The sequence below is a fragment of the Nicotiana tabacum genome, chromosome 7 (assembly GCF_000715075.1).
Source record: "Nicotiana tabacum cultivar K326 chromosome 7, ASM71507v2, whole genome shotgun sequence".
Classification (NCBI taxonomy): Eukaryota; Viridiplantae; Streptophyta; class Magnoliopsida; order Solanales; family Solanaceae; genus Nicotiana; species Nicotiana tabacum.
The window spans coordinates 179,599,164-179,742,282 of record NC_134086.1 but is presented as its reverse complement, the minus strand read 5'-3'; the positions used below and the strand labels follow the sequence as shown (position 1 = coordinate 179,742,282).

General features: G+C 36.7%; 18 protein-coding genes, 1 non-coding gene and 1 pseudogene across 23 annotated transcripts in view; 16 read left to right on the top strand and 4 right to left on the bottom strand.

Annotated features, from left to right (window-relative positions):
* Window positions 1–12,933, top strand: part of LOC107765266 (putative flavin-containing monooxygenase 1) — a 15,946-nt gene extending 3,013 nt beyond the window's left edge. The window contains exons 2-5 of the mRNA XM_075218243.1: window positions 11,256–11,493; window positions 11,598–11,773; window positions 11,879–12,237; window positions 12,355–12,933. Coding sequence (XP_075074344.1) covers window positions 11,256–11,493; window positions 11,598–11,773; window positions 11,879–12,237; window positions 12,355–12,697 — 1,116 coding nt within the window. The 3' untranslated portion in view covers window positions 12,698–12,933. The remainder of the gene's footprint in view (window positions 1–11,255; window positions 11,494–11,597; window positions 11,774–11,878; window positions 12,238–12,354) is intronic.
* Window positions 12,934–39,957: 27,024 nt separating this feature from the next.
* On the top strand, window positions 39,958–40,567 carry LOC107831259 (putative flavin-containing monooxygenase 1). Its single transcript, XM_016659012.1, has 2 exons — window positions 39,958–40,286; window positions 40,402–40,567. The coding sequence occupies exons 1-2, from the start codon at window positions 39,958–39,960 to the stop codon at window positions 40,565–40,567; spliced, it is 495 nt and encodes a 164-aa protein (XP_016514498.1).
* A 14,106-nt stretch (window positions 40,568–54,673) lies between these two features.
* Window positions 54,674–55,096, bottom strand: LOC142162462 (uncharacterized). Its single transcript, XM_075218827.1, has one exon. The coding sequence runs from the start codon at window positions 55,094–55,096 to the stop codon at window positions 54,674–54,676; it is 423 nt and encodes a 140-aa protein (XP_075074928.1).
* A 15,665-nt stretch (window positions 55,097–70,761) lies between these two features.
* On the top strand, window positions 70,762–74,422 carry LOC107807611 (putative flavin-containing monooxygenase 1). Its single transcript, XM_016632030.2, has 5 exons — window positions 70,762–71,255; window positions 71,851–72,088; window positions 72,398–72,573; window positions 73,400–73,758; window positions 73,874–74,422. The coding sequence occupies exons 1-5, from the start codon at window positions 70,800–70,802 to the stop codon at window positions 74,214–74,216; spliced, it is 1,572 nt and encodes a 523-aa protein (XP_016487516.1). The 5' UTR covers window positions 70,762–70,799; the 3' UTR covers window positions 74,217–74,422.
* Window positions 74,423–83,675: 9,253 nt separating this feature from the next.
* On the top strand, window positions 83,676–85,952 carry LOC142161770 (putative flavin-containing monooxygenase 1). The gene is made up of 4 exons (XM_075218826.1): window positions 83,676–84,140; window positions 84,566–84,654; window positions 84,826–85,019; window positions 85,864–85,952. The coding sequence occupies exons 1-4, from the start codon at window positions 83,676–83,678 to the stop codon at window positions 85,950–85,952; spliced, it is 837 nt and encodes a 278-aa protein (XP_075074927.1).
* A 17,496-nt stretch (window positions 85,953–103,448) lies between these two features.
* Window positions 103,449–109,734, top strand: LOC107807612 (uncharacterized). 2 transcript variants are annotated; one of them, XR_012693716.1, is made up of 3 exons: window positions 103,449–108,317; window positions 108,665–109,032; window positions 109,119–109,734. It is a non-coding gene; the product is annotated as an uncharacterized LOC107807612 (transcript). The 2 variants fall into 2 exon arrangements; XR_012693717.1 differs by lacking the exon at window positions 103,449–108,317 and adding an exon at window positions 108,332–108,553.
* A 918-nt stretch (window positions 109,735–110,652) lies between these two features.
* LOC107809551 (putative flavin-containing monooxygenase 1) lies at window positions 110,653–120,546 on the top strand. Its single transcript, XM_075218242.1, has 5 exons — window positions 110,653–115,935; window positions 118,008–118,245; window positions 118,397–118,572; window positions 118,674–119,032; window positions 119,893–120,546. The coding sequence occupies exons 1-5, from the start codon at window positions 115,474–115,476 to the stop codon at window positions 120,230–120,232; spliced, it is 1,575 nt and encodes a 524-aa protein (XP_075074343.1). The 5' UTR covers window positions 110,653–115,473; the 3' UTR covers window positions 120,233–120,546.
* Window positions 110,804–111,259, top strand: LOC142162461 (putative flavin-containing monooxygenase 2). The gene has a single exon (XM_075218825.1). It carries the CDS (start codon window positions 110,804–110,806, stop codon window positions 111,257–111,259), a length of 456 nt encoding a protein of 151 aa, XP_075074926.1.
* On the top strand, window positions 111,271–111,726 carry LOC142162460 (putative flavin-containing monooxygenase 2). The gene has a single exon (XM_075218824.1). It carries the CDS (start codon window positions 111,271–111,273, stop codon window positions 111,724–111,726), a length of 456 nt encoding a protein of 151 aa, XP_075074925.1.
* LOC142162459 (putative flavin-containing monooxygenase 2) lies at window positions 111,738–112,193 on the top strand. The gene has a single exon (XM_075218823.1). It carries the CDS (start codon window positions 111,738–111,740, stop codon window positions 112,191–112,193), a length of 456 nt encoding a protein of 151 aa, XP_075074924.1.
* On the top strand, window positions 112,205–112,660 carry LOC142162458 (putative flavin-containing monooxygenase 2). The gene has a single exon (XM_075218822.1). It carries the CDS (start codon window positions 112,205–112,207, stop codon window positions 112,658–112,660), a length of 456 nt encoding a protein of 151 aa, XP_075074923.1.
* Window positions 112,672–113,127, top strand: LOC142162457 (putative flavin-containing monooxygenase 2). Its single transcript, XM_075218821.1, has one exon. The coding sequence runs from the start codon at window positions 112,672–112,674 to the stop codon at window positions 113,125–113,127; it is 456 nt and encodes a 151-aa protein (XP_075074922.1).
* LOC142162456 (putative flavin-containing monooxygenase 2) lies at window positions 113,139–113,594 on the top strand. The gene has a single exon (XM_075218820.1). It carries the CDS (start codon window positions 113,139–113,141, stop codon window positions 113,592–113,594), a length of 456 nt encoding a protein of 151 aa, XP_075074921.1.
* Window positions 113,606–114,061, top strand: LOC142162455 (putative flavin-containing monooxygenase 2). The gene has a single exon (XM_075218819.1). It carries the CDS (start codon window positions 113,606–113,608, stop codon window positions 114,059–114,061), a length of 456 nt encoding a protein of 151 aa, XP_075074920.1.
* LOC142162454 (putative flavin-containing monooxygenase 2) lies at window positions 114,073–114,528 on the top strand. The gene has a single exon (XM_075218818.1). The coding sequence runs from the start codon at window positions 114,073–114,075 to the stop codon at window positions 114,526–114,528; it is 456 nt and encodes a 151-aa protein (XP_075074919.1).
* On the top strand, window positions 114,540–114,995 carry LOC142162453 (putative flavin-containing monooxygenase 2). The gene has a single exon (XM_075218817.1). The coding sequence runs from the start codon at window positions 114,540–114,542 to the stop codon at window positions 114,993–114,995; it is 456 nt and encodes a 151-aa protein (XP_075074918.1).
* LOC142162452 (putative flavin-containing monooxygenase 2) lies at window positions 115,007–115,462 on the top strand. Its single transcript, XM_075218815.1, has one exon. The coding sequence runs from the start codon at window positions 115,007–115,009 to the stop codon at window positions 115,460–115,462; it is 456 nt and encodes a 151-aa protein (XP_075074916.1).
* Window positions 120,547–120,725: 179 nt separating the features above from the next.
* On the bottom strand, window positions 120,726–129,315 carry LOC107809556 (protein DETOXIFICATION 45, chloroplastic). 2 transcript variants are annotated; one of them, XM_075218240.1, is made up of 15 exons: window positions 129,086–129,315; window positions 127,978–128,372; window positions 126,697–126,881; window positions 125,809–125,952; window positions 125,500–125,666; window positions 124,506–124,641; window positions 123,667–123,763; window positions 123,444–123,544; window positions 123,111–123,274; window positions 122,715–122,786; window positions 122,517–122,633; window positions 122,308–122,403; window positions 122,101–122,222; window positions 121,717–121,774; window positions 120,726–121,108 (listed from the first exon to the last, which is right to left on the bottom strand). In XM_075218240.1, exons 2-15 carry the CDS (start codon window positions 128,325–128,327, stop codon window positions 121,097–121,099), a joined length of 1,821 nt encoding a protein of 606 aa, XP_075074341.1. In that variant the 5' UTR covers window positions 128,328–128,372; window positions 129,086–129,315; the 3' UTR covers window positions 120,726–121,096. The 2 variants fall into 2 exon arrangements, with proteins under 2 accessions (XP_075074341.1, XP_075074342.1); XM_075218241.1 differs by lacking the exon at window positions 127,978–128,372 and having other exon boundaries at window positions 129,086–129,314.
* Window positions 129,316–130,761: 1,446 nt separating this feature from the next.
* Window positions 130,762–134,275, bottom strand: LOC107809555 (lysM domain-containing GPI-anchored protein 2-like; annotated as a pseudogene).
* A 5,368-nt stretch (window positions 134,276–139,643) lies between these two features.
* The window catches only part of LOC107809554 (glycerol-3-phosphate acyltransferase 9), a 5,699-nt gene continuing 2,223 nt past the window's right edge, over window positions 139,644–143,119 (bottom strand). For all 3 annotated transcript variants that reach the window (XM_075218236.1, XM_075218238.1, XM_075218239.1), the window contains exons 7-13: window positions 142,885–142,981; window positions 141,348–141,435; window positions 141,179–141,275; window positions 140,836–140,921; window positions 140,591–140,710; window positions 140,366–140,464; window positions 139,644–139,968 (exon numbers count right to left, since the gene is read on the bottom strand). In XM_075218236.1, the coding sequence (XP_075074337.1) occupies window positions 139,920–139,968; window positions 140,366–140,464; window positions 140,591–140,710; window positions 140,836–140,921; window positions 141,179–141,275; window positions 141,348–141,435; window positions 142,885–142,981 (636 nt within the window). In that variant the 3' untranslated portion in view covers window positions 139,644–139,919. The remainder of the gene's footprint in view (window positions 139,969–140,365; window positions 140,465–140,590; window positions 140,711–140,835; window positions 140,922–141,178; window positions 141,276–141,347; window positions 141,436–142,884; window positions 142,982–143,119) is intronic.

Below are 143,119 nucleotides of genomic sequence, written 5' to 3'. Positions count from 1 at the left end.
GTTAGAGCTTTAAAGTATGAAATCTGGAGCATTTGATTATTCCTTCCACGTGGTCCATTTCCTGAAAAGGAAAAACATATGGGACTCGGAGGTATATATTTAGATGATAACTGCTTAACCAACCCCCCCTTTTTACCAAAAGGGTTGTAACCTAGACCGGGATTAATACAGTGTTCCTTAATATAGTGTTCCTCGTGTGTCTTTCGGGTCTAATATCATCATTTGGTATTTTAGAGAATTTATCCGAGTACTAATTTTTCTTGGCACTTTAGAAAATTATTTGAGTGCTCATACTTAGTCTTTTAGACTTAAAATATATATTTGGATGCATCGTTACATGTGCGATGTCTTAATGTTGCACCTTTGGGTGTCTAACTTTTATATAAAAGAGGGCTCTTTTATATACTTTAAACGCTATGAAGAGGACGTCTCCTTTTCATTCAGGCGTAAAATAGGATCGATTGATCCGAGTAGACTTTTAGTCTGAGGGAATATTAGTCCTGGTAGGATTTACAAGAATATTGACCCCTAAATTACAATGTATAGAATTGTAGAGAAGAAAATTAGATTCCACTGATGGTGGTAAAAGTATATCTATTTATAGGGCTAAATCTAAGTAACTAGTCTCCTTGAATTATGGGTCCATTATGAGCATTTACTTAATCCATCCATTACTTTTGGAAGACTTGTAATAGTTGTGTAAATGCTGGAATTCTGTAACTGATGAGTTAATTCCGTAATTAATGAGTCAATCTCGTACCTGTTGAGTCAATCTCATGCATGTTGAGTCAATCTCGTGCCTGATTGCCTTGTTCTGACCGTTACAATCATTTATTGCATTTATTAATAATTGATTTGTAACTGATGGTGTAATGATGGTAAATCCCATATAATCCGGGATTAATTTATTCCTTCCTCATTTGTAACTATGAGATATTCTCCCGCGTCTGATCTGGGTTATTTCATGATGATCAGTTCCGGGGCTAACATGCATGGTATGAGTATGTTCGGTCCCGAAGGTGTTTCACATATCATTTTTACATGTCATTCTTCACTTTTCTTCAAACTTTATTGATATGTGTTGCCATTTAATAGACCCACATGGCGAGTCTAACTTTTACTAATACAAATAGTAGTAGAGCTGTCAAGCTAGTATGATTAACACTGTTTTAATATAATTTCCCAATAATTACTCGTGATTCAAACATAAAGCAATACTGAAATTTCTCTTCTTCGAGGACCGACAACTAGTCCCTATAGAACCTCCATTAAAAAAGAAGAGGAGTGTGTAAAATGATTGTTTGTAGCGGTTCTCTGTAACTGTACGATAGAGTGCCATTTCAAAAACTTTTACAAGTTCAATTCAAAGTTTATTGTTGGGTTATTATTTGAGTCATCTCCTGCTTGATATCTATCTCTATAACGCTGTAATCTGTGCTTGCTAGCCAGGTTTGTTTAACCAAAAAATAAAATTTCAGTCAAAGTTAGAATTTAAAAGAACGCAGGTTACTGATAATCAAAAGAATATGTAGAAGAAGGTAATTTAGAGTAATCAGAGTATAATCAGGAGAAAAACAAGTGAATCAAAGTATATTCCAATTGTGTCTTGTGTTTACAAGTGACCAGATACCTCCCTTTTATAGGTATCTTGAAGATATGTGTTTCCTCCTCATTATGAATAATTAAAGACATTGAATGCTACGTTACACAATCATTGTAATCAATACAAATTCTCTAACGTATCCAGTATTTAATGCCTGTCGAATTTCATATATGCGCTCTTTATTATGGTCAGATTCATTCCTTTTGATAAATGATTTAAATAGATACGGGCGCTGAATCCTTCAAATGTCCTCTCGTGCCTCTTCCTTTGCCTTTGCTCGTTTCTACTGCTACCCGTGCCTCTTGACTAATTATAATTCTTTGACTATTTGACCAGTCCACGTGTCTCAACATGTCACTTGCATATATAAATGCAATTACCCCCCCCCCCCACTTTCCATTTATTCATCAATTGAATATTTGGGAAGTGGATTTCATTAAAACAAAAAAATTTGTCACCATTAATGCTATGACAAAATTGACGCTTCAATTGTCACTTCCATTAATATTTCGTACACGTATCAATTTTCCATTGGCTCTGCAGTTTTTGCAGCCTTTTTCATGGTTTTTACGGTTCTACTATTAATGAAGTGCCAGTTATCATAATTATGGTCTTTCCACCTCCGCACTTTTACCTTTGGCGGTTGCTTATCGGTATAAATATAATTTTTCCCCTTTTTCTTTTATCACATAAAGCTTATTGAACACTTATTTCTCCAAATCTCTGTTTACTTCTTCCTTAAATCATTCTTCTTCGATATGTCTTCTCCAAACCGTAACCCTGAGAGAGTTTCAATTACTGACTCCTTCCCCAATGCCCGTGTTAGGCACAGAAGGGGAGGTAGACTTTGTAGTTTAGGATCTACTCGAGGTGGTTCGTCTATGCTTTCTTCTGGTTCTGGTCCTTCCTCTAGAACCAGAGGTTCCCTTTCTCACAAATCTTCTTCTAGGGGTAAAGATCATTCGGAACCTTTACGCGAACCTTTAGTAGATGAGATAGTCCCTTCAGAATTGTCTTTTTACCATGACAGGGAATCTCTTAAAAATCAGGTTTCCACATTAGATCGTGTCGATGCTTACCCTACTCAAATTACAGAGGTTTTGACTCTTATGGTTTGTAAGGACTGTCATTGGAGTAATGATTTTCCCATTATTATCCCTAATCCGAATCAGAGAAGTACTTCCTATTTAACTGAGTTCTCTTTTGTTTACACTTACCCTTTTACTTTAGGGTTTAGACCAACAATCGACCCAGTCATTCTTGAATTTTGCCGTTTCTTCAGTGTTTGCTTGGGTCAAGTTGGCCGCTATGAGGTGGGTAACTATTGAAATTCCTGCTGAGAACAGCCTTTTGAGAAAGTCAGGTCAGGCGGATGTATGGCTGGAGCCTCTTATTGGCCCAATTGAAAAAGCAAAGCTGGAGAGCCACAGTTCCCTGACTTTAATGAATGATATCGTTCATGCCACTCTGAAGGTATTTTCCTTCTCTCCCTTTTTTACTTTGCAACATTTTTCATCTTTGGGATTCTTATTTCTTCTACTTTTTTAGGTCAATCTTATCGGCACAAAATTGATAAAAAGAATTGCCCCTTTGGAGAAGATAGCACGCGACTCTTAATTGGAAGCAACCAATTGGAAGGGGCAATTTAAGAGTGCTCAACTTGATATAGAGAGCTTACAAGAGAGCAAAAATACCTTAGAGCAGCGAGTATGAGCTTTAACTTCCGAATTGGCGGTTACAAAAGCTTCTTCACACCAAGCAGAGAAAGACAATGAGCATCTCGAGTCCTCCTTCTCAGAGCACCTATCTAAAGCTAGTGAAGAGATCAGAGAATTAAAGGCTCTTTTAAACCAAAATGAAGTTTACGCTGGGGAGCTTGTGCAAAATTTGACTCAAGCACAAGAAGACCTCAGAATCTCTGCTGATAAGGTGTGTGCTTTAGAATGCTCCCACGCCTCTCTTCAAGCTTCCCACAGCTCCGCCTTGGCTGAAAATGAAGAGCTAAAAAATGAGATCGCTGCTTGGGAAAAGGATTATGAGATCCTTGAAGAAAAATTTGTTGTTGAGGCAAGTTGGGATTTTTTGAATTCCCGTCGTGACACCCTACTTGAAGCTGGCCAAGAAAACTTCAACCTGGAGTTGGAGTTAGCTAAAATCAACGAAACCATTGAAAAAGCTCAACAAACGCAGGGCTTCCCTTCTCCCGTGGATGAAGTTCCCGTGGCTTAAGTTCTCATGAATGTTGAAGCTGATACGGGTATCATGACTATTTCAAACCCGATCGAGCCCGTTGCTGCAAGCCAAGTTGAAATCGCGCCTGCTCATGCACCTGCCCAAATTGAGCCTGCTGCTATTGACGTTCCTGCCTCAATACCATAAACTTCTTAGTGACCAGTTTTAATCATTCAAATGATTTTTTTTTGTTTTGATTTTGGAAGTTTGTAATAAAACCCTTAACTTCATTTGAGGGTTGATTTTAGAAACGTCAGTCCCCAAGTCTTTTAATGGGGCAATCTAAACAATTTCGTAGTTTTATGACTAAGTTCGAACTTAGTCTTAGATTTTTATACATATTAAGAAGTTTTTTATCTTAAACTTCTGCTTGCTTTATTCTTGCCTTTATTTTTAAGGACTTATAGAATAATTTGCATTTTTGTTTTCCGAAAAATGCTTCTGTTAACCTCATGATTAATTTAAACATGAGTTTTATAAAAGAGGGCCCTTTTATATTCCAATACTTAATGAAGAAAACGTCTCAACTTCATAATGATATTATCATACAACAAAATAAATAGGAATACACATGTTTCCCTGAAATAACTTTGACAAGATTTTATTTTTGAACCGTGTCTAGTTCCAAATAAAACTTTACATATATTTGAATTACATCTATAACTTTCTCGTAACTGTTTTTCTTGTAACAGATTCAAAAGAAGAATAATAGACACGAGGGTTTTACTTATAGCCCGTTTTAGTACATAACATTTGCCCTAACTATAGTGAGGTTTTTCTTTAGCCTTAGCTCGTGGCTTTATGACTTTTACTCTGTACTTGACTCTTTTAGGCTTGATTTTTCCTTAATCTTCTTTGCCTTCTTTATACATATGTCCGTGTATATTATGTAGTCCCCCAAGTGTTTGAGTGTTGAAGTATGAAGCCTCGAACACTTGATAGTTTCTCTCGTTTGGTCCTTTTCCTGAAAAGGAAAAACATACGGGACTCGGAGGGACGATTATAGATGAAGACTGCATAACCCGTTTGCATTTCTATTAGAATAATTATAACCTTAGGCAAGGAATTTTAGGTTACTCCATGTGCCTTATAGGTCGTGACTCATCATTTAGTACAGGTTATCATTTTGCCTATCATCTAAAATCGTTAGTAAAATTTTAACAATTCAAAAATGAAATTTTAAAATGGTTATACCTGACCGTGGGTTTTCCTTAGAAATAGTATCTCTTTAAATGAACATCATTCAAATGCGAAGGTAGTAACTTTCCATCCATTGTCTCCAGTTCATATTCTCCTTTTCCTGCAACATCACGCAATCTGTAGTGTCCTTCCCTTGTTGGACTTAATTTCCCTGTGTTAGCTACCTTTGTAGACTGAAAACCCTTTTTAAGCACGAAGTCCCCAATTTTGAAGAACCTGAGGCGTGCTTTTCTATTGTAGTATCGTTCTATGACTTGCTTTTGTGCTGTCATTCTTATTAAACCAGCTTCTCCCCGCCCCTCGAGTAAATTTAGGTTGACCCGCATCTCCTCGTCATTAGATTCTTGTGTCGCCTGTGTGAACCGTGTACTTCGTTCCCCTATCTCAACTGGAACTAAAGCCTCAGCTCCATAAACCAATGAGAACGATGTTTCTCCTGTACTTGTTTTTGCAGTTGTGCGATATGCACATAAAACTCTAGGTAACACTTCAGGCCAGTTTCCTTTTGATTCCTCTAGTCGTTTCTTTAAATTGTTGATAATGACTTTGTTCGTTGATTCTGCCTGTCCATTACCCACCGGATGATAGGGTATTGACGTAATACTTTTAATTTTCCAGCTTTGAAAAAATTCCGTGATCTGAGCTCCAATAAACTGAGGACCATTATCACATACGATCTCCTTTAGTACGCCGAATCGACATATGATATTCCGCCAAATAAAGTCTCTGACTTCCTTTTCTCACACATGTTTGAATGCACCTGCCTCTACCCATTTAGTAAAATAATCAGTGAGAACAAGCAAAACTTTACCTGTCCTCTTTCTTGCGGTAATGGACCTACGATATCTATTCCCCATTTCATAAATGGCCATGGAGCAATGACCGGATTTAACAATTCCGAAGGTCTATGCATATTGTTACCGTACCTCTGGCATTTATCACATTTGGCCACGAAACTTTCTTCCTCCTCTTCCATTTTAGGCCAGTAATAACCTGCCCTAATTAAGGTTCTTACTAGTGATCTTACACCTGCGTGATTCCCGTAATGACCCTCGTGTATTTCTCTCATTACATACTCTATTTGTGAAGGTCCAAGGCACCTTGCTAAGGGTCCACCGAACATTTTACGATATAGATTGCCTTGTTTTAAGCAGTACCGAGCGGCCTGCCTTCGAAGCACATAAGCCTTTTTCTTGTCATCAAGGACGGTTCCATACTGCAAAAAAGCAACAATTTCGTTCCTCCAATCCCAGGTTAAGTTATTAAAATTTATCTCATTCGCATCAGGATCAAGAACTGAATAAAATAAATGTATCACTGAGGCATTTGCATCGTTTGCCACGTCGGCCGCAGATGCGAGATTTGCTAGGGCGTCTGCTTCAAGATTTTCGTCCCTGGGTATTTGTCCACTTTTCCAATCTTGAAATTGTTTTATCAATTTCCGTACTTTTTCCAAGTACTGCTGCATCCTTGCTTCCCTGGCTGTATAAGTCCCCAGCATTTGATTAACTACGAGTTGTGAATCATTTTTTATTATAATCTGATTTATGCCAAGTTCCCGTGCCAGTTCTAAACCTACAATCATAGCCTCATATTCTGCCTCATTGTTAGTTATGGAATGACATTTAATAGCTTACCGAATGGTTTCACCCATAGGTGGTACCAATACTACCCCCAAACCTGCTCCTCTCACGTTAGATGAGCCATCTGTGAATAAAGTCCAAGTTCCTAGGTTAGCTCCATTGAACACCTGTAATTCTTTTTCTGCTTCTAATTGTATTCCCTGACTAAAATCAGCCACGAAATCAACTAATCCTTGTGATTTTATAGCAGTTCTAGGTTGGTATACTATTTCGTATTCACTTAACTCTATTGCCCACTTAGCTAACCTACCTGATAACTCATGCTTATGTAATATGTTACGTAAAGGGTAAGTAGTTACCACAACTATAGGATGACACTGAAAGTAAGGTCTTAACTTTCTAGATGCCATGATCAACGCAAGTGCAAGTTTTTCTAACTGAGGATACCTCGTCTTTGCATCTAACAAAGATTTACTTACGTAATAGATAGGTGATTGTTTACCTTGCTCTTCTCGGACCAAAACAGCACTTACCGCCACCTCCGAAACAGCAAGGTAGAGGAGTAACTTTTCCCCAGCCTTTGGTTTTGCCAACAAAGGTGGATTTGATAAGTACGTTTTCAAATTCCTAAGTGCTTGTTGACATTCCTCATTCCATTCAAAATGATCATGCTTCTTAAGGGCTGAGAAGAATTTAAAACACTTCTCTGATGATTTAGAGATGAATCTTCCCAAGGCCGCAATTCTCTTTGTTAATCTTTGAACTTCTTTCTTGTTTGAAAGTATGTCAGGGATTTCCTCAATGGATTTAATCTGTACAGGATTTACTTCAATTCCACGGTTAGAAACAAGAAAACCCAAAAACTTACCTGATGCAACGCCAAATGCACATTTTTCGGGATTTAACTTCATATTAAATTTACGCAAAATTGAAAATGTGTCAGATAAGTGTGATATGTGATTTTTTGAGTACTGAGTTTTAACAAGCATATCATCTATATATACCTCCATTGTCTTTCCTAAATATTCCTGAAATATTTTGGTAACTAACCTCTGATACGTTGCACCTGCATTCTTTAGACCAAAGGGCATTACTTTATAATAGTAAGTCCCCTGTCTGTTATGAATGAATTTTTTTCTTCATCTGCCGGATCCATTTTAATCTGATTATAACCTGAATATGCATCTAAAAAACTTAACAATTTGTGACCTGCAGTTACATCAATCAATTGATCTATGTGTGGTAGTGGAAAAGAATCTTTAGGGCAGGCTTTGTTAAGATCTGTATAATCTACACAAACCCACCACTTACCATTTTTCTTTGGAACCACAACAGTATTGGCTAACCAGTTAGGATATTTTACCTCTCGAATGGAACCAAGTTTTAGCAATTTTTGGACTTCTTCTTGAATCACCTGATTCTTGAAAGTTCCCTGCTTTCTTTTCTTTTGCTTCACAGGAGGATATAACGGATCTTCATTTAGTTTATGATTCATCACCTCCGGTGGTATTCCTGTCATGTCGGAGTGGGACCAAGCAAAGCAGTCCATGTTAGTTTTCAAAAATTCAATTAACTTACCTTTCATTCTTTGGTCAAGATTAGCTCCGACATAGACTTTTTTTATCAGGCCATTGAGCGAATAACACGACAGGTTCTAATTCCTCTATCGTTGTTTTGATATCTTCATTCTCTTCTGGTTCTTGAATGGTATCAGGCCTTGAGTCTATATCTGTTCGCCCTTGTTCAGTTGAGGTTTGTGTTGTGATGTCTTCAACTGCCTTCTGTGATTGCTATTTGCCTCCACTTCTTGTGCTTGTATCTGCAACGGAGTTAATAGCCCTGGACGTATGTTGATCTCTACGAATTTGACAAATTCCCCATGGCGATGGAAATTTGATAACTTGATGCAAGGTTGAAGGAACAACATCCATTTCATGGATCCATGGTCTCCCCAGAATCATGTTGTAAGCCATCTCCATGTCTACTACCTGAAACTTTGTATCTTTGACGACCCCTTCAGCAAAAGTGGTGAGTGTTACCTCTCTTTTTGTGACAACACTGGAATTATCAAATCCAGATAGAGTATGCACCTTTGGTATTACTCCATCTTCTGCTTGCATCTCACGTAGCACTCTTAGCAAAATAATGTTCACGGAACTACCTGGATCAATTAAAACTCGTTTCACATTTGTATCATGCACAATTAAAGATATTACCAGTGCATCGTTATAGGGATTAATACGCCATCTGTATCTACATTATTGAATGTAATATTGCCTTCTTCTAGAACATGCCGCACCCATTTTCCTTGGGTAATAGTTACTTTGGAAGTTTTGTTAGCTGCAATATATGACACACCATTGATGTCTTCACCCCCACTTATAACGTTAACGGTTCTTTTGGGAGATGGTGGTTTTGGAGGCTCCTGAATGTTCTTCATGTAAGCTTGCTTGCCTTTCTCACTGAACAACTCAGTAAGATATCCTTGTTTTAATAAATGATCAACTTCACATTGTAAAAATCTGCAATCTGTTGTTTTATGCCCGTGATCATTATGGAACTCGCACCAATGGTCAGGGTTGCGCCTGTTTGGATTCGATCTCATTTCCTTTGGCCATCGAACCTTATCTCTCATGCTTTTCAAAACAGCTACGAGCTCGGAGGTGCTGACGTTGAAGTTGTAACCTCCGAATCTCGCTTTTAAATTTCTATCATCATCAAGTGACTCATAGTTGTTTCGTTCTCTGCACGTCTTGAACGTATACTTTCTTCTTTTTGAGATCGGGGAACAGTATCTTCCTCAATCCTCAACTTCGTGCTATACCTGTTATAAACATCATTCCACGTTGTAGTTGGGAATTCTCGAAGGATTTCCTTGAGTCTCCTCGTAGCTTCCGAGCTTTTTTCATTCAAATTGCTTGTGAAAGCTATAGTTGCCCAGTTATCAGGTACACACGACAATGTCATTCTTTCGCGTTGAAATCTGTCCACGAATTCTCTAAGCAATTCTGAATCTCCTTGCTTAATTTTGAAAATATCCTCCATTCTATTTTCCACTTTTTGCTCCCGAGTGTGCTTTGATCAAAGAATCTGCAAGCTCAGCAAAAGAGTTTATAGAATTTTCAGGTAAAAAGGAATACCATGTTAGTGCTCCTTTGGTAAGTGTTTCACCAAATTTCTTGACTAATACCGATTCGATCTCCTGCTTAGTCAAATCATTGCCTTTTACGCCCGTTGTGAATGCAGTCACGTGGTCTCGTGGGTCTGTTGTTCCATCATACTTTGGAATATCAGGCATTTTGAACTTTTTTGGAATTGGGAGTGGGGCAGCACTTGGCTTCCAGGGTTGTTGCGAATATCTGTCCATGTCTACCCCTTTGATTATGGGCGGCACCCCGGGTATCTGCTCCATGCGTTCACTTTGCTCCTTGAGCTGTTTCTGCAAGGTTAGTACTAAATTTTGTAAATCAGAATTAATTACATTACCTGGTTCTCTCTCCTGCGGTTTACTGGGAGTTCCACCACTGCCTGAGTTAACAAGCCCGGAACGAGGGTTTTCTATAGTGTTATTATTTGGAGAAGGTGTGGGTGTTGCAACAGGTAACTGGTTAACAAGCACCTCAACAGCTTTGTTGACTTGAGCAGTAATTAATTTCTGCAAAGCTTCATCAACAGCTTCAGCATTTTCAAATTGAGCATACTCATTTATTTGAGATCCATCAGGAGTACCCTCACGAGATTGTCGTGGAGAGTCATGCGGAGTAGGAACTTGAATGTTAATATTTTGTGGGCCTCCCTGACGTTGCTGGTTCTCTTGGTTTCCTGGGGTGTTGTCATTGTTATTCGACATAATTGATGTAACAAGGAAGATCAAGTTAAAAGAAAATAGATTATCAGATTCCCGGTAATGGAACCAATTTGTTTAACCAAAAAATAAAATTTCAGTCAAAGTTAGATTTAGAAGAACACGGGTTACTGATAATCAAAAGAATATGTAGAAGAAGGTAATTTAGAGTAACCAGAGTGTAATCAGGAGAAAAACAAGTGAATTAAAGTATATTCCAATTGTGTCTTGTGTTTACAAGTGACCAGATACCTCCATTTTATAGGTATCTTTAAGATATGCGTTTCTTCCAAATCATAATAAGGCTATTATGAATAATTAAAGACATTGAATGCTACGTTACACAATTATTGTAATCAATACAAATTCTCTAATGTCTCCAGTATTTAATGCCTGTCGAATTTTGTATCTGCGCTCTGTATTATGGTCAGATCCATTCCTTTTGATAAATGATTTAAATAGATACGGGTGCTGAATCCTTCAAATGTTCTCCCGTGCCTCTTCCTTTCCCTTTGCTCGTTTCTACTGCTACCCGTGCCTCTTGACTAATTATAATTCTTTGACTATTTGACCAGTCCACGTGTCTCAACATGTCACTTGCAATTTTTCCCAATACAATGTTATTCGTATATCAGTTACAATGACTAAAGCTTTCTTGTAAGCAGATCAGAAGCTGTTACAATCAAGCCATAAGAATTTACTATGCTGAAGATATGTTTGGGCGGGGAAAAAGAAGATTCGTATAATGAAATACTATTAATTTGTGGTTTGACCATATCTCTCATGGCTGCAGGTATACCAAGTTGATTTTGTAGTGGTTTGCGTGGGAAGATTCAGCCAAGTTCCAAACATCCCTGAATTTCCTCTAAACAAAGGTCCCGAAGTTTTTGAGGGTAAGGTTATCCATTCAATGGATTATTCCAAAATGGACTCAACAACTGCAACCAACTTGGTTAAAGGAAAACATGTAGCCGTCATCGGATCCATGAAATCTGGAATGGACATTGCCATGGAGTGCTCCACAGTTAATGGTAAGTACGGCTACTACTGATTTTCCATTATACCTCCATTCCCTGGACCTCTTTATTGTTTGTTTATAGACATCAGCTTGAGTCTGTTTGCACTAATTTTGCAGGGATTGAATATCCATGCACAGTAATAACCAGGACACCACATTGGAACATTCCCGATTATTTTCCATGGGGATTTCCTTTGGAATATCTCTACCTAAATAGATTCTCCGAACTTATGGTGCATAAACCTGGCGAAGGCATTCTTCTAAGTCTCCTCGCCACAACTCTGTCACCTTTGGTAAATATTTATGAGTAGCTTGAAATATCTTGTTGAATAGCTTCCTGTCGAACAACTAACATGCAATTCTAGCTAATTAGTCGATTTCACTATCATATTTTACAGAGGTGGGCCTTCTCAAAATTTGTAGAAAGCCATATAAAACACAAACTGGGGCTTGCAAAACATGGAATGGTGCCAGATCATAGTTTCTTAAGCGAATTGAGTTCATGTTTAGTTTCTATAGTGCCTGAGGGCTTTTATGACAGAGTTGAGGAAGGAAGTATCAAGCTCAAGAAAGCAAAGAGCTTTGGATTCTCTAAAGAAGGCATCGTGCTCGAGGGTCAGGCTGAACCAATAAAATCCGACTTAGTCATACTCGCTACTGGCTTCAATGGAATTGATAAGCTCAAACACATTTTTGAATCACCAAAATTCCAGGGCTTCATTGTAGGGAAAGATGATGATGCAGTTCCTCTCTATAGGTGAGTATTAAATCCTTGTGTAGCGGTGGGAATTCTCTTGCATACGTTCATCAGATTTATCCGAATGTATATAACCTCATCTTGTGTGAAAGTAATGTCATTTCGGATGATTTTCAGGGAATGCATTCATCCCCAAATTCCACAACTGGCAATAATTGGATTCTCAGAAAGTGATGCAAATCTATACACCTCGGAAATAAGATGCCGATGGCTGGCAGAACTTTTTGATGGAAAATTTAAGCTACCTAATATCAAGGTAATGGAGAAAGACATAGCAGAATGGGATAAATACAAGAAGAGATATTCATATTCGAAGAACTACAGGAGATCATGCATCGCTACGTTGCATATTTGGTACAATGACCAACTGTGCAGGGATATGGGCTGGAATCCTAAGAGGAAAAAGGGTCTTTTGGCTGAGTGGTTCGATCCTTATGGACCAATGGATTATGCCGGCTAACATATAGTATAAGAGTATCCTCTCCTAGTTTCAGAGAGGTCTCCTTTATCTGTTTCTCGCTTGTTTTCAAAATCCTGCTGTACTTTTCTTATTTTCTTTCGTGTTGATGGCCGGGTGCTTTACAACTTATTGTATCATATTGTTACTTTAAATTCAATGTTTGTTTTGATTGTTACTTAATTTTTGTCGTTACATAACAACGAAAAGCATCACTTTATGGAACGACCGATTTGGTATGGTGGTCGCATCGTTACCTTATTTTTTCTCTCATCTTGCACTTCCTTATTATTAAATAATGTTATTTTATCCTTTATCGGACTTTTTTATACAATAATTCAACTTCGTACCTTACTTTTTCTTTATAATATTGCAAGTTTATTCTTCATAATGTTGGTACATGATATCATGAAATGTTGGCAAACAAGAAAATCTATTCAAGCATTGTATACATCAAAACAATACAGTACATTATGAAACGATACATAACAACCATCCAAACAAGCTGTCATAGAACGATCGATTTGGTGTGGTCGCATTGTTACCTTATATATTCCTCTCATCTTGTCCTTCCTTATTATTAAATAATCATCTTTTATCTTTTACCCTACATTTATATATAATAATACTATCTCGTATTATTTTTTTTAATATAACATTGCAAGTTTATTCTTTATACTATTGGTGCATGACATCATGAAATGACGACAAGTAATACAATATATCTAAATATTGTATACATCAAAATGATACAATATACTAACCGTTGCCTATGTGAGAGTCAAACACAGGAAATTGCGAGATATCTGTTTGCTGAATGCTCTTGGATAAAGGAAGTTCGACAACAGTTAATGCCATGGCTAGGAACTACAATACAGCTGGGAGAAGTAAAATAAGTGTTGACAGCAGTATGGAGTGCAATGGTGTATCATGCGTGAAAGGCAATAAACTGGAAAATTTTCAAGGGAAGAAATGTAAATAAAGAGTTAGTTGTGACACAGATAAAAAAGGAAACCATGGAGAGAATAGGGGTAGTTCAACTGTCTAAGAAAGCACGTAGATGTCAGAGTCTTTTTAGAAACTCGTTTGCAATTAGTTGCAGTTGGAGGCCTAGTACTTTGCTGTCACAATCCATTTCCATAATAGGCCATGATGGTGCCCAACACTATTGTCGGGCAAGCCAATGCGGAAACTATCAAATAAGTTCTCATTTTACTTTTACCAAATAATTTCAATAATTCCTTAAGTTAAGATTAGAACAAGCAATAACCAATAATATATCAAAAATAATTATACAATCCCCAAAATAATAGTCTACTAATGTGTGTGCCAAGACCTGGTGTCACAAGTTGTGGGCAACTAGTAGAATATACAAAAGAATCAATCTATCCTACTGTCCAAACTAGAATAGACAACAAAAATAAATAAGAGAGACTCCTTCAGGTTACTAAACGGCACGAGAAGGGAAGCAGCTCACCGTAGAAGTCTTGAATCCTGCTCAGGGATGCGCACCCGACTGATAGCCAGAGGTACCTGCCTCAAATCCTGTACAATTAAGTACCAAAGTGTAGTATGAGTACATAAACAATATGTACCCAGTAAGTATCCCGTCTAATCTCGAAGAAGTAGAGACGAGAGGTCGACTTGATACTTACTAGAATCAAATAATATGAGAAAATATTTATACTAAGCATGGACAGTACAATTAATTAGCAGTTCATGGTAAGGGGTAACAGTTCCTTTTTCCAGATAATATCATAGTTAATCATTTACATTTCAAGGCATATACGAAGCTCAGTCCACAGAAATATACTAATTAAAGCTTGCGCAAGAGATGTCGAGGGTCGTACAATCCGATCCAACATAAAAATAAATTGTGCACTGCCGAGAGTCGAACGGCTCGAACCATAGATGCATCTATTACCCCGCTCGCGAATCACACGTGCGACCACTACAAAAAAACTAGAATTAGTTACGAACGTCGTCGCTAATATGTCGCTAAAATGCTCGTAGCTAACAGAATTTTTTGATAATCCGTTGCTAATCCGTAGCTAATTAAATAGCGACAGATTTTTCTATTTAGCTACAGAATTTGTCCATCGCTAAAACCTAATTTTTTAGTAGTAGACGCGGTCAAATATACATAACTCAACAACAAGCAGACAATAGTGTATATCTGAGAAGCAGTTATTCCAGAAATATTCAATTCTTCTTTAAAAAGGGTCAAGGAAGATAAGGTTCCTCTTACTAGTCTCATTACCTTGATCAACATGATTTATACGAATCCGAATTAAACATCAAGTTACAAGAATATCACGTAGAGCATGCTTTTGGGTCCTATACTACCCGGATTTAACATAATACTAGCTACGCACAGACTCTCGTCACCTAGTGTGCACGTAGCCCCGGCATATAATAATAATTAATTCAATTATTACACCTTCCATAAGACTCCTCAAGATCTGGCATTGTCACAATCTCATTATAGTAAGACAGTACTTGAAAAATTCAAGCACTTGGGCTTTAAAGTTGCAAAGACTCCAATTGACGTGAATCTTGCACTAGCAAAGAATAAAGGCCAAAGCATATCACAATTGGATTATGCTCGTGTGTTGGGATGCTTAATGTATATCATGAATTGTACACGACCAGATAAAGCTTGTGCTATAAGTAAACTGAGCCGATATACGAGCAATCCAAGCCAATCTTATTCGATGGCAATGAAATGAGTTTTGGGATATTTAGAACATTCCCAGAACTTTGATTTACACTACAGTAAATTCCCTGCGGTGATTGAGGGATACTGTGATGCAAATTGGATCACCGGTTCAGCTGATTCTAAGTTCGCGAATGGATATGTATTCACTATTGGTGGAGGAGCGGTATCTTGGAAGTTGTCAAAACAAACATGTATTGCCCGCTCTACAATGGAGGCTGAGTTCATAGCCTTAGATAAAGCCGGTGAAGAAGTTGAATGGCTCCGGAATTTCTTGGAAGACATTCCATTTTGGCCCAAACCGTTGGCACTAATATGCATACATTGCGATAGCCAAACGACAATTGGAAGGGCAGCGAGCGTTATGTATAATGGTAAATCTCGTCATATACGACGAAGACATAAAAACCGTTAGGCAACTTCTCTCTAGAGGAATTATCACGATTGACTATGTAAAGTCAAGTGATAATGTATCGGATCCACTTACAAAAGGACTAACTAGAGAGGTAGTTGAGAAATCATCGAGGGAAATGGGACTATGATCGAGAACAAGTCATTGTGGCGGTAATTCTACCTAGAAGACTAGAGATCCCAAGATCTAGGTTCAAGGAGATCAAACAAAGTCATTAATGACGGTTCAACATTGTCAACAAAAATCTTGGTCCATTCTCGTGATGTGACAATGTTCAGCACCGAAGGTAAAGCATAAAGGCTTTTTAATGATTTCTAAATTTGATACGAGATATATCAAATTGTGTATATATGATACAACACGTTTAGGAATCACCTATGTAAGTGTGAAGTGTTAGCCGCTTCAAGGAGAATTCTGCAAGGCCAATTCTCTACGCACTTATGAAACCAGGCGGTGTTCATGGCAGAAACGAACACAACAATGAGAACCAAAGACAGTTAAGGGTTGATTGTGTGACTATGGTTGTCTAGGTATACACTAAAGTTTGACGGTTCAAAGATATTAAATCTACCGATTGACTGAGTACATCCGACATAAGTTCACTACGGAAAGTTCAAAGGGAAACCTACTTAGCCAGATGCAATTAATCCTTGCTTGCAAATCACATAAGTTTATCATGCATACTTCCGTGATATAGCCATTCCCCATTCATGTGGGGGATTGTTGAGTTTCTTTTTAATATGGAAAGGTATTAAAAAGAGGGTGAATGGGAAATGGGGAGAAATGAATATTTTGAGTAAAATATTATGTTTCCAAATGCTTCATGTAACTCTTAAAGAGTTAGGAAGAAGGCAAGCCTCGTGTCGTCGTTGTCGCTCGCTCGGCTCGGCTCGGCTTCAGCTTCAGCTTCAGATTTGGATTTGGTCAAATGATTGATTGATTGATTAATTTTTTGGACCAAATTTATTTGTTAATAGTGAATATTAATGTAATATTATCCGTGTTTGTAACAGATATTTTCCAATCCGTGAATATTAATGAGCAAGTGCTCATTCCACCATGTTGCTTGCTTCCTCCATTAAATAAAAGCCTTAGTGCTCCAGCCACCATGAGTGCTTCCTCCATTAATTAAAAGCCTTAGTGCAGCCACCATGAGAAAATGTTTCACCAAATGAGTGTGTTTACCAGCTGATTACACTATAAAAGAAAGGTGCCAGCAGCTTGTTGAAAAACAGAAAAAACGGACAGAAAACAAAAAGCAACGAGCAATCTGATTTCCTCTTATGTTATCGCTCAACATTGGCTATAAATTGCATTCCTTCCTCTCAGAATTTCCAATAGACTTCTGAGTTCTCCACCTTTCTTGTGCATTGCTTTAAACTACAAATAAAGCAACCGTAAGTGTGATTTGCTGCCGAACTTTGTGTTCGCTGAAACACTGGGTTTGAAGTACCGCTACACCAGTGTGTAATTCGTTCTACCCTGGGAGAAAATAATCCATAACCTTGGATACTAGGAGTATTAACAAGCTTAAGGAATTTAACAATTTTAATTTTTGTATTTGTATTATTCTTATTATTCTAGAAACTAAAACCTTTGTGGTTTTGGGTACTCCCATTTGGAGAGTAAAGTCTTCGTGGCGGTTTGTTAGAAATTAAAATCTACGTGATTTGTTTTCTCCAAGTTTAAACGTTTGTTTGTGTCATTCTTTTACAGAAATGGAAAATGACAACGGAAATCGAGTTGTTCCGATGATGACAGCCAACGCATCAACAAGCCGAACACCGGCGTTGGCACCGGCAAAGAAACCCGAAAAATTTTCGGGGATTAATTTCAAACGCTGGCAGCAGAAGATGTTCTTCTACTTGACTACGTTATGTCTACATAAGTTCATCAAGGAAGATGATCCTGATTTGCGAAATGAAACTCTAGAGAATGAAAGCTTTCTCGTGATTGAGGCGTGGAAGCATTCTGATTTTTTGTGCAAGAATTATATTCTTAGCGTACTGGATGATAATATGTATAATGTATACAGTGGCGTGGAGACATCAAAAGAATTGTGGAATGCGCTTGAAAATAAATACAAAACTGAAGATGTCGGGATGAAGAAATTCGTCGCTGCAAAATTTTTGGACTACGAAAAGGTAGATAACAAGTCTGTTATTACCCAAGTCCAGGAATTGCAAGTAATTATTCATGATCTACTTGCAGAAGGTATATTTCAAAAGAATACTGATGTTGAAAGTAAATATTTTTAGTAATTTTACTAACGGAATTTTCATTGAAGTTCTTGTCATCAATGAAGCATTCCAAGTAGCAGCAATAATTGAGAAGTTGCCTCCATTGTGGAAGGACTTTAAAAATTATTTGAAACAAAAACGAAAGGAGATGTCCCTTAAAGATCTCATATTCGATTGAGAATCGAATAGGACAATAAAGCTGCTGAAAAGAGAGGCCGTGGAAATTCAACAATAATGGGAGCAAATATTGTTGAAGATAACAAAAGGAGAAAGAAGGCTTCTGGTCCGAAATACAACCCAAGCAAGAAGAGGTTCAGTGGAAATTGCTACAACTGTAGGAAAATCGGATAGAAATCTACGGAGTGTCATGCTCGGAAGAAATACAAGAAAATGGGTCAAGCAAACATGGTAGAAAAGCATGACGATGTTGATGACTTGTGTGCCATGCTCTCTGAAGGCAACCTGGTAGGAAATCCTAAGGAGTGATGGATTGATTCTGGAGCCACTCGCCATGTTTGTGCTGTGAGGGAAGCATTTTCTACCTATGCTTCTGCTGGACCCGAAGAGACGCTTTCTATGGGAAATGCTGCTACAATAAAAATTAAAGGATATAGGAAGATATTTGTCAAGATGATTTCTGGAAAGGTCATGACTTTGAACAACGTCCTTCATGTTCCCAAAATTAGGAAGAATTTAGTCTCTACTGGACTTCTTGTAAAGCACGGTTTCAAGTGCGTTTTTGTATCTAACAAGGTTGTAATAAGTAAGAATGAGATATTTGTAGGAAAAGTTTACCTCACCGAGGGTCTTTTCAAGCTCAATGTAATAGATGTTGACAATAATAAGACTTCAGCTTCTTCTTACTTACTTGAGTCAAATGATTTATGGCATGTACGTTTGGGTCATGTCAATTATAAAACCTTGCGGAAAATGATTAACTTAGAAATATTGCCTAAGTTTGAATGCGAAAAATCAAAATGTAAATGTCAAATATGTGTGAAATCTAAGTATGTTAAACATCTTTATAAGTCGGTTGAAAGGAATTCAAATCCTTTAGACTTAATTCACACAGATATTTGTGACATGAAGTCAATACCATCTCGCAGTGGAAAGAAGTATTTCATAACTTTTATTGACGACAGTACTCGATATTGCTATGTTTACTTACTTAATAGTAAAGATGAAGCAATAGACGCATTCAGGCAATATAAAAATGAAGTTGAAACACAACTTAACAAGAAAGTCAAAATCATAAGAACTGATAGGGGTGGTGAATATGAATCTCCTTTTGAAGAAATATGTCTAGAATATGGAATTATTCATCAAACAATAGCCCCTTACACGCCCCAATCCAATGATATTGCGGAAAGAAAGAATCGTTCATTAAAAGAGATAATGAACGCATTGTTGATAATTCTGGTTTGCCACATAACTTGTGGGGGAAGCCGTTCTTACGGCTAGCCGAACACTAAATCGAGTACCCTATAGGAAAATACAATCCATTCCATACGAAAAATAGAAAGGAAGGAAGCCCAACTTGAATTATTTTAAAGTGTGGGGGCGTTTGGCAAAAGTGCAAGTTCCTAAACCCAAAAGGGTAAAAATAAGACCGAAAACAGTTGATTGTGTTTTCATAGGATATGCGACCAATAGTAAAGCATATCGATTTTTGGTTCATAAATCAAAAAATCCCGACATTCATAATAATACGGTTATAGAATCAGATAATGCTGAGTTCTTTGAAAAAATATATCTGTATAAAAGGAATGTGAGTTGTTTGGTGAAGGATCTAAATGACCTCGAGAAGAAACAAAAGAAAGTAAATTTAACCAGGAGGATCCAAGACGTAGTAAACGTCAAAGAACGTCTACTTCATTTTGACTAGATTTTGTGACTTTCTTATTGGAGAATGAGCCTCAAACATTTAAAGAAGCTATGTCTTCTTCGGAATCATTTGTCTTGGAAAGAGGCAGTCAATAGTTAAATAGAATCCATTTTGAACAACCATACATGGGAATTGGTTGATCTTCCTCTTGGAAATAACCCTTTGGGTTATTAAATGGATTTTTAAAAGAAAAATGAAAGATGATGGCACTATTGATAAATTTAAGGCAAGACTTGTTGTCAAAGGATATAGACAACGAGAAGGTCTTGACTACTTTGATACATATTCTCCAGTGACGAGAATTACGTCCATACGAATGCTAGTAGCTTTAGTTGCAGTTTATGGTCTTGAAATTCATCAAATGGACGTAAAGACAACCTTCTTAAATGGAAATTTGGAGGAAGAAATTTACATGGAACAAGCAGAAGTGTTTGTGGTTCCAGGTAAAGAAAAGAAGGTATGTAGACTTGTTAAGTCCCTTTACGGACTAAAACAAGCACGCAAACAATGGCATGCGAAATTTGACCAAACAATGTTGTCAAATGGTTTTAAGATAAATGAATGTGATAAATGTGTGTACATTAAAAATGTTCCAAATCACATTGCCAACATAAATGCTACTAAACGTATGCTCACTAGCAAGTTTGATATGAAAAACTTGGGAGTTGCTGATTTAATTCTAGAAATTAAGATCCATAAGACTCCTCAAGGTCTGGCATTGTCACAATCTCATTATATTAAGACAGTACTTGAACAATTCAAGCACTTGGGCAATAAAGTTGCAAAGACTCCAATTGACTGGAATCTTGCACTAGCAAAGAATAAAGGCCAAAGCATATCAAAATTGGATTATGCTCGTGTGTTGGGATGCTTAATGTATATCATGAATTGTACACGACCAGATATAGCTTGTGCTATAAGTAAACTGAGCCGATATACGAGAAATCCAGGCCAATCTCATTGGATGGCAATGAAACGAGTTTTGGGATATTTAGAACATTCCCAGAACTTTGATTTGCACTACAGTAAATTCTCTGCGGTGATTGAGGGATACTGTGATGCAAATTGGATCATCGGTTCAGCTGATTCTAAGTCCACGAGTGGATATGTATTCACTATTGGTGGAGGAGCGGTATCTTGGAAGTCGTCCAAACAAACATGTATTGCCCGCTCTACAATGGAGGCTGAGTTCATAGCCTTAGATAAAACCGGTGAAGAAGCTGAGTGGCTCCGGAATTTCTTGGAAGACATTCCATTTTGGCCCAAACAGTTGGCACCAATATGCATACATTGCGATATCCAAGCGGCAATTGGAAGGGCTGAGAACGTTATGTATAACGGTAAATCTCGTCATATATGACGAAGACATAAAACCGTTAGGCAACTTCTCTCTAAAGGAATTATCATGATTGACTATGTAAAGTCAAGTGATAATGTGTCGGATCCACTTACAAAAGGCCTAACTAGAGAGGTAGCTGAGAAATCATCGAGGGGAATGGGACTATGGCCGAGAACAAGTCATTGTGGCGGTAACTCTAACTAGAAGACTAGAGATCTCAAGATCTAGGTTCAAGGAGATCAAACAAAGTCATTAATGACGGTTCAACATTGTCAACAAAAATCTTGGTCCATTGTCGTGATGAGATAATGTTCAGTAGCAAGGATAAATGATTAAGGCTTTTTAATGATTTCTAAATTTGATACGGGATATATCAAATAGTGTATCTACGAGATAACACATTTAGGAATCACCTATGTAAGTGTGAAGTGTTAGCCGCTTCAAGGAGAATTCTGCAAGGCCAATTCTCTACACACTTATGAAACCAGGCGGTGTTCATGGATGAAACGAACACAACAATGAGAACCAAATACGGTTAAGGGTTGATTGTGTGACTTATGGTTGTCTAGGTATACACAAAAGTGCGACGGTTCAAAGATATCAAATCTACCGATTGACTGAGTATATCCGACATAAGTTCACTACGGAAAGTTCAAAGGGAAACCTACTTATCCAGATGCAATTAATCCTTGCATGCAAATCATATAAGTTTATCATGCATACTTCCGTGATATAGCCATTCCCCATTCATGTGGGGGATTGTTGAGTTTCTTTTTAATATGGAAAGGTATTAAAAAGAGGGTGAATGGGAAATGGAGGAAAATTAAAATTTTGAGTAAAATTTTAAGTTTTCAAATGCACTTCATGTAGCTCTTAAAGAGTTAGGAAGAAGGCAAGCCTCGTGCCGCCGTCGTCGCTCGCTCGGCTCGGCTCGGCTCGGCTTTGGCTTCGGCTTTGGATTTGATCAAATGATCGATTTATTGATTAATTTTTTGGACCAAATTTATTTGTTAATAGTGAATATTAACGTAATATTATCCGTGTTTGTAACAGATGTTTTCCAATCCGTGAATATTAATGAGCAAGTGCTCATTCCACCATGTTGAGTGCTTCCTCCATTAATTAAAAGCCTTAGTGCTATATCCACCATGAGTGCTTCCTCCATTAATTAAAAGCCTTAGTGCTCCAGACACCATGAGAAAATGCTTTACCAAATGAGTGTGTTTACCAGCTGATTACTATAAAAGAAAGGTGACAACAGCTTGTTGAAAAACAAAAAAACGGACAGAAAACCGAAAGCAACGAGCAATCTGATTTCCTTTTCTGTTATCGCTCAACATTGGCTATAAATTGTATTCCTTCCTCTCAGAATTTCCATTCGACTTCTGAGTTCTCCTCCTTTCTTGTGCATTGCTTTAAACTACAAACAAAGCAACCATAAGTGTGATTTGTGGTCGAACTTTGTGTTTGCTGAAACACTAAGGTTTGAAGTACCGCTACACTAGTGTGTAATTCGTTCTATCCTGGGAGGAAATAATCCATAACCTTGGGTACTATGAGGAGATTAAATTCCCTAAGGAAACATTGTGAATTCAGTGGGCTCAAATTAATTATTGTTTCATTTATATTTACGTTTATAGGCTAACGTTCTTTTCTCCAGAATTATTATTTACAAATACAGGTCAAATAAAAATTAACAAGCTTATAAAAATATTAACAAGCTCTTAAAGATGCCGAATTAAGATCCATAAGACTCCTCAAGGTATGACATTGTCACAATCTCATTATATGAAGACAGTACTAGACCTTGAGGAGTCTTATGGATCTTCATTCCCAGAATTAAATCAGCAACTCCCAAATTTTTCATATCAAACTTTCTAGTGAGCATACGCTTAGTAACATTTATGTTGGCAATGTCATTACTCATTATCAGCATATCATGCACATATAGGCAAATAATAACTATGTGATTTGGAACATTTTTAATGTACACACATTTATCACATTCATTTATCTTAAAACCATTTGACAACATTGTTTGGTCAAATTTCGCATGCCATTGTTTAGATGCTTATTTTAGTCCGTAAAGGGAATTAACAAGTCTACATACCTTCTTTTCTTTACCTGGAACCACAAACCCTTCAGGTTGTTCCAGGTAAATTTCTTCCTCCAAATCTCCATTTAAGAAGGCTGTCTTTACGTCCATTTGATGAATTTCAAGACCATAAACTGCAGCTAAAGCTACTAGCATTCGTATAGACGTAATTCTCGTCACTGGAGAATATGTATCAAAGTAGTCAAGACCTTCTTGTTGTTTATATCCTTTGACAACAAGTCTTGCCTTAAATTTATCAATAGTGCCATCATCTTTCATTTTTCTTTTAAAAATCCATTTATAACCCAAAGGTTTGTTTCCAGGAGGAAGATCAACCAATTCTCATGTATGGTTGTTCAAAATGGATTCTATTTTACTATTGACTGCCTATTTCCAAGACAGTGATTAAGAAGAAGACATAGCTTATTTAAATGTTTGAGGCTCATTCTCCAATAAGAAAGTCACAAAATCTGGTCCAAATGAAGTAGACGTTCTTTGACGTTTACTACGTCTTGGATCCTCCTGCTTAAATGTACTTTCTTTTGTTTCTTCTCGAGGTCGCATACATCCTTCACCAAACAACTCACATTCCTTTTTATACGGATATATATTTTCAAAGAACTCAACATTATATGATTCTATAACCATATTATTATGAATGTCGGGATTTTCTGATTTATGAACCAGAAATCGATATGCTTTACTATTGGTCGCATATCCTATGAAAACACAATCAACTATTTTTGGTCTTATTTTTACCCTTTTGGGTTTAGGAACTTGCACTTTTACCAAACACCCCACACTTTAAAATAATTCAAGTTGGGCTTCCTTCCTTTCCATTATTCATATGGAATGGATTGTGTTTTGCTTTGGGGTACTCGATTTAGTATTCGGCTAGCCGTAAGAACGGCTTCCCCCCATAAGTTTTGTGGCAAACCAAAACTTTTCAATAATGCGTTCATCATCTCCTTTAATGAACGATTCTTTCTTTCCGCAATCCCATTGGATTGCGGCATGTAAGGGGCTGTTGTTTGATGAATAATTCCATATTCTAGACATATTTCTTCAAAAGGAGATTCATGTTCACCACCCCTATCAGTTCTTATGATTTTGACTTTCTTGTTAAATTGTGTTTCAACTTCATTTTTATATTGCCTGAATGCGTCTATTACTTCATATTTATTATTAAGTAAGTAAACATAGCAATATCGAGTATTGTCGTCAATAAAAGTTATGAAATACTTCTTTCCACCGTGAGATGGTATTGTCTTCATGTCACAAATATCTATGTGAATTAAGTCTAAAGAATTTGAATTCCTTTCAACCGACTTATAAGGATGTTTAACATACTTAGATTCCACACATATTTGACATTTTGATTTTTCGTATTCAAACTTAGGCAATATTTCCAAGTTAATCATTTTCCGCAAGGTTTTATAATTGACATGACCCAAACGTACAAGCCATAAATCATTTGACTCAAGTAAGTAAGAAGAAGCTGAAGTCTTATTATTATTGTCAACAACTATTACATTGAACTTGAAAAGGCCCTCGGTGAGGTAACCTTTTCCTACAAATATTTCATTCTTACTTATTACAACCTTGTCAGATACAAAAATGCACTTGAAACCGTGCTTTACAAGAAGTCCAGTATGTAAGCACGTGATTTTTGACCCTCCCCAAGAATTTTCACATTTTTAGCGTGAATATGTGAAATTGGGTCTAGTATAGCTATTTTAACTATTTTTACTTTATTTCGTTGCAAAAAGAAAAATTTCAAAAAAATATATATATAAATTTTAGTTTATGTATCTCTCATAAACTTGAAAAATACAAAATTGCACTTTATTTTTGTACTTTATATAATTTCGAAAATTACAAAAAATATAGTTCTATTAAGGTTTTATAGTCATTTTTAACTTTGAAAAATACAAAAATATTACCTCATATTTTATCTTAATATTTAAAAACGAAAATTACAAAAAAATAGTTTTATTAATATTTTGTAGCTATTTTAAATCTTGAAAAAATATTTAAAAAATATATAGTTTTGTTTGAATACTAGTCTTATTTTTGGTAGTTATTTTGCTTACATAGGACTAGTTAAGCAACGTTTTCCTATTTCTCGGGTCCGGGCAAAAGAATAATATTCGGGTTCAAACTACCCGGTTTTAGGCCTAATTTCGGACCTAGCCCATAATAAACCGTGTCCAGGACACATGGGGAACCCCACCACGCGTGGGGGACACAAACCTTGAACCCCACCACGCGTGGGGCTCCTTTTTATGGGCATAGTGTATCAAATACACGGACAAGGGCCAAAGCATAGGGGACTTTTGAAAATTTTTGAAGGAGGGCACTGTTCCTCCGTCTTCCTCCTTTGAAAAAACAAAAAAACCTACTGTAAACGATCCCTACCCCCCCCCCCCCCAACGCAAAAACCACCAGCTCCCTCCATCCCTTCCGGCACCCCAACGCAAAAACCACCACCTCCATCAACGCCGGAAAACCACCAACAAACCATCTGCGTCCGACTCCCTCATGTCCAGCTTCCCCCCTCGTCGTCAACCTCCAGCCCAGTCTGTCACCTTCCCCCAGCACCACAACCAACAGCAACGACCTAACCTCCCGTCAACCCCCCTCCTTCTCACGTCAGAAACCGCCATAGCCACCACCCAAACCAACGGAAAAACCCTTCCCTCCGGTCCCTTTACAAACGCCATAACCACCACCCCAAACAGCTCCCCCCCTTGTCGTCAAACAACCACTGCCTCCTCGACACCGTCCGAACGCCACCCTCGTCGTCACTGCCCAAGCAGTCCACCGCGAACACGACCAACGACAACAACCCATCCAGTCGAACCCCCTCCTCCTCACGCCCAGCAGTGGATCAAACGACCACTAAACACCGTCCAAACACCACTGCTTCAGCTATACTATCCAAACGTGACAACCAACCAGCCATGTTATCGTTGTTCTTTCACTGTCGTCGTGCAGTCCGTTGAGGTCGTCTTTGTTCGTCGAGGTCCGGCGCGTGGAGTTTGTTCGTTGAAGTCGATGTTGAGGTTTGGTCCATGGCTCTATGCGTTTCTGTTTATTCAGGTTAGTAAGCCTCGATGTATTGGATAAACAAATTTTATGTTCAATGTTCGAAGTTGCAATATATCAATTGATATGATAATTTTCTGCTTATGTTTCACCGTATGCATTTTAGTTCATTTTTGTGTTATGTTATTATTGTTTACTTGATGTCATTTGATTTAGTTGTATTAGTAGTCCTAAGACACAGTTTGACGTTGATTCGCTCGTCCCTTCATTGTCTTAGTTTATTTGGACAAAAATTAGTATTAGTACCTGTTGTTACTACGCCCGAAACACTCATTCGCTTAACTTCTTTTATTAAATCTTGACAAGTTATGAGATTGTAGTTGTAAAGAAGCCGTAAGGTTTAGTATTGTTAAAGGCGTAAAAATGGCATCCTTTTAAAATATAAAAAATAAATAATAAATAATAAAATAAAAAATAAAAAAACGGGACAAGCTTCGCCAGAAATAAAAAAAATGTACAGATTGCGGAACCCTCACAAAAATATATGCGTTAAATACTTAGATTCCGGGACGGGCCATTTAGCAAATTTCACGGCCCTACCCAAAATAATAATGCGCTAGTTGCTTTAGGCGCGCCTTTAATAATGTTATCTCCCTAAACTCGGGTGCACATTTATGTGACCCAAATCCAAATCTCAACGAAATCGAAATGTGTCTTTAATCACGGGTACATTGACTGTGACGTGGTATGAGATGCATTTCCATGACGTTGCAAATTCCTTTTTTTAATAATGAATGAGACGAGCCTCGCCAAAATAAAAATGCAAATTGCGGGGCCCTCAATAATTAGTCATAATAAATACTTAGAATTTGGGATGGACCGTTTAGTGAATTTCACTGTCTTCCCTAAAGATAATAACGCGTTAGCCTCTTTAGACGCGATTTAATTAAATTACTTTCTTAAACTCGGGTGTGCATTTCATGCGACCCAAATCCAAATCCTAAAACATCAAATAAAATATGTTTCGGATTGTGGGTGCATTTCATGTGACACAGTCCAAAGATATGTTTTAAGCGATGTTCACATTCCTAAAAAATAATGATAATAAAGCGGTAAAAGATAAAATTTGATCATGGTTCATAATTGTATTAAAAATCAGATAAATAAGCCGAATATAACAGTGAGCGACCGTGCTAGAACCACGGAACTCGGGAATGCCTAATACCTTCTCCCGGGTTAACAGAATTCCTTATCCGGATTTCTGGTACGCAGATTGTAAGATAGAGTCATTCTTTTCCTCGATTCGGGATTAAAATTGGTGACTTGGGACACCCTAAATCTCCCAAGTGGCGACTCTGAAATAAATAAACAAATCCCGTTTCGATTGTCCTTTAATTGGAAAAAACTCCCCTTGCACCCCCTCGGGTGCGGAAAAAGGAGGTGTGACACAGTAGACACTAAATTCTTCCTAATTTCAGGAACATGAAGGACGTTGTTCAAAGTCATGATCTTGCCAGAAGTCATCTTGAGAAATATCTTCCCATATCCTTCAATTTTTGCTGTAGCAGCATTTCCCATAGAAAGCGTCTCTTCGGGTCCAGCTATGGTTGTCCAACGGGACGGTACGGGACCAAATTAACGGGATGGGATGGGACGACATTTAAGCGGGATGGAGGCGGGACGGGACGAAACGGGACAGGACAAACGGGATGAAACATTCGTCTCATCCCGTCCCGCTAACAAACGGGATGGGACGGGACGGGTTCGTGGGCCTTAAGTGTATTTTTTTTAAAACAAAAACGTCTAGTTTTTGAAATTTACTATGTTTTTAAAGTTTGCAACGGCTAGATTTTTGACTTATTTAATAAACTTAAATGTTACTATGTTAAAATGAAAATTAGAAAACTAAGTAAAGAATTATAAAATATTAAAACAAAAGACTTGTTATAAAATATTCTAGTAATTATAATGAGTCCATAAAAATCAAGTATTTGTAGAACAGTAGTTGCAATATATGCTCCACTGTGTTTTGAATCAACAAATTTATAACCAATAATACGTTTTTGCAAGTTCCAGTGATAATCAACCCAATGACATGTAACAGTTAAATAATCACAACCATTAGGACTACGACCTATATCAGATGTGATAGACACTTTACAATCTAAGTGAAAAAATACACAACGAATATACTGAAGATATTCGGTTTGAAATTTAAAAATATCATTTCTAACCGTGGTCTTAGGAAAACCTTGAAAAGCAGGGTTACAAGTTTCTTGTATATAATGCACAAAAGCAGGGTGAGAAGGGAAAGTAAAAGGTAAGCCACAGACAGCTACCATTTTTGCTAAGTTCTCACGATCTCTATCTTTGTTATATTTGCGTAAAACATGACCAGAAGCAGGGTCAAGTTGTTGTTGAATTTGATTAGAACCAGATCCGCTAGGAGTGTCAGTACTGATGGTAGGATCTATAATTTTTCCGGCTTCTATGTTAGCTTGTATCCATAAAGATTTGTGATCCCTTATTAAGTGTCTACTTAAACCTCCCGTCCCACCACTTGTTGTGTGTGCAAATACTTGCTTACATTTTTCACATATAGCACGATGATTGACTTTATCATGTTTAAAAAATTTCCATACAAGTGATGTTTTGTCTTTGTAAAGTTTCATGATCTAATTGTTCTCCGACATGAACATCACAAAATGTGGGGGGTTGGGAAAATGAAGTTTCATCAACATGAGTCATTTCATCAATATGCTTTCTAATTCTAGGTCTAGGAGAAGGGATAGGATTAGGATTACTACTACTTTCACTTTTACTATTTTTTTACTGCTTTTTTAAAAAATACCAAATACATTTTTAGGTGCCATAATTTTAATATGAAATTAAATTTAAAAAACTAACACAAATATTAAACACACAAATAAAATACGAAAATTAACACGTAAAGTAAACACAAAAATTAAGCACTAAAATGATACGCAAAAATTATATTTTAAAATTAGGAGATGGAACGAGTGCACCGTGATTAAATATTGAAACTTGAAAAAATTGCCCAAAATATTGCTCCAAATATTTGACGAATTAATTTGAAGCTTGCGGGACGGGACGGGACGGGATGGGACGGGACGAAACGGGACGAAACGGGACGGGACAAATGGGACGAAATGGTTGTCTCATCCCATCCCGTGTCCCGTTTAACATTGTCCCATCCCATTTAACTTGAAGCAGGACGAGACGGGACGCGAGACGGGACGGGATGGGGCGTCCCGTCCCGTTCGATAGCCATAGGTCCAGCAGAAGCATAGGTAGAAAATGCTTCCCTCACAGCACAAACATGGCGAGTGGCTCCAGAATCAATCCACCACTCCTTAGGATTTCCTACCAGGTTGCATTCACAAAGCATGGCACACAAGTCATCAACATCATCATGTTTTTCTACCATGTTTGCTTGACCCCTTTTCTTGTCTTTCTTCCGAGCACGACAATCCGTAGATTTGTGTCAGGTTTTCCCCACAGTTGTAGCAGTTTTCACTGAACCGCTCTTGCTTGGGTTGTATTTCGGACCAGAAGCCTTCTTTCTCTTTTTGTTATCTTCAACAATATTTTCTCCCAATATTGTTGAATTTCCACGGCCTCTATTTTCAGCAGCTTTATTGTCCTCTTCGATTCTCAATCGAACAATGAGATCTTCAAGGGACATTTCCTTTCGTTTGTGTTTCAAATAATTTTTGAAGTCCTTCCACAATGGAGGCAAATTCTCAATTATTGTTGCTACTTGGAATGCTTCATTGATGACAAGACCTTCAATGAAAATTTCGTTAGTAAAATTACTAAAAATTTTACTTTCAACATCAGTATTCTTTTGAAATATACCTTCAGCAAGTAAATCATGAATAATTACTTGCAATTCCTGGACTAGGGTTATAACAGACTTGATATCTACCATTTTGTAGTCCAAAAATTTTGCAGCGGCGAATTTCTTCATCCCGGCATCTTCTGTTTTGTATTTTTTTTCAAGCGTATTCCACAATTCTTTTGATTTCTCCACGCCACTGTATACATTATACAGATTATCATCCAGTCCGCTAATAATATAATTCTTGCATAAAAAATCAGAATGCTTCCACGCCTCAATCACGAGAAAGCTTTCATTCTCTGGAGTTTCATCTGGCAGATCCGGAACACCTTTCTTGATGAACTTCTGTAGACATAACGTAGTCAAGTAGAAGAACATCTTCTACTGCCAGCGCTTGAAATCAATCCCGAAAAATTTTCCGGGTTTCTCTGCCGGTGCCAACGTCGGTGTTCGGCTTGTTGATGCGTTGGTTGTCATCTTCGGAACAGCTCAGTTTCCGTTGTCATTTTCCATTTTTGCAAAAGAATGACACAAACAAACGTTTAAACTTGGAGAAAAAAAATTACGTAGATTTTAATTTCCAACAAACCGCCACGAAGGCTTTACTCTCCAAACCGGAGTACCCAAAACCACAAAGGTTTTAGTTTCCAGAATAATAAGAATAATACAAATACAAAAATTAAAATTGTTAAATTCCTTAAGGAAACACTGTGAATTTAGTGAGTTTGAATTAATTACTGTTTCATTTATATTTACGTTTATAGTCTATCGTTCTTTTCTCCAGAATTATTATTTACAAATACAGGTCAAATAAAAATTAACAAGCTTATAAAAATATTAACAGCTACTATTGATCTTCCATATACCTTCATTCCATGGAACTCTCTATTGTTGGTTTATAAGCATCAGTTTGATTCTGTTTGCATTAATTTTGGAGGGATTGAACGTCCATGCACAGTAATGGTGCATAAACCCGGTGAAGGCCTTCTTCTAAGTCTCCTCGCGGCAACTCTTTCACCATTGGTAATTATTTTCTTCTTGACTAACTTAACTCATATAAAGACTCAACTAATAATGCATCTGAAGACAAAGCCATATGTTGACTAGAGATTTTTTATCTGAGATGAACGTGTTAAGAAACAAGTATTGTTCGTTTCTGGCCGTGGACTGTAGCCATATTTATTAGGGATATAGTAGATATGCCCTAGATCCAATATCATATTTGATTATTTGAACATAATTTTGTGAACATCATTTGATATAAAATATATGGCATTTGATATTCTTTTATAATTATTATTAATTGTTTGATTAATTTGATAAGGTCCTTGATTAAATTTTGGGATTTGTCATCGTGATAGAGATCATGATAATGAGAGCAAAGTCTCTGACAATTTAATTTAAATTTGTTCTTGATCATAGGATTATTAACTTGGACATTAGTAATCCGGTTATATCAATATTTATATGATCGTCTTTATCGGATAAAGATTAGTTGATCTCATTAACTAAATCACATAGATAGATGATGCATATAGAGATATGATCATTGAACTGACTCATTGGATAATTCCTAATGGTTAGAATTACCATAAACTGTCAATAGGATATTCTCTTGAAGAATGTGATGTAAGAATTTCCTTTGACCTGAGATCGTCATAGTAATTGACAAGTTATTTGTTGTGCTTTAATACTAGACACCTATGGCCCTAGGGCGATAGTTGAAAGGATATTGGGTGCGATTGAATACTTGTAGAATTGGTGATTGATCAAGATGGAATCTGTCAACTCTTGATAATGAGTAAGCTCCATGTTGTCATGAATTATAAACGACCAAATTAAGACCTTGGCCAGGGCAATTGAATGAAAGAAGAAATGAGTTTCTTAGGTCATTCGATGGTCGATTATATTTGACATGAACACATAGTTGGTCGCCTATTAGGATTTGACAGTTGAACCATATCCTAGGGTGACTCAGAGCTATAAGGACGGAAGGAAATATTACTTTATTATTCTACTAGTTCTTGAGAGTAAATTGTATACTTCATGATATCCGGTCATTACCCTTGATTAGTATATTGATGTGATCATTTCACTACCTGTTTAGTATTGAACCTATGGGGTCGCACATTCACGAGTGTTCTGGTCTTTGCTAAAGGATTAATTATTCTATTGCTTGGTAATTAAATTATAGAATTTAATTAGTCAAATAAATTTAATTACTAGTCCAAATAAAATATTATTATATTCTTTGCTAGCACAGAGGATATATTAATATTGTTAACAAATTGAAGTTTTCTATTTGGAATAGAAAAATTAAATTATGTCTCTTGGCTAATATATATAAATATATATATATATATAATACTCATAATTAATATTTATTTATAAATATTAATGAAGAGTTATGTGTTAAATCCAATTTAACATTGGAATGACATAAAGTGACTGCGACAACTTCAATCCCATGTGGCATGGGATTCTATTTTACAATGTAAAGGATTTATAAAGTCCTAATTTGGAATAGAGTTACACGTAAGTCACCGCCTTAACATGTCCCTAACCTATTGGGGAAAAGGATACTAAGGTGATGTATGTGAGTATATATACGAAGGTTTCGTATGTAGAAACACTGATGATCGAAAAGGGTCATAAACAAGAGAAGCGTTTTTAGACAAAAAATTCGTCTTCTTGTCTTGTTATTACTACGTTAAAGGGTTTTGAGAAAATTTCTGCATAGTAATTTCTCGTTCAATTTGTGCGTGGATTTCATTGATCAAAGAGTTGATAGCAAGGATTGGTTTCGGTGTGGATACGCATAGAGTCTTCACACTATCGAAGAAATATTGAAATGAGACTCTCTCCACCAGGTACGTCTTAGATCCGATCTTTGACATGTAAATAAATTTTAAATACAAAAAGATCTGCCTAGGATTGTTGTTGTCTTCCGTTGCGTGTTACGAACACCTGTATGCAATCCTTCAGTGGTATCAGAGCGGTGGTTTATTGTGTCTAAAATTTATTTACGAAATATTTTAATATTATATTTGAAGAGTTCAAACTATAATACATGAGTCTTGTGCAATAGTCAAATAGTTTGAATGTTGATATTATTTTATTATGGATAAAATATGTATTCATATAACTATTGAGATAGTTCATAACTTGAATTTGAAATTTTGTATTAGATACGACGGGAATCTATAAGAGATTACATGATTCTATAGTTATTTTGTAATTATTATTAGTTCATGAGATGTTAATTAATAATGATATTCTGGCATGAATAACGTTTTTGTGATATATGTGATATATAGATTAAACATGTTAGAAGAATGTTAAATTTTGCTTTTATGTCACGTGCATGTTCGTTATATAATTTTGAATTATTTATTACATGTGGTGAAAATTAATTTAGGACTAAGCATGTAGACAACTTGAACCAAATTCGCATGCTATAAAAGATTTAATCTTCATGTTATTAAAAGTTGTTTTAGTAACAATTCTCTCTTACTAAAATTTGGGTTCTTAAATAATAATATATAAGATATTTTATTATAGAGCTATCCATCAAAGTAAATAATTTTACTTATTTCTTGTTTACAAGGAGCGGCCTGACTATCAGGAGACTTATAGTTCGAGAATATGTTAAAATTATTTATTGCAATAGACGCATGGATTAAGAGAATTATTCAATTTTTTACTAGACGCCTGGACTACCCGGGGAGTATAAATTTAATAAGTTCTTTGTTGTCATGTTGGTTGGAAACTCTCCAACTGGACCCTATGTCAATCATATGATTGATCTCATTAAAGAACTTGAGAAGTTGGGGTGCAAACTGGATAAAGAGCTTTCTCAAGATTTGATCTTGCAGTCACTATCAGAATCCTTTTCACAATTTGTTATTAATTTCAATATGAATAAAATGGATTGTGATCTTCATGAGATGCTTAACATGCTGATTGATTATGAGAATCAACTTGCATCTGAGAAGAAGAAAGGAACTGTCATGTTGGTTGGAAACTCTTCTAAGAAGAAGGGTAAGGGTAAAAGTAAACCCAAGAAAAAACCTACTCCGCCCAAGGGTGGTGTGACCAAACCCAAAGGCAAAGAAGGCAAAGTTGACCAATCTGATGTTGTATGCTTCCATTGTAAGAAAATAGGACATTGGAAGAGAAACTGCCAGGAGTATCTTGCAACTTTAAAGGATAAGAAACAAGGAAAGACTTTAATGAAAAATATTTTCAAGGTTTTTTTAATTACTACTAATTCTTCATTGTGGGTATTAGATACTGGCAGTGGTTATAACATCTGCAATATGTTGCAGGGGTTCCAGATAAGTAGAAAGTTGAAGAAAAGAGAAATTAATCTACAAGTTGGAAATGGTGCAAAAGTTGCGGTCATAGCTGTAGGATCAATTTCTTTAATAATGCCTACGGGCAAAGTACTTATGTTGGATGATTGTTATTACGTTCCTAAATTTGTTTCGAACATAATTTCAGCTTCTATGTTAGACAAACGTGGTTTTCGCATTAATATAGGCAATGGCATTTGCTTTATTTATTATAGTGATAATTTATATGTGAATGGCTATCTCCAACATGTTTATATCTTACTTATTATGAATGCTAATTTGATTATGCATGTTTCAAGTCTTAAGAGGAAAAGAGATGATCAAGTAAATCATACATACCTTTGGCATTGTATGCTTGATCATAATGGAGAGAAAAAGAATTAACAAGTTGTACAAGGAAGGGTATCTTGACAAATATGATTTTGAATCATATCCAACTTGTGAATCTTATATCAAAGGAAAAATGACCAAATCTCCATTTAATGGAAGTGGAGAAAGAGCTTCTGAATTATTGGGACTAATTCATACAGATGTTTGTGGGCCCATAAAAATTCAAGCTAGAAGTGGATATTCTTACTTCATCACCTTCAGTGATGATATGTCAAGATATGGATTTGTGTATCTTATGAAACACAAGTCTGAAGATTTGAGAAGTTGAGAAGCAGACTGGTAAAATATCAAAGTACTAAGGTCTGATAGAGGTGGAGAATATCTTAGTGAAGATTTTACCAGATATCTCAAAGAGAATGGAATTCTCTCACAGTGGACACATCCAGGAACACCACAACACAATGGTGTGTCTGAAAGGAGAAATCAAACCTTATTAGATATGGTGAGATCTATGATGGGGTTCACTGATCTTCCAATAAATTTATGGGTATATGTTTTGGAAGCAACAACATACTTACTTAATAAAGTTCCCACTAATTCAGTCTCTACAACACCATATGAGATATGGAAAGGATGTAAGACTAACCTTAAACATATTAAAATTTGGGGTTGTCCAGCTTATGTTAAGAGACTAAAGTCTGATAAACTTGACTCAAGATCTGATAAGTGTAAGTTCATTGGGTATCCCAAGGAAACAATGGAATATTATTTTTATCACCCTTCTGACCATAAAGTGTTTGTGGCCAAGAGAGCAACCTTTTTGGAAAGGAAATTTCTTTTAGAAGGAAATTATAATGGAGAAATAGAACTTGATGAAGTTCAAGAAACTAATGAATAAACACAATATAAGGATCAAGAGACCCAAGTTGAAGAACCTTTATTGGATGTTTTGAAGTTGCCAAGGAAGTTGCCATCTTCAACGGTTGAAGTTCAAGAACTAAATGAAGTTCAAGAACGGGTTAATGAACCAGTTCCAAACCAAATTGAACAACAACCAAATCCAGCACAAGGTGAACAGGTTGTACAAGTACCTCTTAGAAGGTCTACACGAGAATGTCATGTACAAACTAGATTAAATTTAATGGTACAAGACGATGTATCAAATGAGATTGATTATAATGATGATGACCAGAAGACCTATGAAGAGTCTATATAAAGTTCTAATTATGAGAAGTGGCAAAAGGCCATGGAATCCGAAATGGAATCCATAAAGGAAAATAAAGTATGGACTTTAGTTTAACCTTCAAAGGATATAAAACCTATAGGTTGTAAATGGGATTTTAAGAAAACGATTGGAGCAGACGGAAAGGTGGAGACCTACAAAGCCCGTCTTGTTGCCAAGGGATATCGTCATAAAGAAGGAGTCGACTACGACGAGACGTTCTCTCCCGTGGCAATGCTCAAATCTATTCGAATTTTGCTTGCTATAGCAACATACTATGATTATGAAATATGACAAATGGATGTGAAAACAGCTTTCCTTAATGGTGAGCTAGAAGAGGATGTGTACATGACATAACCTGAAGGTTTCACATCTTCGTCTGATCATAATAAAATTTGCAAGCTACAAAGATCCATTTATGGACTAAAGCAAGCTTCTCAAAGTTGGAATATTCGCTTTAACAAGACAATTGAAAAGTTCAATTTTGTTAGATGCGAAGAAAAACCTTATGTGTACAAAAAGGTTAGTGGGAGTACAATTATATTCTTAGTGTTGTATGTTGATGATATATTGCTCATAGGGAATGACATACCGGCATTACGAAGTACCAAGATTTGGCTATCTGAACAGTTCTCCATGACAGACTAGGGAGAAGCAGCTTATATATTAGGAATAAAGATCTATAGAGATAGATCTAGGAAGCTGCTTGGACTTTTCCAGTCTTTGTACATTGATACCATCTTAAAGAGGTATAATATGGATAATTCCAAAAGAGGCTATCTACCGATAGGCACTGGAATTACTCTCAGTAGGGAGGATTGTCCTAAAACACCTAAAGAGAGAGAATGCATGAGTAGGATCCCATATGCTAGTGCAGTGGGAGCTATCATGTATACCATGATATGTACACGTCCTAATGTGCCTTATGCACTTGGAGTGACTAGCCACTATCAGGAAAATCCTGGTGAGGAACATTGGAAGGTGTTGAAGACCATTCTTAAGTATTTAAGAAGGACTAAAGACTAATTCCTCATCTATGAAGATTCTGAGTTGAAACTTTAAGGTTATACTGATGCAAGTTTCTCTTCAGATAGAGATGATAGCAAATCTATTTTTGGTTATGTATTCACCTTAAATGGTGGTGCGGTGAGTTGAAAAAGTTCCAAACAAGCTACAGTAGCTGATTCAGTGAGTGAAGCAGAATATATAGCAGCTAGTGAAGCTGCTAAGGAAGCTGTATGGATGAAAAAGTTCTTAACTGAACTTGGTGTGGTTCCTTCAATAGAAGGTGTGGTTCCACTGTTGTGTGACAATATTGGAGCCATTGCTCAAGCAAAAGAACCAAGATCACACCAAAAGTCCAAACACGTTCTGCGAAGGTATCACTTGATAAGAGAGATCATTGAACGTGGAGACGTCGAGATTCAAAAGATTGATGGAAAGGAAATGTTGTAGACCCATTTACTAAAGCTCTTGGTACAAAGGAGTTTGACAAGCACAAGTGGAAATTGGGGATGAAGTACAAGAGCGATTGGCTCTAGTGCAAGTGGGAGATTGTTAGAGATATAGTAGATATGCCCTAGATCCAATATCATATTTGATGATTGGACATAATTTTGTGAACGTCATTTGATATAAAATATATGGCATTTGATATTCTTTTATAATTATTATTAATTGTTTGATTAATTTGATAAGGTCCTTGATTAAATTTTGAGATTTGTCATCGTGATATAGATCATGATAACGAGAGAAAAGTCTCTTACAATTTAATTTAAATTTGTTGTTGATCATAGGATTATTAATTTGGACATTAGTAATCTGGTTAGATCAATATTTATGTGATCGTCTTTATCGGATAAAGATTAATTGATCTTATTAATTAAATCACGTAGATAGATGATACATATAGAGATATGATCATTGAACTGGCTCATTGGATAATTCCTAATGGTTAGAATTACCATAAACTGTCAATAGGATATTCTCTTGAAGAATGTGATGTAAGAATTTCCTTTGACCTGAGATCGTCATAGTAATTAACAAGTTATCTGTTGTGCTTTAATACTAGACACCTATGGCCCTAGGGCAATAGTTGAAAGGATATTGGGTACGATTAAATACTTGTAGAATTAGTGATTGATCAAGATGGAATCTGCCAACTCTTGGTAATGAGTTTAAGCTCCATGTTGTCATGAATTATAAACGACCAAATTAAGACCTTGGTTAGGGCAATTGAATGAAAGAAGAAATGAGTTTCTTAGGTCATTCGATGGTCGATTATATTTGACATGAACACATAGTTGGTCGCCTATTAGGATTTGACAGTTGAACCATATCCTAAGGTGACTCAGAGCTATAAGGACGGAAGGAAATATTACTTTATTCTTCTACTGGTTCTTTAGAGTAAATTGTATAATTCATGCTATCCGGTCATTGAGGAGTGTTGCTAGACGTCACCCTTGATTAGTATATTGATGTGATCATTTCACTACCGGTTTAGTATTGAACCTATGGGGTCGCACATTCACGAGTGTTCTGGTCTTTGCTAAAGGATTAATTATTCTATTGCTTGGTAATTAAATTATAGAATTTAATTAGTCAAATAAATTTAATTACTAGTCCAAATAAAATATTATTATATTCTTTGCTAGCACAGAGGATATATTAATATTGTTAACAAATTGAAGTTTTCTATTTGGAATAGAAAAATTAAATTATGTCTCTTGGCTAATATATATATATATAAATATAAATATATATATATATATAATACTCATAATTAATATTTATTTATAAATATTAATGAAGAGTTATGTGTTAAATCCAATTTAACATTGGAATGACATAAAGTGACTACGACAACTTCAATCCCATGTGGCATGGGATTCTATTTTGCAATGGAAAGGATTTATAAAGTCCTAATTTGGAATAGAGTTACACGTAAGTCACCGCCTTAAAATGTCCCTAACCTATTGGGGAAAAGGATACTAAGGTGATGTATGTCAGTATATATAGGAAGGTTTCGTATGTAGAAACACTGATGATCGAAAAGGGTCATAAACAAGAGAGACATTTTTAGACAAGAAATTCGTCTTCTTGTCTTGTTATTACTACGTTAAAGGGTTTTGAGAAAATTTCTGCATAGTAATTTCTCGTTCAATTTGTCTGCGAGTTTCATTGATCAAAGAGTTGATAGCAAGGATCGGTCTTAGTGTGGATATGCATAGAGTCTTCGCACTATCGAAGAAATTTTAAAACGACTCTTTCCACCAGGTATGTCTTAGATCCGATCTTTGACATGTAAATAAATTTTAAACACGAAAAGATCTGCCTAGGATTGTTGTTATCTTCCGCTGCGTGTTACGAACACCTGTATGCAATCCTTCAATATTTCTCGCTCAAACCTTAACCATTGTTGAGAAACTGGGCTCTATATATACCCTGAATATATTTCCTGAATTTCAATAACAAAAGACTGAGAATCTGAGTTGCTTTCTAAATTTGAAAGACCTTGTATATGGAAAGGAAGGCTATTGAACTCCTCGCTCTAGCGCGTAAAATTCACTTGTTGCACACAGTGGCGGAGCCACTTTATAGGATGGGGTGTCAAACGACACCTCTTCGCAGGAAAAATACGTATGTAGGTAAAAAAAGTTATATGTATATACACTATGTATTGACTCCCCTTAATTTCTTGGTATGTTTACTTTTGTAGAAATTTATTTACAACACAAACTCGGGCTTGCAAAACATGGAATGGTGCCAGAGCATAGTTTCTTGAACGAATTGAGTTCATGTTTAGTTTATATAGTGCCTGAGGGCTTTTACGACAGAGTTGAGGAAGGAAGTATCAAGCTCAAGAAAGCAAAGAGCTTTGGATTCTCTAAAGAAGGCATCGTGCTCGAGGGTCAGGCTGAACCAATAAAATCCGACTTAGTCATACTCGCTACAGGCTTCAATAAAATCCGACTTAGTCATATCGCTACAGGCTTCAAGGGAATTGATAAGCTCAAACACATTTTTGAATCACCAAAATTCCAGGGCTTCATTGCAGGGAGCGATGATTATGCAGTTCCTCTCTATAGGTGAGTATTAAATCCTTGTGTAGTGGTGGGAATTCTTTTGCATACGTTCATCAGAGTTATCTATGTGTATAACCTCATCTTGTGTGAAAGTAATGTCATTCCGGATGATTTTCAGGGAATGCGTTCATCCCCGAATACCACAACTGGCAATAATTGGATTCTCAGAAAGCGTATCAGATCTATACACCTCGGAAATAGGATGCCGATGGCTGGCAGAACTTCTTGATGGAAAATTTAAGCTACCTAACATCAAGGTAATGGAGAAAGACATAGCAGAATAGGATAAATACAAGAAAAGATATTAATATTCTAATAACTACAGGAGATCATGCATCGCTGCGTTGCATTTTTGGTACAATGACCAACTGTGCAGGGACATGGGCTGCAATCCTAAGAGGAAAAAGGGTTTTTGGCTGAGTGGTTCGATCCTTATGGACCAATGGATTACGCCGTCTAACATATAGTATAAGAGTATGTTGAGGATTTTAAGATGGAAAAGTCTTACAAAGTGGGTCAACGGGAAATGGAGGGAAAATGAAATTTTTGAGTAAAATTTTAAGTTTTCCTCTTTTGAAACATTGTCCCATATTGGAAGAGGAAAAGGCTTTTGGTGGGTATATATACAATTGCTCTTCTTGTAGCTCTTAAAGAGTTAAGAAGAAGTGCTTCCTCCATAACAGCCCGGTGATTGCTCCACTATGAGTGGTGGCTGGTCATTCTCTTAATAGTTGACTGCACTATAAATATGTGCAGTAAAAACGGAATAAGAGCTCTTAGGAGAAGGCACATGCAGAAACGAATTTGAGAGCTTGGCTGTCGTTGATATCCTCTTCAGTAAGAACTCAACATCGGCTATAAATTGCATACCTTCCTCTCAGAATTTCCATTCGACTTCTGAGTTCTCCTCATTTGTTGTGCATTGTTTTAAACTACAAACAAATCAACTGTAAGTGTGATTTGCTGCCGAACTTTGTGTTCGCTAAAACACTGGGGTTTGAAGTACCGCTATACCAGTGTACATTCATTCTATCCTGATGAAAGTTGGCTCTCCAATGTTTTACATAATGCTACTCAATGAAAGAATTTAATTAAGTTTTTTTATTTAATTAAATATAAAACATAAATTAATAATAAAAATTAAAGATTTTAATCAATATAAAATATGGTTATAGCAAAACAATAATATTTCATATCTGGTATATTACAACAGAAACAAAGAAATCATACTTTATGAAAAAAGTATTTTTTTCCAAAAAAAAGGAATGGGAGTTGCAATAGGAGATGATGAAAAGATAGAAAAAAGAAAGATCTATTAATAGTAGAAAAAGGGATGACAGAAATTTAAAAAGTAAAATGGTAGAAAGAAAGAACAAAACTCTGGGCACTCCATGGAAGGTGTCCAGGCCAAGAATCTGTCAGTACCAAAAGATAAAATGGTTGCTGAAACTGTGACCACAAAAGAGGGACCAGGTTCCACTCACAGAAAACGCACAATACCTGCATGGGCTAAGAGGGCTCTTATTCATCCTCTTGGTTACTACAAGGGACCCAAATTTATTTGGGTTCCTAAAACTAACTCCTAACTTCTTGTGCAGGGAACAGTGAAAGGAAGTGGTCAATAATGGTTCATGGATAGTGGATGTTCGAAACACATGACTGGGAACGTCACACACTTTCTTTCACTAAAAGCCCTGCAAAGAGGGAGTGCATCCTTTGAAAATGGCAATAAGGGGTACATTCTTGGAGTTGGAAAAGTTGGGAAGTCACTCACTCACTCTATTGAAAATGTGTACTATGTTAATGAACTTAAGTACAGTCTCCTGAGTGTCTCTCAAATTTGTGATAAAGGAAACAAGGTGAAGTTCTTATCCAAAATATGTACAGTCACTAATCTTGTGACTGATGAAGTAGTTCTGGTGGCCAAAAGATACAAGAACATCTATGTTGCTGATTTCGAATCTTTACAGAGTGGTGATCTGAATTGTCTGAAGGCGGTTGACGATGATGCTGAACTATGGCACAGAAGACTGGGACATGCAAGTTTTTCCCTTCTGAACAAACTAATTCAGAAGGACCTGATCCATGGTCTGCCTATGTTACAATTCAAAACTCAAAAGGTCTGTGATGCTTGTGCCAGAGGAAAACATGTAAAATCCTCCTTTAAGTCAAAAAGAGATGTCAGCACCTCAAAGCCGCTTGAGCTCCTACATATGGATCTGTGTGGACCAATGAGGGTGCAAAGCAGAAGAGGAAAGAGATACATTTTCGTGATCGTGGACTACTATTCCAGATTCACATGGACTTTGTTTCTCAGAACAAAAGATGAAACGGTTGAATTATTTGTGGCCTTTGTGAAGAAAATCTAGGTGAAATGGAGTCTAGAATTGTATGCATTAGATCAGATCATGGGACAGAATTTGACAATGTCAAATTTGATGATTTCTGCAATGAAAATGGTATCTCTCACAACTTTTCAGCTCCTAGAACTCCACAGCAAAATGGAGTAGTAGAAAGAAAGAACAAAACTCTGGAAGAAATGGCAAGAACAATGTTGATTGACAGTGGACTTGCAAAGAACTTTTGGGCTGAAGCTGTCAACACTGCCTGCTACTTAGTGAACAGGTGCATGATCAGGTCAATTCTGAACAAGACCTCGTATGAACTGCTGAATGGAAGAAAACCCAAGCTGACTTACCTAGGAACGTTTGGATCAAATGTTATGTTCTCAACAATAGAAAAGATTAGCTTGGTAAGTTCGATGCCAAAAGTGACGAAGGGATATTTCTTGGCTATTCTTCTCAAAGCAAAGCGTACAAGATTTATAACAAGTGGACTCAATGTGTTGAAGAAAGCGTCCATGTTATTTTTGATGAATCTCATCCATCATTTGAGAAGAATGCTGAGAAAGATCAAGATGGAGAACCCTTACTTGTTCCTAGTGAAGTCATTAACATGACAAACGGGAAAGCATATATGATGAGTCAAGTGAAGGAGACAAATGAAGACAACGCTGCCTCATCATTAACAGAACTAAGCACCTCAATTACAACCACTGAAGCTGAAGAAAGAGTGGTTGATGTAGTTCAGGGAACTCCACTGGCATCTGAGAAAAGGATAAAGGAAAATCAGTCAAACTTACCTTCTTCCTCTCAGAATGAACCCCGGACATCTAACTGGAGACATCAAAGTTCTCAAGTTAGATGTTATTTTGATGATTTGATCGCATGAGCAAGTCTGTATGATATTTTTAGGCTTGTGTGCATGTTTGGTTTGGATCCCCAAGGGCTCGGGTAAGTTTTGAATAGGCTACGGGGTGTTTTGGACTTAGGAAAACTTTTTGCAGGTTTAAGTTCTGGTATTGGCCTCTGATCTCGCAATTGTGAGATCAGGGTTCGCAATTGCGAAGTCTGTCAGTATGGTAATTGTGAGTAACTCATCGCAATTGCGAAGAGTAACTGGGCCAATAGTGATCACATTTGCGAAGAAGTCTTCGCAATTTCGAAGTGCAAGCTGGGCAGGGGACCTTCGCAAATGCGAAGTTTATCGTCACAAATGTGACGTCTACAGTAGCCACAATTGCGAACAATGTTCGCATTTGCGAGGAGAGAAGGGCAGGCCTACCTTCGCATTTGTGAAGCCTAGGCCGCATTTGCGAACCTATCATTGCAAATGCGATAACTGCGCCTGTGTAAATTCTAACTTAGACGGGATTTTCTTCATTTTTCATATTCTCTCAAACCCTAAGCTCTCTTAGGCGATTTTTCAAAGAAAGGTTCTTCCCCAAATTATAGGTAAACAACTTCTAACTCATTTCTTTCAATCTACTTCATCTTTTCACATGATTTCATCTTAAAATCTAGGGTTTTCCATGGGGAATTTGGTGTTTTTGGGTAGAAATTAGGATTTTCAAATTTTGGGAATTTGGACCTCAATTTGAGGTCGTATTGCATATTTGGGTTCTTGGGTGAATGAGTAGTCGGGTTTTTGTTCGAACTTCGAGTTTTGACCAAGCAGGCTCCGGGTCGATTTTTAACTTTTTGTGAAAAATATTTGGGAATTCATATTCATGCATTAGAATTGGTTTATGTAGCATTTATTGATGTTATTGAATTAATTATGGCTGGATACGAGTGAATTGGTGGTGGAATCGAGAGGTAAAGCGGTGGTTGAGTGTTGAATTACCCGTTGGCTTGATGTAAGTATTTGGTCTAACCTTGACTTGAGGGAATATGAATCCCCGACTTATTTGCTATGTGAAATCTCATGTGTGTGGCGTATAGGTGTGGTGACGAGTACCTATGCACCACCAAAATTACCATGTTTAGTTGTTTCCCTTCCCCGTTTCCTATTATATCATTCCTTGTCTTAATTGCTACCTGCTTAAACTGTTTCTATGCTTTAATTGTTTTTTGCCATGAATGTCTCCATGTCTAATTGATTTATATTAATTGTTGCCCTCGTATTTGGAGTATCTAATTGTTTCATGGTTCCGTTTATTTATATTGTTAGCTTGTATTAGGTTGTTGGTGCCTTATGGTGCACTTTTGTTGGTCTTGCTAATTAGCCTTCATGGGTGAAGTTCGTAATCGTAGTGATAACCCATTATACGAGTTGAAGTGTAGAAATGTGGAAATTGAGTTAACTTGTGAAATTCTTGGTATTTTCTCTTTGTGATTGGTGTTGATATATACATATGTTGGGATCGGGTTGCACGCCGCAATAGGAGGAATAAGGGAGAAAAGTGATTGTCTAGGAGTAATAAGGGTGGACAGTTGGGATTGGGTTGCACGCCGCAACAAGAAGGAATAAAAAGTGAATATTTATTCTGTTGTTGTGTATATGATGGGATCGGGATGCGCGCTGCATCAGTTGTTGTTATGTGTTCATTATCTGTTGAGGTCTGTTAGTGTGATGTTGGAACACCCCTAAGGATTGGTTATAGCTTAAAAGAAATAGTAGTATAGTTGGATTCCAGATTTATTTAATGTCAGTTATTAGTTATGTACATTCTGTATTTCCTTTCCGTTTGGTATAAACTGTTGAAGGTTGTATATGTTGTATGCCCCGCCGTAGCCTCGTCACTACTTCGTCGAGGTTAGGCTAGGCACTTACCAGTACATGTGGTCGGTTGTACTGATACTGCACTCTGCACTTCCAGTGCAAATTTTGGAGCTAGTGGCTGATCAGAGTTCGAGGGTGCTGCCTTCAGTTCGGGAGACCCAAGGTAGTCCTGCAGACGTCCGCAGGCCCTGGCGTCCCCTTCTATCTTTACTGTATTCTGTATTTACTTTTCCTCCGAAACAGATGTATATTTTTCTTTCAGACCATTACTTGTAGTAATCATAGACAGTTCGTGAGTTATGACTCCAGTTCTGGGTAGATGTTATTTCGGATTTCGTTATTGTTCTAAGTTAAACCTTTAAACTGCTTTGTTCCGCAATTATTTTCGCTGTTTTTATATTGTTAAGTAATAAACATTGAAAAGATAAAAGAAAAAGATAGAATATCATGAAACGTTGGTTTGTCTAGCGGGTACAATGTTAGGCGTCATCACGATCTCGACGGTGGAGAATTCGGGTTGTGACAGTAATGGCTTCACCGGGAGGAGTCTGAGTCTTATAATTGTTATTTTTATAATCTAACTGCTAGGTGATCACAAAGTTTTGCTCTGAACGCATTGGAAAATATGCCTTTGAATATGCGTACCTCAACAATCGCAAGAAAGCGACCGCTGTAGTGTGCACAAAGCAAACATCATGAAACTCGCTGATGGTTTATTTCTGGAGTCCTCGCGAGGTTGCTAGCAAGTACCCTGGTATCAAGTACAATGAGATCATTGTGGATAACTGCTGCATGCAACTTGTATCAAAGCCAGAGCGCGCAATTTGACGTTATGGTAAGGATTTGGTGCAAATATAATACCAGTCAGTTAATTAATTTTGATCCAGTCAGTTATGGTAAGCATTTGTAGCAAGGGAATTTTTACATATCTATACTATTTTTGAAACTTATTTACCTTCAATATTGAAGTTTTAACTTAATTACAAATTGATATATAATTTACCAATTATATACAAAATAATGTCTTCTTCCTCTTTCATTCTAGATTCCGTATCAATAATGCATGCCAGATAATACACCAAGTGATGCAATTGATAGTATCAATTTATATCTCATAAGTCATAACCTTGTAGACGTACTGTGTAGGAAGGTTCACAACTATTAATTTGGATAATATTACAATATTTATAACCTCGTTCTTATATCAAATTCACGGAGTTTTCTTGTTCATGTTTTTGTTTTGAAGATCATGGATAAACCCCACCTTCCACTTAGATTACTTGGGTTGACGTTGGAGTACTAGATTCTGCTAATTTGGATATGTCGATTTACTTTAAGGGCCAACGGAACGTGAATAGAGGCGGGTCCAGGATTTTAACGGGATAAGTACATTATTAAGAAGAGGTGGATCTAGAATATAAATTTTACGAGTTCAACCTTTAGTACATACAATTGCGTACCCATTACACTTTTGGAATGATAAGTTCAAATTTTTTTTTTTAAAATAGTAATATTCTTACATCTATATCTATTTTCCATGTTGAAAATATTGAGATCAGTTGAACTCATTGATTATATGCTACATCATACACTGCTACTAGTTTTAATATACACATTTTGTTTAATCATATAAGATTTTATAGCGACAAAAAAAGAATAGGAATTCCAATGTGTGAAAATTTAGTGAAGATTCGAAGTGGTTTTGGTTGGAATATCATATTGAAACTCGAAAAAGAAGACATAAATAAATTATATATATTTGTATATCGGGTGTAGAAACGGCATACAAAATATATGCATCTAACATAATTGTATATAAATTGTAGTTTTGATCGGATTTTGTACAAAATATTTGCATTTAATTGTAGATAAATGTAGATATATTATAGATTTTGACCAGATTTGTTTATATCTTATAAAAAAATTTAGTTACTTACCATAAATAGGAAAACTTAGACAAAACCGAATAAATATATTTAAAATCTCGTGTAAATATACGATAAAGTCCCAATTGGAAGCTCAATAGCGGGTAGGGCTGTATTTTGTCCCGGGCCCGGGCCTTAGTGGGCCTAACGGGCCGGGCCTCGCGGTCCCGGGCTTCGTGGTCCCGGGCTCTGGCGGTCCCGGGCCTGGCGGTCCCGGTCTTCGTGGGCCTAATGGGTGGAACCGGCCCGTGACGGGCCTAAGCCCACATGGTCCTGTGCTTAACGGGCCGGGCTCGTGGGCTTCGCGGGCCTAGCGGGTTTTTTTTTTTTTTTTTAAAGACAATTTCTTGTAGTATCATGGCTATATTAATATGTAGTATATATGTATATCTAATTATTAAAGTGCTTGACGAAAAAGAAAATAACAAAACAATAGTAAAACACTAAATTGTCATGCATAAATATCACTTCTTGATATTATATTGTATCTTATGTATATATATTCTCTTATATATTTTCTTTTAGTATATATATTGTATCTTATGTATATATTGTAGCTTATAAATATATTTTCTTGTAGTATATATATTGTATATTATGTATATATTGTAGCATAATATATTTTCTTGTAGTATATTATATTGTATCTTATGTATATATATTCTCTTATATATTTTCTTGTAGTATATATATTGTATATTATGTATATATTGTAGCATAATATATTTTCTTGTAGTATATATATTGTATCTTATGTATATATATTCTCTTATATATTTTCTTGTAGTATATATATTGTATATTATGTATATATTGTAGCTTATAAATATATTTTCTTGTAGTATATATATTGTATATTATGTATATATTGTAGCATAATATATTTGCTTGTAGTATATTATATTGTATCTTATGTATATATATTCTCTTATATATTTGCTTGTAGTATATTATATTGTATCTTATGTATATATATTCTCTTATATATTTTCTTGTAGTATATATATTGTATCTTATGTATATATTGTAGCTTATAAATATATTTTCTTGTAGTATATATATTGTATATTATGTATATATTGTAGCATAATATATTTTCTTGTAGTATATTATATTGTATCTTATGTATATATATTCTCTTATATATTTTCTTGTAGTATATATATTGTATATTATGTATATATTGTAGCATAATATATTTTCTTGTAGTATATTATATTGTATCTTATGTATATATATTCTCTTATATATTTTCTTGTAGTATATATATTGTATCTTATGTATATATTGTATCTTATAAATATATTTTCTTGTAGTATATATATTGTATATTATGTATATATTGTAGCATATAAATAATTCTAAGTATAGACAAAGAAATATTGCGAAAAGAAGCTCATGGGTAGAAGCAATAAATTTTATTACCAAAAAATGACATATCTTTCTTAGTCATCCTTCCCCCAATGGAATGAGCACAACAAGGTACTAATACCACCATTAGAAGGAAAAAAACTAAGGAAGATGTGCCAAAATACAAGTTACATATTATTCTATGTATTATCTCTAACAAATCTCATAAATCCTTCAAGGTTCGGAGGAGGTTGCGTTGGTGGTGGTGGAAAAGAAGCTTGTTCATCACCACTTCCGGGCGAAGCCGAATCCTCCGTAAGTTCCGCTATCATTTCTTCATAAGCTTCATCTATCGCCGGTTGTGCTTCTGCAATTCCAAAGTTTCTTCTTTCCGAGCGGATCCAATCTCTAAACAATACTGATTTTTCCAAGCTATCCCTCATAGACGCTCTATGATCACCTATTTGCAGTCTTGCTTGACTGAAAGCGCTCTCTGATGCAACAGTTGAAGCTTGAATTGATAAAATATCCCGAGCCATCCTTGCAAGAACAGGAAAATGTTTTTCCCTTGCCTTCCACCATTCCAAAAGATCAAAAGAGCCGTCTGGATTCTCCTTTTCAAGTCCCTGAGACAAATAAACTTGAAGCTCATTTAGATGTGAAGTTTCATCATAATTTTCACCTTGAGACCCCCTGAACTCCGTCCAAGATTTAAGAGCTTTTAAGCCCGCAACTCTTTTAGAGGATTGTGAGCTAGACGAAGTAGGGGTTGGAATAGTTGGCCTAGCATGCTCTAAGGCAAGTTGATAAGCATTATAAACTGTTTGAGCGTTAATCTTAATTGAAGCTTTTGCATCTGCAAGTGTCGCAATTTCCTCATTTGAAAGATCTAAAGCCTTATAAATATTTGAATACCAAAAATGAGGACCTCCCAATTTCATTGTAGGATTTAGCATTGCAGCAAGACCATAAATAGGAGGGATAGGAAAAAATATTTTTTAAACTTTTGTTTCATTTCATTTATAGCAAGTTCATAAATATCCCCACCCTCACTAAATTCAACAAACAAATCAGATAGTGCTGCAATATAAACTAAACAGTTTGAAATAGTAGGATAATATTGCCCAGAAAATGCATTTGTTGCAATTTGAAAATGTTCTAAAAAATCTAAAAGAATTTTAACATTAGTCCAATCTTGAGTGGTAAGCATTTCATCATCATCTTCACCACCTACCCGAGAATTAAACGTTGCATTAATTGGGTTTCTATATTCATATGCTACTACTAAACTTTCGTACATACAATTCCATCTAGTCGGGCAAGGTTTAGGAACCTTTCTTTCTCTAAGGCCATATTCATCACATTTTTTAAAATACTCTCTAAGTCTACTTCTACGGTTTGAATAAAAAAGCCAATTAAGAGCCATTCTAACCTTTTCAATTTCTATGTTTAATATTCGCATACCATCACCGACAATTAAATGATAAATATGACAAATACATCTAACATGGAAAATATTAGTAAATGCAGGATTTAGTGTTGTTGTAAGCATGCCTATAGCACTGGTGTTACTAGAAGCATTATCCATTGAAATTGCCATTATTTTATCGCTAAAGCAAAAATATCTACAAATATCTGCAACAGTGTTAGCTATAAATTTACCTGTGTGACGCGAATTAATTATTCTATATGCAATTATGCGTTTTTGCATTATCCATTCTTCATCTATCCAATGACTTGTAACAGTTAGGTAATCACAATCATTACCACTTCTACCAATATCAGTAGTAATAGAAATCCGATTAGGTATATGAGTAAATAAATAACGCAAATATTGTTCATATTCATGTTTGAATTTATAAATATCACTCTTAACTGTTGCGCGAGGCCAACCTTTATAAGTAGGATTAAACACTCTTCTAATATAATGAACCCAATTAGGATTAGAAGCAAAAGTATAAGGTAAGCACATAACAGTAATCATCTTTGCTAATTCTTCACGATCTCTATTTGGATCGTAATATAAAATACCTCCAGTGACAGTGTTAATTCCTGGTTGAACTAGATTTGAACCTGTACTAGGGTTAATCGCAGAATCTACACTTGTCCCCTCTAGATGCGCTTTCATTTGAAAAAATCTAGCCTTATCTCTAGGGTGTGTTTTTATGTGCCTAGTCAAACTACCTGTGCCGCTACGGTCTCCTACATATTTATGCGACATTAATTTCCCACAAGTTTTACACTTAGCCTTATTTTTTTCTCTTACTTGAGTAAAAAAATTCCAAACTAATGATGTTTCTAAGCGTTTAGCAGGTTCTCTATTAAAAGTAGGAGTTTCTACAGGTGGGTCGACCGGTGCATCACTTGGGTTATTAAGAGGACTAGTAGGTGTATCATCTAAATCCGGTGCTTGAGTTTCATCATCATCCTCATTTTCCTCATTATTTTCTAAGATGGTTTCATTAGGATAAAGAGCATTCATAATTTCATCATCTAATCTATCACCTGGTGCAACATTATGATAAAATTCACTATCGGTAAATTGAAAACAAGGGTGATCACTATCAAGAATTACGGAAGGAGGAGGACGTCTAGGTTGGCGACTACTTTCAACTTGCTTATCTTTTCTAGGTCGGGGAGCCGGGGGAAGGGTAGTTGGTTGGCCACTACTTTCACCGGTTTTATCTTTTCCTTTACCAAACATTTTTTTCAAAGTAAATGCCATATTAATTATAATTATGCAAACTAAACCACACAAAAATATATTATAAAAACGTAAGAGTTGAAACGAGTTTACCGGATTGCCGAACAACTTCTTGAAAATTGAAAATCGTTGAACACTTGAAAACTTCAATTCAACAACTTCACAATTTTTCACGAAATTTCAACAATAAATTAAGTAATTGTAGTAGAGAGATTGAGAGAGATTGAGAGATATTGAGAGATATTGATGAATTGGTGAATAAAAATGAAAGAATGAGGGGGTATTTATAGTTGAGAAATGGGGAAAAGTGTAATTATATAAAGTTTGGGGTTAAAATAAAGTTTGGGGGCCAAATGGCCATTTTTTTAACTTAAAAAACGGTCATATTTTCAGCCCAAACGGCTAGATTTTAAATATGGCCGTTTGATTTTTTTTTTTTTTTTTTTTTTTTTTTTAAAATAGCCGTTGGGCCCGCCAGGCCCGCCAGGACCGGCCCAGGCCCGCCTGCCGGTCCCGGGCCAAACGGTCCCGGGCTCGTGGGCTCAACCATGGAGACCAGCCCGTGACGGGCTCAGAGGCCCACCAAGACCGGCCCACCCAGGACCGGCCCACCAGGCCCACCAGGCCCGTTAGGACCGCGGGCCCGGTCCGGTCCGGTTCAGGCCCGGCCCACCGAGCAGCATTAATAGTACATGGGATAGTGAAGCTACTTGGATCAGACACCCAACTAGACATACTATCTACAGACCTCAAAAAATGAACAGAAAAGGAGAAAAAAGAAAAAAAGATAAAGAAAAATAAATGAGAAAGATAAAATAAAAGAAGCAGTGAAATAAATTTAAAAAAAAAAATCGAATTACCCAGAAAAGCTACAATGGATAGAAAAGATAATTAGTTTGATTGGTAAAAAAGTAAATGAGTAGGCAAGGATAATTAGTTTGATTTTTGTAGTTATAACTTACACAAATGTTCCAAATAAGTCTAAACATATCAACCCCTAGCCATTAGTTATAGACTTACCAAAACTAGGCAAACACATATAAAAAATGAAAAACCAAATAAATAAGGTTCTTTCTCTCAAAGAATCACATGCAAAAATCACCTTCCATATTTTTAAGCATGATTAGCAGCATTCGATGCAAGACGGAAAGGAAATTTCATGGATGAGGTAGTAAATAGGAAAAATTTCACATTAGAACAACTAGGCTCCATACTTTTCAATTTTATAGCTCATATTTCAATTTACAACCAACTAGCCCAAAAATAATAGGCTAACATTCAACATCCAACTCCAATAGGTTCTCAAAATTGCTATTTAATTTTTAAAAAAGATTTCTCAAGCTTTTAAATTAATTTTCAAATTAGTAACTGTGACTCACATATTAATTCAACAAACCAAATTTATTTGTGTAGTGAAAAATAGATTTTTAACAAGCTTAAATATGTGAGTTTAAATTTTAAATTTGATTTTGTGAGAAATTTGGAGTGGATATTATTTAGACTTGTTAGAAATAGTATAAGGAGGTTGTATATAAAATTTGAAGTCATTTAATGGAGATTTGGACTGGTTTTGAACAAGAATTGCAACTGAAAATCGTGGAAGAAGTTTGTCTACAAACACTTGTATAAAGGTGTATAAAAGTGTATAATAGTGTATAAGATATGTTTCTACACTCATATACACTATTATACAAGATTATACATAATTATACAATAAAACATCTTCTTCCTTGTGTCTTTTCTGAAATTTAACTCAAATCTACTCCAAATCACTTCAAATTTAAATTTTGAATTACTTTTGATATTTTCAATTAATTAGAACAACACCCAATCCAAACAACTAACAAATTCAAAAAAATTCATTTTCAAAATCAAAGCTTTGAATGGTTTTCAATGTTGGACTTCTACTTTTTAATTTTCTTATATTGCAAGCAGGTGACACAAGAGGAGAAACAGAAAATACACGGCCCCTTGAAGCATGTGTAGAAGCTGTGAGAAGAAGAGAGAGTGAAAGCAATGGTTGTGAGAACAAAGAATTAACTTCATAGCTTTTAGAAGCAATAGTTGTAAGAACACAAATTTTGAATTTGCAAGTGATTTCAAAATATGTACAATGTGGGTTAGGTGGGGTAAAACTTAAAAACGTGGGTCATTTTTGTTATGGTGTGAAGTCACATGTATTTTCTTGTAATTCTTCATTAGTAAGGTGATAAAATACAAAAAATAAATATACAATATTAAAAAAATCTAAGCAAAAAAGGAACTTTTTCAATGGGTATAGTTGAAATTCATTGAAAACATATAGATAAGTCAAAAAATTTGTAATTAAATCGAGTTCAAAAAATTCTTTTGCGACACATGTATCAAACATGTATCACACATATATCCCATACACAGGTATACATGGATATTCATGTGATACACAATTGATATAAATATGATATATATGTGATACATAAATGATACACAATGTGATACACATATCATTTTTTTCATGTTGAGTTTTTACTTCGAATTTTCAATGCAAACCACCTCAAAACTTCACCAAATCATCCCAAAACTGAAATTCAAGTTCCTTAAGATGTACCCAATCTATTCTAATAACAGTCACTCAAAAAAATTGATATTTTTTTGCTACAAATAGCTAATTAGCTAATATTAGTAATATTCTATGAATTGACCAATTTTTATATTGAGATACTTATAAATGGACATAACTGGTCATTTTCCTTTTTGATTCTTTCCCAAAGCATGCATTTGGAAGCTCAATCGCGGGGCCCGGTGTAGATGGGTATTTAAGACCTGCATATTATTGGGTAATTTATGTTATTCAATTGTATGGCCCATGTCCTCTTAGGACTTATCGTTGTCAAGATAAATGTAGCTATCAGTATTATATAACCGTTTTACAAACGTATCTAACTTTGATGTCACTATTCCCTTATGCAGCCTAAGATTCATCCTTTGATGGGTGATCAAAATTAACTCTCTGATTGTATTGTTTGTTAAGATTTGATTGAGAAGGAGACTTATTGTTGGCACTTGCATGGAAAGAAGCCATATCAGAACCAAAATGAGTAGTATGAATGACTTGTCTTTGTTTTTTATCTTGTAAAAGAATGTTATAGACATTGTCAAGTGAAGACAGTGGATTCATGAGTTGAATGTTGCTCTTAACATTAACATATGTCTCGTTCAACCCCATTAGAAATTGATGCACTCAATTTTCTTCTTCTTCCTGATCCAGACCAGGCTTTGCAGCACAATTATAATTTTTTGCATGATTGGAAGACATGACTGTCAGTTCATCCCAAAGCCTCTTTAACTTGTTAAAATAAGATACAATATCAAGAGCCCCTTGACATGTAAGCCAACTCCCTCTTAATTTCGAATTTCTTAGTTCCATTAATTGTTCCATACCTAATATTTAATTGCCTCCAAATACTCTCAGCAGTCTCTGAATATTGAACACTTTCTGCAATCTCAGCGGACAAGGAGCTTGTCAACCAGGAAATTACCATGTTGTTCACCCTATCCCATTGTTTGCACTCAGGTGAATTAATAGGAGACCTAGGGAGAGTTCCATCGATAAAAGCTATTTTATTTCTAGCTGAAAGAGACACGATAATGCTCCTTTTCCAACCTCCAAATCCAGTATCGGAGAAAGGAACACCAACCAGTGATGTACCAGGGACATCACTAGGATGAAGGAACAGATAACTTGAAGCACGAGGAGTGAATTCAGGCTCATTACCAGTAGTACCAACCATTTTTGTGAATTAATACCAACAATATATTTCAACTGTTACTAATATATTCTATGTTGCAACAATAGAATATGAGTATCATTCTATGTTGTAACAATATATTTTAACTGTTACTAATACATTATTTTTGGTATACTATATGTTAAAATAAGTTGTTTACTGATAATTAATATAGAAAAAAATAAAAATATACTATATCAGTTATCTTTTTTATTAATATAGTAAAAAAAATAGAAAATAAGAGCCAAAATGGGTGAAAGAATTAAACATATTAGCGTTTCAACCAAAACCTTGAGGTCTTCAATTCCAATTGCAGCCAGGACGGAGAATAAATCTATTAAAGATAGAGGAAGAAATGAATTGCGGAGAAGCAATTTCTCTCTGTAAAAATATCCGTGGTACAAAATTCTTCATGTTTGATTGGTGTTTGATCATGTGTCTCCTTATTAAACTTTTATTTATATTTACCGGCTTCTTACATTAATTTTTTGCAGAGTATCACAGAAATCCAATTCCTTTGCCTGTAGTCTTTCAATGAAAAATAGTGCATGTTATGTCATCAGAAAAGCCACCTTCCTTTCATTTAACATTGATTATTTCATTGTCTTTTTGCAGGGCAAGATGTCTTCAGCTCTTGATTGTCGAACGATTCTTCTGTTTGTCCAAAGTCTATTAGGAGATTCGAGATTTTTCTGCGCCGCCTTCCCTTCGTTGTTTATTTAATATTTTTACCTTATCCTAACTGTAATTTCTTTTGCAGAACAAAATATTGAGAGCCCTCTTAATAGCCTGTTGCAACACCTTTGGAAGAACAAGGAAGGTAGCACTTATTCTATTCAAGTAAAGTCTATATCTATTTTCTTCTCCATCACTTAAATCTAATAGAGGCATTTGTCTGTTTGTATAGAACCTTAACATTTTCACAAACTACAGAATCAAAATCATGTGCATGTGCTTAAAAGTTCACTTGAAGTATTTGTATGGCTTAAGCTTAGGATTGGAATGAAATTCATAAAGATTGTCGAAGCGTCCAATTTGGTATAGAAAGATGGTAAAGAAGCATTTTTTAGCTGGAGAAGCAATTGATAGTTAACTAATAGCCGGTTTGTCCAAGCTTCTTTTTTGGCCAAAAGGGTTTTTTTTTTTTTGCCAAAAATTGAGGTGTTTGGCCAAACTTTTGGAAGGAAAAAAGTGCTTTTGAGGAGAAGCAGAAAAATGTAGTTTCTCTCTAAAAGTACTTTTTTTGAGAAACACTTTTGAGAAAAATACACTTAGAAGCAGTTTTTTAAAGTTTGGTCAAACACTAATTGTTGCTCAGAAGTGTTTTTCAAACTAATTAGTCAAACACAAACTGCTTCTCACCAAAAGTACTTTTGAGAAAAACGCTTCTCAAAATAAGGTGATTTTTGCAGCTTGGCCAAACGGGCTATAAGTCCCTCAATATCTTGGTATAGGCTTCAAGTGCAAGCGAAAATAAGTAGGAATTAGGTAGTTGAGAACTTCCTAGGATTTGACTTAATATATGGATAGGTACAAGAGAACCTTGGGTTGTTTTCTTTTCATGTTTCCTTGGTTATAAGCAAAAAAGTGTGAATCATGACCTAATGTAATTTGCTAGGATGCTGCGGCAAGCAAAGAGATCGAGAACATAGCTTTTTCAGCAAGATGTGGAGTTTATTGATGTGAAGAGCATGCCTTCTATTATACTCTTACCCACAGTTCTATTTAATTTAATAGTTTATCCAAGAGTTATTTAATGAATCGGTTTGGATAGATATCACAAATGATGAAGCAATTTCTTTCATATGTCTGTCATCAAAGCTTGCTTTTGTAATCCATATTTGTATACTTATTTTTTAACTTGAAGTAGTTGTATGACCATATCTTTGTTCAGTGCAAGTAGCTCTTTATTTGCTTTTTCAAATGTAATGTCCTCTTTCTTAGAAGCATTTTTGGAAGTAACAAATGTTACTTTGAGTAGTTTCAAATCTGATTTAACTTGAAATGATTTTTTTGAAGGGAAACTTGCACAAATGTCCCAAATAAGTTTCAACTTATCAACCTCTAGTCATTAGTCATAGACTTGTCAAAACTAGCCAAGTACATATAAAAATTGAAAACGAAATAAATAAGGTTCTTTATGCAAGAATCACCTCCATATTTTTAAGCATATGCAAGACGGAAAGGAAATTTCATGGATGAGGTAGCAAATAAGGCGATAAAATACCAAAAAAATATATATAATATTCCAAAAATCTAAGCAAAAAGGAACTCTTTCAATGGGTATAGTTGAAATTCATTGAAAAGATATAGATAAGTCAATATACAAAATTTGAGGAAGATTGGAGGTGACTTGGACTGGTTTTGTATCAAAATTCATAATTAAATTGAGTTCAAAAAATTCTTCTGCAAACCATGTATCAAACATATATCACACACATGTATACATGGATATACATGTGATACACAATTGATACAAATACGATACATATGTGATACACAAATGATACACATATCATTTTTTTCGTGTTCAGTTTTTACTTCGAATTTTCAATTCAAACCACCTTAAAACTTCACCAAATCATCCCAAAACTGATATTCAATCTCCTTAAGATGTACTCAATCTATTCTAATAACACCCACTCGAAAGAAAGCAAAAATTTGACATTTGTTTGCTACAAATAGCTAATTGGCTAATATTAGTAATATTTTATGAATTGGCCAATTTTTATGATGGGCTACTTATAAATGTATTTATGATGGGCTATTTTTATGATGGGCTAATTGGAGAATCATGTATTTACCTTTTCCCCACCCAAAGGTATATGTATAAATATATATTTATACTGAATATTTTGCTTAAAGTTTTTTCTATTTCTTCTTTTCCGAAAGAATTTTTGATAGTGTAAAATGTTATTTATCAAAGCTCCAATTTTTGTATTGTGATTGATAATTAATTTTTATTGCTTAAGTGAAGTGTTTTAATCTCTTCTGTGTCAACTTATAGGACTATTCTAATTATATTTTTCACGATCGCGCGAAGCGCGACATATTCACTAATAAAAAGAATAAAGAAAAAGAGAAAAGGAGAAAAATAAAATAAAATAATAAGTGAATAAAATTGGATTATGGAGAAAAAAGAAATAAAAGAAAAACGAGTCAAAGAAATTAGAAAAAGAACAAGAAATAAAGAAAATGAACAAAAAGGAAAATATAAAAAAGAAAAGAAACTAGCCAAAATTGAGTGTTGAATGACATTATTGTGAAAAAGAAAATAAGGAATAATATGATTTGGGGAAAAAATGAACAGAAAAGGAGAAAAAAGAAATAAAGATAAAGAAAAAAATGAGAAAAAATAAAAGGACAAAAGAAAGAAAAAATAATAAAAGAAGCAGTGAAATAAATAAAAAATGACGAAAAAAAAGAGAATTACCCACAAAAGCTACAATGGATAAAAATGATGTTGGGATAAAATAAATAATCCCGCCCAGGAATAATATCCACAGCAAATAATAATAACACAAGAGAGTAACAATGACACCAAATATTTTAGCGGGGTAAAATACAATACCCGAGTGGAGCAATATTATCACTATAATATTGCAACTTAGTAGTGTCAAGAAACTACTACAACTTTAAAAGAATAACACTCTTTATTTAACACACTTCACTACAATATTACTATCACTCACTAATTATCTCACAGACAATAATTTGTGGATTATTGTCGTGTAACGAGGAACAAATAGTTTCTTTTATAGGCATAATTTTTACCTACCAACCAATCTGATTGGTTCAATACTTTTCAAAGTCCAGCCGCCCAACTTGCAAATTTACAAGCTGCCTATTTTGTTTCTCCACATTTTTCTTTATTTAGTAGGTGTGGTATGAACCCACAAAAGATAATTACTTTGATTGGTAGAAAAGTAAATGGGCAAGAGTAATTAATTTGATTTTTGTAGTTATTTTTTATTCTTTCCCAAAGCATGCATTTGGAAGCTCAATCGCGGGGCCAGTGTAGGGGCAGGCATTTAAGACCTGCATATTATTGGGCAATTAATGTTATTCAATTGTATGGCCCATGTCCTCTTAGAACATATCATTGTGAGGACAAATGTAGCTATCAGTACTATATAGTATATACTATATAAGTAACCGTTTTACAAATGTTTCTAACTATATAAGTAACCGTTTTACACTAATATTTTCAACAAAAAAATCAATCGCGTGCCCTAGGTAAAGAAACTGTTTCTGATAGAATCTCGGTCTATCTCCCTTCAATCCCGTCTTGCTTTTGGAAAGACTTGAATTCACAACTAGTGGAGAGTGCTCACCACTAGAGTAACCCACTCTTGTCCACGTGGAGACGGAGATGTTTAACCAAAAATATGAGTCTTTGGTCAAAGCTAGAAAGAAATTCGGGTTACTGATAATCAGGAGACGAAAATAAAATATTTTTGAGAATGATGGTAAAGCAGTAAATAGTTTTGTATTTCAGTAAGATCTCAATAGTATTTCGTGTCCTTACAGATGTTGAGTCTTTCCCCTTTTATAGTTGATGCTAGGAGAAGATATAATGTCTTTGTCTTAATGAGGCAATTTGAGCAATAAATGATATTTAAAAGAAACGTTACACAATCATTTCTATTTAATTCGGAATCTCTAACGTATTTGACATTTAATGTTGTATTTAAACTCTTTTATGTCATCAGATTCGTATCTTCAACTTCTTCTGATCTTTGATCTTTAAACGACTCGAATAGGTACGAGACTCGTACCTATTTTAGTAACGGTTCACACCTATGTTGCTTTCTTTTCCCCCTATCTGTTGTCACCCGTGCATCTTGGCTATTTATTGCGTTTTGACCTTTTGACCAGTCCACGTGTCATGACACGTCATCTTCAATATTCAGACTCAGTTTTTTCCCAATACAGATGGTCCCCCCACTTTCCATTTATTTATTCATTAAATATTTGGGAAGTGGACCTTCACAAAAAAGGAATTTTTTGTTGTAATCAATGTTATGATAGTACTGACGCCCCAGTTGTCTTTTCTATTTAATGCTCTACACACGTGTCACCTTCCGATTGGTTTTGTAATTCTGCAGCCTTTTTTCAAGGTTTATTCATCCCTTATATTTATGAAGCGATAGTTGCCTTTATTATAGGTTTTCCATCATTACACTTCTTTGTTTGACGGTTGCTATTATATACATATATATCCCTTTTCCCTTTGTCCTTTTCTTCATAAACCCTTAATAGATCTTTTACTCTTTATTTCTACTCCTTTCTCTTTGAGTTCATCCTTTTCTCTGCAATGGCATCTCTGAATCCTAACCCTAAAAGAATCCCAATTCTTGATAGCTTCCTCAATGCCCCTGTAAGACATAGAAGAGGAAGAGGAGGCAAGCTTCGTAGCCTAGGATTCGTTCGTGGTGGTGCCTCTGGTTCTGTCACGCCTTCTTCTAGCTCCGGTACTATTTCCAGAGGTTCTATCACTAAGAAATCTTCCTCTAAAGGTAAAGAACTTCCTGAGCCTCTTCAAGAGCCTTTAGTTGAGGAAATAGTACCCAACGACCTATCTTTTGAGAATGATAGGAAATCTCTTCGTGAGCAAGTTGTCAATTTAGAGAAAGCTGACACTATTCCTTCTTTAATCACTGAACCTTTGGTTTCTATTGTTCGAAAAGATTGCAACTGGAGAAGTGATTTTCGTATAGTAATCCCTAATCCAAATCAAAGAATATCTTCTTTTAGGATTGGATTTTCTTTTGTTTATACTTACCCCTTCACTTTGGAATTTATTCCTGCTATTGACCCAGTCATACTTGATTTCTGTCATTTTTTCAAAATTTGTTTGGGACAAATTGGTCCCCTTGTATGGAGAACAGTGGCTTGTTTGAGGTATTTATCTATTAAAGCCGGTGTTAATTTTTCCTTTCCCCACCTTATTCATCTTTACCACCCCAAGTTATTTCGCAATGGAGTTTTTACTCTAACTACAAAAAGCAAAAGGGTCTTAGTAAGCCCTGAAGATGACAAGGACCAGGGGTGGTACACTCGTTATGTTGCGGTACGCACAATTGATTTGGTGGGTGAAACAAATATCCCCTTCCCTGAGAAGTGGAACTTTGCACGCAAGTTTTTTTTTACTTACCGTTCTTACCTCTTAAGAATTTCAACTTCTTTTCTAATTTCATCCTTTTTGGCTTTTCTATATCAACCATGGGAGATGTGGAACCCGTTCCTAATTTTCGTGGTTGGGTAGATTTAATCATGAAAGTCGTGCCTATGGAGGTGAGAACGTGGAAATCCATTTCCAATTTACATGGTTGGAAAGTGAAAACTCACGGTATGCATCTCTTTATCATTTTTCGTATGACAAGTCCTTTATCTTTTCTAACTTCTTTTTTTTTAAATCCTTCTTTTTGTCAGGATTTGCTATTCGAGGAATGACAACCGAAGTGGCTACTGCCCTTCGAGCCTCTTCTGGTACTTCTCTTTCTGTCGAGAGAACTCAAGCTAGGCTGTCAAAGAGGAAAGTTGTAGAAGAAGATTCTGAGGACGATGAAGACGAAGACACCTCTTTGATAGCTAGACTAAGAGCCAGGAGACGCATAGTTTCCGAGAATGAAGTTGAAGTTACCCCTGTCCGTGCCTCTCTTACTGAACCTGTTCACATTCCCTCTGAAGATGAAACCACTCCGAGGGACACCACCGAATCTATTCATCGTCTCTTCGTTGGTGGTTTTGAAAGTGGAGAACTAGGTCCAGTTTTAGATGAAGTTCCTGTTTCTTCCTCTGTTCCCATTCCTTTTTTTCCTGCTTCTTTACCTACTTCTGCTCCCTTACCTGCTTCGAGTCCTATGACTCCTGTTATTTTCACTTCTTCTACCACTCTTCCTTCTATAGCTCCCCATTCCTTTGTTCAATATGCAGAGGAGGGTTCTAGTAGTAGAAGTTTGGCTATGAGGAGCGTTACGCTTGAAGTTCCTGCTAACAACAACCTTTTAAGGAAGTCTGGTGGAGCAGATGGCTGGCTTAGGCCTTTAATTGGAGATATTGAGAAGAAGAAAATGGACAACCATAGCTGCTTAACTTTGATGAATGCCATTGTTCATTCTACTTTGAAGGTACTCTTCCTTTACTTACTAACAAGTTTTTTTAAAAAAATTCTTATTTCTATGAATCGTCACTGCAGGCTAACCTCATTGGTACAGAATTGATGGGAAGAATTTCCCTTCTGGAAAAGAAAGCTCGTGAGTCTGAAAAGTCTATCCACGAGGCTGAGGAAATAGCCAAGGGAGCACAACTAGAAGCAGCCAATTGGAAAGAGCAGTTTGAGAATGCTCAGGGAACTATAGAAGAATTGCTAGAGAGTAGAAATCTCCAGGAGCAACAAAAGCGAGGTCTGGCTTCTGAGCTAGCAGTTTCCAAGGCTTCTTCAAGCCAATTTTAGAAAGATAAGGAGCGCCTAAAGTGTTCATTTTCAGAACAACTATCAAATTGTAGTGAAGAGATCAGAGAACTTAAGGTACTCTTGGCCAAGAAAGAAGAGTATGCAGGGGAGTTAGTGCAAAGCTTGACTCAAGCTCAAGCTGATTTAAAAATCTCTTCTGATAAGGTACGTACCTTAGAGAGTTCCCATGCCTCCCTTGAAGCATCCTTTGAATCCTCTTTAGCTGAAAATCAAGTGTTAAAGAATGATCTTGCTATGTGGGAAAGGGAGTATGAACTTCTTGAGGAGAATTTTAACATAGAGGTGAGTTGGGCTTTTCTAAACTCTCGCCGTGATGCTTTAATGGAGGCCAGTCAAGAAAACTTTGATTTAAACTCAGAGTTGGCCAAAGTTTTAGAGACCATTGAGAGAACCCAACAACCACTTGACTTTCCCTCTCCGTCAATTAAAGCTCTCGTGGCTGAAGAACCTTTAAATGAAGAAGCCGTTGTTATGGCAGTTGAAGTTGAAAATGTTGCAATTCAAGCTTCAGAGGGTAAAACTTCTATGACTCAGTCTGTGGAAGTTGAAGGTTCCGCGACTCTTGCTTCCCTCATTGATTCTAACATTTCAAGCTCAGCTGAAACCGTTCCTGTTGCTGCTTCTTCAGAAGTTGCCACCGTGCCTGTGGCTGAAAGTGAAATTAATATTGCAACTTCTGATGTGCTAACCCCTTCAATTGGATGATGGTTTTATCCCTTAGTTTTTAAGGGATTTTTTGGTGAAAGTCCCCAGTTATCATAATGGGGCACTTGTATAAACTTTTATTGACTAAGTTTCTACTTAGTCTTTTTAATTATATTAAGAAGTTTTGTTAGTACTTCAATATGTTCTATTCTTGCCTTTTCCTTACTTATTTAGGACTTATAGAATAGTTTAGCATTTTTATCCTTTGAAAATGCTTTATGATTCTTTTCATGACTTATTAACATGAGGTTTATAAAAGAGGGCCCTTTTATTTTGTCGACACTTAATGAAGAAGACGTCTCAACTTCACAATGGTGTTATAATACGATGAAAGAAATAGGAATACACATGTTTTGTATGAAACAACTTTGACAAGTTTTATTCATGAACTTTAACAAGTTTTTTTTTGACTATTACATGTATTAAAATCCATCTATGACTTTCTCATAACTGTTTTTCTTGTAACAGATTTTTACATAATATAAAATAAACAAGGTTTTTCTTCATAACCTGTTTTAGTACATAGCCAAGACCCTATCTTTATATATTAAGAAGGATTTTAGAGGTGACTTCGTTTATGAGTTTGAGAGATGACTCTGTTGTTCTCATGGGAAAAACATTATGATGAATGTCTTGTGTTTGTTGAACACGATGATGAATGCTGAAGATTTCGTAACTTTTTCTCAACACTTTTCTCTTTGTGGCCGACTTTTGTTCGATATTCATATCTGTTTATCTACACATATCTGTGTATAATATGTAGTCCCCAAGTGTTTGAGCGGTGAAGTATGAAGCCTCGAGCACTTGTTTATTTCTTTCTATTTGGTCCTTTTCCTGAAACAGAAAAAGATACGGGACTCGGAGGTGTGACTATAGATGAAGACTGCCTAACTCGTGTGTATTTCCATCAGATTAATTGTAACCCTGTGCTGGGAATTTTAGAACACTCCATTTTGCCTTGCAGGTCGTGACTCATTATTTGGCATGAGTTAGGGTTTTTGCCTAGCATCTAAAATCATTAGTTAAACTTTAATAATTCAAAATAAAAAATTTTAACATGGCGATACCTGACCGTGGGTACTTTCGCAAAAGTAATACCTCTTTATATGGACGGCATTCCAATGTGAGGGTAAACTTTTGCCGTCCATTGTCTCCAACTCATATGCTCCTTTTCCCGTAATGTCACGGACTTTGTATGGTCCTTCCCACGTTGGACTTAGCTTTCCTGAATTACCAGCCTTTGCAGATTGGAACACCTTTTTAAGCACGAAGTCCCCAATTTTGAAATATTTGAGGCGTGCTTTCCTATTGTAATATCGTTCAATTACTTGCTTTTGTGCTGCCATTCTTATCAATGCAACTTTTCTTCTTCCTTCAAGCAAATAAAGGTTGACCCACATCTCTTCATCATTAGATTCCTCCGTTGCCCGAACGTACCGTGTGCTTGATTCACCTATTTCAACTGGAATTAAGGCTTCCGCACCATAAACCATTGAAAATGGTGTTTCTCCAATGCTTGTTTTTGTCGTTGTACGATAAGCCCATAATACTCCAGGTAATACCTCAGGCCAATTACCTTTTGAATCCTGTAACCTCTTCTTCAAGTTGTTGATAATGACTTTGTTAGTGGATTCCGCTTGTCCATTACCCACTAGATGGTATGGCGTAGACGTTATCCTTTTAATCTGCCAACTTTGAAGAAATTCTGTGATTTGAGCTCCTATGAATTGTGGTCCATTGTCACACACGATCTCTTTTGGTGCTCTAAAACGGCATATTATATTTCGCCATATGAAGTCTTTAACTTCCTTCTCTCGTACCTGTTTAAATGCTCCTGCTTCTACCCATTTAGTGAAATAATCTGTGAGTATAAGTAGAAACTTTACCTAACCTTTTGCTTGTGGAAGTGGACCTACGATATCCATTCCCCATTTCATAAAGGGTCACGGGGCTATAACAGGGTGTAATAACTCAGGTGGTCTGTGCATATTATTGTCGTATCTTTGACATTTATCACATTTAGACATGAAACTGTTTGCCTCTTCTTCCATCTTAGGCCAATAATATCCTGCTCGAATCAATGTTCTTACCAGCGACTTTCCCCCTGCGTGATTTCCACAATGTCCTTCGTGCACTTCCCTTATCACATATTTTGTTTGAGAGGGTCCGAGACACCGTGCTAGTGGTCCACCGAACATCTTTCGATAAAGATTTCCTTGATAAAAACAATATCAAGCAGCTTTTTCAATAGGCACGGTTTCGTGCTGTAAAAAAACAATAATTTCGTTTCTCCAATCCCATGTTAGATGATTAAAATTTACCTCATTCTTATCAGGTTCGAGAACGGAATGAAATAAATGTATGACTGAAGCATTTGCGTCGTTTGCTACGTCAGCTGCAGATGCGAGATTAGCTAAAGCATCTGCCTCCACATTCTCATCTTTTGGGATCTGTATTACCTTCCAAGTTTGGAATTGCTTAATTAGTTCCCGTACCTTTTCAAGATATTCTTGCATTCGAGTTTCCCTGGCTGTATAAGTCCCCAGCATTTGATTGACCACGAGTTGAGAATCACTCTTGATTATAATTTGTGTTATGCCGAGTTCTCTTGTCAATTCCAAACCTGCAATTACAGCTTCGTACTCTGCTTCATTATTAGTTATAGAACGACATTTTATAGCTTGCCTAATAATTTCACCCGTAGGTGGTATGAGAACTATACCCAAACCTTCTACTTTTATATTAGATGAACCATCAGTGAATAAAATCCAAGTCCCCGGGTTTGCACCATTAAAAACTTGTAATTCTTTTTCTGCTTCTAAATGCATCCCCTGACTAAAATCAGCCACGAAATCAACTAGTACTTGAGATTTTATAGCGGTTCTGGGTTGATAAATGATTTTGTATTCACTTAGTTCTATAGCCCATTTTGCTAATCTTCCTGACAGTTCGTGTTTATGCAAAATATTTCGAATCGGAAAAGCAGTAACTACAATAATGGGATGACATTGAAAATAAGGTCTTAATTTTCTAGATGTCATGATCAAAGCTAATGCTAACTTTTCTAGCTGTGGGTATCGTGTCTCAGCATCTAATAAGGACTTGCTTACATAATAAATAGGAGATTATTTACCTTGGTCCTCACGGACTAAAACAACACTTACCGCAACTTCAGATACAGCCAGATAGATGAGAAGCTTTTCTCCCACCTTTGGTTTTGCTAATAACGGTGGTTTTGACAAATAAGCTTTCAAATTTCTAAGGGCTTGTTGACAATCTTCATTCCATTTAAAATGATCTTGCTTTTTGAGTGCAGAGAAAAACTTAAAACACTTTTATGAGGATTTGGAAATAAATCTCCCCAAAGCTGCAATTCTTCCCGTTAATCTTTGAACTTCCTTTTTATTAGTAAGAATATCAGGGATTTCTTCTATTGCTTTGATCTGAGAAGGATTTACCTCAATACCACGGTTAGAAACAAGAAAACCCAAAAACTTACCTGATGCAACTCCAAATGCACATTTTTTTGGGTTGAGTTTCATATTAAATTTTCGCAAAATTTCAAATGTAACAGATAGATGAGAAATATGATCATGAGACTGCTGGGTTTTGATGAGCATATAATCTATATATACCTCCATTGTCTTTTCTAAATATTCTTGAAACATTTTGGTGATCAACCTTTGATAGGTTGCCCCAACATTTTTGAGACCAAAGGGCATTACTTTATAATAGTAAGTCCCCCTGTCTGTGATGAAAGAAGTTTTTTCTTTATCACTAGGGTCCATTTTAATTTGGTTGTACCCTGAATATGCATCTAAAAAACTTAGAAGTTCATGTCCTACAGTTGCATCAATTAACTGATCTATATGTGGTAAAGGGAAAGAATCTTTTGGACAAGCTTTATTAAGATCTATATAATCTACACAGACTCGCCACTTACCATTTTTCTTAGGTACAAAAACTATGTTGGCTAACCAATTAGGGTACTTTACCTCGCGGATTGACCCAATTTTTAATAGCTTTTGGACCTCATCTTGAATCACCTAGTTTTTGAAAGCCCCTTGCTTTCTTTTCTTTTGCTTTATTGGTGTAAAGGATGGGTCTTCGTTTAACTTGTGAGTCATCACATCCGGTGGTATCCCTGTCATGTCAGCATGGGACCAAGCAAAACAGTCCACGTTAGATTTTAGAAATTCAATTAACATACCTCGCATGTTTGAGTTTAAATTAGCTCCAACATAAACTTTCCGTTCAGGCCACTGCTCAAATAATGTCACAGCCTCGAGTTCTTCGATGGTTGTTTTGATATTTTCATTCTCCTCAAGTTCTTGAATTGTATCAGGTCTCGAGTCTAAATCTGTTTTCTCTCGTTTAGTTGAGACTTGAGTGTAGGCACCTTCAACTGTTTCCTGTAATTGCTATTTTTCTTTGTTTACGGTGCTCGTATCTGTTACAGTATTGATACTCCTGGATGTTTGCTGATCCCCTCAAATTTGACAAATCCCCCACGGTGATGAAAATTTAATAACTTGATGTAGGGTTGATGGAACAGCATCCATCTCATGGATCCAAGGCCTCCTCATGATCATATTGTAGGCCATTTCCTTATCAATTACCTGAAATTTAATTTCTTTAACCACACATATAGCAAAAGTTGTTAGAATTACCTCTTCTTTTGTTACCACACTTGAATTGTCGAAGCCTGACAAGGTATGTGCCTTGGGTAACATTTTGTCTTCAACTTGCATTTCACGTAATACCCTTAGTAGTATAATATTTACGGAACTCCCTGGATCAATCAAAACTCGTTTTACATTAGTATCATGTACAGGTAAAGATATTACCAGTGCGTCATTATGTGGAGTTATCACTCCTTCGGTATCTGCATCATCGAATGAAATACTTTCATTAACTAAAACCTGTCGTACCCGTTTCCCGTGTGTAATTGTTACTTTAGAAACCTTGTTGGAGGTTGTGTAGGTTATGTCGTGAATATCTTCTCCCCCACTTATCACATTCATTGTTCTCTTGGGTGAAGGAGGCTTTGGTGGCTCTTGCCTATTTTTCATATAGGCTTGTTTACTTTTTTCAATAAATAACTCAGTGAGGTACCCTTGCTTCAATAGATGATCCACTTCACTCTGCAAGAATCTACATTCTGAAGTTTTGTGCCCGTGATCATTGTGGAATTCGCACCAATGATCTGGATTGCGTCTATTTGGATTTGACCGCATCTCTTTTGGCCACCGCACCTTATCTCCCATACTTCTCAAAACAGCCACGAGCTCGGAGGTAGTGACATTAAAGTTATATCCGCCGAACCGTGCCTTTAAACTTCTGTCATCATCTCGTGACTCTTGTTTGTTCCGATCATTTCTGAATTTCGATGAAGAACTAGAGTCCCTGTTCCTCAATTTTTGATCATATTTCTGGCTATCTTGTTTTGACCGTGGGTCTTTTCCTGCAGGTCTCATATATGGACCGTACCTATTTTTACCTGATCTTTTTTCAGTTTCTGATCTTCTGGAACCACCCCTTTCTTCATGATGAAATTTAGGTACGGTATCTTCTTCGATGCGCAGCTTCGTACTATACCTGTTGTAAACATCATTCCACGTGGTTGCAGGGAATTCTCGAAGGCTTTCTTTGAGTCTTCTCGTTGCTTTAGAACTTTTGTCATTTAAATTACTTGCAAAAGCTATTGCAGCCCAGTTGTCAGGCACACGGGGTAGAGTCATTCTTTCACGTTGGAATCTATCGACAAAGTCTCTGAGCAACTCTAAATCTCCTTGTTTGATTTTGAAAATATCTTCCATTCTTTTCTCAACCTTTTGTGCTCCCGAATGTGCTTTAATAAAAGAATCTGCAAGCACAGCAAAAGAATTTATAGAATTTTCAGATAAAAGAGAATACCAGGTTAATGCACCCTTGGTGAGTGTTTCTCCAAATTTCTTGACCAGTACAGATTCAATTTCTTGTTTGGTCAAGTCGTTGCCTTTCACGCCTGTTGTAAATGCAGTCACATGGTCAGGTGGGTCTGTAGTACCATAATATTTCGGGATGTCAGGCATTTTGAACTTTTTCGGAATTGGAAGGGGAGCAACACTTGGCTTCCAAGGTTGTTGTGAGTATTTATCCATGTCAACTCCCTTTATTACAGGCGGAACTCCAGGTATTTATTCAATACGCTCATTTTGTTCCTTAATCTGTTTATGCAAGGTTAGTACTAAATTTTGCAAATAAGAATTATTTGAATTACCTGGTCCCCCTTCCTGTGGTTCACTTGTGGTTCCTCCATTTCCAGAATTAACAAGACCAGAACGGGGATTCTCCAATGTATTATTATTAGGAGTTGGTGTGGGTGGTGCAACAGGCAATCGACTAACTAGAGCCTGGAGTGCTTTGCCGACCTGTGCATCAATTAGATTTTGTAAAGCTTCATTTGTACCTCCTTCAAAGTGTTCGGATTGTTCTTGTTGATCAGCACGGGATTCAGTAGCAGGAGTGCCTTCACAAGATTGACGTGGTGAATCTGGAGGGGAGGGAATCACGTCACCTTGATTTTGATGGATTTGATTTTCATGGTTTCCCAATGTGTTATTACTGTTATTGTCGTTGTTGTTTGACATGTTGATAAAAGACGAATAAAACGTAGCTTCAAAGAAAAGATTATCAGATTCCCGGCAACGGAACTAATTTGTTTAACCAAAAATCTGAGTTTTTGGTCAAAGCTAGAAAGAAATTCGGGTTACTGATAATCAGGAGACGAAAATAAAATATTTGTGAGAATGATGGTAAAGCAGTAAATAATTTTGTATTTCAGTAAGATCTCAATAGTATTTCGTGTCCTTACAGATGTTGAGTCTTTCCCCTTTTATAGTTGATTCTAGGAGAAGATATAATGTCTTTGTCTTAATGAGGCAATTATGAGCAATAAATGATATTTAAAAGAAACGTTACACAATCATTTCTATTTAATTCAGATTCTCTAACGTATTTGACATTTAATGTTGTATTTAAACTCTTTTACGTCATCAGATTCGTATCTTCAACTTCTTCTGATCTTTGATCTTTAAACGACTCGAATAGGTACGAAACTCGTACCTATTTTAGTAACAGTCCACACCTATGTTGCTTTCTTTTCCCCCTATCTGTTGTCGCCCGTGCCTCTTGGCTATTTATTGCGTTTTGACCTTTTGACCAGTCCACGTGTCATGACACGTCATCTTCAATATTCAGACTCAGTTTTTTCCCAATACAGGTCGTCCCCCCACTTTTCATTTATTTATCCGCAAAAGCCACTGATAGAGGATTGCGTGTTCTGATTAAGTAATGCAATCCCTCACGTTTAAGTGCCTCCTCCTGATGAGGCATTAATTAAATGCTATAGTAGTAGGGGCCGGTGCTTAAGATTTTTAAATCATACAAGAGGAAAGGTAGATAAATTACCTACTTATATATAGGACTATCAAAGTTTGTCCAGAAATCAAGTTATTCATTCTATCGCATGCAATAACAATGGCAACTAATACTCACGGAAAGAAGCAGGTGATTGCAATAATCGGAGCTGGTATAAGCGGCCTATTGGCCTGCAAATACAGCCTTTCAAAAGGTTTCGATCCCATTGTGTTTGAGTCCGAGGGTAGCATTGGAGGTGTGTGGACTAAGACTATTGGGAGTACCAAGCTGCAGACACCAAGACCTGTTTACCAGTTCTCTGATTTTCCATGGCCTGATTCTGTAACCGATGTGTTTCCCGACCAACAAACTGTGCTGGAGTACATTGAATCATATGCTCATCACTTTAATTTGCTCCGTCACATTCAGTTCAATAGCAAAGTGTTGAGCCTCAGTTATGAATCTGGTGGCGGCTCTGATGGAGAATGGAATTTGTGGGGCGGCACAGGCGAGCCTTTTAGCTCTAAGGGGAAATGGAACGTAACTGTACAGGACACTCGAACCCCCTCCCCGCAGGTAATTAGTTAACTAACCACCCCTTATATATTATAGCAAATCCATTAAATAATGCCGCTGGGTGTTACTCTTTTTTTATCTCTTATTCCCTTTGTTTGGCATATAAGAGAAAAAAATTTGGGTCAATTAGTACAGTAGTATTTACGTAGTGGAATAAAGCAATATATTGAAATTTCTCTTCTCCGAGGACCGACAACTAGTCCCTATAGAACCTCCATTAAAAAAGAAGAGGAGTGTGTATAATGATTGTTTGTAGCGGTTCTCTGTAACTGTACGATAGAGTGCCATTTCAAAAACTTTTACAAGTTCAATTCAATGTTTATTGTTGGGTTATTATTTGAGTCGTCTCCTGCTTGAAATGTATCTCTATAACGCTGTAATCTGTGCTGGCTAGCCATGTTATTGGTATATCAGTTACAATGACAAAAGCTTTCTTGATAAGCAGATCAGAAGTTACAATTAAGCCATAAGAATTTGTTAAGCTAAAGATATGTTTGGGGGGAAAAAAGATTCATATAACGAAATATTAATTTGTGGTTTTGATCAATTTCTCAATCAAATGGAGGATAAGCTGGCATATCTCTCATGGCTGCAGGTATACCAAGCTGATTTTGTAGTAGTTTGCGTGGGAAGATTCAGCCAAGTTCCAAATATTCCTCAGTTCCCTCCAAACAAAGGTCCCGAAGTTTTTGAGGGTAAAGTTATCCATTCAATGGATTATTCCAAAATGGACTCCACAACTGCAACCAACTTTGTCAAAGGAAAACATGTAGCCGTCATTGGGTCCCAGAAATCAGGAATGGACATTGCCATGGAGTGCTCCACAGTTAATGGTAAGTACTGCTACTCAGAGGCGGACCCATGTGTATGGGTGAGGGGTCACCGGATCCTGTAAACTTCGGATGAATTCCTATATATATATACGAATATACTTTGAAAATGGTTAATCTAAAGCAGCTGACACCCTGAACACTAAAAACCTTTAGGGGCACTGGTTGAGCAGAATAATGTGCCTCCGTCACGTAAGAATTCTGGGTCCGCCTCTGCTGCTACTACTGATCTTTCATATACCTTCATTCCTTGGACCTCTTTATTGTTTGTTTATAAACATCAGCTTGATTCTGTTTGCACTAATTTTGCAGGGATTGAACGTCCATGCACAGTATTAACCAGGACACCACATTGGAACATTCCCGATTATTTTCCATGGGGATTCCCTTTGGCATATCTCTACCTAAATCGATTCTCCGAACTTATGGTTCATAAACCCGGCGAAGGCCTTCTTCTAAGTCTCCTCGCGGCAACTCTTTCACCATTGGTAATTATTTTCTTCCTGACTAATTTAACTCATATAAGGACTCAACTATGTGCAGCAACGCTTAGTCATGCTTTCTCGTTCACATTAATAATGCATCTGAAGACAAAGCCATACACCATGAGATTGACTAGAGGTTTCTTGATCTGAGATGAACATATTACGAAACAAGTACTGTTCGTTTCTGGCCGTGGACCGTAGCCATATTTCTCGCTCAAAACTCAACAATTGTAGAGAAACTCCCTAAATATAGTTCCTGAATTTCAATAACAAAGGACTGAGAATCTGAGTAGCTTTCTAAATTGGAAAGACCTTGAATACGGAAAGGAAGGTTATTGAACTCCTCGCTCTAGAGCGTAAAATTCAATTGTTGCAAAAGCAACCAACCACTGATCGTCCAAACTCACAAAAAAATATACTAAAGCAGATAACTGATTGGAGGTTATGGCATGTAAAAAGCAAATAAAAGATTCTTTACATGACACCACTAGGCACCCAAAAGGATAAATGAACTAAGAAAGTGAAGTTTAAGGTAACATGTCAGCTATCTAAGTCGGAGGAATTAAACTATATGACTGATTTGTAAGACATATAAATGCAAGTGTGCAAGTTATAAAGTGAGGAAACAAGAAAAATAAATACAATTGCTGTTGAAACAACTCAGCAACATGTGTCGACAAAGTTACTACTCTTCCTTCTCAAGTTATATTAGAAGTCGTCTTAAAGTTACTACTCAGAAGTTCAAAGTTACAACAATATGCTTTCTACTTGTTCTCTCAGAAAACTAACATGAAGTACTAAATTGATTTCAATCATATATATTGTACAGAGGTGGGCCTCCTCAAAGTTTGTAGAAAGTTATTTACAACACAAACTCGAGCTTGCAAAACATGGAATGGTGCCAGATCATAGTTTCTTAAACGAATTGAGTTCATGTTTAATTTCTATAGTGCCTGAGGGCTTTTACGACAGAGTTGAGGAAGGAAGTATCAAGCTCAAGAAAACAAAGAGCTTTGGATTCTCTAAAGAAGGCATCGTGCTCGAGGGTCAGGCTGAACCAATAAAATCCGACTTAGTCATACTCGCTACTGGCTTTAAGGGAATTGATAAGCTCAAACACATTTTTGAATCACCAACATTTCAGGACTTCATTGTAGGGAGAGATGATTCTGCAATTCCTCTCTATAGGTGAGTATTAAATCCTTGTATAGTGGTGGGAAGTCTTTTGCATACGTTCATCAGAGTTATCTATGTGTATAACCTCATCTTGTGTGAAAGTAATGTCATTCCGGGTGATTTTCAGGGAATGCATTCATCCCCAAATTCCACAACTGGCAATAATTGGATTCTCAGAAAGTGTAGCAAATCTATACACCTCGGAAATAAGATGCCGATGGCTGGCAGAACTTCTTGATGGAAAATTTAAGCTACCCAACATCAAGGTAATGGAGAAAGACATAGCAGAATGGGATAAATACAAGAAGAGATATTCATATTCGAAGAACTACAGGAGATCATGCATCGGTGCGTTGCATATTTGGTACAATGACCAACTGTGCAAGGACATGGGCTGGAATCCTAAGAGGAAAAAGGGTCTTTTGGCTGAGTGGTTCGATCCTTATGGACCAATGGATTACGCCGGCTAACATACAGTATAAGAGTATCCTCTCCTAGTTTCAGAGAGGTCTTCTTTCATCTGTTTCTCGCTTGTTTTCAAAATCCTGTTGTACTTTTTTTATTTTCTTTCGTGTTGATGGCCGGGTGCTTTATAGCGTGTTTGGATGGTTGTTATCTATTGTACTGTATCATATTGTTACTTTAAATCCAATGTTTGTTTTGATTGTTAATTAAATTTTATTTTTTCGTATTGTTAAATCTGTTGTCATATAATAACAAAAGGCACCACTTTATGCAATGACCGATTTGGTATAGTGGTCGCATCGTTACCTTATTTTTTTCTCTCATTTTACCCTTCCTTATTATTAAATAATTTTATTTTATCCTTTATCGGACGTTTTTATATAATAATTCTACTTCGTACCTTACTTTTTCTTTATAATATTGCAAGTTTATTCTTCGTAATATTGGTGCATGACAACATGAAACGACGACAAACAAGAGAATCTATTCCAACATTGTATACATCAAAACGATACAGTACAATACCGTATATTATGAAACGATACATAACAACCATCCAAACAAGCTGTCATAGAACGATCGATTTGGTGTGGTCGCATTGTTACCTTATATATTCCTCTCAACTTATCCTTCCTAATAGTATTAAAAAATTATATATTTTATCTTTACCCTATATGTTATATAATAATTCTACCTCGTATCATATTTTTTTATATAATATTGCAAGTTTATTCTTTATACTATTGGTGCGAGACAACTGTTTGCTGAATGCTCTTGGATAAAGGAAGTTCGACAACGGTTAATGCCATGACTAGGAACTACAATACAGCTGGGAGAAGTAAAACAAGTGTTGACAGCAGCATATAGTGCAATGGTGTATCATGCATGAAAGGCAAGAAACTGGAAAAAAATTAAGGGAAGTGTTGCGGAATATCGTGGATTAACTATCACACAATCACATACAAAGCAAATAGAGAAGAAAAATTAACACAAGGATTTAACGAGGTTCGGCCAGGCCTAATCCTCGGGGCAAAAGCAGAGAGAGTTTTCCACTATGAATGAGAAGAAAAGCACAATACAATCTATAGAATCTCCAACTACAACCCCTATATATAGATCCCAAAAGGTCCCAAACATATATGAGAAAGGTTTCCCAATTTGACAAGGACTATAGGTTTTCCTTTCTCAATTCTATTAGGACAATGGATTTTCCTAAACCTATAGGGACTATGGGTTTCCTAAAAATACAAGGAAATAATTCAAGCCACAAATAACAAATCTTCCCCTTGGCTTGAATTCTGTCTCTCTACCTTGCCCTCAGCCCTTGCAAGGGCTCTATCCATTTTCGCACGCATCAACCAAGTCTAGGAAATACCTAAACGTGTTAAGAGACTCAATCTCTTTACTCATAGGACTAATCCGTCGATTTGGTTCTATACTCGGAATAGCTTCTAGATAGCTATAACACTCAAACGCATCAACGGTCTCTGCAACTGCCAAAGCAAATCTCACTGGATTCGTATATCCAAGAAGATTCCCATCAACTACGTTTGCCAACCTTTGCGGTCGGTTGATCACTCTCTTCTCCCTGCCTGTTGCAATGTTATATGGTTGTTATTGCGCAAGTGCATCAACATTATCGTCTTGATCAATATTTTCCACCCCATCCACTTCCTCTACTTTAGAACTACTGGGCTGAGCTAGTGGAGATTCAATTTCTAGCTCTATGCGGTCACTGACACCACGATCTGTTTTTGCTATTGTCTTCTCCCTCTGACTGTCCAGTGAGGCAGATTCATTGAATGTTACATCCCTACTGATAATTAGCCCTGGAGTCTTTTGATCTGTACACCACAACTTATAACCTTTCACTCCAATTGCATACCCTAGAAATATGCACTTCTTTGCCCTCGGCTCAAGTTTTCCATCCCTCACATGAGCATAAGCAGGACAACCAAATATCTTTAAATTTGAATAATCAGCAGGCGAACCGGACCATACCTCAAAAGGAGTTTTGAACTCAATAGTTGTGGATGGAGATCTATTAACCAAATAACAAGTTGTATTGATTGCTTCAGCCTAAAAATCTTTGCTAACACATGAGTGTGAAAGCATGCTTCGTGCCCTATCACAAAGCGTTCTATTCATACGTTCTGCAACACCATTTTGTTGTGGTGTTCCGACACAAGTGAAGTGTCTCACTATGCCCTCCTTGCTACAGAAATTATCGAACTCAGAATTGCAAAATTCCAACCCATTGTCAGTTCGAAGACGCTTAACTTTTCTTTCCGTCTGCCTCTCAACCATCGTCTTCCATTTAACAAATGTCGAAAATGCCTCATCTTTTGTTTTCAAAAAATACACCCACACCATCCTCGAGTAATCATCAATCAAAGTCATAAAATACCTGGCACCACTTTTGGAGGGAACTCTGTTTGGACCCCACAAGTCAGAGTGTATATAATTTAACTTGTCTCTGGTCTTGTGCTCGACCTTCTTGATGAACTTTATCCTTGTCTATTTACCAAACACACAATGCTCACAAAAATTCAAAGCTTGATTTTTGTACCCATTCAGCAAATTCTGCTTACTCAACAAAGACAATCCATTATCACTCATATGGCCAAGTCGCAAGTGCCACAACTGAGACTGATTCAGATCACTTTTCCCAGAAGCTACAACAACTTCCCCTTCAACTACACTGGCCTGAAGATGATACAATTTAGAATGTAGTTTACCATTCATGAGTACCATGGAGCCTTTACACACTTTAAGTATTCCATTCTCGGAGTGAAATTTATACCCTTGATCATCCAAAGTCGAAAGAGAAATCAAATTTCTCTTTATCCGAGGAACATGCCAACACTCAATGTTTCTGATGATTCCGTCGAACATTCTCAATTTGATGTTACCAACCCCCTCTACTGGTAATGGATTATCATCTCCCATATAGACAGTCTCACTTATTTGTTTGTAAGTTGCAAACCAATTCTTGTGTGGACTCACGTGGAAAGTAGCACCAGAATCAAGAACCCAAGAATTTTGCCCATGACTAGAATTCACAGCACAAACTTCCCCTACATAATCACTATCATCAGAATTATTGTCAGTGTCAATAATATTTGCCGAATTATCTATTTTCTGCTTCCCTCTTTTCTCCTTCAGCTTAGGACAATCTCTCTTGTAGTGACCTTGCTCCCCGCACTCATAACAGTTTTGCTTCCTTGCTCTAGACTTTGATCTTGCGGTTGACTTTTTCCTGTTAAAGTCCTTTTGTTGTGTTCTTCCTCTAATCACAAGACTCTCGCCCTCAATTCTGTTGTCTGGAAAGCTCTTTTTCAACTCTTTAGATTTTAGTGCATTACTAACATCTTCTAGTGAAATGCTATCTTTCCCATATAGCAGTGTATCGGCAAAAATATCATAAGACTGTGGTAAAGAATATAGCACAATCAAGGCCTGATCCTCACTCTTAATTTTGATATCCACATTCTTCAGGTCCATTATAATTGAATTAAACTCATCAAGGTGAGTTTTAACAGGTGTACCTTCGTTCATACGGAAATTGTATAACCTCTTTTTCAGGTAGAGGTGATTTGTCAGCGATTTCTTAGAATACAGATCTTCCAGCTTCTTCCATGCCGTTGCTGCAGAAGTTTCTTCAGCAATTTCACGAAGAACGCTATCTGTAACGCTCATGAAGATCGCACTCAACGCCCTCTCCTTCAGGTCTTCCTTCTTTGTCTCTTTCATATCTTCAGGAAAATCCTCATTATTGCTTTCCATAATCCTTGTAACACCAAGGACGATTTCATCCTAATCTTCCATAGACTGAAACTAGAACCTCCATCAAATTTCTCTACTTCGTGCTTTGTTGAAGATGATGAAGACATCTTAACCCTAATTATGTGTAGAAACCCGAACCTTGCTCTGATACCAATTGTTGCGGAATATCGTGGGTTAACTAGCACACAATCACATACAAAGCAAATAGAGAAGAAAAATTAACACAAGGATTTAACGAGGTTCGGCCAAGCCTAATCCTCGGGGCAAAAACAGAGAGAGTTTTCCACTATGAATGAGAAGAAAAGCACAATACAATCTATAGAATCCCCAACTACAACCCCTATATATAGATCCCAAAAGTTCTCAAACATATATGAGAAAGGTTTCCCAATTTGACAAGGACTATAAGTTTTTCTTTCCCAATTCTATTAGGACAATGGGTTTTCCTAAACCTATAGGGACTATGGGTTTCCTAAAAATACAAGGAAATAATTCAAGCTACAAATAACACAAAGAAATGTAAATATAGAGTTAGTTGTGACACAGATAAAAAAGGAAACCATGGAGAGAATAGGGGTAGTTCAATTGTCTAAGAAAGCACGTAGATGTCTGAGTCATATTTAGAAACTCATTTGCAATTAGATGCAGTTGGAGGCCTAGTACTTTGCAATACTCTTCCTAGAAGATGGTTGTGATCCTAGGTACTCTTTAGATGTATTGATTAATTTTTTTTGTTACGGTAATATTCACAATTGTTAAAAAAAAAATATAATACAGTACAATATTATACGATTCATTATGAACAACCATCGAAACAAGTTGTTACCTTGTCACTCTTTTCCCCTTGCATTCGCACAATAAGTTTGTGATCCACCTTTGGAAGCCTCATTTATACTATCTCAAAAAGAATGATATATTTATATGAGTCTATTTCTTTTTAATCTATCTCGAAAAGAATGATATATTTTTATATGCAAAAATAATTTAACGTTAATCTTTTTATTTTATCGCAAGGAAAATTTTTATGTCTTATTTTAGAATTTTAAAAGTCTTTCTTTCTTTCTTTTTATAATATATATATATATATATATATATATATATATATATATATATATATATATATATATATATATATATATATATAAGAGGGCATTTGACAACTTGACCTGAAATGTATATATATATATATATATATATATATATATATATATATATATATATATATATATATATATATATATATATATATATATATATATAAGAGGGCATTTGACAAGGTGACTTGGCACTCTCTAAAGCCAAGAATCATATTTATCTTTTTTCTCCTTTTTTGGGTCTTTACTCTTATTTTCTCATTTTCGACAACCAGTTCGGATTCATGCCAGGTCGTTCTACTACAGAAGCTATACACCTTGATAACTGAAAAAACTTAAAACAATAATTATATGAAAGTAGAAACGATAAACCACCTTAAATATCGTTTGTAACCGACGCTACATTGATCAGACTCAAAAAACAATCCTTATTAAACGCTGCATTGGCTACCCAAATTCATTTGCAACAGGAAATTGATCCCATTTTTTGGAGCTCTCAATCGGCATACATATACATCTCTCTATGGACACATCAAAGCATGCTAAAAAGAAAACTGGTCAAAACGATGTTATGCGTGCTTTATCAGAGTTGTTTTTATGTCCAGGGCTCCGCCGTCCTCTGTTGCATTTCCACTCATTTTGTATCTTACTTTTTACTTTTTGCCTTTTTTTTTCCCGCTGATGGTTAACCTTTTTTTTTTTTTTTTTTTTTTTGCAGTTTCACCTTTTGTTCATCAGATCGGTTTTATTGATTGTTTCAGCGTACTTATGGTTATCAGGTTTGTGCTTAATTCTTTAACCTCTTAAATGGCATTCAAACAATTAGAGCAACTTATGTATACAATTGATGCTTAGTCACTCCATATTTGCACTAGGAAAATTATAATTTGTTGGATTAATAACGCATACAATAGTTTATTTCATGTAGATTTTATGTGATTACAACAAATTTGATTAATTATTAATTATCTGAAAGATATATAAGAATAAAGTGACAAAAACTAAACTTAGGTTTGAGTATTATATCAAGATTTTATTGAATTTTTTTTTCAGAAATGAGGGAAATTCGATTACTTAGGTTTGAGATATTATTAAGACGTTTTATGTTTCTGAATTGAAGAAGAGGAAGAAGCTTTAGAGGATTTCTTTGAATTGAATTGATCAAGAAATCACAGTGTTGTATGCTCTTTCAATTTCACTTTTTGTTTTTCCCTGTATTTTGCCTCTTGTGAATGTGGCTTTTGCAAGTTTAATTTTCATCATTATTAGAAGTTTTCTGTCTTTTGCTACCTGGAAGTTTTCATCTATATTCTGAATGTCTTTGTCTATATAAGCCTGCTATAAGCCAGAACGTTACCTTCACAACAAGTTTGATGATATTAACATCACCAGGGGAATTATATTGATGACAATAAAATAGTAATCTCTTGTTTGGTTCAATTTATGTATTAAGGTATCATCTCTTGCTTGGTTCCTTATACAATCTTCGTTCTTAGGTATACAATTTTTTGAGATACAGAAAGAAAAGAGAAAATTGAAGTAATTCGAAAAATAAAAAATTATTTTTGACTATTGTTTGTGAAGGTGTAAGAATTAGAACTCAGAAGTTAGAACAAAAGATGTGGTGAATGTAAAGAGAATATAGCTTTTCTAATAGGACCTTTTTGGTATGAGAAAAGAATTTTTTTTATCGTGAATGTGATGGATTATTTTTTAAACAGAAAAAAAAAATCGATTGATCCCTAGCTAAGAATTTTTATAACAATTTCACCATGTTCTAATTTTGATGTTGGCTTCGTTAACATTCTTGAGGTAAAGAAAAAGGGAGGAGGGGTACTTTCCCTTACATTTTAATGTTCATTCTGAAATTATTAGCATGGAATTATACTTTAAAAATTATAGCATGCAACATTAATTTGCAGCCAGTAGCTTGAGGCCGAACCTATATATAGACAAATAGAAATTTGAAACCCAAGGCTGTGTTTCATGTCTATCATGGATAACTGAGTAGCAACCCTACATCATCCTTTTAGTTACCATTCAACCAAAAAAAATGTGTTTGTAGTAAAGTTCCGCTTTGCTTATAGTTTCATTTGGTTAATGATGCGTTAATTATCACTCACTGGAAAAATTTAAAGCTTTAATCTATTGTGTGGATAAGAAGAAGGAGAAGAAGATGATGATTCATTTACATAATGAGTTGAATTACATTCAATTAAAAGGTGATAAACAAGCCTCAAGACTTCGTGATCGATCAGTTGAAATATTCTGTAATTACTGAATCTGATTATGGAATATTGTTTATCAATTAGGGAGGGGGAATAGACAAGATGACTTGGCACCTTTCTTTGGTCAAGGATCTTATTTATCTTTTTTCTCCTTTTTTTGGCATTTTTCTATTTCCCCCAGCTTTATTTAACTACTCAATATTGTAAAAAATCAAAGTCACTCATTTAACTATCTTAATTATGTTAAATGTGCTATGTTAATTAGTCAGTTACGTATTCCCTTATTAGTTTCATTCACCTTCCTCATTTAAACATATGCATTTATTTTCTTCCTTCACTCATATCTTAATGTGGTTGTCTTTTTATTTATAGTAATATTTATATCTTTCTCCCCATCACCCAATTCTCCCTCTAGACTTTTGATTTTTCATTCACTCAATCTTTTTTGTACTAATTTCCATGATTGCATGTCTTAAAAAAATTCTTACAGTTTTATAGGATGGCATAAATTTGTTGCACAGATTTCAAAAACATATCCTAACATACTTGGTTATTTTTCAGGTTCAGGAGACATATTTGTAACCTTAAATTTTGGCGGATGTTGGTAATGTGTAATTTTTTTTTTCAATCGACCAGGTTTAACGACAATCTCATTTTTGCGGCAATATTCTAACATATTTGGTTATTTTTGGTTCAAGAGACATATTTACAGCCCGAAACCTTGGCGGATGTTGATATATCATCTATAATCTTTTGTTTTCAATTGGTTATGTTTAATGACAATCTCACCTCTATAAAGATTGTGCATGTGTTTTTATATCGAGTAGTGTAGTTTACATATTTGTTCAGATGTTTGTTACAAAGGCAAATTAGGAGAACAAAAAAGGAATTTATCTTAGTGAGGGAGGAAAACATAAACTAGAGGGAGAAAAGAAAGAAAAGAAGGAAAGAGAAATAACAGGGGAAAACGAAAAGAAAAAAATTCATATATTTCTTTCTTTTTTTTACGTACTATGCATGTGCATTTATATGAAATAGTATAATTTGCAGATTTATTCAGATATTTGTTACAAATGCAAATTAGGAGAACAAAAAAGAAGTCCATCTTAGCGATAGAGGAAAACAAAAGTTAGGGGGGAGAAAAAGAAGAAAAGAAGGAAAGGGAAATAAAAGGGCAAAAAGAAAAGAAAAAAATCGTACATTTCTTTCTTTTTTTACGCAATGTGTCAAAATAATTGGATTTGGGTCTTCTTCTCTGTTTTCATATTTCTAATTACAAGAAATTTTGAAAAATACCAATGTAGTGGGTGTGTGTATGTGTATATATATATGTGATATATTTATCGCTAAGAAACACATTTATAATTATCATCCCTTTTTTCCCCATCAATTTTTTTTTTTGGAAATAATTATATGAAGAGTCTTGGAGCTAATTGAAACAATCTTTGTATGTACTACATTTTCTTCCAAATTACAGAATTAAAATTATAAAGGACTTTTTTATATTCATTAATTTATTTTTATCACAGCGCGAAGCGCGGCAAATTCACTAGTTCCATATAAAATACACCCTCGTATAAATAGGAACAAAGGGAATATCAAACAACGTAGCTATCAGTATATATATCAACTACTGATGATGGACTTTATCTGCTGTGTATTAATACTTTACATCTTTCTCGTATTTCTTATATCTCTTATATTGCTGTTACTTTGTTATTTTATGGTATTTATGTTATGTTATGGATTTTATGGTATTTTATGTTATTTTATTATGAGTCTATTGATAGTACTAATATAGTGTCTCTTGTTGCCTCTTTGAGCCGAGGGTCTCCTGGAAACAGCCTCTCTGCCCCTCGGGGTAGAGGTAAGGTCTGCGTACATATTACCCTCCCAGACCCTACTTGTGGGATTACACTGGGTTGTTGTTGTTGTTGTTGTTGTAGCTATCAGTATATATAACCGTTTTACAAACGAAATCTTCTCTGATGCGACTTTAAGATTTTTTTGACACTGATATTTACCAGAAAAAAAATCTATCACGTGGACATGGAGAGATGTAAAAGTATGAGGTAACGGAACTTTGCATTAGCCTCTGATCACAGAGGATTACGTATTCTGATCAAGGAATGCAATTCCACACCCTTAAGTAACCAGTCCTGATTAGTGGAGAATAATAAGCATTGGCTACAGCCTACGAGTAATTAAGCCATGCAAGGAATCAAATTATCTCATCTCTCGGTCATTAACTATATTATATAGAAGCTAATTCAAGTTCTCTAGCTATCAACATTCAACCCCATCATCCTCATATTACAGAAAAAAGATCGAGGAGAGAGTGTTGCAGTAAAAATTAATGGCAAATAATGATCGCAGAGAAAGCAGAAAGAAGCAAGTGATAGCAATAGTTGGAGCTGGAATCAGCGGCCTTTTAGCCTGCAAGTACACACTTTCAAAAGGTTTTGATCCAATTGTATTTGAGTCCGAGAATAGCATTGGAGGTGTATGGACTAAGACAATTGGGAGTACCAAGCTGCATACACCAAAACCTCTTTACCAGTTCTCTGATTTTCCATGGCCTGATTCTGTAACCGATGTGTTCCCCGACCAACGCACCGTTTTAGAGTACATTGAATCATACGCTCGTCATTTTGATTTGCTCTGTCACATTCAGTTCAATAGCAAAGTGTTGAGCCTCAGCTATGAATCTGGTGGTGACTCCAATGGAGAATGGGATTTGTGGTGTGGCACCGGCGAGCCTTTTAGCTCTAAGGGGAAATGGAACGTAACTGTACAGGACACTCGAACCCTCGACACACAGGTAATTAACCATCCGATTACAGCAAATCCATTAAAATAAAGGTCTCTAAGCCACTGCTTTATTATTTCTTTATCGCTTCCAAAATGTTCCCATTGGCATTCGAGATTCGTGTAGGAGTCAGGCGTCCAATATGATAAGCATTTTTAACGTTTAGTAACTTAGATAAGCATAAATACTCCTCAAATCTTTTCTGTTTGGTTTGTTTGGACTTCTCTTTTCCCTTTCTAGCTAGTTTGCTTTTCTTTTTCCATTCACATCTGTGCACGGCAGTGTTTGGTTAACAAATAGTAACAGAAAGGAAATAGAATGTTAAAGTGTTAATCTTCTTGCAATTAATTCTTTGCCTGTTCAAAAGTAAAATGTTTTAATTTGACCTGAGATTTAATAGTTTAGTTCAATGATTATTTTTGGTTTGACATGAGCAGAGTTTATCAGTGGAAAGACTAAAATCTTTTGTGATAAACAGAACAGAAGTTGTTAGATTCCATAAGATGTTACTATATAAGTGTTCAAGGTATGTTGAAAACAAAACATTCATATTAGAAAGTCTTAGTTACCAATTTTACAATTAAATGAAGGATTATAAGCACATGCATCATCATTTAATTTCTCATGGCTAGTTGAAAATTGAAATACGTGCAGGTATACGAAGCTGATTTTGTAGTAGTTTGCATGGAAGGTTCAGTCACGTTCCAAAAATCCCTGAATTCCCTCCAAACAAAGGACCCCAAGATTTTGAAGGTGAAGTAATCCATTCAATGGACTATTCCAAAATGGACTCAACAACTGCAACCAACTTTGTCAAAGGAAAACATGTAACCGTCGTTGGGTACAAGAAATCAGGAATGGACATTGCCATGGAATGCTCTGCACTTAATGGTAAGTACTCCTAGTTGTGATTTTCCATTATATAATATATATATATATATATATATATCTTTAATTTTTTGTTGCAGTAATAATCAGGACAGTGCATTGGAACCTTCAAGATTATTCCCCATAGGGATTATCTTTGGGATATTTTTACCTAACTCGATTCTCTGAACTTACGGTGTGTGAATGATGTAAGTGTATTTCACTTCATGTTTAAAATGATAAATTACATCGAGAATATATACACAAAAGCTAGACACATAAGTCAACAATGCATCCCTGAGATCACGCCTTCTACCTACAATATTTGACTATCTATCCGACATATAATCTTATATTTGAAATACTCTCTGACAATATCTAACACTCCTCCTCAAGATGGAGCATACATGTTATATGCTCAAAGCTTGCTACAAATGTGTTCAATCCGAGCTCCTCTAAGGGACTTAGTTAGCACATCTGCCAACTGGTCATTTGAACCGACGAAGTTGGTGGCAATGCATCCGGACTCAATCTTCTGCCGAATAAAATGACTATCTACCTCTATATGTTTCGTTCTTTCATGAAAAACGGGATTAGAGGCAATATGAAGGGTAGCTTGATTGTCACATATAAGCTTCATCTGTTTGAATTCGACACATTTCAATTCTTGGAGGAATTGTTTCAACTAAATAAGCTCGTGTGTAGCAAGGGCCATAGCTCGATATTCTGCTTCTGCACTAGATCTGACAACAACATATTGCTTTTTACTTTTCCAAGAGATTAGATTTCCCCCCAATCATGATACAGTACCCAGAAGTAGATCGTCTATCTGAGATTGTCCTGTGTGACCTTTGTTTTCATATAATAGTCCTTGCCCTGGAGATTTTTTGGTGTATCATAGAATGCGAATTACTGCGTCCCAATAATCTTTACACGGAGCTTGGAGAAACTGACTAACCACACTTATTGCAAATGAAATATCATGTCGTGTGATAGTAAGTTAATTTAGTTTACCGACCAGTCTTCGATACCTGCCAGGGTCATTCAATGGCTCCCCCTGTCCAGGGACGAGTTTGACATTTGCATCCATAGGAGCGTCAATAGGTTTGCAGTTTAACATGCATGTTTCCTCTAGTATGTCCAAAGCATATTTTCTTTGTGAGATAGCAATGCCTGTCTTGGATTGTGCTACCTCGATTCCCAAGAAATACTTTAACTTTCCCAAGTCCTTGGTTTGAAAGTGACTGAATAGATGCTTCTTTAGTTGAGATATTCCTTCTTGATCATTTCCAGTTATGATAATGTCATCAACATAAACGACCAGATAAATATTATTTTCTGGACCATTATGTCGATAGAAAATGGAGTGATCTGCTTCACTTTAAGACGTCCCAAATTGTTGGACAACAGAGCTAAATCTTCCAAACCATGCTCTCGGAGATTCCTTAAGGCCATATAGTAAACGTTTCAGGTGGCATACTAAGTTTGACTCCCCCTGAGCAACAAACCCAAGAGGTTGCTCCATATAAACTTCCTCAGCAAGCTCACCATGTAAGAAAGCATTCTTTATATCTAGTTATTGAAGTGACCAACAACGCATTACTGCTAAGGAGATAAGCAGTCGGACAGATGCAATATTGGCAACGGGGGAGAATGTGTCACCATAATCAAGGCTATAAATCTGGGTGTATCCCTTAGCAACAAGGAGAGCTTTCAGGCGATCAATTGTTCCATCTGAACCTACCTTTACTGTATAGATCCACTTATATCCAACACTAGATTTTCCTTTTGGTAACTGGACCAATTCCCAAGCGTTATTGGTCTTTAGAGCAGTCATTTCTTCGATCATAGTACCTTTCCACCCCGAATGTTCCAATGCTTCACCAACAGTCTTTGGTATAGGTACATGAGATAAAGCAGATACAATGGTATAGTATAATGAGGACAATCGATGATAATTTAAGCAGTTAAATCGTACTGATTTCTGAGTAATACGTATACCTTTGCGTATGGCAATTGGTGGAGTTACTGCATCTGATGAAGGCATGACTAGAGCAGGTGACTTAGGAGCAAGAGATGAGTCATGGGGAGCTGCCAATGTATCCAGATCAGTGTAGACATGTGATTTTTTACCCTCCCCGAAATTTTACATAGTTTAGCGTTTATATGTTTATTTAGGTCTAATATTACTATTTTGGCTATTTTTAAACTTCTTTGCCTTATTTTATCTTAAAAACTAAAAGAAAACTACAAAAATATTTTCTTTATTTTAGATTATTGATATTTTGTTTAGTTAGTTTTATTTTATTTTATCTTACAAAGGATCAAAAAGAAAAGTTTCAAAAATATTTTTACTTGGTTTAATGTAATATTAAGTTATAAGTATTTAGTAAATAGCGAGTATTATTTAGATTTCTCTAATATAATTATTTTATTTCTCTTTCTAATATTACTTATTATAGATAACCAATATTTTTGTGTAGTAATTTTATATTACCATTAATGGAAAAAAAAAGAACAAACCAAATAAAGCAAAAGAAAAGGAAAAGGAAGCAAGGAGGCAAAGAACGGATGAAGCAAAAGCACAAGCAAGAAAAGAAATTTAAGTGATCCCTTCCCTTATTTTTGCCCTCATACCCACGTGCTTTTTTTTATTTATTTAATTTTTGTCATTGACCTATTGCCACATAATCACATTCACATGCACATTAACAGATTTTGGCTTTCATTCTTATGCCCCTCCTATTTTCATGTGCACGGTCTAGGTAATGCAAAGGATTGATCTTTTTCAATTGAGGGGGACCACACGTTTTATTTCTGAAGGATTCTTTTCTTTACCCCCAAGCATAATTCTCACCCCTTGGACTTATATAACACGGGCATCTAACACACCCAAAAGGGGGAGCGAGAAAAAAAGTGATGAGGAACGGCACAAATAGAGGGAGGAACGGAACAGTAGCAAGACACAGTAGGAGCAAAAATCCCTAACGCCGCATAAGTCCTCTTCCACACCAAGACTCCAACACCCAGAAACATATTTAAACACTCATCTTCTCACTTGATTTCCTTCTTTTTCCATAGCCACATAAGAACTAACTTGAGGTCATGTAAAGCAAAAGCAAAGCTCCGTCACTTTTATTTTTGCCGGCAACAATTATCGCTCTCTCACCATAACTGTCGGAAAACCATAGTCCATTTCTTAGCGTCTCGGCAAATCGTTGTTCGAGGTTCCATCTTGGTTGGTTTCGATTCGAGGTTTAGTTTGAAGTTGGTCACTGGAGGTTCGAGGTTGCCGACGAGGATCGCGGTCCAGGTCCCGTCACCAGTTTTCCAGTTTTGCTTCAAATAACCTTTTGAAACTATTGTATTATTTGGCTCGTAGTTTTGCCATTCATCTAATTTTCAGAAGAGTTTCGACTCGACATTGAGGTCCAATTCTTACTCTGCTCTTTGAATGCTTATCATGTGATTCTTGTGAATGTTGGATGAAGATGAATGCACTCTTATTGATAGTTTTTTTATCTTTTTTCATTTGATTGCTTGTCTGCAATTTCGTTCCTCTATTTAGTCCATTATCCTGACTTGTATCCTTGTTATTAGTTAATTAATTTAAGGGAAATGTGATACGAATGGGGTCTAGGGGGCTAATCTAGTTAACTTGCATGGGCTATAATTTTATCCTAGCAACGTTTGGGCTGAATTTATTAAGAAAGGTTAAGAGCCACAAATTGATAAAAGAATCTTTGCTGCCATAAAGTTAATGGGTTTTGTTAGCAAGAGTTAAAAGATGATTTTTGGGGATAATTTGTGTTGCTATTTATTCTCATTTCATTAATCGATTTGCTAGTAGAATGATTAGGCCGTCATCACTTAGGTAGGCAATATTAGGACGTTTTGTTCGTTTTGAGGCGAGATGTCGTTCCCTTAGTTAAATTTATCCGGGGAATGCCCCGAAAGATTTGTATATATTTTATTTTGGGGAATGCCCAGTAGTATTCTGTAATTGGAAGTCGTGACGAACATCGTAGAAGAAGTAGCATAATTTAGAACTTTAATTTTCCTTCTTTTAATTTTATTTCATTTAGGTGGGGACGACCTCGAGCCTCTTTGGTATTTGTTTTCCTTTTCTCTGATTTTACCTCAATTTGAATGCTTTAAAAACCAACTAGATCGAGTACGTAACCGTGATCTTCACGGGACTTGGGGAGCGCCTAACACCTTCTCCCCGAGTCAAATGAACCCCTTACCCAAATCTCTGGTGCAGACTTAGTTTTGGAGTCTAAAGTGTTTTGAAAGGAAAAAATTACTTTTAGAAAAACGGTGACCTGACACACCGAAATCAAATATCAGGTGGAGACTTTGAGTTATTTCCTTTTGAACGCAATTTTATCACTTTTGAAATTGAAAAACACTTTCGAGCTTTGCGAAGTCTTTTTATTAATTAAGAGGGTTAAGTGAGGTTTGTTTTGAAAAAAGGGGTGTGACATCTCTGGCGACTCTGCTGGGGACTTGCGGATTCGATCTAGTACTTGATTTTATTGGATTTTAGAATATTTGTTTGAGGTTTTTATGTTTTTTCATTAGATTTACTTAATTTTTATTATGTTTTTATATTTTGTTATTTGCTAGTTGCTTATGTGTTTACAATTTTTGCTTTATGTGTTTACTGCTTTATAACTGTCATCATATGCATTACCCGATCAATTCTTTCTGCAACAAGTCTCGGAGTACGCGTCGCGTACACGAATTCTTCGTTGAGTTACCCTTATTTTAGGAGAGGGGGCCCTCAGACGTATGGAGTGGGTGGAAAGCTTGAGCAGCCACAATCGACCATACGCTCCCCCGAATTGCCTTGTTAGTGAACCGCAAACTTAGGTCACCCTTTAGGTCATTTTTATTTGCATCATGTCATTTAGACCTAGTAGGGCTCAGTCCCAGGTACCATGTCCCTTTGTAGGAAACCTGTCCAAGTTTTGTCAAAATAGGCCTGTGACCCAAAATGACATTTAATCATCCTATGTGCTAAATGTTGCATCTCTGAGGGTAAAAAGGTCATTTGAAAGACCGATGTCTTCGAAAGAAGGGTGAAAAATGAAGCAAGTAGGGCCTACTCGCATCTTTCTTTCATAGTTTTCCAAAAATCAAAAAAATTGATTGAAAATGAAAAAACCAAAAAAGATTTTACACTCTCCCATTATTTTCCAAAAAATTCAAAAAAAAAAAAAGAAAAAGAAAATTCAAAAAGATTTTACATTTTTCATAATTTCCAAAAATTCAAAAAAAATGAAAAATAAAATCCAAAAGTTTTTACATTTTTCGTCATTTTTCGAAAAGACAAAATATAGTTTTTTTCAAATTAGTTGCATATTCCTGAACTACGCGAACCTGATTCTCGTTTTCCGGGGCGGAATACATAGGTAACCCACATAGGTCCGGTCTTCCTAGTAGGTCCTAGGTTCTTGGCTTCCGGGGTCGTAGCCAAATCTTGCATGTATAGCCATATTTGGCCACATCGGTCGTTTTTGCAAAAATAGGAGTATTTTTTTCAAAGTAGTTTGTTATCTCCTGTCTTAAAGCTGTGAGTCTACAATAAAGTGTCCTCTCAATTCTAAGGTTCACTCCTGTCAAATTTGCATGTTTAGCCACTTTTGGCCACATCGGCCAATCTTGCAAAATAGGGTTATTTTTGCAAAAGTGGTTCAATTACCCATGTCTTAGGATCTTGAGTTTCAAATCGGTGTCATATCACTTTAAGGTCGATCCATGTCGTGTTTGCGTCCCTAGCCACATTTGGCCATATCGGCCATTTTTGCAAAAAAGAGTCAATTTTCGCAAAGTAATTTTTAAGGTCATGATCATTGGGATGTTGGAGTCATGTAAGCTTTAAATGGAGTATTTTTCATGCATTAGAGGTCAACTTTGTCAAGTTTGCACTAATAGTCACTTTTAGTCACTTAGGCCAATCTGCAAAATATGGCCTAATTGTGTCTTGCATTTGTCCACTAGGAAATGTTGTTGTGTCATGTAGTGTCCCGAGTCGCTAACCATGTTCTCTTCGTTCAGGTATGAACCCGCTAATTCAATCCAAAGTGCTGATGGTAGTAAAGATTCCTAGGAAATTGATCAAATGGTGGAAAATCATTGTTAGAGCAGCATGAGTTAATGCAGAAATTGGGCACCCTAACTTCTCTTCTTGCTATCACACCTCGCCCAGACTTAGTGGAGGCAATGCTGACTTATTGGGATCCGCAAAATTTGATTTTCAGATTTGGAGAGTGTGAGATGACTCCTACCTTGCCGGAAATGTCTGGTCTCACTCGTTTAAGCTATATAGGCAAGGACATGATACTTCCCCGAGACCACTCTAGGACAAGATTCCTCAGCGACCTGGGCTTGAAAGATAATAAGCATTTAAAATGTCTCGAGCAGTCCTGGATATCCTTGGATTATTTGTTTGCTAGATTTGGACCACAGGATAGTTTTGACGTCTTTTGGGATGAGTTCTGCATAACCTAGGCAAAGTGGTAAAGATGTCGCCTCGAAGCTTTCAGCGTTGCTTTGTTGGGATTATTAGTTTTTCCATTAGATGAGAGGCACATTAGCACCCGTCTGCAGTGAGTGGTAATGGCACTATTTCATGAGAAGCAATGCAAAACCGTTACCGTTGTGCCGATGATCTTAGCAGAGTTGTATCGAGCCCTGAGTGAGGTTAGAGGAGGTGTCAGATATTTTGAGGGAAGTAACCTTTTGCTACAATTGTGGATGATGGAGCATTTGCATACTGCTTCCTTACTTTGTCCCATCGACCGTGCCTTGAGGGATCGGGTGTTATGCATCGAGCGTAGGATGAAATCTCCTAAGTTTACATACCCAGTAGGTGTCACAGCTTGGATTGAGTTCCTTGGTTTGAGGACAAATGGGAATGTTTTGTGGGCTTACCTTTGACTACCTTTGGATGATATCTTGGTAAGGTGCCTCATGCAGCCTTTCCTGATGTTGATAGGAATCAAGTGTGTCAGGTTGTACACTCCCGTTAGGTAATGTGGTAGTTGGGCAGAAGACAAGAAGAGCCTCCAACTTTCAATCTTCGGAGGCACATCATGAATTTTAGCAAAAAGGCGGCTGACGAAATCAAGTATGTGCAATACTGGAACAATGCAAAGAAGATGAATAAAAATACATTAGTAGAGGACGTTGGCAGGCCCAAGTGTACTCAGGAGTACTTGATTTGGTTACAGTCTGTCCCGCCAGGGGTCAGCACCCCATTGCCAGCACAACTTAGGGGTCGGACAGTTCAGACAGATGATTTTGAGGAGGCATCGGACCAAGATCCCTGGGATAAGCTTGAGTTGATAAAGTTTCAGTTAGCGGTATTGGCAGCAAACGTGGAGCAGCATGGCCAATATTTTTAGGGTCAGCCTTCAGGATGTGGGGGCATATGCTAGGGCCTTTATTCCCAGAATCGGTGTTTCTTTACGAGGCATGTTACAGAGTTTGAACATGATGGACATCCCAAGACCATCCCAGTCAGGATTGTCGCATTCAGGAGCAGCTTGAGGAGTCATTCTATTTAGGTGTTTTGAGATTGTCTTATGTTGTCTTTTACTTTCGCGTCTTGTCTAGGAGTACTGAGTCCTTTAGGTAGGGGCAGAGTCTGTCATAGTGTAGTCGAGTCTATCATGTCTTTCATTATCGTACTTCTCTTTGTATTTTAATATCGAAAAGTTTTAAACGAAAAATCCCAAAAAGCTTTTGTTTTTAGTTTATTTTCCATCACTTTTCCAGAACTACTCTTGGTCTGATTCATGAGGGACATGATATGTAGGCAACCTACATCGGGTTCGATCAAATTATTTTTGGTTAAAAAAAAGAGATAAAAGAGGAAAAAGTGATAAGAGGTGTTGGAAAAGAAAGAGGATAAAGGATCGAAATGAGCAAATTGGGATGATGCCATATGACCCTGCGACCCTCAAAGCCATTTTAGAACCATTAATTATTGCTAGGTGCATTGTACGTAATGTGATATTATCATATGATAAATGCCCTAACGTTAACATGGTGGTTTTGTGTTGTTGTCCTTTGTTATCTTTATTTAATTTCAGGAAGGTGGTTAGTTTGTTGGCATCCTGGCAAGTCATCCATACAAGACCCGATCAAAACGTCAAACAGTCATGGCTAGCAAGGAAACAGACACTGGAGTTGTAGACCCACCAAGAGAGATTGTTGAGTCGGAATCGGAATTGCAAGAGGAGGTCCGGAGGTTGAAGCACCAGATGGCGGAAATGTATCAGGCCTGGATTAAGGGACACCCTCCACCCTCATTCCCTACCAACTATACAGAAAACCCTGCTTCCATTCCACCACTCTCTCAATCTCATATGCCCAATACCATTGATCTTTCCCCACAACACGTCCCTGGCTTTACCCCTTACCACAACTACCCCGGCACTTCAGCCCAAACTGTTCATGCTCTGCCAGCCAAACAACCTCGTACCCTGCTCCGACATCTGCTCCTATTTTTGTACCCCCTCCACAAGCTACCCTCCACTGATCCTCTAGTGAGCCCGCATTCCCCGCTCCAGATGCCCACTACTATGCACTGAAGCCCACCTTCAAAGTCTCAGATCCTTACTCTTACACTCCCTAATTTGAGCCTTATGTTAAAACTGACAAACCACCCAAGAATGCAGAGCAAGAAGAGATATTTAGGAAGGTAAAAGAGTCTGGAGCAATCATTGAGAAATATACAAGGGTTGGGAAACCATGTGAGTGTGGCCTATAAGTATTTGTGTTTGTTCCTCGATGTCCAACTGCCTGTCGGGTTCAAGATGCCCAAGTTTGACTTATATGACATCCATGGGGATCCTGTAGCTCATTTGAGGGGTTATTGCAGTAAAATGAGAGGCGCCGGGGGAAAGACGAATTACTAATGGCATACTTCAGCCAAAGTCTGAGTGGGGCAGCTTTAGAATGGTACACCCGCCAGGACGCTAGCAGGTGGTACACCTGGGATGATATGGCTCAGGCCTTCGCCCGACACTTTCAGTGCAATATAGATATTTTTCCAGACCGCCTATCTCTGACCAAGGTGGAAAAGAAACCCAGTGAAAACTTTAGAGAATATGGGTTCCACCGGAGGGAGCAAGCTGCACGAGTCAATCCTTCGATAGAAGAGGACTTAAATACTTTCTTCAAGCCCTGGAGCCCACTTACTATGGCCACTTGATCTCAGCCATTGGTAAGTCTTTCAATAATGTGGTGAAGATGGGAGAAATGGTGGAAGAGGGGCTCAAGTCGAGGAAGATCATGAGCTATTCTGCTATAAAAGCAACCACCCAGGCAATCCAGAGTGGTACTGGATGTTTGCTAGGCAAGAAAAAGAAGGAAGATGTCACTATGGTTGTCTCCGGATCATGGCATGGCTAGAGGGGTTCACCTCATCAATACACCCATCCTCGACTCCGACCTCAAACCTATGCCCAAGCTCCATATAATCCACCTCAATATTACTTTTCCCCGCAAAACCCCCAATACTCAGCCATGCCATCCCAATACCTTGTTCACCATGCACATGCATATGCTCAACCCCCTCCTTACCCACAATGGCGTGCCCCAGTCCCACAGAATACCTACCCAGCTCCACAAAATGCCTATCCACCTCCACAACCTTACCAAAACCCCAATGGTTCAAATTTTCGATCAAGGCCAGAGTATAGAAGAGAGAGGCAGAAGCGAAAACAAACTTTTACCCCATTTGGAGAGTCCTATGCTAGTATGTTTCAAAGGCTAAGGTAGTTGTACGTCTTGAGGCCGATTAAGTCGAAGATACCAAATCCTCCTCCAAAAAACCTCGATTATTCCCTGAGGTGCACCTATTGTTCTGATGCTCCAGAACATGACACAGAGAAGTACTGGCATTTGAAAAGGGCAATCCAGGAGCTCATTGATACAAACCAAATTGTAGTCCAAAGCCTAGACGCGCCAAACATCAATCAAAACCCTTTGTCAGCCCATGAAGAGACACATATGATTGAAATAGTTCACAAGGATGGGGAGCCCAAGAAGTCTTCTAAGTCCATCATGATGATTCGGGCCAGTGAAAGTAATTTGGTTAAAGCTCCAGACTCTACCAAAGCAAAGCCCTTGATAGTTGAAGGGGCAACAGAAAAGCCGAGCTCGCTCAATCTGAAGCCACCGGTGTTGGTCGTGAAAGGGCATTCAAAAGATATTGGGGCAAGTCCGGAAAGTTCAAAGGTGGTAGTGCCAGGGATTCTAAGTAAGCATGTCCTAGTTGTGAAAGGGGCTCCTATCACCCCTATCATCATTAAACTAGTGACCCAGCTGCCAGTGATCGATACCAAGGTTGTTCCGTGGAACTACAAACAAGTGATAGTGACATACAAAGGAAAAGAAGTAGAGGAAGAGGTTAATGAAACTAGAGGATTGACTCGTTCTGAGAGATGTTTCACTCCAGAAGAATTAACGAAGTCCAAGCCATTCAAAGATAGCCAAATGCCAGTAAAGAAATCGGTCACCGAGGAAGAGGCTGAGGAGTTCCTGAAAAAGATGAAGGTGCAGGATTATTCCATTGTGGAGCGGTTAAGGAAACACCAGCTCAGATTTCTCTTTTGTCTTTGCGGATACATTCAGATGAACATCGCAGGGTCGTGATGAAGATTTTGAATGAGGCACATGTTCCTGATAAGATCACAGTAAATCACTTGAATAAAATAGCTAGCAAGATCTTCGAAGTAAACAGGATCACTTTCTCAGACGATGAACTTCCTATGGAGGGTACAAAATGCAATCGAGCTCTTTATCTCACGGTGAAGTGCAAAGATTCTGTTGTCTCAAGAATTTTTGTTAACAATGGCTCTAGTGCAAATATTTGTCCCCTGTCTACTCTGCAAAAACTGAAGATTGGCACCGAAAGAATCCACTTGAACAGTATGTGTGTTCGAGGCTTTGATGGGGGAGGTAAAGATTCTGTTGGAGATATAATGCTCGAATTGTCGATAGGTCCAGTTGAGTTTACCATGGAATTCCAAGTGTTAGATGTGGTTGTCTCCTACAATCTGTTGTTGGGCAGGCCCTGGATACATACTGCTGAGGCAGTCCCATCTTCTCTGTACCAAATGGTGAAGTTTGAATGGGACAGGCAGGAAATAGTTATGCACGGTGATGAGGACCTGTCAACTCCTAATGACACAATTGTTTCGTTTATCGAAGCTGAAGATAATAAGGGACCTTGGGTCTATCAGACTTTCGAAACAGTGTCTGTTGAGAAAATATCTGAAGGAAAATGCATTCCGGGCCCTAAGCTATCTTCCGCATCCGTCATGGTTGCGAATAAAATGTTGAAGAATGGTTTTGTGCCGGGCAAGGGTCTGGGCACATCTTTACAGGGTATTGTACATCCAGTGCACCCCAGTGGGAATCCTGGCACATTTGGTTTGGGATTCATGCCCACAGAGAAGGATGTGAAAATGGTTAAAAATCTAAAACAGAAGGTATGGTCGCTCCCCAAGCCCGTCCCACACATCTCTAAGTCTTTTGTCAAGCCAGGGACCGAAAAACCTCCAACCTCCTCAATCCCAAAACCTGTGGTCGATGTTGATGAAGAGCTGATTAAGAGGTTCCAAAATCTGTTCGATGACGTCAATATGGTAGAAGTTGGTGAAGGCTTTAGTAAAGCAGATGTGCAGCTCGTTGGCCCAAACGTGAAGCTTAGCAATTGGGAAGCTACTCCTCTCCCCACCAAGAAGGAGTTTTGGTAGTTTGCTTTGTTTTCCTTTCTGTTATCTGGGTTATTCCAGGGTTATAATCCAGATTTTTAGTTTTTGCTTATTTTTATGTTCAAACCCTTCTATCCCTTTATTTTCAATGAAATGCAATTTCCCGTTTTCCGTTATTCCTAATAGTGTTCTATTTTGTTCTTTTTTCTTTTCTACAGTTCTTTTTATGCTAGTTGCAATGATATGACATGCATGAAAAATGTTCAGCCGAGTCTTAAAAGCCAATCTAATTCTGAAATAATAATCCAAGAAGTAGAATATGATGATGAAATAGAATATGAAGAAGAAGCAGCATTTGAGGAAATCAGTAACGAGCTAAAACAATTTGAAGAAAAACCAAAGCCTAATTTGAGTGAAACTAAAGCAATCAATTTAGAGGACCAGTATGATGTTAGGGAAACCAAGATAAGTGTGTATTTAGAACCGCAAGTTAAGGATGAAATAATCAAAACATTATTTGAGTACAAAGATGTCTTTGCATGGTCATATGACGATATGCCAGGCTTGAGCACTGATCTGGTAGTTCATAAATTGCCAACTGATCCAGCATTCCCTCCTGTTAAGCAAAAGTTGCGAAAGTTCAAGACTGATATGAGTGTGAAGATCAAAGAAGAAATCACAAAGCAGCTTACTGCAAAGGTCATTCGGGTCACTCGATATCCCACTTGGTTAGCCAATGTTGTGCCAGTACCAAAGAAAGATGGTAAGACCAGGGTATGTGTTGATTACTGTGATCTTCACAAAAGCCCAAAGGATAATTTTCCGTTGCCGAACATTCACATTTTGATCGATAATTGTGCCAAGCATGAGATTGAGTCTTTTGTAGATTGTTACGCAGGATATCACCAGATCTTGATGGATGAGGAAGATGCAGAAAAGACAGCGTTCATCATGCCATGGGTGACATATTGCTACCGAGTAATGCCATTCGGTCTGAAGAATACTAGGACAACATATATAAGGGCGATGACCACCATATTTCACGACATGATACACAAGGAGATTGAGGTTTATGTAGATGATGTGATCATAAAGTCAAAGAAGCGGTCTGACCATGTTAGGGACTTGAGGAAGTTTTTCCAAAGGCTCTGCAGGTACAACCTCAAGCTCAATCCGGAAAAATGTGCATTTGGTGTCCCCTCTGGGAAACAGCTGGGATTCGTGGTCAGTAGACGTGGTATTGAGTTGGATCCGTCGAAGATCAAAGCCATTCAAGAGTTACCGCCGCCAAAGAACAAAACAGAGGTGATGAGCCTACTTGGAAGGTTAAATTACATCAACAGGTTTATTGCTTAACTCACTGTGAGCACGTGATTTTTGCTTCACGGAAATTACTCCAAAAGAAATCGAAAAATAAAGCAAGTTGCCTTCGGGTACAATTTTGAGAATTTGTGTGACATTTTGGGTAATTATTTTGTCCGTAAACGTTTACCTTGCTGTAGTTAATTAAAAAAAATACAAAAATACATATTGCATGCATATTTAGGATTTAATTGTGCATTTAGGAATTAATTAAGCCATAATTTGGTTTTTAAAAAAAAATCACAAAAATATGCATTTTTCATTCTATTTGTTGTCATTGTGTGATTTTATTTTAATTAAATGTTTTAATTTGTGTGTTAATTGTTGTTAAGTGTTAATTAATATTTGTGTAGTTTAATTTTGGTTTTACAATTTAATTAGAAATTTTGTTTAAATTAGAAATCAAAATAAGAAAAACAAAAGGTTGAAAAAATAAAGGAAAACTGGATTGGGCTGGAATTTTAAGACCAAAAATCAAGCCCAATTCATTTTAAATAACCCAGTCCACATCGACCTGGTCTCACAGACGGTGAAACGACGCCGTATTGGTATCCCCATTCTAAGCCATTGATTGATTCAAATGAATGGCCCAGATCAGGCCATTCACTTACCCAAACGACGCCGTATAGGGCCATCTAATCTCAACCGTTAACCCAATCCCATCCAACGGCCTCAAGTCATCCCCAAATGCCCGACCCATTTAACCCCCGGACCAACCTGATCTCCTTTTAAGTAGAACGATACCGTTTTACACTAGCCAAGGGATCCTGGCCATTGATCACTCTCTATCCAACGGCCAGGATCAATTCTTCTAAGCCGTATATAAGCCTACCCCTTTACCCTGCCCCTTATCCGAGCACCCCCCTTCCGTCGTCTCTCTCAGAGACGAACCAAACATACCCATTTTCAAACCTAGCCGCCACCCCTCACTCTTGCCCCGGCAACCACGACGTCAATGACCACCAAAATAACACCCCTGATACACCCAACCACCCTGAACACGAATCCGTTAGCATCTTGCCTCGAATCATTCCCCATCGTCTCGAATCTTCGTCTGAAGATTCGAGCAAAACCCTAATCTATCCCGATCCACCCCAAATTCACACTAGTTAATCCCCCGACCTCCCTCGTGACCAAACCAAGCCTGGTTTGGTTCAAATCTAACCAGAAAAGCTCGAACCCCTAATCTGAGCCCCAAGAACCCTAGAACTCAAATCCATAGGGGTCTGTCCAAATCAACAAAGGATTGGGATCTAATAGACCTTAATCGAGGTGTTCTCAGTTGAGAACACTTCTATTAAAGTCCGTACGACCTCAAATGATCGAGTCTGGTTCAAGCCTGGGTCGTTTTATTTTTTGAGCTTCCAAGATAAGGTTCTCTTTCCCTTCTGTTCTTGTTTGAATTCTATTTTGTGTTCGTTAGCATGTCTAGTTAATTTGTTGATTTTTCTGCTATTTTTCTGCCAATTCTCTCTGTCTTCATAAGAACTTTTATTTGGTCGACTCCTCTGCTGACCATTGTTAAATACGTGTGGTAAGATACGTATTCGATTTGATTAATATCGTCGAGTGGTTAATTCATGTAGGTTCCCTGTTTTGTGCAAAGCCGCTGAAATCATTTGGTGGCCTGTTTAGTTTTATTTGTTTATAGATTAATTGTTATATGTTATAGCTAGTATAGTTGATTGCGTAAATGTCGCCGTTTAGTTTTTCAGGTTTGAATGTTAGAATAATCCGATTCATACTGCTTCACATTTTGATCGAATCATTGTTTGAATTTAGTTGTGAATTGGTTATAGCTGTAGTACATTAGAGAGCAGTTAGAAATCAGTTGTTAGGGCAGTAGTTTAGATTCCCAGAGGGGTATTTTGGGATGTTAGAAGCCTAAAAATTGTTCAGTTTTAATGGTATGTCAGTATAATACTAATATACCACTAAACTAATGAATAAAATAGGGATTAATGGTGGGAGTGATAATGTGTTAAGTGCCTTTATTGGCTGGAAATCAGAAATAGCATGGGCTTTTAATAATGAAGTGAAGAGCTGACACTATTTTAAAAAAAAATTGAGGTGGAAATCAGAATATCATGGGCTGAATGATAAAAGGGGATTAAGGAGTGCACATGGGAAAGAATATACAGGCTGAAAAAGCTAAAGTTTGAATAAAAAAGGGGGTTGACTGGTCTTTTAAACACACTTCTTTGTTATAAATAGGAGACTGAGGACAGAAAAGGGGGACTGAATTTTGAGCCTGTATTTATAAAATAAATATGGCAATAAGCTCTATCATAGTGAAAAACAATACATCTTTATCAATTACGCGGTAAAAATATCAACTGGGATGGACCAAGTCACAATCCCCAATAGTAAATGACCTCGTGCTCGTCATACAACGCGTGTCTCATCTCAACATAGCAGTATGTTGTGCAATCCGGGGTTTCAAACCCTCAGTGCATCATTTAAAATCATTACTCGCCTCAAGACGGCCAAAAGACTACTCCGCGATGCCCTTGCCTTTCGAATTTGCTTCTTCGCGCGTCGAATCTGGCCAAAACCACAATGAACACATTACAATAGGCTAAGAGAATATAACCCAATCGAAAAGACTCAAAAAATATTGAAAATCACGAAATTTGCAAAACCCGAGCCCCGGGCCCACTTCTCGAAAAATTACGAAACTCACATCACCGGATTCCTCGTCTCGCCACGAGTCCGTACATATCAAATTTACCAAAATCAAAGTTCAAATGGCCCCTCAAATCTTCATTTAATTCTCTTAAGTTTCAAGCCCTAAACCACCATTTTTGTCCATAAATTACTTGAGTTTTCAGCTCTAATCCATGTATTCAACTTGGAAATAAGTAGAAACAACTCACCTTTGATGCTTGATGAAATCCCCCTTGAAATTCTCTCCAAAATAATTCAAGCCAAATGAAAGAAATGAAAGAAATAAGCCAAATCCGTGTTTTAAAGAATCTGTCCGTGCTTCGTCGAGTTGTACCTCGCACTTGTGCTATACAAGTTGTACATCCTATTAAAATTTTTCCTTGTCGGATACCTTCTGCTTAAACACCCATAACGTCTTGTATAAATATCCAAATGACAAATGGTTTGAAGATTTAAAAACTAGACTCGAATATCTTTAATTTGATAGGTTGTACACCATATAACTCTTTATATATCCCGAGATATGAGCTTCTAAAGTGCATCCGTAAATTCTGTCAAAATCGCTCTACCAGCCATTTTCGATCCATCATAACTTTCTGAGATAATATCCAAATCACAAATGGTTTAACTTTCTGAAAATTATAATGTAAGGACTACAACTTTCGTGTTTTGTAATTTTTTTGATTTCTTATAGATTACAAGATATGAGCTTCCAAACTGGACACCTCGCGCCTGAAATTTTCTGGGCACAGCAGAAGCCTAAAAATTTTTGCAATTTTTTTCAAAGATGAAATAGTCCGTTTAACCACCCAAAACTCACCCGAGGCCAGTGGGACCTCAACCAATCATGCCAACATATCCCATAACATCGTTCAAACTTATTTCAACCTTCGTAACACTCAAAACAATATCACAACAACAAATTCGCATCGGATTCAAATCTATGAACTTTGAAACTTCTAACTTCCACATCCGATGCCGAAATACGTCAAAACTAGTCTGAATGACCTCAAATTTTGCATACAAGTCCAAAATGACATAACGAAGCTACATCAACTCTCGAAATTCCATTCCGACCCTCGAATCAAAATCTCACCTATCAACCGGAATTCACCAAAATACTAACTTTGCCAATTCAAGCTTAATTCTACACCGGTCATCACAAAAATATTTCGGACATACGCCCAAGTCCGAGATCATCATACGAACATACTGGAACTTTCAGATCCCAATTCTGAGGTCGTTTACTCAAAATTCCAATCTTAGTTCATTTCTTCAATTTTAAGCTTTCAAAATGAGAATTTCCATTTAGATTTGACTCCAAACTTCCTGAATTTTAATTCTGACCAGACACACAAGTCAATATACCTGAGATGAAGCTGCTCATGGCCTCAAACTGCTGAATGACGCGCCGGAGCTCAAAACGACCGATCGGGTCGTTACATACAGTTTCAAGTTTTAGCAGTCAGGCTCCCACCTGGATAACGATGGAATACAGTTTCAAGTTTTAGCAATCAGGCGCCCACCTGAATAACGAGGGAATACAGTTTCAAATTTTAGCAATCAGGCTCTCACCTGGATAACGAGGGAATACAGTTCAAGTTTTAGCAATCAGGCTCCCACCTGGATAACGAGGGAATACAATTTCAAGTTTTAGCAATCAGGCACCCACCTGGATAACGAGAGATTACAGTTTCAAGTTTTAGCAATTAGGCGCCCACATGGATAACGAGGGAATACAGTTTCAAGTTTTAGCAATCAGGCTCCCACCTGGATAACGAGGGAATACAGTTTCAAGTTTTAGCAATCAGGCTCCCACCTAGATAACGAGGGAATACAGTTCAAGTTTTGGTAATCAGGCGCCCACCTGGAGAACGAGAGAATTCATTTCAGAGTTACTTCAATTCGCAAACTTAAGAAGCATCAGGAGCCCGCCTGAAGAATAGGGTCCATTTTTTCCGGTTTCATATTGAAGATCGAGTAGAGATTCAAGGAATATTCAAGACAAGAAGTAGATAGGATCTTGTATTTTTCTTTTACTTTTGCTGGAATTTTTCCTTTTATTTTCGATGTAATGGCAGGAAGCACGGACCGGAACCTCGACGACACCTCGACCGACTCTCTACCTCGGCATACTCCATCATCTCACGCACTTCTGAACTACACGTGGCTTGATTCCTTTATAGCCAAGGATATGTAGGCATATCAGATACCAGGGCTCGGTCACACTCTCTTCCTTTTTCTTAGTTTTTGGTTTCTTCAAATAAGGGTCGGGTCAAAAACCCGTCTAGTCGTTCTTTGTCTAAAAACTCTTCGTGTTTCCATTCAAAGAAGGGCAGCTGTAGACATGTGATTTTTGACCCTCCCCAAAATTTTGCATATTTTAGCATTTATATATTTATTTTAGGTCTAATATTGCTATTTTGGCTATTTTTAAACTTGTTTACCTTATTTTATCTTAAAAACTAAAAGAAAACTACAAAAAATATTTTCTTTATTTTAGATTATTGATATTTTGTTTAGTTAGTTTTATTTTATTTTATTTTATCTTACAAAGGATCAAAAAGAAAAGTTTCAAAAATATTTTTACTTGGTTTAATGTAATATTAAGTTATAAGTATTTAGTAAATACCGAGTATTATTTAGATTTCTCTAATATAATTATTTTATTTCTCTTTCTAATATTACTTATTATAGATAACTAGTATTTTTGTGTAGTAATTTTATATTACCATTAATGAAAAAAAAAAAGAACAAACCAAATAAAGCAAAACAAAAGGAAAAGGAAGCAAGGAGGCAAAGAACGGATGAAGCAAAAGCAAAGGCAAGAAAGGAAATTTAAGTGATCCCTTCCCTTATTTTTTGCCTTCATACCCACGTGCTTTTTTTTATTTATTTAATTTTTGCCAATGACCTATTGCCACATAATCACATTCACATGCACATTAACAGATTTTGGTTTTAATTCTTATTCCCCTCCTATTTTCATATGCACAGTCCAGGTAATGCAAAGGATTGATCTTTTTCAATTGAGGGGGACCACACATTTTATTTCTCGAGGATTCTTTTCTTTGCCCCCAAGCATAATTCTCACCCCTTGGACTTATATAATACGGGCATCTAATACACCCAAAAGGGGGAGAGAGAAAAAAAGTGATGAGGAACGGCACAAATAGAGGGAGGAACGGAACAGTAGCAAGACACAGTAGGAGCAAAAATCCCTAACGCCGCATAAGTCCTCTTCCATACCAAGACTCCAACACCTAGAAACATATTTAAACACTCATATTCTCACTTGATTTCCTTCTTTTTCCATAGCCACACAAGTACTAACTTGAGGTCATGTAAAGCAAAAACAAAGCTCCGTCACATTTTATTTTTGCCGGCAACGAGTATCGCTCTCTCACCATAACTGCCGGAAAACCATAGTCCATTTCTTAGCGTCTCGGCAAATCGTTGTTCGAGGTTCCATCTTGATTGGTTTCCATTCGAGGTTTGGTTTGAAGTTGGTCAGTGGAGGTTCGAGGTTGCCGACGAGAATCGTGGTCCAGGTCCCGTCACCAGTTTTCTAGTTTTGCTTCAAATAACCTTTTGAAACTGCTGTATTATTTGGCTCGTAGCTATGCCATTCATCTAATTTTCAGAAGAGTTTCGACTCGACATTGAGGTCCAATTCTTACTCTGCTCTTTGAATGCTTATCATGTGATTCTTGTGAATGTTGGATGAAGATGAATGCACAATTGATTTCAGGTAAATGTGATACGAATGGGGTCTAGGGGCTAATCTAGTTAACTTGTGTGGGCTATTATCCTAGTAACATTTGGGCTGAATTTATTAAGAAAGGTTAAGAGCCACAAATTGATGAAAGAATCTCTGCTGCCATAAAGTTAATGGGTTTTGTTAGAAAGAGTTAAAAGATGGTTTTTGGAGATAATTTGTGTTGCTATTATTCTCATTTCAATAATCGATTCGCTAGTAGAATGATTAGGCCGTCATCACTTAGGTAGGAAATATTAGGACGTTTTGTTCATTTTGAGGTGAGATGTCATTCCCTTAGTTAAATTTATCAGGGGAATGCCCTGAAGGATTTGTATATTTTTTATTCCGGGGAATGCCCTGTAGTATTCTGTAATTGGAAGTCGTGACGAACATCGTTGAAGAAGTAGCGTAATTTAGAACTTTCATTTTCCTTCTTTTAATTTTCTTTCATTTAGATGGGGACGACCTCGAGCCTCTTTGGTATTTGTTTTCCTTTTCTGTGATTTTACCTCAATTTGAATGCTTTAAAAATCAACTAGATCGAGTACGTAATTGTGACCTTCACGGGACTTGGGGAGTGCCTAACACCTTCTCCCCTAGTCAAATGAATCCCCATACCCAAATCTCTAGTACAGACTTAGTTTTGGAGTCTCAAGTGTTTTGAAAGGAAAAAATTACTTTTAGAAAAACGGTGACCTGACACACCGAAATCAAATATCAGGTGGCGACTCTGAGTTATTTCCTTTTGAACGCAATTTTGTCACTTTTGAAATTGAAAAACCCTTTCGAACTATGCGAAATCTTTTTATTAATTAAGAGGGTTAAGTGAGGTTTGTTTTGAAAAAATGGGTGTGACAATTAGGTGTAGTGCTATCATGAGTATTAGCTAGAGGTACTTGGCGAGGAGGAGGAGAGCCTTGAGGGCTATCTGAAAGACTAACCTGCGGTACAGGAAATATAGGCACTAGCAAAACTGGAGTCATCAAATTTTGATTTGTAGTGTTTAGTGGAAAATAGGGAGACGTCTCAAAGAAGGTTACATCCGCAGAGATCAAATATCTTTTGGATCATAGCATTTATAACCTTTCTGGTAACGAGAGTATCCAAGAAAGACACACTTAATTGACTTTGGTTGGAGTTTGTCATTTCCAGGATTGTGATCATGAACAAAGCAAGTACATCCAAACACTCTTAAAGGTAAATGATAGGGATTTTGACCTGGAAAGAGAATTGAGTGAGGATTTTGATGTTGCAACACAGAAGAAGGCATCCTATTGATTAGATACCAAGCAGTGAGAACAGCATCTCCCCAAAAACGAAGAGGAACGTGATGGTGTATAAGTAAGGCACGAGCAGTTTCAATGAGATGCCGATTTTTACGTTCGGTGACTCCATTTTGTTGAGGAGTATATGCACAATAAGTCTGATGAGTGATTCCTTGAGATGACATGAAACTAGTGAAGGGGGATGATAAATACTCTTTTGCTTTGTCACTACGTAATACCTTTACTGAAACACCAAATTGATTATTTACCTCAACGCAAAAGTTTTGAAAAATAGAAAACAATTCAGAACGATTTTTCATTAGAAATACCCATGTGCAACGGGAGAAGTCATCAATAAAGGTAATAAAATACTGAAATTCCAAACTTGAAACAACATGACTAGGACCACAAACATCTGAGTGAACAATGTCAAACATAGATGAAGCCCTATTATTGACTCTTTTAGGAAACGAAGTGCGAGTGTGTTTCCCAAGCTGACAAGATTCACATTCAAAAGAAGACAATGTGGAAAGATTAGGAATTAGTTTTTGAAGCTTTGCAAGACTCGGGTGGCCTAAACGACTGTGGAGTAGTCAGGTGACTCAACTGAAGTGAAGGCAATTGGTGGTTGTGATCTGGACATATGATCGAGTCCCTGTGACTCATATCCTGTTCCAATCGTCTTCCCCGTTCTCCAGTCCTGCACAACAACAGAGTTAGCAAAAAAAGTGACAGAACAATTAAGATTTTTGGTTAATTTACTAATGGAAATCAAATTGAATGGGCATTCTGGAGAAAATAAAACTGAGTTTAAAGAGATAGAGGGAAGAAGTTGCATTTCTCCTATTCCTTTTACTGCAGTTCGCAAGCCATTAGCAAGGGTAACCGCAGAGATGGTTGGGGGCGGAATAAGGTTTGAAAAAAGATTCTGATTACCGGAGATATGGTCAGATGCACCAGAGTCCAGTATCCATGAGCAATTGGGTGAAGACCTACTTAGACAAGCAAAGAAATTACCAGTTTTTGAGGTGCCAGATGAGAGTGATTGTCGTTTAGCCGCTTGATATTGCAGGTAATCACTATAATCCACTCCAGATAAAGTAATAAAATCAGCATCTTGATCATCTGTTTCACCACCATTTTGAACCATGTAGCCTGTACTGCGATTGTTTGTACGTGATGGTCGACCATGTAGTTTCCAACAAGTTTGGCGAGTATGGCCTGGCTTGTTGCAATAATTGCAGTAGGGTCTGGTGCTTTTACATTTTCCCTTTGAGAGACATTTTGTTCCTGTGGATTTTCATTTTGCACAGCTAATACAAATGTCTTCACTTTATTAGTATCAAGTGTTTCTGTTCCAATACACAATAGTCGAGCTGAAACCTCAACTAATGAAGGAACTATTGAGCTTGCCAAGATCTGATCCTTTACAAGGCTGAGATCAGATCGAAGTCCTTTCAGTGCCAAAACCATAAAGAACATATCTCTTTGTTGCTCCTGGGTTGTGACACTTGCAGTAAATGGCATGAGTGAGTCAAATTGATCTTTCAAGGTATCTATTTGTCCTAAATAACTCGTCATATCTTGATTGTTCTGCTGAAGTTGGACTAAATCCGAAACTACTTTGTATATTCGTTGTATATCATTCGTATACAAAGCATTAGCTTTAGTCCCAAACTTTATAGCAAGTTTTACAAGATTGAAACAAGTTGAGTAATTTAGGATCCAAAAAGTTCCATAAAAGATTACATAATTGTGCATCAATTCGAGTCCACTTAGTCTTCTCACTAGTGCCAATTTCACTAGCATTTTTTACTAAGTGATCCTCATATCCCTGTCCCAGGAACCACATATCAACTGAAGAAGACCACGGTGAGTAATTATTACCACCTTGTAATTTAACAGTAGTAATAGTGGAAGGATTTGAAATTGAAGAGAAAAATGGTTTGACTTCTTCTGTTGTGGATGCCTCACCTGTCTGTGAAGAATTATCTTCCGTCGACATTTTGAGATTCTAATTCCGGAAAGATCAAATAGGTAAAAATAATATGTTGCAAATAGCTTCCACTAGAATCCAGAATAAGCCAAAGTAATGGTTTGATGTAGAGGAAAAACGGATATCAATAGTGAACTTTGTGAAAAAAGCAATAAATAGGTGGGACAAAATAAAGAGGTGGGACAATAAAGTGGACTTGAATTAGCTTTAACGAAAAGCTTATCATAAACCCAATTACTTTGCTCCTCTCTCAAAATACAAGACCCAACAACTCTTATTCCTATATCATTACAACTTCAATAACAACAACAAGAAGCAAAAGTAGAGAAATTTCTTACTGTGTTGCAAAAATGGCAAGATTATTGCCTTTGTTTCTGAACTCAAGATTGTGGAAACAAGATCTGGCCGGGAAAGGAGACTACTAATGAAGTCAGGGGTCAGAGGGTAACAAGATCTGACCCGGAGTAGTGACTGCCGGAAAAAGCAGCCGAAGAGGCTCTACCGAGATCGTAGAGGCTCTGATACCATGTGAATGATGTAAGTGTATTTCGCTTCATGCTTAAATGGTAAATTACATCGAGAATATATACACAAAAGCTAGACACATAAGTCAATAATGCATTTCTGAGATCACACTTTCTACCTACAATATTTGACTATCTATCCGACATACAATCTTATATTTGAAATACTCTCTGACAATATCTAACAAGGTGCATAAACCCGGTGAAGGCTTTCTTCTGAGTCTCTTCGCAACAATTCTTTCACCTTTGGTAAATATTTATGAGTAGCTTCCTAAATTTTGAAATATCTTGTTGAATAGCTTCCTGTCACAGAACTCACATGCCATACTAATTAGTCGATTTCACTATCATATTTTACAGAGGTGGGCCTTCTCAAAATTTGTCGAAAGCCATATAAAACACAAACTGGGGCTTGCAAAATATGGAATGGTGCCGGATCATAGTTTCCTAAAAGAATTGAGTTCATGTTCAGTTTCTAAACTGCCAGAGGGCTTCTACGACAGGGTTGAGGAAGGAAGTATCAAGCTCATCAAGAATAAAGCAGAGAATTTTGGATCCTCTAAAGAAGGTATCTTGCTCGAGGGTCAGGCTGAACCAATAAAATCCAACTTAGTCATACTCGCTACTGGCTTCAATGGAATTGATAAGCTCAAACACATTTTTGAATCACCAAAATTTCAGGAATTCTTAGCCGACTCAGATGAATATTCTGCACTTCTCCTCTACAGGTGAGTAATAAATTAAATTAAAAAGGCTTGTGCAGCGGTAATTAGAATTCTTATGCGAGCGAAAATAATGATCGATATATTTTCAGGGAATGCATTCATCCCCGAATACCACAACTGGCAATAATTGGATACTCAGAAAGCGTATCAAATCTATACACCTCGGAAATAAAGTGTCGTTGGCTGGCAGAGCTTCTCGACGAAAAATTTAAGGTACCTAACATTAAGATAATGGAGAAAGACATAGCAGAGATACTCATATATGAACAACTACAAGAGATCATGCATCGCTGCGTTGCATATTTGGTACAATGACCAATTGTGCAGAGACATGGGATGGAATCCAAAAAGGAAAAAGGGTCTTTTAGCTGAGTGGTTCGATCCTTATGGACCAATGGATTACGCCGGCTTACATTCGTATATCAGGGCCTCCTCTCCCAGTTTCAGAGAGGTCTCCTTTTTTCTGTTCTCGTTTGTATTCAAAATCCTACTGTACTTTTCTTCTTTTCCTTCGTGTTGATGCCCGGGTACACTCTTTTATCATTGCCTTCACAAAATAAGCTTGTGATCGATCCATCTTTGAAAACCCTTAATTTAGTAGCTTGACGGTCATACTGGCTCAGCTTTATGAATCTCTACTGAATGATAATTAATACGTAGTTTGAGTTATCATATGAAAAGTCACCTGTGAGGTTTCACTATAACAATTTTGGGATGATCATTGAGGGTTAGCATAGACATCAAAACATTAAAAAAGTTGCGACACTTTTCGTCTAAATTCCTTTGAAGTTGCCAGACTTATATGCGTCCAAGTTTGGGATAGGTAATTTTGGAGTTCAATTGTTAGGCCCAGTGTAATTGCAATTTGTAACTAGTTAGGAGTTACAAGGTTAGGACGTCTCAACACAAATGTTGCTATCAATTACCCAAAAGAGTGATTTAGCTTAAATAAAGTTAAGATTAAGCTAGAATTTCAGCAGAGACAAAAAACGTTAAATGATTTCTTCCAATTTAATATGCCTAAGTTTTGTTGGACATAATTATTTCTATTGACTATTGAGGTGAGATAACACCTACTCGCGGAAATAAGTGAGCATAACCTGATCTAGACATCACCTATTATTATAAAAATAAAATAAAAAAGGTTGCTGTCTTCAACATGTCAACATTTCTTCCAATAATAAGGCTTGCCTATTTGGTGTATTTAGGACAACAAAGAAAATCATGAACCCTTGAATTGATTGTACCATATTCTTAAGTACTCGATCGCCTAAACCTAGAGGAGAAGAGGCTGGTACTTGGTTGGTGATCACACAAACTTTTCACCAGTAATAATCCTATTAAATGTACATCAAAAAAAAAAACGATATCATCAATTATATATATATATATATATATATATATATATATATATATATATATATATATATATATATATATATATATATATATATATCATAAGAAAGATTAGTAGTCCCATTATAAGATAATAAGGATCATACATAAATGTACCGAATCAAGACCTAAATCCTTTTTTATTTCCGAATCAAGTAAAATCAAATAACGAGGAAAGCGACGTCTAATAAAAATACTTGGGAAGATCTATTCTTGGAAATTACAAAAACGGGTAAGATCACTAATTATTGGTTAAGAAATCAACGCAGCCATCTTTTAAGTAGTGTTATAAATAGTGAGCAATTCAAGCTCATTTACTAACAACATTTAATCAACACATTCTACAGAGCAAAAACCAGAGAGAGTAGCAGTAACAGTAATGGCAAATGAACAAAGAGAGAGCGGGAAAAAGCAGGTGATAGCAATAATCGGAGCTGGTATTAGCGGCCTATTGGCCTGCAAATACAGCCTTTCCAAAGGTTTTGATCCCATTGTATTCGAGTCCGAGAGTAGTATTGGAGGTGTGTGGACTAAGACTATTGAGAGCACAAAGCTACAAACACCGAAACCTCTTTACCAATTTTCTGATTTTCCATGGCCTGATTCTGTAACCGAAGTGTTCCCTGACCAACACACCGTTTTAGAGTATATCGAGTCGTACGCTCGTCACTTTGCTTTGCTCCGTAACATTCAGTTCAATACCAAAGTATTAAGCCTCAGCTATGAATCTGGTGACGACTCCGATGGAGAATTGAATTTGTGGGGCGGCGCCGGCGAGCCTTTTAGCACTAAAGGGAAGTGGACAAAGAGAGAGCGGGAAAACCAGATAGAGTAGCAGTAACAGCAATGGCAAATGAACAAAGAGAGAGCGGGAAAAAGCAGGTGATAGCAATAATCGGAGCTGGTATTAGCGGCCTATTGGCCTGCAAATACAGCCTTTCCAAAGGTTTTGATCCCATTGTATTCGAGTCCGAGAGTAGTATTGGAGGTGTGTGGACTAAGACTATTGAGAGCACAAAGCTACAAACACCGAAACCTCTTTACCAATTTTCTGATTTTCCATGGCCTGATTCTGTAACCGAAGTGTTCCCTGACCAACACACCGTTTTAGAGTATATCGAGTCGTACGCTCGTCACTTTGCTTTGCTCCGTAACATTCAGTTCAATACCAAAGTATTAAGCCTCAGCTATGAATCTGGTGACGACTCCGATGGAGAATTGAATTTGTGGGGCGGCGCCGGCGAGCCTTTTAGCACTAAAGGGAAGTGGACAAAGAGAGAGCGGGAAAACCAGATAGAGTAGCAGTAACAGCAATGGCAAATGAACAAAGAGAGAGCGGGAAAAAGCAGGTGATAGCAATAATCGGAGCTGGTATTAGCGGCCTATTGGCCTGCAAATACAGCCTTTCCAAAGGTTTTGATCCCATTGTATTCGAGTCCGAGAGTAGTATTGGAGGTGTGTGGACTAAGACTATTGAGAGCACAAAGCTACAAACACCGAAACCTCTTTACCAATTTTCTGATTTTCCATGGCCTGATTCTGTAACCGAAGTGTTCCCTGACCAACACACCGTTTTAGAGTATATCGAGTCGTACGCTCGTCACTTTGCTTTGCTCCGTAACATTCAGTTCAATACCAAAGTATTAAGCCTCAGCTATGAATCTGGTGACGACTCCGATGGAGAATTGAATTTGTGGGGCGGCGCCGGCGAGCCTTTTAGCACTAAAGGGAAGTGGACAAAGAGAGAGCGGGAAAACCAGATAGAGTAGCAGTAACAGCAATGGCAAATGAACAAAGAGAGAGCGGGAAAAAGCAGGTGATAGCAATAATCGGAGCTGGTATTAGCGGCCTATTGGCCTGCAAATACAGCCTTTCCAAAGGTTTTGATCCCATTGTATTCGAGTCCGAGAGTAGTATTGGAGGTGTGTGGACTAAGACTATTGAGAGCACAAAGCTACAAACACCGAAACCTCTTTACCAATTTTCTGATTTTCCATGGCCTGATTCTGTAACCGAAGTGTTCCCTGACCAACACACCGTTTTAGAGTATATCGAGTCGTACGCTCGTCACTTTGCTTTGCTCCGTAACATTCAGTTCAATACCAAAGTATTAAGCCTCAGCTATGAATCTGGTGACGACTCCGATGGAGAATTGAATTTGTGGGGCGGCGCCGGCGAGCCTTTTAGCACTAAAGGGAAGTGGACAAAGAGAGAGCGGGAAAACCAGATAGAGTAGCAGTAACAGCAATGGCAAATGAACAAAGAGAGAGCGGGAAAAAGCAGGTGATAGCAATAATCGGAGCTGGTATTAGCGGCCTATTGGCCTGCAAATACAGCCTTTCCAAAGGTTTTGATCCCATTGTATTCGAGTCCGAGAGTAGTATTGGAGGTGTGTGGACTAAGACTATTGAGAGCACAAAGCTACAAACACCGAAACCTCTTTACCAATTTTCTGATTTTCCATGGCCTGATTCTGTAACCGAAGTGTTCCCTGACCAACACACCGTTTTAGAGTATATCGAGTCGTACGCTCGTCACTTTGCTTTGCTCCGTAACATTCAGTTCAATACCAAAGTATTAAGCCTCAGCTATGAATCTGGTGACGACTCCGATGGAGAATTGAATTTGTGGGGCGGCGCCGGCGAGCCTTTTAGCACTAAAGGGAAGTGGACAAAGAGAGAGCGGGAAAACCAGATAGAGTAGCAGTAACAGCAATGGCAAATGAACAAAGAGAGAGCGGGAAAAAGCAGGTGATAGCAATAATCGGAGCTGGTATTAGCGGCCTATTGGCCTGCAAATACAGCCTTTCCAAAGGTTTTGATCCCATTGTATTCGAGTCCGAGAGTAGTATTGGAGGTGTGTGGACTAAGACTATTGAGAGCACAAAGCTACAAACACCGAAACCTCTTTACCAATTTTCTGATTTTCCATGGCCTGATTCTGTAACCGAAGTGTTCCCTGACCAACACACCGTTTTAGAGTATATCGAGTCGTACGCTCGTCACTTTGCTTTGCTCCGTAACATTCAGTTCAATACCAAAGTATTAAGCCTCAGCTATGAATCTGGTGACGACTCCGATGGAGAATTGAATTTGTGGGGCGGCGCCGGCGAGCCTTTTAGCACTAAAGGGAAGTGGACAAAGAGAGAGCGGGAAAACCAGATAGAGTAGCAGTAACAGCAATGGCAAATGAACAAAGAGAGAGCGGGAAAAAGCAGGTGATAGCAATAATCGGAGCTGGTATTAGCGGCCTATTGGCCTGCAAATACAGCCTTTCCAAAGGTTTTGATCCCATTGTATTCGAGTCCGAGAGTAGTATTGGAGGTGTGTGGACTAAGACTATTGAGAGCACAAAGCTACAAACACCGAAACCTCTTTACCAATTTTCTGATTTTCCATGGCCTGATTCTGTAACCGAAGTGTTCCCTGACCAACACACCGTTTTAGAGTATATCGAGTCGTACGCTCGTCACTTTGCTTTGCTCCGTAACATTCAGTTCAATACCAAAGTATTAAGCCTCAGCTATGAATCTGGTGACGACTCCGATGGAGAATTGAATTTGTGGGGCGGCGCCGGCGAGCCTTTTAGCACTAAAGGGAAGTGGACAAAGAGAGAGCGGGAAAACCAGATAGAGTAGCAGTAACAGCAATGGCAAATGAACAAAGAGAGAGCGGGAAAAAGCAGGTGATAGCAATAATCGGAGCTGGTATTAGCGGCCTATTGGCCTGCAAATACAGCCTTTCCAAAGGTTTTGATCCCATTGTATTCGAGTCCGAGAGTAGTATTGGAGGTGTGTGGACTAAGACTATTGAGAGCACAAAGCTACAAACACCGAAACCTCTTTACCAATTTTCTGATTTTCCATGGCCTGATTCTGTAACCGAAGTGTTCCCTGACCAACACACCGTTTTAGAGTATATCGAGTCGTACGCTCGTCACTTTGCTTTGCTCCGTAACATTCAGTTCAATACCAAAGTATTAAGCCTCAGCTATGAATCTGGTGACGACTCCGATGGAGAATTGAATTTGTGGGGCGGCGCCGGCGAGCCTTTTAGCACTAAAGGGAAGTGGACAAAGAGAGAGCGGGAAAACCAGATAGAGTAGCAGTAACAGCAATGGCAAATGAACAAAGAGAGAGCGGGAAAAAGCAGGTGATAGCAATAATCGGAGCTGGTATTAGCGGCCTATTGGCCTGCAAATACAGCCTTTCCAAAGGTTTTGATCCCATTGTATTCGAGTCCGAGAGTAGTATTGGAGGTGTGTGGACTAAGACTATTGAGAGCACAAAGCTACAAACACCGAAACCTCTTTACCAATTTTCTGATTTTCCATGGCCTGATTCTGTAACCGAAGTGTTCCCTGACCAACACACCGTTTTAGAGTATATCGAGTCGTACGCTCGTCACTTTGCTTTGCTCCGTAACATTCAGTTCAATACCAAAGTATTAAGCCTCAGCTATGAATCTGGTGACGACTCCGATGGAGAATTGAATTTGTGGGGCGGCGCCGGCGAGCCTTTTAGCACTAAAGGGAAGTGGACAAAGAGAGAGCGGGAAAACCAGATAGAGTAGCAGTAACAGCAATGGCAAATGAACAAAGAGAGAGCGGGAAAAAGCAGGTGATAGCAATAATCGGAGCTGGTATTAGCGGCCTATTGGCCTGCAAATACAGCCTTTCCAAAGGTTTTGATCCCATTGTATTCGAGTCCGAGAGTAGTATTGGAGGTGTGTGGACTAAGACTATTGAGAGCACAAAGCTACAAACACCGAAACCTCTTTACCAATTTTCTGATTTTCCATGGCCTGATTCTGTAACCGAAGTGTTCCCTGACCAACACACCGTTTTAGAGTATATCGAGTCGTACGCTCGTCACTTTGCTTTGCTCCGTAACATTCAGTTCAATACCAAAGTATTAAGCCTCAGCTATGAATCTGGTGACGACTCCGATGGAGAATTGAATTTGTGGGGCGGCGCCGGCGAGCCTTTTAGCACTAAAGGGAAGTGGACAAAGAGAGAGCGGGAAAACCAGATAGAGTAGCAGTAACAGCAATGGCAAATGAACAAAGAGAGAGCGGGAAAAAGCAGGTGATAGCAATAATCGGAGCTGGTATTAGCGGCCTATTGGCCTGCAAATACAGCCTTTCCAAAGGTTTTGATCCCATTGTATTCGAGTCCGAGAGTAGTATTGGAGGTGTGTGGACTAAGACTATTGAGAGCACAAAGCTACAAACACCGAAACCTCTTTACCAATTTTCTGATTTTCCATGGCCTGATTCTGTAATCGAAGTGTTCCCTGACCAACACACCGTTTTAGAGTATATCGAGTCGTACGCTCGTCACTTTGCTTTGCTCCGTAACATTCAGTTCAATACCAAAGTATTAAGCCTCAGCTATGAATCTAGTGACGACTCCGATGGAGAATTGAATTTGTGGGGCGGCGCCGGCGAGCCTTTTAGCACTAAAGGGAAGTGGAACATCACTGTACAAGACACTCAAACCCTTCCCATAAAGGTAATAAGCAATTACACCTTACATGTTACAACAAAACCATTTAAAAATTCACGTTTTTCAATTGTCTCCACTCATTCGTTCGCTTTTAAAAAATGCTCCACTAAAAAAGAGAATCCTCAAGATCTCCTAGAGTTTTAAAAATTAGAATTTTTTATAAAGCACAATATTTTCGGTCTAATTAGCAATTTATAGATACCCTTTATTATATTACGTGTTATAGATACCTTTTATGTTTTTATACAATATATTTCATGTATTTAAGCTATTGTATTCATTAATACAACAACAAAAAAAATAGGCATAAAAACTGGAATTCCAGCTAAATTTGACATGTATTTAGCTGTATTCAAGCGGCATTAACGTTAAATACAGTAACATATATGTGCAAAATCTGGAAGGTTAAACTGGTTAAAAACAGAAGGAAATCAAATCACATGATATTCTCCTAATTTAACTCAACGAACTAAAACGATCCCTCATTAATCTGTATTTGAAAGATACATAATAAAGATTATAGTTGAATAAAGAGAAATACATATGAATAATACAGTTGAGTAGAACTGTATACAGTTGAATACAACAAAATACAACTTAATTCATCTGAATAAAATACTTGAATACAACAAAATACAACTGAATACAGCTGAATAAAACTCTTGAATGCAACAAAATACAACTAACTTCTGCTGAATAAAATAGTTGAATATAATTAACTACAACTGAATACAGTTGTATAAAACACTTGAATACAACTAACTACTGCTGAATAAAATAGTTAAATACAACTGATTAAAACTGAATACAAGAGAATACGCATAACTTTTTAATACATCTAAAATATCTAAATGAATGCTACTGAATACATGTGAATACAGCTGAAATATACATTCGAATACAATTGAATACAAATAGGCGATTTTGGCGATCTAGAGAGAGAAACAGCCTTATGGCTTCGCCGGCCGGCGGCCAGCCATTATCCAACTGGTCAGCTCCCTAACACATCTGCCCAACCTCCTACAACAACTACAAACAATCCCCAGCCCTCAAATCCCACAAACGAAGCCACGAATTACGCAAAAGCTATGAACCCTACTTCGACGACCACTACCAAGCAGAATCGAGCCGCTACAGTTGAACCAATTGCTCTTCGTCTATCAAAATCAACGAATTAAACTTACCCTAAGCGATTGTAATGGAGTGATAATGGAGGAGAACTAGAGAATTTGGGTGGGAGAAGAGGTATGAATCGTGGGTTGAGGGAGAAAGAGTAAAGTGTATGCAACAAGAAAGAGAGAACGTGGTTAGTCAATTTTACTGTGATTATGTGAGAGAAAAGACTAAAAAGGAGAGAAAAATATTATTTAGCATATATGGTGCCTTAAATGTAAGATGTAACTATAATTAGATATTTGGCTATAAAGTATAAAAGGTATCTGTAGGATGTAATATTTTAAAATGGTATTTATTTAAAATAAATAGAGTATTAAGGTTTTCTATAGGTGTAAAAATTCGCGTAAAGCGCACTATAAGCTTTGATTGGAGACAGAAAAGTGCCAGTGGGAATTAAGCTGTCTATTTATTGCTTATCATGAGCTCCGCACTTTCATTGGCTAGAATAAAGAAAAATGCCCAAAGTCCATTTTCTTGCAATCTTTCCATGTTTAAACTTATAGCATCAGTTTTTTTTAAAATTTAATTTATGTACTATATATTACTACTTTATTAATAGTAAAAGTAAATTTAAAATTATGTTGTTGAAAAGTTACTTTGATTGATAAAACATCATGATATCAAGTTTAATATTTAAACAGTTAAATAAATATGAATGTTTAAAGATTGATGTAAAATAAAAACAATAATATTATTAATGGGATGATGATTAAACGTTTTGGAAATTCCAAAAAAGCAAGTGTGGTATAGTAAATTGGAAGTGAGAAAGTGTGTTTTAGTTTTCATGATAGACAGAACAGAAATCAGAATAAGAAAGATACGGCTAAACAAAGGACTCATATTCCAAAATCTTAGTTTGGGGTTTCATTAGCTTTACTTGATTACGTGAATTTTGCATGCAGGTATACCAAGTTGATTTTGTAGTAGTTTGCGTGGGAAGATTCAGCCAAGTTCCAAATATTCCTCAGTTCCCTCCAAACAAAGGTCCACAAGCTTTCGATGGTGAAGTAATCCATTCAATGGATTATTCCAAAATGAACTCCACAACTGCAACCAATTTAGTCAAAGATAAAAACGTAGCCGTTGTTGGATTCCAAAAATCAGGAATGGACATTGCCATGGAGTGCTCTACCGTTAATGGTATAACTGCTATTGATCTTCCATTAATTAATTCTACCTCTTTTATTGTTTGTTTATACATAAAGTCAATTATTATTGTCTATTAACTTTAGGTCGTTCTTGAAACCCATAAACTTCAAATCTTGAATCCATCTATGACTGTTGTTTGCAGGGATTGAACGTGCATGCACAGTAATAATCAGGACTCCACACTGGAACCTTCCAGATTATTTTCCGTCGGGGTTCCCTCTGGCAAAACTCTATCTAAGTCGATTCTCCGAACTTATGGTGCATAAGCCCAGTGAAGGCCTTCTTTTGTATCTCGTGGCTACTATTCTTTCACCTCTGGTAATTCTTACTCCCTGTATATATCGTACAAATCATGAGTACTATGGCTGTTGGAGTCATGAAGTACTAATTAATCGATTTCTCACTATCATATTTTACAGAGGTGGGGATTCTCAAAATTTGTGGAAAGCCATATAAAACACAAGCTCAAGCTTTCAAAACATGGATTGGTTCCAGAGCATAGTTTCTTAAACGAATTGAGTGCATGTTTAATTTCTACGGTGCCTGAAGGCTTCTACAACAGAGTTGAGGAAGGACGTCTCAAGCTGAAGAAAGCAAAGAGTTTTGGATTTACTAAAGAAGGTATCGTGCTTGAGGGTCAAGCTGAACCAATTAAGTCGGACTTGGTCATACTCGCTACTGGCTGGAAGGGAATAGACAAGATCAAAAACGTATTTGAATCACCAAATTTTCAGGAATACATAGCAGGCTCAGATGGTTCGGCAGTTCCTCTATATAGGTACGTAATTAAAGCCTTATATTCTTTGGGATGAAAGGATTGTTTATGCGGTAAATAATATATTAATAATGTAACACTTATTTATGTGACAGAATAATTAATAATCGCGGGATTAATTGTTACCTCGTGAATAATATATAATAATACTACATGAACTATTGTGCAAGATTGACCTAAATTAATCTTGCATTCCACTACGCTCATATTCCACGTATTGCTAATACACATATACACCTTTCCCTTATAAAATAATACATGAATTTGCATATGATTAGTTTTATCAAAACCAATAATACAGAGTTTAGTTTTCATTATTAAATACCATATACATAACTTGTGCAAAATTTAGTTAATATGAAAATCAAACGTTATATTAGTTATATGTACATTAAATTAGTTATGTAGGGGAATTTATACTGAAAATCAAACTCAATATGGGCAAAGTGCAGCAATAGCCACTTTTAAGCCTGCTATTTAAAATATATTCATAATTTATAATGTATTGAAATATTAACCAATTCACCCAAACTTCAGGACTAAGTATCCCGAATATGGAATTCAGGATTAGTGTCCTGAATTATTGAGCTGCTAATTTGAAATTCAGAATTAAGTGCCTGAATTTCTGAACTACTAATTTAAAATTCAGGACATAAGATTCGAACTTTAGGACATGATGTCCTCAAGTTTGAACTTTGAGGCTGAAACTCTAGGACATCGTGTCCTGAAGTTTGAGCGAAATCGGCTACCTGGTGTCATTTCCACACGATGTACTAGTACTACGCAATTTTATGCGTATATTTCGAACTAAGCTAACCATGTGTTAATTGTCATATGACATTCTGGATTGTTATTATTATCAGGGAATGCATTCATCCCAAAATTCCACAGCTGGCAATAATTGGATTCTCTGAAAGCGTGGCAAATCTATACACTTCAGAAATAAGGTGTCGATGGCTGGCAGAGTTTCTTGATGGAAAGTTTAAACTACCTAGCGTCAAGGCCATGGAGGAAGACATAGCACAATGGGATAAATACAAGAAGAGATACAGCAAGAAGTACTACAGGAGATCATGCATTGGTGCATTGCATATTTGGCACAATGACCAACTCTGCAAGGACATGGGTTGGAATCCTAAGAGGAAAAAGGGTCTCATGGCGGAGTGGTTCGAACCTTATGGCCCGTCAGACTACGCCGGCTAGCTCAACCATCCCAGAAGATTTCTCTTTGTTGCTTTTCTTACATTCTGCTGCATGGTCTTCCTTATTTTACTGTCTTAAAGGTGTGCTTTGTCACTGTTCTGTCTTTCTCATATGACGTAATAAGCTTGTTTATCCCACCCTGGAAAGCTTTATACATCAGCTTGACATTCATACATACTCTTCTTTTTAGAAACTCAGCAGAAATATTGTGCAACAATAATCATCTCACGGCAGCTATGAGAAGCAGCTATGAGAAGCAGTAGGTAGACTAGCATAGACATTCAAACATTAAATTAAAACCCCCAGAGGCTTGTATACATTCAAAGTCTTGCTGATAAAAAGTTGTATAAAGACAACTCCAATACGCTTATTTTGCGTGCACCAAGTTTGCAAAACCTTAAAAGGGATCGATTGACCTCAAGAAACTAAAGGAACGAAGAGGGGGTTAGGGCTACAGAGTAAATTCAAGATATAACCTGTTCATTCCTTTCCGTTCCAGCAAGCTGACTCCTTAACCAAGATGCCGAACATTATAGAATCCAACATATTTACATAGGGAAGTAGTGTAAATAATTCAATGTACAGTTGTTCCGCAGTTGTATAAAGCTATCTAAAGATACGAGCCACCAGGCATTATTGCAGTCATGAAGAATCTTCGAACGCCCCCCACCGCCAAAAAAAAAAACACCCCAAAAAAAAAGATAGTGGAAGAAAAAGAAAAATAACTATGTGAGCAAGTATCCTTGGAGGAAAGAGGCTCAGTAATCCTATTTTTAGAGGAAAAGGCTCAAACAAAGATGGTTGACCAAGTATATGAAAGGAGGTTTCTATAAGTTTCAAAGAAGGCCTGAAAATCGAATCCACTCAACTAATAACCTGAAAGAGAATGCGGAGTAAGATAATTAATAACCAGCGAATAATATTTATCAACGTAATAGCAGAACTAGACTATCTTACAAATTTCATATTAATAATCTTGGACAAGGTAAACCTAAAATAAATTATGAAAAAGCCAATGGGTTATGATATTCTAAGAGGAGTTCTGTAGTTCAAAAATGACAATAATGTCTTTTCCCAGTAAATATAAAGCATCTTATTGCTTCACTTGAATTTACCAAGTATCCAATTAAAATTGCTCATTGTGCACGGGTAAACATTCACATCATCTTTTTCAGGAATCACAGGAGGATGATATTCACTGCTTTAGCACTAAAATAGCAGACCGCCCCTTCAAAACTGCACCTGCTAAGCCATTTGGCAGACATTCCTATGGCTTCATGGTTCTAGGTTCTTTCATTGGTAAGCAAAGTTATCATACACTTTTAGGGTTGTCCTATATGATTAGTTATGCAACTATTATAATACAGGGATTGTCATGCAGGGACAATAATATAGGAACTGCTTTCCCGAGGAATAAAGAAGTTTCATAAAAACTTTTAAGGAAAACTTAGTTGTTAAACCTATGAAATGAGAAATCTACTCACCTTGGCTTCATTAGTGTCACAATGCAGAAACCACCAAGGACTTTTCTTTGACAATAACCTGAATGCAAAAATACCTTGCGATAAAGTATATAATATTACAAGAATTTCAAAGATTTCAGTTATTCAAACTACTAACACTCTGCTTATCTAGAATTCCTGTAACATATATGGATATCTAACATTAAGAACTACCAGCATCCAACTGAAATCAACAACGATTATTGCTGAATCAATGGAAATTACCTCTCAGACCACAAACAAGGAACAATACACAGAGCATCGAAAGAATCTTGTCGAGGAAAAACATAGATCCACATACTTAAATCAATAAAATACAGTTTTAGGTAGCATGCAAAAGGGAGGAAGATGGAAGATATCCATTACCTGATAATCCCAGCCATCATGCGCAATCCCATGAAAAGGGTCAAGCCCAACCAAACACCAGGAAGACCAAGATGTCTAGGAGCAAACAGCAGAAATCCCGATGATATTGCCCCCACCAGCATCTTTATGCAGAATTAAAAGAGAGATTTTACGTGGTGTGAATATATACTTGGTAAGTAATAATATCATAATGCACTACAAACTTACCATGGAGCGAGCTGCATAAGGGAAGTCTGAAACACCATAATGGAGGCCATCAAAGATAAAGGCAAGAGCATTTATTGGTTGACTGGCACTGACAAACTGCAGCAATTTTAAGTTTTGAACTTAGTTAATTAGCAATAACCACACTCTTCAGAAAATCTGTTAAATCGACAATTTTAACGAAAGATTTCCCAAATGGTATAGAGACATACCAATACACCTGTACCAACCACAGCTAACACTTCAGCATCCTTGGTAAATAAAGTAGATAAAGAGCCAAAAGAAACACCTAATGCAGCTGCCAAAAACACACCAGCAAGTAGCCCTAGCTGCAAATTATGGGTCCAATCTGATATTAAATTAGCGTAGAGCGTCTCACAACTTGCAGGAGAAAAAACGGAAGTACAAACCTTTAGCACATAGTGTGTAATTTCGGTTACTACCACGTAATCACCTTTCGATAAATAACTAGCAACCAACGCCTGGAAACAAAGTAGGAATAGTTGCGTCAAATTGAGAAAAGTGTGATAAGATGTATGACAGCAACTATTACTGGTCAAATCCAATAATATGTCATCTGACATATATTCTTCGAAAGCTTCGATACGCACCGACAGTTGTTGCCAAGTCGAACATGGTTTTTTTGCCAAACAAGAAAAAGAATAGAGGCAAGCACAGTGAAGCAACACACATGCACAAAAACAAGAAAGGTTCTGATATAGGAGATACATGAGAAGGAAGAAGTTACGAGGAGAATCGGAACCATATCAGACGGGATAAAATAATTTCATTTATATTCAATTTACCTGTGCAGATGCAGCCAGTGCATCTGTGAGGAGGGAGACAGCTAACCATACTTGTAAGCATATTTGATGAGCAGCCATCGCTACAGCACCTTGACGGGCAGCCATTGATGTAGCAAGTGTCATTGTGAAAAGGACAGAAAGAGTTCTTCCAATGAGGAAACCACCTAAGGCAACACAAATACAAAATCAGATGAACTCTTTCATTGCCATGAAAAATACACAGACATGAAATGCTACAAGCATTGAGAGATTGTTGTGGTACAAGCAAAAAGGCGAGCTTGTGTTTCAAATAGGACTAATCCTCGAACACCCATCTCAAGAATAAACACTCACCAGATTTTAAATAGCCACCAAATTGCAGCTCCCCAAATCGTGGCGGTAATAATATTACTCTCTGATTTAAATACCAGATCATAGAAAAGGCCACCAGGTATCTAGAAAAAACGAAGCACATAAGTAATTCATTTGTATTAAAATAAAGAGACTTTATAAAAAACTAATAGAGAGTGGACAATAAAAGCAAACATGATTAAAAAGAGCAATGAGAAGTACATACTGTGAAATGACAGTGGATATAGCAGCTCCGGATACACCCAAGCCGAAATAATACATAAGTAAGGGAAACAAAAATATAGCTATAAAGTTTCCAATGCCTGCACAAATTAATATGTAACATCAATACAAAGGTATGACTTTAGCTCCATTAACATATCAAGGAAGGACAAAAGAATCACACTGTTTATTCATAAAATTGCATTGACGAACAACTTTAAGGAGTGGAAACCTTATCTTTTTGACATCTGTCACGTAGGACACTTACATAAGATCCTTTTTCCCTATCAAATTACTTTCTGTAACTATAAACATCCATTAGATAGTACTCCTTTCACAATCAAAAGAGCGACAAGATATGGGACTCGATAAGTTTCTCGTTGCATTAAATTCTACTCCCTCCGTTTATATCACATTGTCAAGAAAGATTAGCTCAGACTGGACGATAATCCTGTTGGTTTTTATATGGCTCCTTTTGGAGATAAATTGGGTAGTCTATTTATCCTCTCAGTGAAGTAGTAGCACTCACTCCACTAATTGGTATAATTCCTGAAACTCAAGCATGCAGATTTCTTAAGAGAGAATAACCCCGACTTGCAGTGTTCACAAAAGAACCATACAATTTAACTAAGAATGATCCAACTATCAACTTAAAAGATAAATAGGTACTCATAAACTGTCTGCTTCCCTATTCCTGCTAGAACCACCCTTAACTAGGGAAGCTTCTATGGACTGATACCTAGAAGCTGGAATTTCTATGTCAAAACTGCATAAATCAAACAAGCAGAAAGAATCTTTGGCAAGCAATATTATCACTTGAACAGCAAGGGATTCAAGACTTGCCTAAACAGAAGACTGGAGTCTTTGTATCCTTAAATCCACGGAATATGCCTTGAAGGGCCAAGGAAACTACAAATGCAGGAGCACCAAGAGCACGCAGAGCAAGGAATCTTTTTGCTGGAGCTCTCATAGGTGAAGTCTATAAACAAAACAGTTTTCTTAGTAAGAACTCATAGGAAAATCTTGATGTACGTACACATACAAAACTGTGCATCGAGGGGCTTGCATGCACTAGAAGATAATTGCGATGAAATATTTTATGACCCACAAGTAACTGTTTCGCAGTTTCCTACCCCAAAACATTGCTTTAGAGGTCATCAGGAGTTTTTCTCCTCCAAACCATATGGGAATCTAGTTATGCTAAGAAGAAACCTGGTCTCTCTTTGTCAAGAAGTACAACTGTTGTACTAAGTTATCAAGATAAAAAGGAACAACTCAATTCACTCAGGTTGCGAACGTGAGTTCACTAAATGAAAAACTGAGACAACATTATTATGTTCCTTGATTAGGGAATGCATAACTATTATTTCACACTATCAGCTTATTAGTAGACATCATCAAGTTGCAGTTGATATTGAAGTTGCAACCTAGCCTAATGATTGCATCTTCATTCTGCACCCATGTGGTGTATAGTACAAAATTTCATAAAGGTCTGCCCCTCATTTTGCTTCTGCTTTCTCTACTACAGGCCCATACCTCCCGTAAAAAGAAAAAAATGAAATTAAAAAGACGTCGCACAGATAAAAACAAACAAATACTGTCACTGAAAAATAACCATAAAGGTTATATCAGTTCTAGATTAGCCAGGATGAAGCGTTATAGAAGCATGTATCTAGAAATGGCCTCTCATGAGCCTTACTTTAATGCCTTTTTCCTTATTCATGATACTATGTGCACTGATGCTCTGGATACATACTTCATAGAATGAAAGCAAGCACAAAAACAAAGAAATTCAAAGGGAAAACAGGGAAGGTACAAAACATATATGCCGTCATACAGATGATATGCCCATCAAACCAAGAAGTAGTTCAGATCCCAAAGCCAAAGCCAAAGCTTCAATGATGCCAATGCCAACTGCTAAAAATAATGCTGTAGATACAGAAGAAAACTGATGCCTTTCTGCTACCCCTATGGGAAGTCTACCGTTGGTGCCTTCTGCCTCCTCTGCACAACATAAAGATAAATGTGTGTGATAAAAGTCAGAGCACGAATCATAAAGCTCTTAGTAGGACCATCAACTCTAGGTCAGTTAAATGCCTAAGCAATTTCAATGCAAGGAATGACAACAAAATAATACAACATCTACCTGACATGTAAACTTTGGTCGCATTCTTGGCAATGTCTTCAGCCACAAAAGATGTAGCAACACTAAGTAGAGGAACATTAAATAGCTTTGAAATGATGTTAAAAACTGATATGGAGACACCCGCTGAAGCTAACTCCACTGAACCTGTAAAACAAAAACAATTCTTAAGTTCCACGAGAGTAACAGTAAACATAGAGAAACCAACACTTCCTCCACCCCATCATGGTATCCCTCAAAAAGGAAAATTGGAAGAAACCAAAAGACCCAAGTCCAGTGAAAACTGGACATAGTGAAGAAAATCAAATTCCTTTTAAAGAACACTGAGAGGCAACAAAGACATTAAAAGAAAACTCTCTCCCACCCCGTCCCGAAAAAGGAAAAGAGAAGGAAAAATGATTTCGACTGATATACGCTACCATCAGTAATTGGAGAGAAAGGATTCTGAACTCAGGTAATACACTACAAAAATAATAAAACTACTCTTAAGTAGGAAAACAGCAAAGAAAACATTATTTTCTTCTACCCCACAAGATGAAGGATGGCATGCATTTCAATAGTATAGAGACTAAAGTACATCTGACAGCCACAATCAATAGTAAAGATATATATGTTAAATCAGTCCAACCAAAATGCATTATGCAGGACAATGACAACTAGCTAGACAAACTACTGATCCCAATATGTTGAACAACCACCATCAGCTCCAGCTACCAGAATTAAGGCTCATTGCTAACATAAGATCCTCAAATATCAGGCTCTAACCCCTCCCCCCCCCCCACAAATAGGAGGTTGTCTATACCAATTCATCTGTGATCTCAGAAGATTGTAAAATTCAGTTAAATAAGCATAAGTTCCAAAAACGCTTAATGTGTAAAATTTCCACCTTACCCAGGCGCCCAATATAAGCAGTCTCCATTAATTGTACCAAAGGGTCAATGGCCTGTCCAGCAATTGCTGGTAAAGACAGCATCACAAGCTCACGCCTGACCTCGGAAGATCGAGATGAACTTGTAGGAGCCTCTGTTGAGTCACTTTCAACATTTTCTATTATGGGAACAGTCTCATTCAACTCACTGAAAGTGACAAAAGGAAGAGGAAAAAGAAAACTAGATCAGCAAAGGGATGTGAAGGGTAAAATATTCACATTTGTCACAATATTTGCCAGTATAACCAAAATTAAACCAAAAAAACTATGATCATGATGTCACCAAAACGATGAGGAGTAGCAACTTGATCTGACTTGAAAATTATCAAAAAGGCAAATTAGTAATGCAGCCACTTTGCCATCAATTAATTATATAAACTAAATCTGTATTGTAGCTCGCCATAAAATCTACAAAGAAAATTAATATGTTAAACATCTGTTTATAGAATAGATTCTAAAACCCCTCCCTCCAACTTCTTGCCCAACCCTGTGGCAGACAAACACAAAAAAAATGGATGTAGTCCACATTATGGCATATTCAAAGTTCAGAATACGTACTAGGTTCAGTTAAGATCTCTAAGTTTCATCAACGAACCTAACCTCCGTAATAGTTACATTTAGAGGGGGGGAAAACCTGTGTATGCACACAGACAAGAAATGCGAGAGCTGCATAACTCCAATGTTTCATTTAGATGCTAGAGTCCCAAACCCAGGCAATTAAGACAAACAACTCGCTGTCCTTTCCCATTCTAGGAGAGCCTTCTACTACTTGAGATACCAAAGTTCACAAAAGTACAAAGATCTTGGACAGGTAATAACCCTGCTATAACACTTTAAATATTTTCATGCGGCATGAAAGGAAAGTCCAAAGCTGGATATATTGGTAACATGAAAGTTTAATAAGATGCAACAAAGTGCACTTCTGTTAATGTTGCGACACATCATCAGGGGAAGCACCAAGTTCTCTTTTTCGAGCAGCCCACTTCAATGTCAAGAATCTTTGTAAAGCATCAACTATTTCACATTATTAACAATGTAATTGGTAGAGACCACTAAGATACTCATTTGCAAGAATCTACTTCAGGAAAATATCTAGTTGAAAATTTTTTTTTCAAATTCTAACTAGCATCTTAATTAGATAACGCTTCATGGGGAATGACTGCTAATACGACCAATACCTAAATTCTTCCTATCATCAGGAAAAACCTAGAATGCAGAAAACTGAAGCGAGATCAGGGTCTTACAAAACTTCTCCACTCGAGCTTGCGAGATAATCATTTCCCTTTACAGTAGTATCCCGCAAATCAGAAGCTTCTGCACCACTCTCTGAACTTAACTTATTACGGAACCTTAAAAATTTCCGCGTCCTTGGGCAAATGACAGGTGGAGTTAAAAAACGTTTGCTTCTTTCAATAGATAAAGAACAATTGTTGCCACCATAAATATATCCCAAGCTATTCCGACTGACTCTTGAAAAGGAATTACGATGCCGATGTGAATATCTTAACGAGCAGAATTTGGATATTTCCTCTTTCACTTCCAATTCAGCAAACCCATTATACATCGTCTTACTAGTCAATTGTGCAGCTGTCATTTTTATCACTTGGCCTCCCTCACTTCACTATCAATGTCAATGAATCTGATAATCATACAGAAATTTAAGAATGAATAAGCAACTGGAGAGAGAAATACATAGAAGGGGGGAGGGGGCACTTTAACTTGGAAAATTGAGAAAAACATTGTTAAGTGTTCAATCCTAAAACATGCACTATCTTTTTGTTGGCTTTTCCTTTCTTTCCAATCAGGAAACTTATGAAGAACCTTATAACCTAACAACAGTAACAGAATAAGAAGGAAAAAAAACAGGTTGATATCCAAGGACAGGACAAATGGTACAGTTTTCAGAACATTGAAAATCAGCTGATACCTGAAGCTCTAAGCCTCTAAAGCGTAAAATTCTAAGCAAGATGGTAACTTTTTCTTTTCTTTTTGATGACTTGTAAATTAAGATGATATCCATTGATAAATGCAAGGTGGCAACTTTTTTCTTTCTTTGTGATAATTGAAAACTATGATGATTTCTTCATTAAAATGCAAAATGGTATCTTTTTCCCCTTAAATTCAGTAATCAAAAGAAACAGAAAAACAAAAGGCAATCCGAACCCTCAACAAAAACTCGTACTAATTACCACCCCCAGCTATGCTCATACTCCATAATAAAAGCTACACGGCAGTATGAAGAAAGAGTCAAGTGTGAGTTGAATAGTAAGTAGTGAAAGGGGGAATTACTGCCGATATGGTTAAGGAAGGCAGTAACAAACAGAAATTAAAGGTGAAATTGATTACTGATACCTGGTGCGTCGGCGGCCGGTTACGAGATGGGGTGCCGCCGGAAGACGAGGCAATGGAGGCGGGTACCGTAGCACACGTGGCACAACAGAAGAAGAAGAAGAGGAAGAAGAAGAGGCGGCAAAATCAAGTTTGCCTAGGTACTAGGTAGCCATAATATTTCCCCACCGCTTTCTAACTGCCTTGTCGATATATTGGGAAACCTCTTACCTTCTGAAACCTCGTATAAGCAAAATATACTCAAAGTATAAAATATTACTCATTTTTTTGAGTACTTTTTCCAGGTGTTTGATAATCATATAGTGGACTATAATGTATGATATTAGTGTTTTGTTGATACAAAAATTAGGTACATTAGTGATATGTAATATATCCTCTTTGAGCCGAGGGTCTCCTGAAAACAGTCTTTCTGTCCCTCGGGTAGAGTTAATGTCTGCGTACATATTATCCTCCCCAGACCCCACTTATGGAATTACACTGGGTTATTGTTATTGTTGTGGTGATATGTAATATAAGTTTGAGAAATGTATGAACGAAAATTACTTTCATATGCAAGTGATGAGTAATTAATTATTCTCTCCCTTTTGACCGAAATTATTTTCCTTGTAAAAAGATTTTCAATGATAAAAAAAACTTAAATATACTGAAAAAGATTTCAGCAAAAGAAACATATTTCTTCGTTCCAAAAAACGCAACTGTTACTAGTATCATAATATCACTCTCTTCGATTAGTTTAATTTCACAAGTTTAATACTTTTTGAAGAATTATTATTATCAAATAGCAAGTAAAAGTTTAATACATTGAGTTCAGCACTAAAATAAGGGAATTACAAGGAGTACTGCCCTCTCTTTATTTTTTTTCCAATAAGAATTAGAAAGAAAACCCACGCATTCATTTGTAGTTTCCTCAAATAAAAGGTATGTTAAAAATATTGGTATCTGAATCTGGATATACTAAGTTATTTTCATTTTATATTTCCACCAAACTCATTTTGTTGGTTTTCCATCTTTGGTGAAATTAAAAGTGAGTTACTATCCAATTGTGTTTTGGAAAAAATTCAAAAAGACACGTGTATGCCACAAAACGATTAACTTTGATAATAAGAAATTGTTTCCTACTACGGCCTATCGAATCATTTTAAAACAAGGACAAATCTTACTGATACTACTCTGCAAACCATACTAATGCTGCTCTGGATCGACTAATCTTTTTCCTCCTCCAAAAAAGATCATTAATTGGGAGGGCAGCGGAACCACATGCACCCAAGGGATGACAAATTATACATCCCTTCGTCAAAAAATTATATTGTTTAGCATACTATATATACATCTTAAAATATATATATATATATATATATATATATATATATATATATATAATGACACCCCTTGACTTCTTGGTAAGTTCATTTCTTTATATTTTGACTCTCCTTAATAAAAATTCTAGCTCCGCCACCGAAGGTAATATCTTTTAGGGGAAGTGCTTATATAACAACTTCTTTCCCTACAAAGCTAAAGTGCTCTCTTTGAGCATCCACCACACACACACACTTATACTTCCAAACTTCCATTTTCACAAATTGTTCACATAATTTAAAAGAAATGAACCAACGTGGTGCACGCTCACCAAAAGAAATGCCAAATTTAACAGTTAAAATCCTGAAGACAGACAAAATGACAGCAGAAGAACCATGTCTCAAGTAGGGAGAAGAGAAAGGTTTGTCTAAATAATGTCTACTATAGAGGAACTACTTATGTTCGTGGAAGAACTGAAGATTTGTCCCCAGCAGCATAAATGCTAGTACTATAAGCTAAAACAACTACACCCTTTTACAGACATCACCATGTAGAGTCTCCTATAAACCGTGGAGTTATCTCAAATAAGAAGCAGATAGCAACGCCAGATGGATAGCAACCAGGATGATATTCCACCTCCATGTCCCTGACCTCATCTCAGAAGCAGTACTTGCTGTACAAATGACAAAAGCATGTCTCAGTTTAGCGCATAAGTGTTATTATGAACCAAATTTTAGTGTGCCATGGGCAGCTCAGAAACTGCATAAACTCACCAGGACAAGTTGACTGAGTGCTTGTGGTAAAAATGGTCTGGTTGCTGTAACCAGCATAAGCACAAGCTGCGGAGTTACAATCTGAAGATGTGACATTCCCAATGTAAAAGCTATCCAGACCTTGGCACTGCATAGAGGGGCATGACTTCCAAAGAGAGGACTTTATCTGAGATGGTTGGCATTGCAAGCTGAGAAAGCAGGTTCGGGAAAAGGACGTATGATGCAGCAAGATTAGATTACTGGGAGTCAAAGTGTAAAAAGAAGTGAAAAATCAACATCAGTTCAGCAGCTTACGTCCAGTTGTTCGCAGCATCACACTTGCATGTTACACAATTGGCAGCAGTGAAGAAATATGTGTCATTTGGGACGAGCAAAGGATAGTCCAGTGAGGTATTGCTCACCATTGATTGGCAAGCTGCAAATCAAACACTTCAACATCATGGTATAGGCCAAAGGGGTTTAAAAAAAAAAAAAAAAAAGAGCGAAAACACTTGAAAATATACACACATCCACACAATTTTGAAATCAACCAATTTGGATTTGCAAATCAGAAAGGAAGTAGACTTATACCTGACTGTACTCTTGGAGAAAAGTGCAATTTTCATTTCGCTATTATAAGTACCTTTTTACATTATTTTCCCTCTATTATGCAACCTTGCATATTTAACATTCAATTGGTCAGACATTGCTGAATTTCTTTATCTTAACCAGAACCAGCTAACCCTGTGTGACCAATGTGTGCCATTTTCAGATGAGCATGTTGAAAATTAGTAGTTTCAATACACAAGCGCTTCCATGAAAACTATCTAATTCTACTTAAAAGAAGGGTACTCATCTTCTAATACACACTGACTAAATGAGCTGGTATATCATAGCTTCAATCTGAAAGAGGGGTCGACTTATGTGACTTGTTGTCTTATGATACTATGATACTCTTATTGGAACACCAGCGATTTGGTTATGCGGACGCCTCGACAGAGTTATGATTTGCTTGTTGAGAACATGTTTCAACAAGACGTGCTATAAGTCCACTATGCAACAGCAACCAGCCAGAAAAAATTCGAAAATATGGTCAATGAATGATATACAAAACTAGCACTAGCAATATTGATAATCAGTCTTCTCTCATCATTTTCTCATGGTCTTTTATCCATGCATAGGTATACTCTTTTGAACTCGGTTATTCTGCTTTTCAAGGCATGATGATTACTTAAGTACAGGAAAACAAGCATCTTCGAAACTAATAAAACCACAAATTTATTCCATCATTCAGAAAATGGAAAAACTTGATGATTCATTTGACATATGCTTCTAAATATAATGGGCCATGTGAAATGTCAATCAGATCATCCAGATCAGAATCCCTCCTGTGACACCAGCCCACAGGGCTCTTGAACTCCAGAGTCCAGGAGTATCTGTAGCCTAGGGACTAAAAGGATGACTAAGGTGTGTTGCTACTACATATGTCAATTCAACATTACGAGATGGTCAGAGTTCACGGGAATACAAGTCAGTGACTAGTGAGAAATCGCAATAAACATTAGCCAACATATGCAAAGACAACCACGGAACTCAAAACAAACCTCCAAGGTGCAAAGTTTGTTTATGATTAAGCCTATTCTTTTATCCCCATATCAACAGACAGCAAAATCAATACATATAAAATAGAAGAACATGCATCTTCCAATTAAATTTGCCCATAAATGCTAAATAGAACAGTAGCAATATACTACTTGGGAAAAAAATATTGCACTTTGAAAATCAAATGAAGCCTACCTCAGTTGCTGAAAACACGTTAATTATGTCTTTACCTTTCTTCCCCAAACTGACACTCAGGTAAAAAGTTCTTACTTTCTGCAACTTTCTCTCAAATTACTAAAAGTGGGGCTCAGAAAATGAATAGGCAACCCCAAAATAAGTGATTTTTTTTGGTTGTTTTGACACGAAATTGACCTTTTAGCATTAATTAGCAATAAAATTGACCATATTAACCTTTACTATCTCTATACATAAACACCCCTAACACATACTTCAACATTAATTACTCCATTAATTACTCCAAGGGCAATGTAGGAAAAAAATAATTAATTCAGTCTTTAAATTTGGAAAAATCACATATTTTGGACCACAGAAAAAAAGCCAAAAAATAGCAGTAAAAAAGGAGTACCTTTAAGGGGAACATCAAGAACAGAGCCAGCTATAAGTTCTTTAGGATCTGATAAACCATTTAATTTCAAAAGCGTATCCTGGGAAACATTGTACTGCTGAGCAATGGCATCCACGGTGTTGCCGGCGGCCACCAAGCGACCATAATGAACAACCTTTTCACCGTCAACGTCATCGCAGCTGCAAGGCAGTGGGACCCACAGCTTATCTCCGGGTTGTATCACATTCGGGTCGGTTATGTTGTTAACCGTCTGGAGTTCCTGAACGGTAAATAAATTGGCGAAGATATCGGAGACGATGTGTGAGAGGAAGTCACCGGGTACGACGGTGTAAGTGGGCCGCTTGTTGGATATTCCGGTACCATTTCTACAGAGACAAGGGAATGGGATTTTGATGGTTTGATTAGCGGGGAGTTTTTGATCAGCAGGGGTGTCGATAGGGAGGTTGTTAACGCCGAGTAGGAAACGGAGGTTCTTGACATGGAACAGTTTTTTAACGGCGTTATAGGTAGTGGCGTTGGGTAAAGTGTAGTCAATAATGGCATCACAAGTTCCGCCGGAACGGCAAGTGAAGGAAGCTGTTGCCGGAGATGAAACAGTGAGCAGCCAAACAAGGCATAACAGGGAAGCAAGTGTAATAGTTAGCCTCGAGGAAGAAACCATTTTTCTGCGTTGTGTGTATTCTCTGTCTAAGCTTTAGCCTGGAAAAAGGGAAAGAGGAATAGAAAAGAATGAACTATTTTGGGAGTTACAGAGTTTTCTGTAATTAGTGGGCGTTACGGGAATGACTAGTGGAGAGAGGTGCGGTATAATATAGTTTGGTTTGGGGGGGGGGGAGAAATCAATGAGGAGCTAATACTAAGGAGTCTGAATATGAGAAAACGAAAAAGGAAACAGTTTACAGCAGAATGAATGAGCAAGAAGAAGGTGGAGAGTGAAAGTGAAAGTGAAAGGGAGTGTGGAATAGTCTAGTCTTTGTCAAGACTTGCCATATTTATTTAGAGGTTGTTTGACTAAGCTTGTCAAACTGGCTTATAAGCACTTTTTGGCTTATATACGTGTTTGTTAAAATTAAAAGTGCTTATAAGTTAAGTGCTTATAAGTTAAGTGCTTATAAATCAAAAATAAATCAAAAGTCATAAGTTGGTCAGACCAACTTATTAAATTTCAGCTTATAAGCACTTTAGATTTGACCAAAATATGTATTATTCTATCCCTAAAATACTTCTTTTTAAAATAAAATTCTTCGTATACCCAATTTTTCAGTTATTTATTATTAATTTCAGCATTTTTATCCAAACGCGTAACTGTTTATTATTTAAATCAGCTTCAGCACTTATATCCAAACGTGTAACTGCTTATTTTTTAAATCAACTACAGCATTTAAAAGTATTTTTCAGTACATAATTTTTATCAACTACTCTAAATCAGTGAAGCCAAACGGACTCTTTGTCCAACGTGAGTGGTTTATTTTCCAAGAGTACTTTTGTTTTGGGTTGGGTCAACAGAGATGTTTAAGTGTTACACATTAGTTAAAAATATATTAGTAACAAATAAATTCAGCACAAATTCAATTTTTTTTTTTTTTGAAGAAAAATTGAACAGATTACTTGAAGAAGACTGGATTCTACTCCTTCGATCCTTTGGATGAAGGAAAAACCAGACCCAGGGACGGGTCAAGTATATGCGATGCCTAAAACCAAATTATGAGGCTTAAATTTTTAAAAGAAAATTATACGATATGTTTTTATTTAAAGTCTATATTTTTTTAGCTTTCTAAGATACAAAGTGTATTAAATACTTTTTATAGTCGATTTTCCTTAATGATTGATTTTTGATTGATAATATAGCTAACTCATTTAATCTTTCTTGAGATATTGTTAATTTTAGATAAGATTGTATACAGCAATAGAAGTATAGAACTATTGAAAGTTTAAATTTCTTTGAGAAAGAAGGTGAGTTAGAATATTAAAGTGCAAGACATAAAATATGTAGGAGTTTCTGAAATATGAAGAGATCGAGAAAAGAAAGATCGACTTGGACAAATTAAGAAAGGGGGAGTAAATTTTTTACACGTTATCTAATGAAAGAGTAAGAAGTGAAAAATTAAAACATTGGGAAAACTATCCATCTACACATGTTTAAGTAAGTCAAATTATTACTTTATTTATGTATCTAAAGAGTTTTCTTTCCTTTTATATTAAAAACTATACTTTTGCATTAAAAATACTAAATATTATTTTTTTTAAAATACTTATAAACCTATTATTTTTTAAAAAGTGGGACCCCCAAAATTTGGGGGCCTAAGACAAAAGCCTTACTACTCTAACACATTAGAGCCGGCCCTGACCAGACCCAATAACCTAACTTTTTTTATACTATAATATTTTGAATTTCAGATTTCACGTCTTAAACTTTATACTAGTTAGAAGTTATATTTCTCCTCAAGAACTAAATTTCTCCAATAATAACAGATTTATAATTTATAATATAGTAGAAGCAACTCACTTGGTCATGGTCATCATCATTCAAGGGCAGGCACTTTGATAAATTATGGAGAGTGAAGTTGAATAGTTTCTATTTAACAACATAACTATTACGCTATCCTTTCCTTATGAATAAGCGTTGTAATAAAGTTATTTATTTCGAATTTTCATTTAGTACATGTGTCAACATGTGGGATAGACAAGCGTCATAATAATTAGGTACAACGTACATTTCATTTTTACTAAGCATATTCTCTGTTTTGATCCGTTTAATTAGAAAAATATAGCAACATATCTTTTGAAATAGCAACTTCATTCCCATCAATTCAAATTTAGTGTGTCATCATTTCATTACTTTCTCTACTTTACAATTCCAACTATTGTTTCAATTATTGTCAGTCTAAATTATTCGAATAATCATCATTTCATAGACTAATTAAAGTCAACTAAAATGAGAGAAGAAATTATAAAATACCCAAAAACCGTTGAACATAAAAAAATTTAACGTAAGTGAAGAAAATGGGAAAGAGGGAATATCAACCAATCCCACCACCCTTGAACATAGGCTTATAATAATGCATTGAATTCCTTCTTTAATAGTGACAGAGAGTGGGACATTATCTATTCTAAATTCGAGCAATAGACGTTAAGAAATTGTAACGAACCCCACATTCACGTGGAAATGAAATTCTAAAAGATGAATGTTCCAATTACAAATAGGGCCCCAAAGTTCTCGAGATTTTGAAATTTTCCCTTGAAATCCAAAACACAAAACACATAGATGTTCAGAAGCTAGTAATTTTCCTAAGAGTATTCAAACTTAAAAGAAGTCGAAAAAAATCCCGATAAAATATATATTTTACTTATATTTGTAATGTAATTTTTCGACGAAAGATGGTTGGTTGACCACCCTCGTGACCACGTAGCTTCACCGCTATCATAAAGATTTTATATAAAGGTCAATCCGAATTGCTCCTACGAAATGCCCGAGCACTTGTGTCAATCATGACGAGCCAGATACAGAAAAAATTTGAAGTTCATTTACAACAACTTTTTAGGGAAAAGAAGGAAATCCACACTTTAGAAAGGATACAAGATGGAATATCAAACATGTACATACAGAAAAGGTTGGAATTTTCTTTAGAACTGAAGGAATATTAGCAGAATAATGAAAGGCCAAACATATGTGAAAATTTGACCAGCCGACAACCTCTGCCCAGGACGTTGTTGTCTTCTAACTCATATCGGTCCTCAAGCAGATTAATGTTTTTTTTAAGTCTTTGGAATTAGTAAGAAATGCCTTTGTAATGTAAAGGCTGCAGCGCTTGTTGCTCTGTTGCTCAGCTAAGTTCAAGCATAAGACAAGCTACCACTTCAAAACACGAGGCAGAGACTACCTTGGGTTACAAACTTAGCCACATTAATTAAACATAGTCCCACCAAAAAGAATTATATTAAACTTCCAAAATCAAACAAACACTTGAGGCCACATCAATTCAGATAACTCTGGTTGGATTGGTTTGGTTTTAAATTTTAAAAACTGATAATATTTTATTTGGTTTTGTTTCTATTATAAAAAATCGAAAAAATCGAACTGATTAATTATATAAAAATATTAATAATTATTGATATATGATATAATATCTTTTCATAAATAATTTTAAATACTTTATGCATTTTAATTATTATTTTGAATTTTGATTTATCCTACTTATATCTTAAAAGATTGTCTGAGTCCAAAAGAATAGGAATCGACCAATTTTCTTTTCCTTAAGAGGTCGTTTGGTAGGATGTATTAGATAAAATAATATTTGCATTAGCTTTGTGTATTAATAATACCTTCTTTGGTAGATATTTTGAACCTATACATTAGTTATGCAAGCATTAGTTATACATCATATTTGGTATTATCATATGCATAACTAATGCATAAAAAACCATGGTATTAGCAATGCAATGGGTTTTAATGCATGCATTAGCTTAGTTAAAGACAAAATTGTCCTTCAAAATTTATGCTTGATTAAAATATGCTAGTTATTATATGAATGCAAGTTTAAAATAATTCAAATAGTGAGAAATAAAATTATATCTCTAGTAAATAAATAAATACTTATCATATTTCCTTTTTTATAAATAAAGATTTAGTTCTATATTAAAATATAGGTAGACAAATCAAATATTTTTTTTAAATTTTTTCATATAAAAATATTTCTCAACATATGTTTCTTTTAAAAAGTTTTAGAGTGATGGACTGGTTTTGAGGGTATTTTTGTAAATAAGCAATTCTTTTAAAAATTGTGCAATGCTTTAATACATCAAACCAAATAATGGATAAGAAATATGTCAGCATAACTAATACCAGCATAACTAATGCAAGCATAACTAATATCAGCATTACTAATTACCATATTGAGCATTATTCTTATGCACCCTACCAAATGACCCCTAAGAGAATCTAACTCTCTAACCTACACACATATTTTTTTCTAATAAAAGAGTTAGAAAGAAAAAAAAAACTACGACAAGAGTAAAGAAAGAAAATTCAAATTGCAAGACTATAGTAGCTAAAGCTTGAGATGGTAAACTTTTAATTTGTTTTTTGTTCATTTTTTCGTATAAATAGGTAAATAAACTTCCAGTTCCGAAATAAATATATAAAAAAGCGTAAATTTAGCAAATTATTTTTAGATTGTTGTCTAGTGTTATTTTACTATTATCGACTTATCATTAGCTTACTAGGAACCGAAAAACCAAACCAAACCAAACCAACAACAACCAAACCGATGGTTTGTATGTAATTTGGTTTGGTTTCGGTTTTAAAATTTTAAAATCGATTAAATTGGTTTGATTTTGGTTTTAATCAAAAACCGACCAAACCGAACTGTGAACACCCCTACATAGTCCCACCAAAACGAATTGCACTCCCTTTAAAAATAATAATAAATAAAGTATATCATTTATCATAATACTCTTAATAATAATAGTATTTCAAAATATCTTTGAAAATAATTTAGAGAATAAATAATTAATGACAAGGATATAACAAGAAGAGACAACAACAACAACTACCCAATAAAATCCCACAAACGTGAGGTTTGGAGAGGGTAATATGTATGCAGACCTTATCCCTATCCCGATAAGGCATAGAGGTTGTTTTCGATAGCTCAGGAAGACAGAAATAAAAATATAACAAGAAAAGACAAAACTATCTTTTATCTTGATTTGCTAAAATAGACAAATAAAAGTAAAAATATATTTTTGATATAATAAACAAGTAAAAATGAACTAAAGGAGTATTAAACTTCGCAAATCAAACAAACAATTGAGGCCACATCAATTCAGATAATTCTGTTATAATTTCTTCTCGGATTCCCTTATATTGGAAGGCCCCCGATACCTTAAAACATTTGTAGCTCAAGTTCTGCAGCCAACAATTAATTCCACCAACGTGGAGGCAACCACAATGACTGGGATAGCCACGTGCAGAAGATTTCAGCGCTGATTTTATAGTTTTATCTTTTTTTGCAATATATATATAATTCTATCAACCGAGGTTTAAGCGCGCGTTTGTGTTTTTTCATCTTGCGCACCCCGAATATTCCGTCACTTATCTGCTTCCTGAGCATTTGTCTAATGGAATATGAACCTCAATCTTCTAAGGTTTTCACCAGATTTAAGTCACACCTCTGAGTGCACCATAGGAAGGATCTACTGCAGTAATAAAACTCCACATCCATAGTTTGGAAAACGATAAAATATCAGTCCCTACATCCAATAAACTCCTCCATACCACTCAAAAGGGCTTCTGTAGTGTGAACAAGAGTAAAAAAGAGACTGAAGGTTTAACACTGTGAACAGCCACAAGAAACAATATTGTATATTGCGTGGACATCCAAAGTAAAAATCATTAAGACTAAGCAAAGGGCTTCACATACAATTGCTGCCAAGTTTGTTCTAATATTCTCTTTATTGTGGTTAATGAAAATGATGAAAGCCAAATTGTGCAACTATTCCAATTTGAACAGCTATAGCCTATAGGCCACAAAAAAATAAACTTAAGAATAAGATCAAACTCAAAGCAAAAGTGAACATGGAGACAACGCATACATCCAATTCTCTACTTCTCTTCCAGGCGACGCAGCACTGATTCTGCAAAACTCTGTTGCCTACAGATACAAAACAAACAAACAGTGATTTCAAACTTATATAACCTCTAAATGCTTGAGTTGCAATTTTAGTATCGCTAGAGCTTGCCTATCGGAAATTCAAACAAAGACAACAATGTCAGTGGCAGGCGAACTAACGGAACTTCCTTCTAGAAGAATAAGAAAAAGGATAGTAGACAGCAACACCATCAACATAAAGGATACACATGCAAAATGATCAAGAAAACAATTTAAGACGGGGAACATAGCAGGTAAGGATCTGCTCTTTTTTTGAGGAGGTGGTAAAGGATCAGCTCTATTACTACACAAATCAAAGTAAACGTAAACTAGCAACACAAAGTTTTTAAGTCTATACTACTTCTTTTATTTGGGGGGAGGGGGAATATAGGAAACGTACTTCCTCTCTCGGTGCTTGGGGCTAGGACGAGAGTATTTTAAATATCCATCCCAAGGAACCTTTTTAAGACCTGCTCTAGCAGAAATGATGTCCCTCACCCTGAAAAGAGAGGATGGCAAGAATTTCCTTAAATAGGAGTACAATCCAAGAATTAATATCTCACATCTAATAAGATAATTGCCCCTGTTAGAACAGTGGTTACTGCTTTTCCAGCTGGAAATTTACCTCTCTGCAAACTCGATTGGAGTCTCCCCAGGTCTTATGTTCTGAGGCTCCAGGTACCAAACATCACAGACAACAGCCCAAGATGTCATGAGCTGCAAGAGGTGCGTTGTGAAGGATTGTCTGCAATTAATAGAAGAAAGTCATACTTCACACTAGCAAACAGAAAACAGGAGAGAAGAGAGAGTATAACGAGATGAATACTACCAAATAAACCAGATAAGTAATTTGGATTAAGAAAACCTTACTTTCTACTATTCCAAAAGGCGTCAACAAAAATTTTGTTGTACTTGATTGCAACAGGACAAACAGTGCAACCGAGTTCAAATGCTCCCTATTCATCATGCAAGAAAAAGGATAGAGGCATCAAAACCATTAGCTTAAACACTGGGGGGGGGGGGGGGAACAACTTGTAATAGCACTCTTTCAATAATAAAGATAATAAAAATAATACTGAAGACCAGAAACACCATAAAATTTACTTTTCTCCTGATAGTTGAAGGGGGAATACTCAAAAAAGACCTATAATCTGGGTCAAGGAGAGCTCAACCCTTTAAAATTCTATATAAAGAGTGAATTCATTGGGACAACCTTTTTGAACATGACAGTGTAGTGGTTATTTACGCAAGTTCCCTCGGGGAATATAAGAAGAGGGTTGTTATCGGCCCCTTCAACATGTTGCCTCAACCTGAAAATTAAAATCTGTAAGAAAAATAATAGGAAATGAGATGTCCAGAATGATTCTTCTGACATCACGTACTTTCGTGCTACAATTTCACGATCCTTGGCTTCTGAGCGGTTGAACCAGATACATCCAACACCTTCTAAAATGGTACTCTGCAGTAGTCCTGCAAAAATATTACTATTAATGAGAAGTTAATGTACAGAAGAGGAGACATACAACAACAACAACAACAACAACATACCCAGTAAAATCCCACACTAGTAGAAGAGGAGACATACAATTTCATAAATTTTGCCTTGAAGTCAGGTTTGCAGCCCAAAGTTCCCTAAATATGCATGTCATTTCTCTTCTCAAGAGCCCATAGAAAGGTGACTTTAACACCCTTAAAGGTGGCAACTAATAATGCAGATGATGTTGAGCCACACAATTCAAATACTTTGAAACAATCGAATGACACTCCATCATTAATGACAAGGTGAAGGACAGTACAAGAAGACATGCGTGTTTCGCCCCTGTTGACCCACTTCAGCAGGGATGGGTATAGCACCTTATAATCCTATGGGTTGAACTTAAGCAAATGGAATGCTAGAAATTAAGTTAGTGATAAGCAAGTTAGACTAAACTTTGGCCTAGACTGTACCAGCAGGGCAGCAAAGATGAAAAGGGTAACTTGTTTTTATAATTGGCCCAGCGATTTAATAAGACTCTATGCATACAAGATTCTAAATCACAGGAATAACCACTTTACCAAAATATGAGCTGCCAAAGTGTCTTATCTAGACTGGTACAAACAAGGTTTTAATTCTTCCTGGACAGGACGCTAACAAGATTTGCTTGCCCAGTAAAAGAAAGATAAGGAGATGGGGGGTAGCCATACAAGATAACCTGGAGTTTAGTCAAGCTAAAACTCTTATAACCATCACTAATTCCTACTATCCAAAAAAAAATGGTTTTGTTGGTTGAAAGCCAAATAGCACAACAACAATTAGAAGGTATAGGCAGGCAAATTATAGTTACCCTAGGCTTCAATATTTGCCGTCGATAAATTCCTTCACCAGCAAATCAAGTCAACTCTAATTCCACATCAAATGCACTCAGTTTGCACCAAACTTTTGCTATTACCTAAAGCAGCTAGCAGAACAACATCCACAAACTCCTACCTAAGAAGAATCATTTTTCTAAAAAGTGGTCCAATTGGCATGGCAAGAAGTTAGAGGGTTTACATAGCCAACTTATAGTTATGCTAGGATTCAATATTTGTCTTCCATATATATTTGACTAGCAAATCAAATTCAACTCCAATTCAGATCAATGCACTCACTCTGCACCAAACTTTTGGTAATTAGCTTATGCAGTTATCATACCAAGATCTGCAAAATTCCTATCCAACACCCTGGTCTTGAATCAATAACTGAATTATAGGTTCTGATCCAAAAACTTGAAGTTAAAATGTTGAAGGTGTAATTAGGCCTTAACTTTCAGAAATGCTCCATGGTGTGATGGTATATTTAGGTCTGATTGTTAATACACATGTCCTCATATCAAGGCTCAACAACTTTTGACAGAGAGACAAAATGAAAGAGCAACCAATGCAAATACAACAAAATCTTACCAACCCATCCAGGATGCTTCTGCATGATCACTGCAAATGCAGTCATCTGCTCTAGGACAATAAAATCTATCATTGACGTGTGATTCGCCACAAAAACCTGTCAATAAAATGCATAAGTCAACTTGAGATGTATCAGAGAAGATGGTTCACATATGAAATACTACCTCTGTTTCAGTTTATGTGAACCTATTTCCTTTTTGGTCCGTTCCAAAAAGAATGACCCCTTTCTAAATTT

Bases quoted from the DNA above. Each gene is read 5' to 3' on its own strand.
- LOC107831259 (XM_016659012.1), top strand. From the start codon at position 39,958: ATGGTGCCAGAGCATAGTTTCTTGAACGAATTGAGTTCATGTTTAGTT. The intron at 40,287-40,401 runs GTGAGTATTAAA...GATGATTTTCAG, and splicing joins TATGCAGTTCCTCTCTATAG to GGAATGCGTTCATCCCCGAA.
- LOC142162462 (XM_075218827.1), bottom strand. From the start codon at position 55,096: ATGGTTGGTACTACTGGTAATGAGCCTGAATTCACTCCTCGTGCTTCA.
- LOC107807611 (XM_016632030.2), top strand. From the start codon at position 70,800: ATGGCAACTAATACTCACGGAAAGAAGCAGGTGATTGCAATAATCGGA. The intron at 72,574-73,399 runs GTAATTATTTTC...TATATTGTACAG, and splicing joins CGGCAACTCTTTCACCATTG to AGGTGGGCCTCCTCAAAGTT. The intron at 73,759-73,873 runs GTGAGTATTAAA...GGTGATTTTCAG, and splicing joins TCTGCAATTCCTCTCTATAG to GGAATGCATTCATCCCCAAA.
- LOC142161770 (XM_075218826.1), top strand. From the start codon at position 83,676: ATGGCAAATAATGATCGCAGAGAAAGCAGAAAGAAGCAAGTGATAGCA. The intron at 84,655-84,825 runs GTATGTTGAAAA...TGGAAGGTTCAG, and splicing joins TTACTATATAAGTGTTCAAG to TCACGTTCCAAAAATCCCTG. The intron at 85,020-85,863 runs GTAAGTACTCCT...TTCATATAATAG, and splicing joins GGAATGCTCTGCACTTAATG to TCCTTGCCCTGGAGATTTTT.
- LOC142162461 (XM_075218825.1), top strand. From the start codon at position 110,804: ATGGCAAATGAACAAAGAGAGAGCGGGAAAAAGCAGGTGATAGCAATA.
- LOC142162460 (XM_075218824.1), top strand. From the start codon at position 111,271: ATGGCAAATGAACAAAGAGAGAGCGGGAAAAAGCAGGTGATAGCAATA.
- LOC142162459 (XM_075218823.1), top strand. From the start codon at position 111,738: ATGGCAAATGAACAAAGAGAGAGCGGGAAAAAGCAGGTGATAGCAATA.
- LOC142162458 (XM_075218822.1), top strand. From the start codon at position 112,205: ATGGCAAATGAACAAAGAGAGAGCGGGAAAAAGCAGGTGATAGCAATA.
- LOC142162457 (XM_075218821.1), top strand. From the start codon at position 112,672: ATGGCAAATGAACAAAGAGAGAGCGGGAAAAAGCAGGTGATAGCAATA.
- LOC142162456 (XM_075218820.1), top strand. From the start codon at position 113,139: ATGGCAAATGAACAAAGAGAGAGCGGGAAAAAGCAGGTGATAGCAATA.
- LOC142162455 (XM_075218819.1), top strand. From the start codon at position 113,606: ATGGCAAATGAACAAAGAGAGAGCGGGAAAAAGCAGGTGATAGCAATA.
- LOC142162454 (XM_075218818.1), top strand. From the start codon at position 114,073: ATGGCAAATGAACAAAGAGAGAGCGGGAAAAAGCAGGTGATAGCAATA.
- LOC142162453 (XM_075218817.1), top strand. From the start codon at position 114,540: ATGGCAAATGAACAAAGAGAGAGCGGGAAAAAGCAGGTGATAGCAATA.
- LOC142162452 (XM_075218815.1), top strand. From the start codon at position 115,007: ATGGCAAATGAACAAAGAGAGAGCGGGAAAAAGCAGGTGATAGCAATA.
- LOC107809551 (XM_075218242.1), top strand. From the start codon at position 115,474: ATGGCAAATGAACAAAGAGAGAGCGGGAAAAAGCAGGTGATAGCAATA. The intron at 118,573-118,673 runs GTAATTCTTACT...CATATTTTACAG, and splicing joins CTACTATTCTTTCACCTCTG to AGGTGGGGATTCTCAAAATT. The intron at 119,033-119,892 runs GTACGTAATTAA...TATTATTATCAG, and splicing joins TCGGCAGTTCCTCTATATAG to GGAATGCATTCATCCCAAAA.
- LOC107809556 (XM_075218240.1), bottom strand. From the start codon at position 128,327: ATGACAGCTGCACAATTGACTAGTAAGACGATGTATAATGGGTTTGCT. The intron at 123,764-124,505 runs GCAAGTCTTGAA...TAATTTGTGCAG, and splicing joins GACTCCAGTCTTCTGTTTAG to GCATTGGAAACTTTATAGCT. The intron at 122,223-122,307 runs GTAAGTTTGTAG...TTCTGCATAAAG, and splicing joins CTTATGCAGCTCGCTCCATG to ATGCTGGTGGGGGCAATATC.